At 42.5% G+C, this 141,079-nt stretch overlaps 1 protein-coding gene across 1 annotated transcript; it reads right to left on the minus strand.

Moving 5' to 3' along the window:
- Positions 1-1,722: 1,722 nt before the first annotated feature.
- Positions 1,723-100,934, minus strand: LOC141981408 (uncharacterized). Its single transcript, XM_074943081.1, has 5 exons — positions 100,416-100,934; positions 57,298-57,849; positions 44,511-44,662; positions 15,594-15,852; positions 1,723-5,455 (listed from the first exon to the last, which is right to left on the minus strand). Exons 1-5 carry the CDS (start codon positions 100,642-100,644, stop codon positions 5,325-5,327), a joined length of 1,323 nt encoding a protein of 440 aa, XP_074799182.1. The 5' UTR covers positions 100,645-100,934; the 3' UTR covers positions 1,723-5,324.
- Between the last annotated feature and the right edge of the window lie 40,145 nt (positions 100,935-141,079).

Genomic DNA, 141,079 nt, shown 5'->3' on the forward strand with positions numbered 1-141,079 from the left:
GTGAGCTGTAGCTCACGAAAGCTTATGCTCAAATAAATTGGTTAGTCTCTAAGGTGCCACAAGTACTCCTTTTCTTTTTGCGTTCTTCAATAAGTGACCAAGAGACTGGCCCTCAAACATACACAAATGGGTCAAGCAATTTCAGTTTTTTGCCAGGCCTTGAACTCCTCTAATATGTCATTGCTATGTGAGTAAAAGTACCATAAAACACAATGATTCTTTGCTGGAGACCCAGGCTCTTAATTTCATTTATGTCTACTATAAACTTCACCTTTATAGCAGACATTTCACCTTAACAGTGTAAATTATAAACACCCAAGATTAAGGTAGAATATATACTCAGAATTCTCAACCTGTAACTTTCTTAATGGGGATACCAGGCACTAAAAGAAAAGGTGGAAATGTGCACTTTAAGGGTTTGATCCAGCTCACATAAAGTAATGGGGAAAAAAATCCTATTTCCTTCAATTGGAACTGGAAAGGATCTTAGCCCCTTACCACCAAGAAATGGAGATTGCTGCTCTTCATGAATTGCTAGCAGTGGAAATGGCACAGTGGAATAAATTCAGAGAGAACCTTTTAAAAGAGATACAGTGTGCCAAAAATACCCCCGTAAGACATCTACAATTTGTTAACTCTAATAGTCACACAATTCAACCCCCTTCCCCCACAAAAATATATCTTTTCTCCTCTTTATGGAATGAATATATTTTGGAGTAGACTATAGAGCCATGCGATTGAATGGAGCACTCCATTTAACAGAATTATTTTTAAAGGATAATCTAGTACCATTAATAGACTCTGGGAAGTGAAAGTCTGGAAACCCCCCCAAGTATCTTCCATTTCTCAAAAGTAATTATTGAATGATACCACTGCAGGATGGATCAGATGCCCTGTTGTAGTGCTCTGTAGACATATTCACTCTTATGAAAATCATCTCACAGTACATGATTTTCACTTTATTTGATTCATGCTGCAGTTAATGCCTTCAAAATCTACACTATATACAGTACCTCACTTTTGTATTGTGTTCTAATTCATCAATTCACCATCTTGCAAATTTTGGCAGACCAAGTCATGCCCAAACCAACATGACTATTTGCATAGAATGCGCAATAAATCAATACAGACATTTAAAATAAAAACAAAACAAAAACCCCCAAACAAACACCCTACAAAGTGTATTTGAGATTCAAGGCACCATTGTGAAACTGTAAATGAGTTTATCATGCAGTTTCAAAAGAACAGGTAACACCCCTTCATTTTTAGTTTGGTACTTCTAACAAAACATTAATTGGTACATATGATGCTGTTTATATGGTTATGGTGTTATTTTTTTATTCATTAACTTTGCTTGTGATATGTCAAGCTCTCTTGCTAAAATGAAGTTGCCAATAGTTGGCTCTGAATAACAAAAGCTTTTCAAAATTAAGCAACAAACATACTTACATACATTATCATCGGTGTAATTGTAACTTCAAAAACAGACTCCAACGAGAGACTGCTGAATTGGAATTAATTTGCAAACTGGATACAATTAACTTAGGCTTGAATAGAGACTGGGAGTGGATGGGTCATTACACAAAGTAAAACTATTTCCCCATGTTTATTTCCCCCCCTCCACCTCCCACTGTTCCTCAGATGTTCTTGTCAACTGCTGGAAATGGCCCACCTTGATTATCACTACAAAAGGCCTCCCCCCCCACCCCAGCTCTCCTGCTGGTAATAGCTCACCTTACCTGATCACTCTCGTTACAGTGTGTATGGTAACACCCATTGTTTCCTGTTCTCTGTGTATATAAATCTCCCCACTGTATTTTCCACTGAGTGCATCCGATGAAGTGAGCTGTAGCTCACGAAAGCTTATGCTCAAATAAATGTGTTAGTCTCCAAGGTGCCACAAGTCCTCCTTTTCTTTATATGTAACATACTGAGTTATTTAGCACCATATTTTATGATGCATACGTCAGAATGGTATTTTCTAGGCATGTATGTATTAGCCTTATTTCCTAAAAACTTTAGAAAAAGAGCATGCTGTATTGCAAACTGTGCAACAAGCAATTATTAAATACAACTGTTTACATCTTGCTAATTACATGTAAGATACATAGTGTCACATAACAGGTTCTGTTAATCAGCATTACACTTTTGTACTTATATCAATTTTTTCCCCCATGGCCTCATTCAGATTCCTATTAGTTTTAGCTACCAAATAAAATAAAGAAAGGAAGACAGACTAGTATAACACAATAGCTAACCACAATCCTGATCACACCAGGTACAGAAAGAGAGAATACCAATTTATGACCAAATAAGAGACGGGGCCAATCCCAGTTCTATTAAAGTCAATGAGATTTTTGCCAAATCTCAATAGTTACAGGGTTTTGCTTATTGGGTACAATTTCCACAGAGCACCTTATTACACATTGTTTAATACAAAGAAACAAGACCTGACTGGAATCACAACGCCCTTGCATGAGAAGAGAGAACTGCCTTATCATAACCTGTACACAGTAGTGCTCCTTTATTTTTCAGCTTCTGGGGGGAAAAAAATCACCTCCCCATCACTCAGTCTCTAGAATCACATTCGGAAGTTTTCCCACAAAGCTTACCTTAACTCAGGGTTTTCTTAGCCAGAAGTATGCTGTGTGACTAGTATCCATTACTTACAGAGTGGCTGCTGTCTTTCTTATGAGAAACACCTGGGAGGCCTAAGAGACCACCTGAATAAGGGTAGACCTATTAAAGTGGGTCATGTGACTGTACTCAAGGAAGTTTTCAAGAACAAAGAGGGAAAGCTCTGTATTGAATAAAAAAGTGAGAGTTATTAGAAAATTCAAGCAAGGAACACAAAAATAAATCTATCAGGGAAGATCTAGACCGACAAAGCCTGTACTAGTATAGCATGGGGTTTTTTATATGAAAATATACACATAGACACACACTTTATGTGCTTGTACTTTTTTCTGCAGTTAGGATTATACCTTTGCTAAGCCTGTTTAAGGTTCACATAACAGTTTCTTAAGATGCTCCTTTCCTTGTTGAAACTGTTAATGTCCTATTTATGTTTTAAACTCTGTGTTGAGCAAGAGTTAGGGTGGAGCATAGACTGAGAATTTGCCAGCAATGCAACACGGAACAAAAATGGGTTTAAATTGAAGGAGAAAAAAATGCTTCACATCCATGAACTAATTTTTCAAGTCACACAAACAATTTGATAGGTCACGAAGTCTTGAAGTCACCATTATAGACAACGCTGGAGCTCTGGCTCCTATTTGCATGGTCTAATAAAGAGACACACTGCCCAACAAACAGTTGTGAATGACTCTTCTTATGTTTAAAAATGAGATCCGGTATTTAAAATGTGCAGTTGTAGTGGTAGGATAAAAAACAAAACCCAACATAACTAAATTCCAGAAATTTGAAGGGAAACAGTGATGTGGATTTTGCTGGAAACTCCTGCAAGTTTCTCTTATCTTTGGGCAGTTCATCCAAATTCTTTGGTGGGGCTAAATTTGCCGCTACTTAATGAGCTCTAGCTCTGTCCCCAAAAACCAGGCTCCCCTAGAATGTGCAGAGATCTCAAGGCACTTGGCACTTCTGTGTAAGCCACCTAGATCCACATCCGATGAAGTGAGCTGTAGCTCACGAAAGCTTATGCTCAAATAAATTGGTCAGTCTCTAAGGTGCCACAAGTCCTCCTTTTCTTTTTACTTTCAAGAGTGTTCAGCAGCCACAGTGTCAGACAGATTTTCAAAACGGTTCACCACATATTGCGTGATGAGCACCCACTTTAGGGGCCTATATGGCACATGAGTTCTTTTGAAAATCTGTCCTCAGTTGTGGATGCAGAACATTTGAAAATATGGCCCATAGGTCTTTCAAGGTACTAAGTGCCCTCCATTCCCACTGACTCCACAACATCTCACAGGAGTGCTCACCACTTTGCAGGATTGAGCCCACAGCTAGAATTTCAGTGCCTCTGCACTGGATCTGGGGCAACACTCCCCAGCAGCACCATTGCTACGGCTTTTCCTGCCAGTGGCCGCCCTTGGACCACTCCTTAGATGGATGGAGTCAGGTGCCCTACCAATGCAGGGCTCTGCGTAGAAAAAGATAGAGCAGCCTCAAATTTAGGGAATAATCTCTGCATGACTGCTGCAGATGATGTAGTTGTCCTGCTCGGTCAGTGTGGATCTCAGACCCATGGACCCGCAGTAAAGGAGGAATAGTGTTGTGAAGGCAAATGATCTGTCACTTCCCACATTTTGGTGCAGAAGAGGGAAGATGTGGCATGAAGATATAGTTGATCTGATATGCACCAACATAATCATAAGATAACTCATCAACTCACACACATTTGCAGAGAGGTTTTAATTTTGGATGGGCTAGGATGGCCACTGTGTTTAAAAGTGAAAAAAAAATGTAAATATCTGATTGGAAAAGAAAATGCATGTGTGCCTTGTAATGAGAGCATGAGCATGTATCCTGTGAAAGGAGATTGATGCTTCTACATCCATTTGAGTACTTGCTCTATTATAACGGCTGGAGCCTTGTATGTACATCACTCCCTGCCACTCCTCAGTGTTCCAGTGCCAAAGATTGGAATGACTGTTTAAGAGCCTTTGAGGCTCCAGGTTGAATAAAGAACTATTGTTTATGTGGGCAGTTTGGACTCTGTTTGGGTTAAGATTCCCGGCTGGGGTACTTACAATTTAAAACAATGCAGAACTTTGATCAAACAGTTGCTTCATTATGCCGTTTCCTCTTAGATTTGACTTGAGCGTTCACCTTTCCACTTGTTGTATCCAAGTGTTTCATTTTCTATTGAACAATCCGTGTTCATAAATGCCATTTTGTGCATAATTAGCTCACGAGGTGCATTTTGCACAGCCTTTACAGGAGGGCTCCATTTTCATGCGCTCACTTATATTACTCAAAGTGCTAAGAACAAGGCACCCTATCATGCAGTTATCCTCAGACACAACAGAAAACGCATTGTAAGGGATGACGATAACTAGCTAAAGAAATGCAATGCTTTTGTTCAAATTTACTATCCTAACACCACTTTAAAAATAAATGTAACAGTAGGTGGTAAAAAAAAATCTCTCTCTCTCTAATGCATAGTCTCATTCATATCCATGCTTGAGGCACTCTATATGGCCCCAAAATCCCTTAGATTGTTTCATAATTGACTTTTTCAAGTTATTCAGCAGAATTACCAAGTTTCTTAACATGCCATGTGAAAATGTAGTCAGAGGATCCTCATTAGATTATCTGGAGTTACATATCAAAGTCCCATAGACCTCAGAGGTAGGATGTTTTCAAGACGATTTTTGCATGGAGTTTTTCAGATCCCGCCGGGCATTGCAAATCTTTGCTGTGAATTTTCTTCGGAATTCAACCTGGCTCAGCTCTTTCCAGCCTTCTGCAGTGCATGTTTGTCTTAAAAAAGCTGTCACAGAAAAGGAGAGACATGATCTCAGAAGTCAATAAGTAAAAAGAGTGAGAGTGAAAAGAACTTGCAATAATAATTAGTACTATAATGGAACTTCACACAACTAACATCTGTTCCCTGAGTGCTCTAACTCGCCTCAAAATCTGCTGGAAACAAGCATATCACAACATCTGCCACTCGGTACTATAAGCAAGCACTAAAGCAGGTGCACTGGATTCTAAACGATTTGTTGTTTTGGTAAGTAATTTTGGGCAGTCTAGCTGACTATACCCGTTGACAGCATTTTATACCATGCAGTAAGGATAACTATTAGTATTATTTTATATGAATAAATAAATGTATGAGGCAGTGAATCTTCTGGTTCTGAATTTACCTAAATATTTTGGATATGCTTTGGAGTTTTGATGAATTCACAGGAAACTGTAGCATTCAAATAGTACCACCTGCTAACATACTAGTGATGGGGACCTAGGAATGATCATCAACTTTTATGTAATCATTTGAGGATCCAAAATTTACTCAGAAGAATATTGACACATGCATAGAAAGTATACATGGCGATGTAAAGTTTTTATCAGCATGACCAGAGTCCACATTAGTCACAAGAAGTGAAGCCACAACTGAGTTACACATTTCATCCCAAATGAGTGCTGATAAAACTTCCATACAACACCATCACACAGTCTGTGTGCCACATCTATTACTGAAATATTATTTGAAGGATATTTGAGAGAAAGTTAAAAGTTAAGATTATTTCTTGTATCCCTTTCCCTATAAGACCGGATGCTATAGGCCCAGGACCTGCAAACAATTAGAATCAGAGGATATGTCTACACTGCAATAAAAGACCCATGGCATGGATGCAGCTGGCCTGGGTCAGCTGACTTGGGGTCACGGGTCTAGAACTGCAGGGCTATAAAGTTGCCGTGTAGATGCTTGGGCTAGAGATTGGGCTCTGAGACCTGAGAGAGGGGTAGGTCTCATGCATGAGTAGTCCCATTGACTTCATACATGAGTAGTCCCATTGACTTCAGTGGAACTACTCACTCACATTAAGTTAAGGTTATGTGTCAGCGTTTGCAGTTTAGGGCTTTACCTATCAGTTTAACTGTGCAGGGCTAAGAGGGAACCACAAAATCTCTTAACATAGTTTTAAAAAAAAGAGGGGGTTCAGAACTTTAAAGTTCAATGTTTGGGCCATTTCAAGGCTAGAGGGGAGTGCTGGGTGCCAATGGCAAATGGAGAATTTCTAGTGGCCTAAATCTCCTGCTTCCCTCCATTTATGGTTTGAAAGAATGGATTTTAAAGCAGTGAGATTTTTTTTCTGTAGAGAAAAACAGTTACTGAGCCAGGACTGACTCTTGTCAACCATGGGTCTTGGTCAGGTGTAGTCTGAGGATAGGGGTGAAATTCCACATTTGGAGGAGGAAATATGTCTCTAGCAGGATGCTGTTTGAAGTTGCTCAGAGGGCTGGAATGCTAGAATAAATGCCAAGGAAATGGACTGTTGGGCAGAGGCCAGGTGAGATGGTCAAAATGTGCATGATAATTTATCATGTGGCTCTGCAATTTATCCCATGTGCATCACAATACAGACGCTATATGTATTTACATAATACTGTCAAAGCTCTTTCAAGGCATGTATAAAAGGCACCAGCCAGAGTGTTTTGAGGAACTCCCACTTTGCCTTCTCATACTTATTAAACATTTTAATGTATTTTAACATGCGGAGGTGCATTCTCCCTTACAACAACCCTTTTTCATTGGAGGTCAATACAATATATTAGAATTGCAGAGCATCTGTATCACTGTGGAACTGGAGGAGGAGCAGATCCTTCAACAGACTGTAAATGTTCCAAAGAAACACATTTTTAATGTCTCAGAGTAAGTGAGTTTATGTGCAGGTATAGTAAAAGCTGGCTCAAGGTACTTTATTTCATATTTCCATCTGCCAGTTGTATTTCATGAAAGGGAAGATTGTCCTTTCACCCAATAAATTCATCTTTTTTTATTACAGAAATGTTACATTAAATACTAATAACAGTGTTTCGAGGGATCAATTAAAGGATATAACAGGCAATTAAACAACTTCAATTATACCATAATGTTCTGTGTAGATTTGTTTCAGTGGATTACCACATTTCTACTGAAATTATATTCATGAGGGGGGTTAGCAATATTTTAAGCATATGTTCCAGGACTAAAATCCCAGCATTGGCTAATAAGAGCAATCTAAGATGTGTGCTCTCATGTCTCACAAATATCATAGTTTCAGCTCATTTTTCCATGTATTATTGAAACAAGGAATTCTTTCGTGTTTTCTTTTTGAGCCACTGGAGCTGGAAGGAGTAAAATTCAGCAAATGTGCTGTAATAGATAAGAACCGAAAACAATGTGGTTTAGGACTTCACCTATGTTCATAGATTTATAGTTTATTAAAAAGCCTGCTTCAAATAACATTAGTGCTGTATCAAACTGACAAACCAGAAAATTGGAAGCAAAGGCTTGAATGTGCTACAGTACCAGTTTGGGGTTGAAGGACTCAAACATCTAAGGCAATTGCCTATCCAGCTAGCATTTTCTTTTTCCAAAGTTCCCCCTGTCTCCCATCTTCAGCTCCCACCCTCTGATGTGTTGGTGTATAACAGCTCTCCTTGCAGCCAGGAGGAAATCTGTGCTAACATCAAAAGGTAAAGTTGGATCCTAATGGCCTGTTTGTGATCCAACCTAGACTGCTGAAAATCAGAAATATGTTAATCTAATATATAAATGACTTCAGTGGAGTTATCAGACCATAAAAATGATTTGTCTAACTTGTTTGAATGTGTTCATGATTACAGCTTCTAGACAAGACTTTCAAAAATGATCATGTAAAGTTAAGCTCCCAAAGCAATATGTAGGCACCTAAATTGGTGGCCTGATTTTCAAAAATGCCAAGTACCTAGCCATTCTATTTGACTTCAGTAGGAGCTTCTGTGCTCTCAGCACTTTTGAAAAAAGCAGGTAACTGATTTAGGTGCTTATACATAACTTTAGGAGTTTAATATAGGTGTCTTTGTTACCTGTATAGTCTTGCCATTTAATGTTTCACAATTTTCACCCGGCCATACCTTCCCTAATTTGGAAATTAAATTCCATTTGTTTAAAAGACCCCTGCACAGATTCATTTTTAATCCCAGTTTTTTGTAATGGTGCTGAGCATGATCTAGCCTTGTCTATGCTTGCAGTTAACAATGGCTTCTGCTTCATGTGGTTTAACATCCACTGGCAGCAACAGGAATTTTTTCTAGAGTAGACTAGAATGTAAGGATATAAAGACTGTTTCCCTGAGGTGGAGACGCCATGAATCTAATCGGCCTGCATTTAGCATTTAAGGCTCCAATTCAGCCGAGCTCGTAAACTTGTGCTTAATTTTAAACAGATGCTTAAATCACATTTACCTCAATGGGAGTTAATCATTCGCTTAAGAGCTTTGCTGAATCAGAACCTAATTATCTGTTGTCCAGAGAGAGATTGATGCAAAGGCCACTGAAGACAGTGGAAAAGTCTCCCATTGACGTCAGTGAGTTTTGGACAAAGTCTGGAAATATAAACTCCCTTCCTTTTTGATCTTTTCTTCGTTTCATGTCTTGGTTTTCAACCCACTACTTTTGGAAAGGTTTTTGGCACCTATATTCTCTTTGACCTTCAATATTTCAAAACATCTGTCATTTTCCCTTTTGTTTTTCTCTTTTTCTAATGATTATAATTCCAGTTCTTACCGCTCATTTATACACTCTGATTCACTGTCCTTGCATTAACTCACACTGTAGCATGGCAAGACCCCCCAACAACAAAAGTAAGGATTAAGGACCTTGGCTTTTCAGGTTAGTTAAAATATACTGTGACTATATTTTCCTTTATATCAGTAAAACCAAGCATACAATATATATTATTTTCTAAGAGACCAGAACATTCCTTCAGGTAAACATATATTCTAGGCAGCTGTAAACCCGTAGCCCTATCCAACAAACTAGAATAGTTCCTTCTCCTGAGCCACGTTAGATTCTTGAGTAAATATGTATTTAAATGTTCATCAAAGTCCCATTTAAAATTTCCTTTCTCCAAAATACCAACTTATTATGGACTTGCAGCTTGCCAATATTTCTTTCTTTAAATGGAAGTTGGGTTCGAGTACACAAAAACATCCCAATCTAACGCAATAGCTCTATTTATTTTATTTTTTTCGTGAGTATAATTTTAAAATGGCTGGACCAAATTTTCCGTACTGTTAGGAAATCAAAAATAAAAGTGTTCCAAGTTGAGACCTTGAATGCCTAACTTTAGACCAGAGGAAAATGCACTCAGTCTGAGTCATAAGGACTCTCAAGGGATGCATTTTAGAAACTTCAACTCAGCCTTAATTACAGCAGCATAAATGTGTAACTACTGTTAATATCTGAGAGAGCACCTTACTGAATCTGTTAGTATTCCGCTGCTGAAAGAGAAAGGTCTTACAAACAAATTGCTTAAAAGGATAAAGTCTTTTTGTATATAGTAAACCATTTGGTCTTTAATTGTTGAGTGGATAGCACCACATAATCCTGTAGAGCATATTAGTGACTTGATTGTTCAGTGGGGCTATGTCTCATTGCAGTGCTCTCAAACACTTCTCCCAGTCATTTGCACCACAAATAAGCGGGAAAGAGTTTGGAAGACACAAAGCTAGTAATAATGGCACAAATCATGAAGGCTTTCCTCAGTTTTTACACAGTCTTCAGACAGAATGCCTACTACCTTCAGGCTTTCAGTGCAAAAATGGCCATTTTATAGAAATTTCACAAAGTGAAATCTAGGGTGTGTGAAATCACAGAAGACTCACTTAGAGCCTGATCCAAAGTTCAATGAAATCAATGGAAAGACTCCAGTGATTTCATGGTTTTGGACCAGGCACTTAGATGGGAACATAAATAGACTTCAATGGGAGTTTTGTCTGAATGAGGGCTGAATATGGCCCTTCAGGATTTGGCCTATATTGTTTGTCAAAAAGCCACTTTCCAAGTCAACAAGTACCAGCTTGCACAGTTAATTAGTGCACTAGCCATTCACCTCTTTTGATCTAGATTCACAGTTTATCTTATGCCATGAGGAGTGTAAATCAGCGTGATGATCTTCTCCCCAAAATGGCTGCAAAACTGGAATCAGTAGCTTTTGCTCCAGAGATGCCCAACTTAGACAAGAATGGCAGTTGTGCTGCACAGCAGGACTGAGGTGCTTTGGTGGAGCTTTGGAGGACAAAGCTTTGCTTTACCCACCTTAAGCCTGCTTTAGTCAATGCTATTAAGGTCCTGACTTTCATAAGTGCTATCTTTACCCAAACAGTAACACTGCCATTTTATCATCACTTAGCAGCATTTGCAAACATGGAGTTCCACAATGCCACAAATGATCATATCTGTTAACACACACACACACACACACACACACACACAGAAAGGGTTTTTTATTGAACTTCTGACAACCCAATTATGTTTTGGAAACATTTCCAAGCTTAGAACCAAGTTTTGCTTCACAACCAACCTTCTGTTTGGCATTTTTAGCCAGCACAGAGCCAGAAGTGGTTTCATAAAGTTAACTATACTGCTGGATTTCTGACATGTGGAATTGCTGGACAAATGTGTGAGTTATACACTTGAGACTAATAGGATTATCTTTTTTTCACTGCATGGAACTTCTCCATTTCCTGACGTGTCATAGGCAGCAGGATTGACAGGGCCCTGAAGCCGAGTATTATAACGCACAGCAAAGGAGTTTGATAATGGGTGGACATCCCGCCACAGCAGCAGAATTGAATTTGTAGCTCTCTACATCAATTTGTTCATTCTCACTGGTCAAGTTCCACAGAAACTCTGATCTATTACTTGGTGTCAGGAGCCCAGCTTGAGGTATCCCAGCAGGCTTGAGAGGCAACTTAGCAGCCTCATGATCACTACATTGAGATCTTGTCAATTCTCAGGACTTGTCTACAGGGCCCTGCAACGCCGACCATGGGGGTGTGAATTGCAGAGAACTCTAAGGTGTTGCACTGTAAATGCCCTGTGCAGACCCTGCTAGCCAAAGTAACAGGTACCTAGTTTGCCTGTATGTAGTCCCGTGAACTATGTAAACGTGAAGTAGATAGCTAGTCCTATTTGAAACAGGACTACGTTACTGTCAACTAGGTACCTTTTAGTTCATGCTATCAGGGTCTACATGGGGCAATTAAAGTGCAACCCCCTGCCCACACTGCAAGGCTCTGTATACAAGCCTGGGCTTCAGATGGAACTCTCTCTCATGTGCCGGGGCCATGAATGGACACTCTCCAGCGGGCAACCCTGGGAGGCTCCATAATCCAGAGAACCCCGGTGGCCACTGATTTTTCAGCCTTTTCCACCAGCCATGCCACATCTTCTACCTTTTGAAACTTTGGCCCAATTAGTCTTGTCTATTTCATTTCTATAATGATATGATCTATAGTTCACTCAGGCAGACTTTACAACTAATTATTAAACATGCATATGCAGTATACATCTTTAATAGCTTGAAGCCTTACATTACACTTTTTTCCAACATGGGGAACACATTGTTAATGAGAAAATAAATCCCCTTCCCCTTTGCTCATGCTTTTTGCTTAGTTCAGATGTTAGGATGAAGCAGAACACAACCCTCTTCTAATCAGCCACTGTGTGTACACAGACTGAGAGTATTATAAAAGAAATTAACTTACGACGAAGAGTAACATTTCTACGACCAATTTCTACAACTGTCTACAACCAACGAAAATTCACCAGCCACATCTTTGGACAGGAAAAGAAAATCATGTGAAAGTTCTGAGGGATAAAAAGAAAAAGGGCTTTTCCAATGTCAATATGCATTTCAATTCAGGCCATATCAAATAATATTTAGTGATCTGTCAGCCTGATTTATGACATGAACAAGGTGCTGCCAGACTACCAGTTCCCAGAACTTGGGAGTTTCTGTGCTGCTCTTTCACAGTTCAAAGGGAAGAGTCGCTCAAAAGCCCTGTTATGGTGCCTAAAGGAACTTAGTGTAAGGGAACCCGGGAGATAGCTGGCAGTAATCTGCTATGAAAAAGAGTAAATGTAGCTTGGCAGGAAATGCCCGGAAAATGTGAAGTAAGGAAAGAGTGAAGCAGAGTGAAAGCCAAGGCTGTGTTTATGGAATGAAGCTTAAATTATGGCAGTATCAAGTCTCCTCCAAACCAAACCAAACACCACAGAGAGGGAAACTGGCTCTAAATAAACTCACTGCTCTGTTAGTGACTTCCTCTCCTGAGTCACTTACTATCCTGGGCAACAGGATCACCTGCTGTATTAAATATACAAGTCTATATTTTTATTTCGGTTTATGGTTACATTCTCATTCAGCTTTATTGCTGCTTGCTAGAAGAAGGAGATGCAATTAAAATCTATTTACATATGTAAAGGTGAAATGGGGTCACATCGTGTAAAAAGTATAATTGATTTGATTAATGTCCTAGACATTTTATCAGACACATTAATAATAAAATCTCAGAAAGTTGCAACTGAATATTTGTTTCACCATACTTTGACAAAATCTAAGTAGAAGTGTAATTGACTTTAAATGTACAGTATTATCTATGGCTAAGATTCAGAAAAGAATTTAGCAACTAAATCAATACTTAACTTGAAGCATATGCTTAAGTCTCACTGAAGTCAATATGCTTAAAGTTAAACATATGCTTACATGGTGCCCTGAAGAGGGACAGTCTTCTGTATAGTAAGCAAGCTTGGATTTCAGTCATGTCACTAGAGAAGTTGTACAAGAAACTTCTACTTCTGGAAAATGTGTTACATTGCAGGTATGAGGCATGTGTATATAAATAAGGGTGGACAGGACATTAAGGCCTGATCTACCCTAGGGGGGTGGGGGAGAGATCGATCTAAGTTATGCAACTTCAGCTACGTAAATAACGTAGCTGAAGTCGACGTACTTAGATCTACTTATGGCAGTGTCTTCACTGTGGTAAGTCAACGGCTGACACTCCCCTGTCGACTCCGCCTGTGCCTCTCACTCTGGTGGCGTACCGGAGTCGACGGGAGAATGCTCAGTGGTCGATTTATCATGTCTAGACTAGATGCGATAAATCGATCCCCGCTGGATCGATCGCTGCCCGCTGATCCGGTAGGTAGTGTAGACAAGCCCTAAGGGGAAGGAATTGTTATGGCCATAACAAAACAGGAACTCAAATTCATGAATGAAAAATAGAGCAGTTTAGGAAAAGTTAACTATGCAGTTTAGACCTAACCCAGGGTTTGATCTCCGTTGAACGATTGGTGCTTGCCTGGTAGGTAGTTCAAATTGACAGTGACATCAGAGGCAGTGGAGCAGTAATATCAGCACTTTTGTGAACTGCTACAGAGCAGTTTCTCCAGTCTGCTGGCCAGAGGCATGATTTCCCAAGTCCATCAGCCTCAGCCCTGAATGTGTTATTCCACCTTTACTTTTGTAAGAGAAGAAGGAATCTCCTGCCTTCTGCTCATTTGAATTTACTCACATCCTTCTTACAACATTGTTTTGCAATTATTTATTATAAAAACTTATTTCACACAGGTGTCTGGTTTCTGGCTCCCCCAGCAATCTCAGTGCCACAGAGCAGATGGTAGCATTTAGTCGCCTTCTGCGCCTGCATGCATGAAAATGTCTGAAGACCCTGAGCTGTGTGCTACCTAGCTCAGAGCAGGTCTAGATGACCTTGTGGTTAGAACACTGGCAGCCAACATTTCCCTACACTAGCACTCATGCTGTTGCTCCAATTCGGAGAGCTGAACTGGCGGTAGGAAACAGTGGAAAATTTTAAGAAATTAAGTCTAATGTAGACCAGGCGAGAGTGTGCAATGGCATTGTAAGCTGCTGGCCTGTCTCCTCAGCTCAGGAAGCATTAAACACCACACTAAGAGTCTGTTTAGGCCCTTTCTTCAGAGGACAGTTCAATATTGAAACACAAAATCAATCAAGGTTATACAAAACAACCATCCCTCGACCAACCCAGGTTGCAAGGGCTCGGAGACTTCCCCCTTGCACATCCCCCCACTCTAGGGCCTGCCACAAAAGACAACCTCTTTCCTGCAGCTCTCCTTCAACTGTGCTCTTTCAGCTCTTTACAGCAGTCCCCTGGTCCCTTCCAGCTGAGTCCAATAATCCCTTCACCCAAGCCCAAACACCTGTTGTTAAAAGGGTCTCTATCACTAAACAGGCCCTCAAAGGTTCAGATCACCCTGTTACAAACATCAGCACATGTGCAACAGCATCAGAAGCATAGGTATGAATGGACTGGGTTGGGCTAGCTCTTTTGTGCCATGTATGAAACAAATCAGTTCTGTAAATAATTCATAATGATTAAAAGGGTAAATCCTTTCTGCTGTATTTGGAGGTGCATTAATGCATCCGATGAGATCTCAACTAGGTGCAGGGATACTGCTGAATGTTTCTGGAACTTTTAAAATACGTAGATTAGAGGAGTCACAGTGCCTATTTTCTAAATATTTATTCTGGTTCCCTTAGGTAATCAAAGATCTGTACAATTTTAATCTACTTGAGGAGGAGGTGCTGGAGCAGAAAAAGGAGGGTGATGGTCTTGAAGTTTAAGCACATAAAGAGTGTAGGGTCTAGTGAGCCAGAAAGCTGAGGGAGTGAGAGAACAGATTCAGAAAATAGTAGCTGGGGGTGTGAATTAAAGGGGGGATTAAAGAAACAGAGACACAAAGACTAAGGGGTACTAGCAATGGGATATAAAATGAGAGACTATTCCCTGAAAGAGAAGCTACTAAGCGTGAGAAAAAGCTGAAAATCATTGCTAGAAAATTCAACTCAACAAGATCTATGCTGCTCAGGGGAAGTTACACTGTTTATTAACAAATCCATGCTCTTTTAGACACGCCAGAAGACACAAATTGATCACTTCAGTTAGAAAGTGTGGCCTAATTCTCCTTCCATTTGCACCAGCATAAATCAGGAGTAGCTCCAGCCAAGAATGGGATTTACTTACCCCCCAGTGGTAGGGTATTCAGGCTCCATTGTTTTGCTTAGGACCTGTTTCAAATCAATCATTTGGCCTTTTAAAAATAATATTTACCTTCACAGGCTGATACTTTTACTCTGTTGAGGGCCTTTTCTTCTTTATCCTTCCCTTTCAGCCCCAGCCCATGGGCTACTGCTAGCTCCTGAGTGCTGAACACGAGATCTATGAGTCCATTCAACAGGCTAACTTCCTGGTGGGATTTCTGCTCTCGAGCTTTTTTCACCACATTGTATAGTTTGTTGGGGTCCACAAGCACCTGTGAGTACCTCTCTGGGTTATCAGGATCAACGATCAAAGGCTTCACGTATTTACCCTAGAAGGATAAAAGAGAACAGAACTAGAAATAAAAGTGAATTGGAAATTCTTGTGCTTTTAGGCATTTCAGTAGCTCTTTGCAGTGGGAAATAGATCTTTTAAAAATAAAAAGTAATATAAAAGCTAAAGAAATGCAGGTGAGTAAAAGAACAAAGATCATTCAGCTCTACAGAATTTTCAGTTGCTACAAAAAATATATCAGTTCAGATTGTAAGCTATGTACATTTCTGTAGCTCCACTGGTACAGGATCGAGTTTTAAAATCAATGTGTAATTTCATAAAAAATAGGCAAGCCAAAGTTCCTTTCAATTGTCACACCTTTGAATGCAACCGCCACAACTCTCTAATCATTAGAAATTCAAAACTAACATTATTCAGTGGGAAAAGAGATCTCTTTAAGTGTCCCGTAATATAAAACAAACAGGGAGGGACAGAGACCTTCAAAATATAACTATTTTGTAGATCTGTCTGATTTTCTAATCAATTTCTGATATTTTGCATTTGAAGTATTTACATCTGATGTCATTCCAGATGTCATAATTCTGTAATTACAACTAGAAAGGAAATACATAGGATTCTGAAAAGCTCTGCAATTCTACAAAGGCCAACTAATAATGCTTGCCTACCTAAATTGTAGATGCACATTAGTAGTTGATCAGATTTAAGAAGTTTTCTTCATTAGATCTGAATACTATCCAAAACTATTGCAGATCTAGATGTTACTCTAGATCAGAAAAATCAGAAAGAAATTGACTATGTATTTGCCAATTTGATAGATAAAAAAACAATTTTATTTGGAACAAAACCAGACCCTCTTATCATGTTGTGCTAAAACTCATTTATATTCCCCTCCAATATATTTAATAGGCAGCAATTAAATCTTTGATCTGCCTTTCACTTCACTGGCTTATCTGCCTTATAATGAGACTCTTATTGATTTGTTTTTTGACCTATGCTCATGGTGTCCGTAAGCATGACTTGAAAGCAAATGCAGAACAGGAGTTACATGATTTTTTAGCTGTGAGTGGAAAAATTTATGAAAATCATTGATCATTACACATCCACCATGGAACATTAATTCTCATTCTCTGTTACATGTATTCTCAGCCTGCGTATCACAAACAGGTCCAGGGGGTCACAGTCGCCCTCCTTTTCTTTATGGGTAGATAGGAGCGGTGGGAGGGGGGCAGAGGGGTGAAGGGCCTTTCTTCTGTTGTAGCATGGCGTTACAGTATGGAATGATCAAGAACTATTGATCTACTGATGCTGGTCTTCCAACACCAAGGCAAGTAGGCTTCAGATATTTTTAGTAGAGACAGTATTTATCATGTGTTAAAGAAGATGAGACCACTGGCAAAAGGAAGAAGGCTCCTTGAATCAATAACAGCTATTCCTTGACATGGAGCTAGAAATTGGCTGAATACAGATCATGTGATTGAGCAGTATGAATTTGACCAGTAGATTGCCTTCTCCCATTTCAGCTGGCCAGCAGTCTAATCCTCTCTCCTCATACTAAGACCTCTCATTTAATCTAGTTTAACTATTGCAACTATGCAACCACTACAAGAAGGCTGAGGTTGGTGCAGCACAGTACAGTTTCAGGCTCTGATCCCAAACCCACTAAAGTCAACGGAAAGATTCACATTGACATTTATGGGCTGTGGATCAGACTCTTAACATCTAATTGTAGGACATTCAAAATGTTGACATTTATCATTAAAAACCCCTCTCTTTACTAACTGAAATATAACAAACACCAATGTTTGGGTGCAAGCATAATAAATAATAAATAAGTTTTCATTAAAAAAATATATAACTGTCCAATTTAGATCTAGCCAGATTCAGTGTGGGTGGAAGGAGTGGTACTTACAGGGTAGATAATGCAAACTGACAGTGACCTCAGAAGCAGTGCAGCAGTAATATCCTCATTTCAGTAAACTACTACAGACCAGTTTCTCCAGTCTACTGGCCATAGACATGATTTCCAAGCCCATCAGCATCAGCCCTGCACACAGTATCTCACCTTTTCTTACATTAAAGTAGACAAAATCTCCTACCTTTTGCAGATGAATTCTCTTATGTCCTTCTTACAGCATTGTTTGCAATGATTACATGATCTTATTTTAAACAAGTGACTGGTTTCTGGTCTCCGTCCTTATTCCTAAAGCACTTGGATGGCCTGAGTCTGAGATATCGAAAAGATTACTAAGGCTCTGGGATGAAGACTGTGTTTGACAACTTCATTCTTCTGACAAAACTGAACTCTCTGCAATAAGGGTAAAATTTGTCTGTGCAGGAGACAGTGCTTTCTCAGGTGCTGGTCCAAGCCTCTGGAATGAACTCCCACAGGAATAAGGGCCATCACAAACCTCACCACCTTCTGCTGTACGTGTAAGGTTCATTTTTTAAACTTGTACTCTAGCAAACAGCAATTTGTGTGTATGGACATATAATTATTTAAACAATTCCAAAACAAAGCACTCCACTGCATGTTTCTCCCCCTGGGGAGAGGACAAGAGAACAAACGTGTCAGATATTAGACATGTTACTTAACACGCTACTGGAAGATGTTCAGGTACTATGGCAATGAGTGTGGTATAAGAACCTATATAGACAAGAACAGACAGATGTGTTAAGCCACACACTCTTGAGGAAAGACCATGGAAGATGAAGACAGCTATTGCTTTTTGAGGCATTAAGAGAGGAGGCCCAAAATATTCTCCTCTCTCTCTTGTATCATGTTACCATGGTCAATAAAGCATTTACTTGTTAATTTGCCTCTGATCATTGTTGCAGTTTCTCTGAGAAATCATCATATGATTATAAATACATGAATTGAACCATACATGTACGAAAAAACAGGTTTAGATACCTGGGATTGTTTCTCTAATTTCTGGCTTGAAGTGTTTTCTTCATGACATTCAAGTATTATTGATGAGGAAAAGATTTGGCTTTGTAGCTTGAGGTGTGATATTATATTTGAAATTAAGAGAGGGCCTGTCTCCTGCAGGAATATCCACAGGAAGGAGCAAAAGGGCAGGACATCTATGTAAATTTTACCTCAGGGAGACATGTCTGATCCTTCCATTGGGAAAGGAGGGTTGTCACCCACTTGCACTGGTGCAGGGCCCCCCATTTCCCTCAGATTCCTAAATGGTCAAGGCCACCCCAGTAGAGGGCCCTTGATTCTGTACTGTCTCTAGGTCAATGATGCTCCCTCCAGGAAGATTCCCACAACACAGAGGTGATCTTTAAGAGAGCCACACCATGGAGATGGGCTGCAGAAATATCACAGCGCCTGGAACTGTATTATTTCTCTGCCACAAGCTCTTCAAGTACTCTGTGCCTCCTTTCCACAGCTTTATGCCCTACCCCATTTACTCCTCTTCTAGAATATAACCTTCCCCCGTGCGGATCCCAGCACTCAAGAAGTGTCCCCTTCCTGGTCAATAAGAAGAGGCTGCTGAATCACCCTTCCCCTATCTATGAGAGGTAGAGGGTATTGGAATACAGAGATGTCCTCAGCATGCAACTCAAGAGGGTGTGATTGGACCCAACGTTATTATGAAAGCACTAATATACCATGAACAAGGAGACCACTTAAGTCACTGCAGCAAGTTTCAAATCTTACACATTTTACCAAAATATGGATTGTGTGTATAGTTGGAAGGATTAGATTTTTATCGATAAATATCAGTAAATGTCAATTTCACCACACATACAGGTGAAAAAAATGTTGCCATCCATAATTGAAATTTACAGAAAGGTAAAGTAAGAAATATGCTGCTTGAGAACTTAGAGTTTGATTTAAGGATATTTACTTTGTATATTTTGACATCTGATGTTGACAATTTGTGTTTTTAGGGTTATAAAGCTTTAACTTTTTTAATCTGAACATCTACTGTCATTAAATAATTCTCTGACCCTCCATAATTTCCTGCAACTGTAAAAATTTAAGATTGATAAAAAGTTAAAAACAAAACATTATCCACTGAAATTATATAGAAAAAATGAGTTCTGCCAAGCCTACGTATGGGGGGTTGTTTTTATATTTGTCTCTCATGGAATTATGGGACCAGATTTTGCTCTAAGGGTCAAACCAGAGAAGCGCCGTTAATACCGATGTATTTACTTCAGACTGATACTGATATAACTCAGAGCAAAATAATCAAAGCCCCTAATCTTTACTACTTTGGCTGAAGTTATTCACAGGAAAAGCATTTCCTTCACTTCACTTTGTGACTCCTTGTCCTGTTTTCACAGGTACCCACGATCCTTTGCCACTTTTTCTGGTCCACAGCACAGGTGCCTAGGTCTTGGAGTTCCAGTCCTTTTCTCTTCAAAGTTCTCTTGACAAAGTATTTCCATTGTATGCTAGGTCTTCCACATCCTTTCCTGGTGTTCTCTTCCTCCCATGCTTTGTTTGATGGTCGTTCTTCACCCATTCTTATCACATTTCTAAGCCTGCCTCAAACATGTGCTTTCATGACATGCTTTCATGCTGATGATGCTAGTTAAAAAAAATAATGCGTCAATTACATTTGTGATTGAACTCCTTGCGGGAGAATTGTATGTCTCCTGTTCTGTTTTACCCACATTCTGCCATATATTTCATGTTATAGCAGTCTCGGATGCTGACCCAGCACATGCTCATTTTAAGAACACTTTCATAGCAGATTTGACAAAACATAAAGCAGGTACCAATGTGAGATTTCTAAGGATAGATACAGCACTCGATCCAAGGTTTAAGAATCTGAAGTGCCTTCCAAAATCTGGGCACTGAATCTGAGAGGAATGAGGAGTGAAGCCTCCTTTCAGAAGTCTTAAAAGAGCAACACTCCGATGTGGAAACTACAGAACCTGAATACCAAAAAAGAAAATCAACCTTCTGCTGGTGGCATCTGACTGAGATGATGACAATGAATATGCGTTAGTTTCCTCTACTTTGGATATTTATCGAGCAGAAACCATTATCAGCATGGAGGCATGTCTTCTGGAATGGTGGTTGAAGCATGAAGGGACATATGAAACTTTTGCGCATCTGGCATGTAAGTATCTTGAGATGCCGGCTACAACAGTGCTATGCGAATGCCTGTTCTCACTTTCAGGTGACATTCTAAACAAGACATGGGCAGCATTATCTCCGGCAAATTGTAACCAAACTTGTTTGTCTGAGCGACTGGCTGAACAAGAAGTAGGACTGAGTGGACTTGTAGGTTCTAAAATTTTACATTGTTTTATTTTTGAATGCAGTTATTTTTTGTACATAATTTTACATTTGTACATTCAACTTTTATTATAAAGAGATTGCACTACAGTACTTGTATTAGGTGAATTGAAATATACTATTTCTTTTGTTTTTATAGTGCAAATATTTGTAATAAAAATAAATTATAAAGTGAGCATTGTACACTTTGTATTTTGTGTTGTAATTGAAATCAATATATTTGAAAATGTAGAAAACATCCAAAATATTTAAATAAATGGTATTCTATTGTTGTTTAACAGTGCAATTAATCGCAATTAATTTTTTTAATCACTTGACAGCTCTACTCTCTCTATATACATTGGATGGAGGGGCAAATACCTGTGAGTGTGACGAGCTATTTAAGGACAATGTTGGCACAAGAACAAGTGAATATAAATTGACCATGAACAAATTCAGGCAGGAAATTAGAAGAAGGTTTCAGAGGTGTGAGGTTCTGGAACACTCTGCAAATGGGAGTTGTGGGGATCAAACAATGTAATTTGTTTTGAGAGCAAGAGATGGACACATTTTTGAGTGCAATTGTATGATGGGGTTGTCTGGGTTGGTAGGAGACATGGCTCAACAGCCTGAGGGATCACTTCCATTTTATGTCCTGTGTTCCTCAAGCTCACGCTTCAGGATTTCAGTTGGCCACCAACAGGGGTCCCTCTACCCCCAGTGGATTCTGGGAGGTTTTGTTTAAGTCTCCTTCCTCTGAAGCAACAGGAGATGGCCGTGACTAGAGATGGGACTTGGGGGAGCGGGGCACTGAGCATTCTCTCTCTCAGGTGCTTGGCTGACTGGTTCCTTGCTCATATGCTTGCTCATATGCTAACTGATCACCATATGTAGGTTCGCAAAGGAATTTTCCCCCTGCTCGGATTGACAGTAACCTTGCTGGGGCAGAGGGTCTCCTTCCTCTGCAGCATGTAGGTTTGGGTCGCTTACAGGATTAACTGGGTATATCTCATTTAATCATTTCCCTGACATTGTGGCAGCTTCGGGCACTGGTGCCCTCAGTTCCTCCTGTTCTCTGCCTGTGGCACATAATAGTCTAGTCTCCTGTGGGCGGCAATACTTTAACCCTACAACCAAAATGAGACCAGCGTGCAGGTGGTGGCCTGTACTATACAGGAGGGCAGCCTAGATGTTCTAGTGGTGCCTTCTAGCTTTAAACTCTATGACTCTCCCATGTAAAAATTATACTGGCCCAAGACCAGCGTGGGCAACATTTTCACCTATACTAGTGATGCGTTCCATAGATCCATTAGGACTTTTTTTTTTAAGGCCAGTTCTCTCTCATGTGTTCTCCTTCCTGGTCAGCCCCCAACTAAGCTATCCTCGCCCCCTTTAATCCCTCCCTCCAAGCCTGTCACCTGTCACAGATGTAGCAAGGTAGGGCCAGATGAGTCCACAGCAGCTCATTAACCCCTTCCTAGCCAACAGGACTGGCCTTAGGCAGGACGAACGGGGCAAAGGCCCAGGGCGCCATTATAAAGGGGTGCCCTTTTGGAGCAGGGGTGCCCCTCCCCTGGCTGCTCTGCTGCCGTCTGCAGCGCTGCTCCTGCCCCCTGACTTGGAGCCGCCTTTGGCCAGCTGCTCCCGGGATCTTCCTGTCTGCTGTGCGGGGGAGGGCGCTGATGTCAGGGTGACCCTCTCCCTCTCCCCCATATACCTCATCTCTGCAGAGTGGGGGAAAGAAGGGGACAGGGCTCAGGAATGAGAGGGAGGAGCTGCTGGTGGCTGCTGTGGTCTGAACAAGCCTTCAGACTGGTGAGTGCTGCTGTGCTTAAAGGGGTGTCTCTCATACACTCCCCAGTACACACACACACACTCTCTCTCTCTCTCTCTCTCTCCCCCCACACACACAGTCATACACACATACACACTCTGCCCTCCTCTCTCTCTCACACACACATAGTCTGTCTCACTCTCTCTCTCTCTCTCTCTCACACACACAAACATACAGTCTCTTTCACACTCACCCCCCAACACAAACTTGGATTATTGTTTTGGTACTTCTTGGTACTTCCTGCAATGCACAAATATGCTCTGTAATTTTATTCTTTCAAAGTGCTGTTATTTTAGTTTTTGACTAGTCTATGCATTTCATTTCTCTGTTATGCTTAAATTTAATTCTTTGAGTAGTGAGTTCTAAAATGCCTAACCTGTTCTGGCTGGAGTAATTATCATTATTACTTTTATCATATTGTGCTTTCTCATTCATTATTTAAAGTGGTATAATCAAACAATAGTATCCTTCTAGAATGTAACTTTAGCTTGTACTAACCTTAGCAGTGCCAGTTTCAGAAACATTAGCTCAACACAACTTTAGACACTGGGCAGAAGAAGGTTGCTTATTTTTAAATTGTATTTTTAGTTATATCTGTAAAATAACTTAAAATTTGCATGAAAATAAATGCAATTCCAGCAATGATACCAATAGCAATGATGGAGTCAAATATTAGTGAGTCACATACATGATTGTGATCGGTAAACATAAATGCCAAAATAATTAGAAAAATAAACTCCCTTTCTGAATAAAAAAGAGAAAAAAACCTTAATCAAGTATGTTTTTAATGGAGTTAAAACAATTAACTAAAATAGAGTAGATAATGGCAGTAACACAGGGTGTGTTTGTTAGAGAAAGTAAGCAGATTTTAAGCAGATTTTATTTATCTCTACTAAAGACAGTGTACAAAGTATTGAACGTGTTTTCCGATATCTGTGTTAAAACTCTAGACCTGATACCTCAAGGTTTGGGATTGGGAATATTTTGTGTTTTATCTCCTGTTTGTTCTAAATTTACATATAAACTTTAAATGTGACTTTAATTGGAGTTTGTATATATTTTTTCTTTCTTTATATAACAATTAGACACAGTGCTCCTGTCAGCTAATTCCTAAATTATTATCTGAAAAAATCCTGAGAGTTTTCAGATGCCTAAGTAGTCCTTGGAATCATGGTTAAAATTTCCTCCCACTCCCGAAAATCTGAAATGGCACACTGATGAGCCAGGAGTGGCCAGAAGTCTGCAGGAGGGCTATGGGCTCTGAAAAGATGCAGCCGCCGTGATAGCATAAAGCCGAGCACCAGGCACCACAAGCCACAGCAGCAGTGAAAAAATAAGGGTGGCAATATACCATTATACCATACCACCCTTACTTCTGTGCTGCTGAGGGTGGTGGTGTTGCCTTCAGAGCTTGGCACCTGGCCAACACCCACTGGTATCAGGCCACCCTGCCAGTGCTTCTAAATTTGTGCTAGGGCTGAGCTCTGGCATCTCTTTCCATACAAATTAAACACTGGGGGAGGCTGCAGGACCCAGAGGTGATGGGGGCGGGGAGCCCAGGGAACCTGTGGGGGGCGGGCAGGAGTGATGAGGGGGGGAAATACAAGTTCGCCCAGGGTGCCATTTTCTCTAAGGCTGGCCCTGCTGGCCAATGTGGGTTTCTGTGCCCTCTCGTACACAGGCTAGTTGAATTAGATCAGTGGTTCTCAAACTTTTTTTTCACGGACCACTTGAAAATTGCTGAGGGTCTCGCTGGACCACTTAATGATCTTTCCAAATATTGTTTGTACCGTTAGCTAACTATTGTGAAGTACTTTGGATAAAACCGCTATATAAAAAAACCCTTAATAATAATTAATGTTTTTTGTTCTACAAATAAAAGCCCACCACTCATATTTTAATATCCCCAATGCCCCTACTCTACTTGCGCTACACTTATGACATCTTCATCACCTGGACCCATGGAAAAGAAGCCCTTGAGGAATTCCACCATGATTTCAACAATTTCCATCCCACCATCAACCTCAGCCTGGACCAGTCCACACAAAAGATCCACTTCCTGGACACTACGGTGCTAATAAGCGATGGTCACATAAACACCACCCTATACCGGAAACCTACTGACCGCTATGCCTAACTACATGCCTCCAGCTTTCATCCAGACCACACCACACGATCCACTGTCTACAGCCAAGCTCTTGGATACAACCGCATTTGCTCCAACCCCTCAGACAGAGACAAACACCTACAAGATCTCTATCAAGCATACTTACAATTACAATACCCACCTGCTGAAGTGAAGAAACAGACTGACAGAGCCAGAAGAGTACCCAGAAGTCACCTACTACAGGACAGGCCCAACAAAGAAAATAACAGAACGCCACTAGCCATCACTTTCAGCCCCCAACTAAAACCTTTCCAACACATCATCAAAGATCTACAACCTATCCTGAAGGATGACCCATCACTCTCACAGATCTTGGGAGACAGGCCAGTCCTTGCTTACAGACAACCCCCCAACCTGAAGCAAATACTCACCAGCAACCACACACCACACAACAGAACCACTAACCCAGGAACCTATCCTTGCAACAAAGCCCATTGCCAACTGTGTCCACATATCTATTCAGGGGACACCATCATAGGGCCTAACCACATCACCCACACTATCAGAGGCTCGTTCACCTGCGCATCTACCAATGTGATATATGCCATCATGTGCCAGCAATGCCCCTCTGCCATGTACATTGGTCAAACTGGACAGTCTCTATGTAAAAGAATAAATGGACACAAATCAGACGTCAAGAACTATAACATTCAAAAACCAGTCGGAGAACACTTCAATATCTTTGGTCACTCGATTACAGACCTAAAAGTTACAATTCTTCAACAAAAAAACTTCAGAAACAGACTTCAGTGAGAGACTGCTGAATTGGAATTAATTTGCAAACTGGACACCATTAAATTAGGCTTGAATAAAGACTGGGAGTGGATGTGTCATTACACAAAGTAAAACTATTTCCCCATGTTTATTTCCCGCCCTCCCCCCGACTGTTCCTCAGATGTTCCTCAGATTGTCAACTGCTGGAAATGGCCCACCTTGATTATCACTACAAAAGGTTTCCCCCCGCCCCCCAGCTCTCCTGCTGGGAATAGCTCACCTTACCTGATCACTCTTGTTACAGTGTGTATGGTAACACCGATTGTTTCATGTTCTCTATGTATATAAATCTCCCCACTGTATTTTCCACTGAATGCATCTGATGAAGTGAGCTGTAGCTCATGAAAGGTTATGCTCAAATAAATGTGTTAGTCTCTAAGGTGCCACAAGTCCTCCTTTTCTTTTTGCGGATACAGACTAACACGGCTGCTACTCTGAAACCTGTCATTTTAATATCAGTAGTCTTACCTTTCTAATGCGATGGATGTGCCCTCTTTCCCCCGCTGTGGCAGCCTCCGAGCTGGGGCTGGCAAGGAGGGGGGTCTCTCCCTCTCTCCTCCAGCACAGCAGCCCCCGAACTGGGGCTGGGAAGGAGGGCCGTCTCTCCGCACCACCGCAGCCACAGAGCTGAGGGTCTCTCCACCACCACAGCAACCACAGAGCTGAGGCTGGGAAGGAGGGCCATCTCTCCCTGGCAACCGCAGCCCTGGAGCTGGGGAAAGTCACCACTGCAACCCTGCACATCCCAAATTTCCCCCACCCCCTCTTCTCACCCCACTGTCCCCTCCCACCTACCCCCTCTGCCCCAAAGGCCACCACCTCACCTTACATGTGTGTTTTCTCCAGGGTCCAGGCACCTAATCGGTGGAGCCACACCTGCGCAGCTCCACAAATTAGGTGGGTGGCTCTTCATTCTCTCGTGTGCAGCCGCACAGGCGTGCACCTTAGAGGGAACTATCCACGGACCACTTGAATGGAGCTCACGGACCACAGTTTGAGAACCTCTGAACTAGACTATATCTTCTGATTTAAAGACCCCAAGTGATGAGTTAACATGGATATCAGCCCTATATCCTTTTCCTCAACTATTCAGATTTTTGCTTGTAATTAGAGATGGGCCTGAGAGACAAAGTTTGAATCAACAATTCTGCAGAGTTTGGATACAGAGCTTGGGTTCAGACCCATGCAAGGACCGTGACTCACAGAGGGCTCAAAGCTGCCTAAAAGATTTGTAAATAGATATAGAAAGCAATCTAAGATGAACCTAAGGCTCATTCCCATACAGAAAAAAAAGTCACACCATGGAATGCACAGCGTACCCCTGAATGTGTCCATCAGCAGCAGGGAATATGTTAAAGCAAGTGAGAGAGCTTTAGTTTGCAGTTTATCTGTTCTAGCTGCATAATGCAGAGATCAGGAGGAGTTTTTTTCCTTTCAATTTATGGCTTTGTTTTCCCTCAGTCGTTTTCTCAAAGGGATCAGAACATCAACAGACACTTGGTAATGATCTGATTTGTTGCTTGAAGAGCAGGAAGGTAGAAACATTACCCAAAGGAGATGCATTTGGATGTGAGGGCCTGCTGCTGCTATCATTCCTGGAGATGCCAAATGCAAAATCCTGGGCTCACTGAAGTCAGTGGGAGTTTTACTACTGACTGCAATAGGATCAAGATTTCACTCCAGTTTGTTTGGCTTAATACAGTAAAATTAAATTAAAATAGGAGTCAGTGTCAGGAAGAGCCTTTACGTAAAGAAAACAAAAACAAACAAACCAAAGAAAATCTACCTCAACAGAGGAAAGAGAAAGTTGTTTGTGCACGGAGTACCTCAAGGAGCTCTAATGTTTAGACATTTTTAAGCATAGGGACTAACTTCCATTAATGTCAAAAGGAGTTAAACACAGACATGGACAGGATACTATCCCCCAAGGAAGTATAACACACATGAAACCTTCTACATCTAAGAATAAGAAACACAAATCAACAAGAGCAAGAAAATTAAAAATTAAGGGTGATACTGTAATGACTTCAGGGCATATTCCATGATCCAGCTGTTGGAGCAGAGGACTGAGGAAGATAATTGCAAATGGGAAAAAATGATGCATCCACATGAAGGATCTGTGCTGATGAAACAGCTTAACATTGCTGAGTTACTGTCTTAATGGTTATGGCCTGGCTCCTGTAGCATGTATCCTGGCTGGGGTTCAGAAGGACAACAGAGAGTCTTAAAGTCTGGGGCCACTGCCAAGAAAAATTGAGATAATTAAAAAAAACAACTATGTGCAATACAAATGTCCGTGGTAGTGGCAGCAAGTGTTTGTGGCTTGAGTCCCTGTAGTTTCCTTTCTGTAAAGAGCTTGATTACAAGTAATAATAAACTTGAATGGCTGGACCTATCCATGTGTTGAATATGGTTAAAAACAAAGTGTCAGAGCTATGGGTGTTGTGGATTTATGCTGTGTTGCAAGTGCAGGCAGCCACAAGGCTAACTTATATTGGATCTTATACTCATGAAGGATATTAGTTAAACTTGACCTTAATCACAAGCACTTCAGAAGTCAAAACACATATTTAAAATGATGTTGTCCATGCTGTTTCAATGTGGAGGTGGTGTCTAAAAGGCCAAAGGCAGAGTGCAATGATGCAATAATATAATCACAAATACTTAAAGAGAAAGCGTAGTAATTTGTTTCCATTTCTTTAAGAAATGTTCACTTGTATTAAGTTTAATAAACATTGAGTGATTTTATACACAGGCATATATGTACAATGAATGATACATTATATTTCTGTAATATGTAAAAATAAAGTCCATAAGAATTTAGTATTAAACTATTCATGTGCAGTTGTGACAGGGTCGGGCCGGATGGCTACAGAAGAGTAATAGAAGGTAGATATATTAGCCCCAGGTTAAGTAGGTCCCTTTTCCCTGGGTAAGGTAACAGGGAAGGTTCCAGAATAAAGACAGACAGGCTGATTAGAACACCTACAGCCAATCAAGAAGCTGCAAGAATCAATTAAGGCAGGCTAATCAGGGCACCTGGGTTTAAAAAGGAGCTCACTTCAGTTTGTGGTGCACGTGTAAGGAGCTGGGAGCAAGAGGCGCTAGGAGCTGAGAGTGAGAACGCATACTGTTGGAGGACTGAGGAGTACAAGCATTATCAGACACCAGGAGGAAGGTCCTATAGTGAGGATAAAGAAGGTGTTGGGAGGAGGCCATGGGGAAGTAGTCCAGGGAGTTGTAGCTGTCGCACAGTTGTTCCAGGAGGCACTCTAGACAGCTGCATTCCACAGGGCCCTGGGCTGGAACCTGGAGTAGAGGGCGGGCCCGGGTTCCCCCCAAACCTCCCAACTCCTGGTCAGACACAAGAGGAGTTGACCTGGACTGTGGGTTCATGAAAACGGCCAAACTGAGGGCTGCCGTGAAGCTCCAAGGCGAGCAAATCCACCAATGAGCGCAAGACCCACCAAGGTAGAGGAGGAACTTTGTCACACAGTATATACGTAGCTCCATCCTGGAGCACCCCCCAGCACACTAGGGGTGCACACACCACTTACCCCTCCTTCCTAAGTGGCCCTATGGTCTGAGTCTCAGCCTTTAGCTCATCCTTCCTGGACTATACACATTAAGGTGCAGTGCCTCCCTCTTAGGGTATGTCTACACTGCATCTGGAAGCGAGCCTCCCAGCCTGGGTCCATGGACTTGTGCTAGCAGAGCTTGCACTACCATGTCAAGGTGCAGCTTGAAAGCTTGAGCCACAACATCCAAACAACATCTACACAGCTATTTTTAACAAGCTAGTGCAAAAGTGGGCAAATTACGGCCCGCAGGCCTCATCCAGCCTGCGGGACCATCCTGCCCAGCCCCTGAGCTCCTGGCCGGGGAGGTTAGTCCCTGGCCCCTCCCCTGCTGTCCCCCCTCCCCCGCAGCCACACCACAGTGTGGGCAGTGTTCTTGGCAGCAGAGCTGTGCATTCCTGCAGGACAGCGCGGCAGCGTGTCTGGCTCCGGCCGGGCGGCGCGGCTGCCAGACATGCTGCTCTGAGCGGCATGGTAAGGGGGCCAGGGCCAGGGGGTTGGATATGAGGCAGGGGGTCCCGGGGGGCAGTCAGGGGACAGTGAGCAGGGGGAGGTTGGATGGGGCAGTGGTTTGGGGGGGGGCAGGGGATGAGGAATGGGGAGGCTGGAGGGGGGGTCCGAGGGGGGGGGTTAGGGTGGGGGTCCCTGGAGGGGGCAGTCAGGGGACAAGAAGTGGGGGGGGGTTGGATGGGTGGAGGGTTCTGAGGGGGGCAGTCAGGGAGCGGGAATTGGAAGGGGTCAGATAGGGGGTGGGGGCCAGGTTGTTTGGGGATGCACAGCCTTCCCTACCTGGCCCTCCATACAGTTTTGCACCCCGTTGTGGCCCTCAGGCCAAAAACTTTGCCCACCCCTGAGCTAGCGCAAGCTCTGAGAACACATCTGTGGACCTAGGGTGGGAGGTTCACTTCCAGGTGTAGTGTACACATAAGCCTAGTGTCCTCGTGAATGAATACACAGGTCTTATGATCTCTATTTAGAGGAATCAGATAGTAAAAAGAAACTATCCCTTTACTAAGGGAAAGGATGGGGTGATATTAAAAGAAGGGGTACAGACAGAAACCAGGGATAAAAGGGAAAAGCATGGAAATCAACACCATCAAAGAAGTCAAAAGAATAACTCCACAGCATTAATCAAATACTTCCCTCCTCACTTGACTACAGTCCCACAGAGTACAAAAGTCAAGAGGAGAAACACCATAGTCTCCCCTCAGGCATTAGCTGACCAGAGCTTTTCAGCTCACGAGAATGGTGTGATGTTCCCCTTTGCAAGGCAGAGAGGTTACCATTTGATGTGAAGCAAGCCCCTGGATGTTCAAATCCTGTTTGACCTACCAGACCAGAGTGGCAGGGTGAGATCTACCAGGCCAGGGTGGTTCTCTCCTGCATGTGGGAGACTCAGGGATTCTTCCCTCCTTTAAACCACTGAGAAGCTGCATCTCCTCAGGGTCTCTTCCCCAGAACACTGTGCTTACCTGCACTTAGTGAACATGTCTGAGAGATCCTAGCTATGTGCAGCGAGTAGTTGCACCAGTAATTGGTTGTCTTAGCATGTCAGGTATGTCCCTGACCCGATAAAGACATCTCTCTGGCCTAGCCCGCAGCAACAGTCAACATGTTTGTACACCAATGAGAGGAGCCTAGGTAACAAAATGGAGGAACTAGAGCTACTGGTGCAGGAAGTGAAACCAGATATTATAGGGATAACAGAAACATGGTGGAATAGTAGTCATGACTGGACTACAGGTATTGAAGGGTATGTGCTGTTTAGGAAAGACAGAAATAAAGGTAAAGGTGGTGGAGTAGCATTGTATATCAATGATGAGGTAGAATGTAAAGAAATAAGAAGCGATGGAATGGATAAGACAGAGTCTGCCTGGGCAAAAATCACATTCGGGAAGAAAACTACTAGAGCCTCCCCTATGATAGTGCTTGGGGTGTGCTATGGACCTCCGAGATCTAATTTGGATATGGATAGAGCCCTCTTTAATGCTTTTAATGAAGTAAATACTAATGGAAACTGTGTGATCATGGGAGACTTTAACTTCCCAGATATAGACTGGAGGACGACTGCTAGTAATAATAATAGGGCTCAGATTTTCCTAGATGCGATAGCTGATGGATTCCTTCATCAAGTAGTTGCTGAACTGACTAGAAGGGATGCCATTTTAGATTTGGTTTTGGTGAGTAGTGAGGACCTCATAGAAAAAATGGTTGTAGGGGACAACCTTGGTTCAAGTGATCATGAGCTAATTCAATTCAAACTGAATGGAAGGGCAAACAAAAATAAATCTGTGACTAGGGTTTTTGATTTCAAAAGGGCTGACTTTCAAAAATTAAGGAAATTAGTTAGGGAAGTGGATTGGACTGAAGAACTTATGGATCAAAAGGCAGAGGAGGCCTGGGATTACTTTAAGTCAAAGTTGCAGAAGCTATTGGAAGCCTGCATCCCAAGAAAGGGGAAAAAATTCATAGGCAGGAGTTGTAGACCAAGCTGGATGAGCAAGCATCTCAGAGAGGTGATTAAGAAAAAGCAGAAAGCATACAGGGAGTGGCAGATGGGAGGGCTCAGCAAGGAAAGCTACCTTATTGAAATCAGAACGTGTAGGGATAAAGTGAGACAGGCTAAAAGTCAAGTAGAGTTGGACCTTGCAAAAGGAATTAAAACCAATAGTAAAAAGTTCTATAACCATATAAATAAGAAGAAAACAAAGAAAGAAGAAGTGGGACCGCTAAACACTGAGGATGGAGTGGAGGTTAAGGATAATCTAGGCATGGCCCAATATCTAAACAAATACTTTGCCTCAGTCTTTAATAAGGCTAATGAGGATCTTAGGGATAATGGTAGCATGACAAATGGGAATGAGGACATGGAGGTAGATATTACCATATCTGAGGTAGAAGCGATACTCGAACAGCTTAATGGGACTAAATCAGGGGGAATTGGCTCATGAAATTGCAAGCCCATTAGCAAGAATTTGTGATGAATCTGTAAACTCAGGGTTGAACCGTATGATTGGAGAATTGCTAACATAGTTCCTATTTTTAAGAAAGGAAAAAAACGTGATCTGGGTAACTACAGGCCTGTTAGTTTGACATCTGTAGTATGCAAGGTCTTGGAAAAAATTTTGAAGGAGAAAGTAGTTAAGGACATTGAGGTCAATGGTAAATGGGACAAAATACAACATGGTTTTACAAAGGTATATCGTGCCAAACCAACCTGATCTCCTTCTTTGAGAAAGTAACAGATTTGTTAGACAAAGGAAACGCAGTGGATCTAATTTACCTAAATTTCAGTAAGGCGTCTGATAATGTGCCATATGGGAAATTATTAGTTAAATTGGAAAAGATGGGGATCAATATGAAAATTGAAAGGTGGATAAGGAATTGGTTAACAGGGAGACTACAGCGGGTCATACTGAAAGGTGAACTGTCAGGCTGGAGGGAGGTTACCAGTGGAGTTCTTCAGGGATCGGTTTTGGGACCAATCTTATTTAATCCTTTTATTACTGACCTTGGCACAAAAAGTGGGAGTGTGCTAATAAAGTTTGTGGATGATACAAAGCTGGGAGGTATTGCCAATTTAGAGAGAGACCGGGATATCATACAGGAAGATCTGGATGACCTTGTAAACTGGAGTAATAGTAATAGAATGAAATTTAATAGTGAGAAGTGTAAGGTCATGCATTTAGGGATTAATAACAAGAATTTTAGTTATAAGCTGGGGACGCATCAATTAGAAGTAACGGAGGAGGAGAAGGACCTTGGAGTATTGGTTGATCACAGGATGACTATGAGCCGCCAATGTGATATGGCAGTGAAAAAAGCTAATGCGGTCTTGGGATGCATTAGGCGAGGTATTTCCAGTAGAGATAAAGAGGTTTTAGTACCGTTATACAAGGCACTGGTGAGACCTCACCTGGAATACTGTGTGCAGTTCTGGTCTCCCATGTTTAAGAAGGATGAATTCAAACTGGAACAGATACAGAGAAGGGCTATTAGGTTGATCCGAGGAATGGAAAACCTGCCTTATGAAAGAAGACTCAATAAGCTTGGCTTGTTTAGCCTAACCAAAAGAAGGTTGAGGGGAGATATGATTGCTCTCTATAAATATATCAGAGGGATAAATACCAGAGAAGGAGAGGAATTATTTAAGCTCAGTACCAATGTGGACACAAGAACAAATGGATATAAACTGGTCATCGGGAAGTTTAGACTTGAAATTAGACGAAGGTTTCTAACCATCAGAGGAGTGAAGTTTTGGAATAGCCTTCCAAGGGAAGCAGTGGGGGCAAAAGACCTATCTGGCTTTAAGATTAAACTCGATAAGTTTATGGAGGAGATGGTATGATGGGATAACATGGTTTTGGTAATTAAATATTCATGGTAAATAGGCCCAATGGCCTGTGATGGGCTATTAGATGGGGTGAGATCCGAGTTACCCAGGAAAAAATTTTCTGTAGTATCTGGCTGATGAATCTTGCCCATATGCTCAGGGTTTAGCTGATCACCGTATTTGGGGTCGGGAAGGAATTTTCCTCCAGGGCAGACTGGAAGAGGCCCTGGAGGTTTTTCGCCTTCCTCTGTAGCATGGGGCACGGGTCACTTGCTGGAGGATTCTCTGCTCCTTGAAGTCTTTAAACCATGATTTGAGGACTTCAATAGCTCAGACATAGGTGAGAGGTTTATCGCAGGAGTGGGTGGGTGAGATTCTGTGGCCTGCATTGTACAGGAGGTCAGACTAGATGATCATAATGGTCCCTTCTGATCTTAATATCTATGAATCTATGAAACCCACGTTACACAAACCCTTCTAGTTTGGGGGTTCCTTCTTGTAGAGCATCTTGATAGGTAGCTCCCAGAGTTGCCAGGCAAATAGCGTATTGTGACATTTCTTCTAGCTGCAGTGTCTGTGGGAACTGCTTCACATAGAAAAAGAGGGAGGGAGTATAAATGTAAACATTTGGGTGTGCGCACAAGAACACTTCAGGAAGTGTGCCCATTTATCTATATACATTAAACTGTGTATATACAGTGCAGAACGGGGCACTGCAGCGGGGTGATCACCCCACTCTGGCCCTGAAGGGGTTAAAAGCAGCCCTGGAGAGGGCTGCAGCTGGGAAAAGCTGAGTGAATAGCTGACCACAGGTGTGGCCAGTTCAATCAGGGCCCAGCTGGCCCTTATAAGAGGGCTGAGGGCAGGAGCTGGGGGAGCTCTGGCCCTGGAGTGGGAAGGGCTAGCTGCCTGAGAGCAAGGTACCTGAAGTGGAGCAGTGCTGGGGAAGAGCAAATGGAGCTAACAACTCCATTAAGGCCCATTACTATTCAAAATAATCTTCCTATGTATTTTTAGCTCAAGCCTTTTTTAAAAACAAACAATTTGCTTCCAAGCACCATTGACAAGGAGCTGCTAGATGGTAGCTAGTGGGAGTGGAAGCAGGTTGTTGCGTCTCCTTAATCCAAGACATAAAATGACCCCCTCCCTCACCGCACGAGGACCGCACAAGAGTGCCACAAGTTAAAAGCATGAAAAAAACAAGTGGCAGAGAATTGCTGAGCTCAGCCCTAGTGCGAAATCTGTTAAAGAACTGCGTGCGCACGAGAGCCCATGACACTAACAGAAGGTAGCTGCACTCTTCCTCTACTCTATCCCTACACCTATGGCAAAACTGAATCTGCAAAGCTCCAAAGCTGTTTTTATTCCATATAAAAGAATCTGTCCTGACCAAATAAAACCATACAGGACTGTTGCAAGGACTAGTAAGATTAACTCCTTTCTGCACGAGGACAGTGACCCACAGAAAAGTAGGGTGTACGTTTTGCAGAGTCTCAGGCCCTGGTCATGCAAAGGGATACATGCACTTGACCATTCCAGCCTTGTGAAGTCCTATTGAAATCAACAGGACTCTGTGCGGCACTAAGGACCTGCTGAGAAAATCCCATTACAGGAACCGGGAGGACTTAAGTCCACAGTTTATATTTCAGAGGTCCTGGAAGGAGCCTTGGGGGTGGCAATCACAGCTAGTAATTATTTCTGAAATTGGGGCATGAAAAATTTCTATTACAACTATACGCAAAAAGTTGGATCAGCACTAACATCTACTGGAATTGGTAAAGCAGCATATCTATGATTCATTATTATTAATAAATAGTTTTTCAGTACAAAAATGTGATAGATCGTTTTAAAAAAAACAACAACGAACAAGGCACAATCCCTGGCCCAAGTAGTTTACAACGCAAAAGCTGATGTGACACAAGTGACAGTTGTGCACTCTCTTTTCCACCAAGTGTTCCATAAAAGAAGGTAATTTTTTGCTCTACTTGTCACTAGTGAGGCCTCAGCTGGAGTAGTGTCCTATTCTGGGTGCTACACGTCAGGAAAAACGTGGATAAATTGGAGAGTCGAGAGGGGAGAGAGAAAAAAATGATAAAAGGTTTAGAAAACCTGACCTATGAGGAAAGGTTAAAAAACTGAGCACATTTAGTTTTGAGAAGAGAATACGGCAGGGGGAACCTGATAATATAGTCTTCAAATATGTTAAGGGCTGTTTAAGGTAGTCATGTCTCTCTCCCCATCTGTCAGGGAGGGAGACCACGCCCCTTCACTATAATGCCTCTGGAGCAGGGGTAGGCAACCTATGGCACACGTGCCGAAGACTGCAAGCAAGCTGATTTTCAATGGCACTCACACTGCCTGGGTCGTGGCCACCGGTCCGGGGGGCTCTGCATTTTAATTTAAATTTAAATGAAGCTTCTTAAACATTTTAAAAACCTTATTTACTTTACATACAACAATAGTTTAGTTATATCTTATAGACTTATAGAAAGAGACCTTCTAAAAACATTAACATGTATTACTGGTACGCGAAACCTTAAATTAAAGTGAATAAATGAAGACTCGGCACACCACTTCTGAAAAGTTGCCGACCCCTGCTCTGGAGCAACCCAGTTCAGGGAGGAATTAGCCGACAGTTAGTAGGCCCAAACCTGCAGTCCAGGCCGGGCAGCAATTGAGTCTGTGCGCCCCAGCGCTCAGCCAGGGCGGGGAAGCTAACAGTTAAGGGCTCTGGCCTGCACTCAGGCAGAGCAGCAATGAGTCTATAGGCCTGGGGCCCTCAATCAGGGTGGGCAGCTAATGGCTCTGGCCTGCAGGAGATCAACTCTCTGGCGGGGCAGACAGCAAAACTGTCTGGTGTCCTAGCTCGAGTGGACGACAGACCAATGCAGGCCTCTTGGTCTAAAGGTGGAGAGGCTGCCATCCCCAGGGGTGGAGTGACAGGGGTAGGGGGACACAAGCCCACCTGACTCCACTGTGTCCGAACCCAGGGCCCTAGGAGTGGTCTGCCACCGGTCAGCAGTGAATCTGGCCACAACATGCAACAGTCAGTAATGCAGCCAAACCCTATTCAGCTTCCCTGGGCTCCTTCCTACACTCCCATTCAGGGGGTGCCTGGGTTCATCGCTGGGATAAACAGCTAGTGGCAGCCCCAACAGCTGCTCGGTGCCTCCCAGTGCCTAGTAGCTCCAGCAGTCCTTCCAGGTCTCTGGCATGTAGCGGCCTCTGTCAGGCCCGAGGTCTAGCAGCAGGGAGGGGGAAATGTCCTGCTCCTCCAGCAGCTCTCCTCTAAGTGAGCTGGAGGGCCTGCCTTTTATATTTCCGGGCCCTGTCCTGCCCCCTGTTTCCGGTGGGGTGGTCACGGGTCTCTCTGTCAGGGAGGGCGGCCATGCCTCCTTGCTACAGGCTGTTATAAAGAGGATTGTTCTCCAAGCCCATTGAAAGTAGGACAAGATGTAATGATCTTAATCTGTAGCAAGGGAGACTTAGGTTAGATATTAGGAAAAGCTTTCTAATAGTTAAGCACTGGAATAGGCTTTCAAGGGATGCTGCGGAATCCTCATCATTGGAGGTTTTAAAGAACAGGTTGGACAAACCTGTCAGGGATGGTCTAGGTTTACTTGGTCCTGCCTCAGTACAGGGGACTGGATACAATGACTTCAAGGTCTCTTCCAGTCCAACATTTCTATATCTCTTTTTACATATGCACAAACCAGGTTGCTCAGATACTACATTGATGTGGGCCATTTTAAATGCATAGATGGTATGGGTTGAATTCCCCTACCCCATTCTACTAGTGTCTACATTTTTTTAATTTTTCAAAAATCCACTCTATTCACACTAATTCCACCTCATTCATCCTGGTTCTCCATTTGAACAGCAACCTCCAGCATCATTTCTAGAGTTCTGTATCCCTCTCCCCCCTGCAGGTCACCACGGTAGCTGATAGAGTTTGTCAGCAAGAATCCAGGCCAGGCAGAGAGCAAAGGTGAGCAGCATCCATCATCCTTCTCTGCCCTTGCTAGGGTTCTGACTCCATGCCTGACAGGGTGACAGTGCCAAGGCTTCTCCCTCATGTGGTCCCTGCTAGGAGAATTCTAGACCCAGTCCCCACCCCATTCCTCTTATCACCTTCCTTGCTTTCTCCCTTCCTGCTTACACAGCAACAGCACCGGTTCCACACAATAAAGATGTGGGTGTAGCTGCAGAGACCAGAAGTCTACCTACATTTTTGAAGGTGCGCTTGGGAGTGCAGGGAACTGCAAGCTGCAGCCAACACCAGTCTCTGGTTGCTGTTGTGTTACGCTGGTTGAAAAATTTCCACTGAAATAGCAGAAAATTGAGAGTTTCCAACTAAAAAATGGGGTTTTCTTGTGTGAGAATTGTCTACTTCCTGTGAAAAAATTCAGTTTTTGCATTGAATAAACGAATGCCCCAAGCCCCAAATATTTCAAATCGGAAAGACTGCCATGGTACCTCATGGGAGATCTAGTTTGGGTGTCTCAAGCGCCCTTTCTCTCAGTAGCCTAGTTCCCCCACCAAACTAAATCTCCCAAGGTGTACATTGGCCAGAGAAGCTCGCATGAAACAACTCCTCCATTCCACAAAAAGGGAGACCATGATGCATCAAAAAAGATGTAGTCTGATCAGGGAGCCTGATCTAGAAAGGAGAATGGGAACTATGAGGCTCTGTGGCATCATTTCCAAACTGAAATATTTGAGTTTTCAACCAAAATACTTTGGTTTTTGAATTTCCACCCCCCTTCCCCCCAAAAAAACCCCCCACAAAAACAAGCCAAGAATTTCCATAGAAATTGTAAAGGAAAATGAAAATGTTTTCATTTCTATTGAAGTTTCATGCTGAATGAAACCCTAATTGTTTGACCATGTTATGGTTATATAAAGATAATTTAGATGGTAAATATAAGCTGTCTGTGCTTTACTGAGGAAAGCACAGATACAGTCTGAATATTGCCAGAGAGGTGGGCAACATCAGAGTGCTAAGATGGGGACCACAGCAACAAGAGCACCACATGAGGGCCTGGAACTGCTTGAGGGCCTGGGCAGCTTTCTCCATAGGACCTAGGAACTCAAACATAGGAGCCAGCACCCTAGAATCAGTATTACCAGTTTGTCTGGGAGCATTGGAGAGGATTCCCTATGGTTGTCCAGATGGTTGAAACAGCTCTAAGCTGTGTAGTTGAAGCCACAGAACCTGAAACAGAAAGGGAAGGTGGAGGCCTTTAACACCACTCAGCTGTAGGACTTCCCCCCAATCCTTTAAATAGTTATGTTCTTCCAGTTCACAGCAGTTCAAGGGACTGGAGGCCCAGGACATCCACCCTGCCAGGGGATGGGAAGAAGGCCTCCAGCTTCTGCTCACCTTCAATCCCTCTCAAGACATTTCTGCCTTATTTATCTTTTGTGTAGCACTTTGCAGGGAGAACTGTACTAATTAAAGCCCTGAAGAAAGCCAGGTTACTAAAGTGCCCCAACAGCTTGAAGGGTTTGGGTATGGGAAAAGGTAAATTCATCTCTACCGAACACATTACAGATTTAAGACACCCATTGTTTGGGTTTTGTGGCACAAGTGCAACTGAAAGTTGATGCTCTTATACGGGGTGAGAGAGGACACAAAGTTTATTCTGTAAAGGCACAAGGCTGTCTGTAGACCTCTTAAACTGACTTTTTATGATTTACTCTATTACACTCAATTTGAAATATAATGTATGTATATACATAATAGGTGTTTGTGCATTATTAAATTCTGGGGACTTATACAAATCTGTCAAACTGTGCTTCATCCACTATCAGAGCAGTCACACCATTTTAGTCTTCAGTTTAGTTTCAGATAATAGCAACATCTCCACTATATGTACATGAGAGATTGATACAAATATTGCTGTGATTATTGAGAGTTAATCTTACTTTGCTGATATACGTTTGCATTTCGGGTACTGTATACCTACAGCTTTGGCAAATGCACAATCTTCCTCAATACCCTCTATCACCAACCCCCCCCAAAACTTACTGTTGACATGTGACAGCTGTTTGAGACTACATACAAAGCTTGGTTTGCTGGTAGACTAATCCAAAACATCATTGGTCATAAATCTACTTAGAAGAAATGTCTTCATTCTCCACTTGAGATAACATAATTGATATAACCTTGTAAAGGACTCTTTACAACTATCATATGAAAATTTATGCCTCAATACTCTACAAGGATTTTAATGTTATTTCTCTCTCTTTAGGGCCACAAGACAAAAGAAAGTGACAGGTTTCAGAGTGGTAGCCATGTTAGTCTGTATCAGCAAAAACAACGAGGAGTCCTTGTGGCACCTTAGAGACTAACAAATTTATTTGGGAATAAGCTTTCATGGACTAAAACCCACTTCATCAGATGCATGGAGTGGAAAATACAGTAGGCAGGTATAAATACACAGTACATGAAAAGATGGGAGTTGCCTTACCAAGTTGGGGGTCAGTGTTAATAAGACAATTCAATCAAGGTGGAAGTGGGCTATTCTCAACAGTAGAATACTTTGTAGTAGTGATGAGGCCAATGTAATCAGGGTGGCCCATTTCAAACAGTTGACAAGAAGGTGTGAGTAACAGTAGGGGAAAATTAGTTTGGGGAAATTAGTTTTTGTAGTGACCCATCCACTCCCAGTCTTTATTCAGGCCTAATTTGATGGTGTCCAGTTTGCAAATTAATTCCAGTTCTGCAGTTTCTCGTTGAAGTCTGTTTTTAAAGTTTTTTTTGTTGAAGAATTGCCACTTTAAAGTCTGTTATTGAGTGTCCAGGGAGACTGAAGTGTTCTCCGACTGGTTTTTGAATGTTATAATTCTTGATCTCTGATTTGTGTCCATTTATTCTTTTGTGTAGAGACTGTCCGGTTTGGGCAATGTACATGGCAGAGGGGCATTGCTGGCACATGATGACATATCACATTGGTAGATGTGCAGGTGAACGAGCCCCTGACAGTGTGGCTGAGATACTTTTCTATTTCCAAGTGCATTTAAAAGGAAGCTTACCTTGATAAGATTTTAGAACATTCTAGCTCTGAGTCCTTTATAGGTACAATTTGGGTACATGGATATTCCTTAACAGGATTCTTAAGAAACAGTTTTCTCCGGTAACACGAGCTCACTGCAGCCATCAAATTGAATCATGATCTTCAGTAAGACCAGTAATTTTCTTTTGACTTCCAGTTAGCAGCTTAATTCCAACCAGTTCACAAAGAATCCAATGGTTTATGTGAAACATGACAATGATCTTCATTTGAACTCCCTCTCCACAGGGCTAAAGAAGATGATCCTCTCTTTCCTCAGTCCCTGATATATCCTCAGAAAAGTCACCTTTGTTCCCCCACTACCTCTGCCTTCCATTATTATTTGTGCAAACTTCAACTGACTTCTGTAGTTGAGATCAAACAAATTAGTGGTCAGATAATTTCATTATTCATCGTCCTGTTATTACTACATATATGTGACAGTACAAGAAGATTACTACAGTGATAATTACAACTTATATAGTATCCTGGCATGAGGAATCCAATCGTGGCATGGAACTGGCATAGCTAGCTCTATGCCACAACTCATCTACTAAAATAAGAGTAAGAAAAGTATCAGGGGAGGAAAAGATGTGGCCTGCTGTCTGATAAATAGAGCTGCTCGGAAAATTTCTGTCAATGTTTAAACAGAAAATGGTTCTGCAAAAAAGTCAAAATTTTCCATGGGAAAATATCAATTTTGCAAAAAAAAAAAATAATAATGTGCCATTGGTTAAGTTGAAATGAAATATTTAGTTTCCAAATTATTTCATTTTGGGTCAGTCAACTCAAATGAAACATTACGGGTCAGACCAGTTTGATATTAATATGCCTCCACTTAAGTTGCTGTGAAACCTGGAATAGAAACTGGAATTCAGGTGCCTTACACCCTTGTTGTTCTCCCTTATGGGTCAGACTTGTAGCCAGACTTCATCTCCCATGATGCACCACAGTCTCCGCTCTGACTGAGCTGCTACCGTGCAGCACAGTAACCCCACAATCATGATGCACTATGGAAGGTGCAGTCTGGCTGGGAAGCTTGGCCCATAGGAGGACATCAGGAACCCAAACCACAACTCCCATGAAGTAATATGGCAGCTCACGTGGATGCATTGTTAACATTGAACCGACCTGCAACAAAATTTTCAGATTCAGGAATGTTGAAACATTTCATTTTGCCCAAAAAGGTCCAAGTGAAAGTGTGGAAACTTTTCATTTCCATCCTGAAATTTTTCAGAACTTCTTGTTTTGATATTTTGTCATTATTCAGAATAAAAAGTAGTAAATAAATACCAGGATTTCCCATGGGACAGAAATTCTGATTTTTGATCAGTTCTGCTGAAAAAAACCCAGATGCACCTTGGTCTCAGAGCCGCTCTAAATTATGCTGAGCCAAATTGAAGTATATATCCCCTTAACAGCCATAGGCACTGGGATAGTGCAGAAGTAGAAAAAAGACACCTTTCACTTCAACCCCTTCCCCATTCAGCAGCACTGAGTGGAAGTCTGGTGCAGCTGACAGTCTGGGCGTATATGTTTAGAACTGGGCAAAATATTCATCAATTTTTCTCCCAATTAATATTTGCTTATATTATTGTTTGAAAAATTCTGCAAAATTGGATGAATTCTGGGGAAAAAAAGTTTTTTTCCTCCATCAGAGCTTCAAATAACAGATGTTTCACAATTTAGATTTTTTTAAATTATTTTTGCATGCAATGGGCCACTGGACTAATTTTTCACCAAAAATGCTCATTTTTTTGACCATCTCTGTTCTGAGTTCTAGTCTCACGTCTGCCAATGGCTGGCTAAATATTTTGCACTTACTAGATACAACACTTTCCAAACATGATGTAATTAGGCATATATGTATCCTCATTTATAGAAACACTTGTGGAAACAAAAGTATAGAGAGGTTAAGTGACATATCCTCTGTCATACCTTGGTCTCCTTACTGCCAGCCTTGTGCTTAGGTGACAATGTCTCCCCAGGCAAGATGCTTAACTCTTCTATGTCTCAGTTTTAACCAGCCTGTTACATGGCAACCACTACAAAGACCATTTCAGTCATCAGATTAACTTTGATTAGAGTTCAGAATAACTGGATTTAGTCATTTGTGGGTTTCTGGAAATAGGATTGCTATAAAATAATAATTGCACAGAATTAGGTAAATTGGCCTGACTTGACCTAGATGCAACATGTACTAGGTTGTCACCAGTAAACACATTATCACAAACCGATTACAACAACAAAGCCAGTAGGGTCTAATTATGCCCCTTATTGAATTATTTTAACTTACTTTTTCCTCTGAAAGATGCCGGCACAACGGGAAAAGCATGTCCTTTTCACCAAAACTTTGATACCGTTGTCCTCATGTGCTTAAGTTTCCAGAGACCTGATCACATGCTCGATAAATGTGTATGCACATACACACATACTATTTTCAGAGTAACAACCGTGTTAGTCTGTATTCGCAAAAAGAAAAGGAGTACTTGTGGCACCTTAGAGACTAACCAATTTATTTGAGCATGAGCTTTCGTGAGCTACAGCTCACTTCATCGGATGCATACTGTGGAAATTGCAGAAGACATTATTATATACACAGACACCATGAAACAATACCTCCTCCCACCCCACTCTCCTGCTGGTAATAGCTTATCTAAAGTGATCATCAAGATGGGCCATTTCAAGCACAAATCCAGGTTTTCTCACCCTCCGCCCCCCCACAGACAAACTCACTCTCTTGCTGGTAATAGCCCATCCAAAGTGACCACTCTCTTCACAATGTCTATGATAATCAAGGTGGGCCATTTCCTGCAGAAATCCAGGTTCTCTCACCCCCTCACCTCCCTCCAAAAGCCACACACACAAACTCACTCTCCTGCTGGTAATAGCCTATCCAAAGTGACCACTCTCCTTACAACGTGCATGAAAATCAAGGTGGGCCATTTCCAGCACAAATACAGGTTTTCTCACCCCCCCACCCCCATACACACACAAACTCACTCTCTTCTGTATCTGTACAAGTTTTTTCATGCAGTTGATATTCTGTATCTGTACAAGTTTTTTCATGCAGTTGATATTCTGTATCTGTACAAGTTTTTTCATCCAGCAGGAGAGTGAGTTTGTGTGTGTGGCTTTTGGAGGGAGGTGAGGGGGTGAGAGAACCTGGATTTCTGCAGGAAATGGCCCACCTTGATTATCATAGACATTGTGAAGAGAGTGGTCACTTTGGATGGGCTATTACCAGCAAGAGAGTGAGTTTGTCTGTGGGGGGGCGGAGGGTGAGAAAACCTGGATTTGTGCTTGAAATGGCCCATCTTGATGATCACTTTAGATAAGCTATTACCAGCAGGAGAGTGGGGTGGGAGGAGGTATTGTTTCATGGTGTCTGTGTATATAATAATGTCTTCTGCAATTTCCACAGTATGCATCCGATGAAGTGAGCTGTAGCTCACGAAAGCTCATGCTCAAATAAATTGGTTAGTCTCTAAGGTGCCACAAGTACTCCTTTTCTTTTTACACATACTATTGAACTTCTGTATGGCATGTAATACTGCACATGGATCGGAAAGGTAACAATCTCTGTACAGTTCAGATGCTACATTAAAAAAATGTCTAATGAAAACAATAGAGTAAGAATGACATTAGAAAGGGTTGTGGTTTAAAGGCTGAAACCTCAAACCATTTATCCAGTGAAGATTCCTGTTACCTGATTGACTGTTGTGGTCGAATTTTTGCTTTCCACTGCCTGAGGGGAAGGAGAAGAACCCATTGCAACTGTTCTTTCTAAGTTTTCCAGGACTAGCCGCAGGTAATAGGCAGCTGAGTCACGTGTTTCTTGAGAGAACAACCTGAATGGTGCTTGAAGAAAAAAAGAAAGTTACTTCAGAGGTTTTTACTTTTAAAGCTTCCACCTGTAACAAACTACTGCATTGTAGCCCTTGATTCGGCTGATGTCCAGTGTAACTAGAAATGGGCCAATTTTGGAACATGGAACCACTTTAATTTTGTGGGGTTTAGATTCACAATCGCAGATGTTATCCTACCTCCACAATTTTGGTTCTGAATAGGTTCCAAAACTGCAAGAGGTCTTGTTTCCTGCTTCCAGGTTGGATGTGGCCAGAATCACGCAAATTATTCTTGCGCAATTACAACCCCAAATGGTAGGAATCTCATGTGAACAACAGAACTGGGAAGTCCCTGCCATTGTGGTCTGGAATCCTGCAAGAAATGTTTGAGAGACTTCAGCTATATTGATTTTAAGCCTGAGCCTGCATCTTAACCCTGGTTGGACCTTGAACCTCAAAGCCAAATCTTAGCCCCAAACTAATTCCAGTCCAAAGCCCACCTTCTTAGCCCACCTCTGATCCCTTTCCTCTCTCACCCACCACCAAAATTCAAATTCACCTCTAGAATAGGAAATATCCAAAGCTTGCAGTATAGCCTTTTGTTAAAATGTATGTTTGATTAATTGCTGTTGAAGCCTCAGTAAACAGATCTTATAATGCTCACCCTGGGGTTTACAAACACACACACAATTTCTAGCTGACCCTAGTGAAGTCCAAAAGCTTCATTTGGCTCCAGCAAAGATGCAGTACCTGCCAACTAGCTGCTAACACCCCCTATTTTAGGATGCATGATAAGTATATGATAGTATGATTGACAGTAGAAGATTCCATCTTGTAACTGAGCATAATAAGTTTAACTAGGGTCTGAAGCATTCATTTAAAGAACTAAGCTATAAAATTCAGCATAGCTTCTGAAGCCCTGAAAAAGCATATTCCAGTTTCCATGCTTTTCAAACCTTAGTAACTGGTATATTGAATGTACAGAATTTTCCAGGTCTACCTCTCTTCATTCCAGGCTTTAAAATGGAATGAAACATGAGAAGAACATTTAGGGCCAGGTCTTTGGGTATGGTGCAACACCTTTGCACCAAACTGCTGGTGGACTTTGCAGACACTATCTACCTGGTCTAGTGAAGATCACATATACTGGCGTAGAACTGATGAAATAGCCTTAGTGGCAATGATGGATGATCTCCTCCTGTCTATGGACAGAGGACAAACATCCACTATCATCTCCCTGGCGTCTGCTGCACCATTCAACACTGTTGATCATTCTGTCTCACCTAGGAGAGGCGACAGGGGTCCAGGGTAATGCACTAAAATGGTTTGGAGGGATTCACCCAACAAGTAGTGATAGGAAATTGCACCTCCAACACTAGTCCCCTTACCTGTGGGGCTCCACAAGGATCAATTCTCTCTCTGGTCCTTTTCAACATCTACATGCAGCCACTAGGTGAACTAGTCTAAAGACGTGGACTCAAGTGCCAGCAATATGCAGATGATACACAGCTCTACCTATCTTTCATCACATATGACCACTCCACTACCACCAAGATGGCCCACTGCTTGGATGAGATCATCTCATGGAGGAAGAACAACTGACTGAATCTGAGCAAGACAGAGACGATGCTGGTGGACCGAGGAAAGTATTTTGAAGGGTTTGCAGTCATGGTGTGGTCTCCACTGATTAAAGAGTCACATGCATAATGGGTCATTTCAGTCTGTAGTCTTGGATTACTTGCTGACACTGAGCTCTCACATAGCAGCATCTGTGATTAATACTTTCTACCATCCCCACTTTGCTAGGAAACTCTGTCCCATCCTAGCAGATGAAGACCAGGCCCCAGTTATTCATGCCTTCAAAACGTCTCAGTTGGATTACAGCAGTGCAATATACCCATCCATGAAGCCATAAGCACTTAGGAAACTCCAACTAGTGCAGAATCTGCAGCATGCCCCCTCAGCAACACAAGCTACCATGAACACATCAGACCTGTCCTCCACTGGCTTCCCATAGAATTTTGAATCAATTTTGAGATCTCAGTCCTTATCTTCAAAGTGCTCCATGGCATGGGCCCAGGATATCTAAGAGACTATCTAAAGCTCCAAAATGAACACCGTGGACAACAACTATGCTCCTCTGGCACAATAGAACTCTCTACGATAAGAATAATTCTCATCTGTGCAGGAAACAGAACTTTCTGAGGGTGATCTGAAACTGTGGAATGAACTCCCTCAAGAACTAAGGACCATTACAAACCTCATCGTTTTCCATTCTGAGTGAGAGACTGTCAGAAATATAAAGGGAAGGGTAACCACCTTTCTGTATACAGTGCTATAAAATCCCTCCTGGCCAGAGGCAAAACCCTTTCACCTGTAAAGGGTTAAGAAGCTAAGGTAACCTAGCTGGCACCTGACACAAATGACCAATGAGAGGACAAGATACTTTCAAATCTGGAGGCGGGGGGACAAAGGGTTTTTCTGTCTGTGTGATGCTTTTGCCGGGAACAGATCAGGAAGGCAGCCTTAGAACTTCTGTTAAGTTAATAAGTAATCTAGCTAGAAATGCGTTAGATTTTCTTTTGTTTAATGGCTGGTAAAATAAGTTGTGCTGGATGGAACGTATATTCCTGTTTTTGTGTCTTTTTGTAACTTAAGGTTTTGCCTAGAGGGATTCTCTATGTTTTGAATCTGATTACCCTGTAAGGTATTTACGATCCTGATTTTACAGAGGTGATTCTTTTACCTTTTCTTTAATTAAAATTCTTCTTTTAAGAACCTGATTGATTTTTCATTGTTCTTAAGATCCAAGGGTTTGGGTCTGTGTTCACCTGTACAAATTGGGTAGGATTCTTATCAAGCCTTCCCCAGGAAAGGGGGTGTAGGGCTTGGGGGGGATATTTTGGGGGAAGATGTCTCCAAGTGGGCTCTTTCCCTGTTCTTTGTTTAAAACGCTTGGTAGTGGCAGCATACGGTTCAAGGACAAGGCAAAGTTTGCACCTTGGGAAAGTTTTAGCCGAAGCTGGTAAGAATAAGCTTAGGGGGTCTCTCATGCAGGTCCCCACATCTGTACCCTAGAGTTCAGAGTGGGGAAGGAACCTTGACAGAGACACATTACTTTGCCTTTGCCTTCTGTAATAAACACACAACAGCAAGTATATTTATATTTACAAAAAACATACACACACTGCACACACTTTTCATTCTGGGGAGAGCATGATAACAAACACATGACAGGCATGTACTCACACTGCTTAATACACTAGTGGAAGCTGCTCAGATACTGCAGGGATGAGTAAGATATAAGAACCTACATAGAATAGACAAAAATTTGTATGCCACATATCCTTCTTCTGGCTAGTATAGTGGGTAAGGCAGGATGTATCCTGAGAAAAAGAACTATGGTCAGGATGCTCCTGTGCCATGCTAGTCCTGGGCAGCATTTTTGTCTCTGGTGGCTGTTACGGGGAAGCATAAGTTAGAGTAGCCTTCAGGCTGCTCTAACACAGTGCAGGGAGAATGGCACACAAAGAATAGCATCCAGACCAAGGCAGTGCAAAGGAGTCATTGCTGCATAAACCTTTGGCTTCAGCTCTGTGCATTTTGGCCATGCCTGAAGATCTGGCCAACAGACCTTGGTGAGGGGGAAAGCTCCCCACCATAATCAGGAAGGATCTAAAGAACTCTTTTAGGCACAAGAATCCCCAATCCAGTGCACTCTTGAGGCCTGGCAAGACCAGAGATGGGCAGGTCCTTAAAGGTGGCACTCAGGGGGAAGCAGAGCAAGAGCTCCTTAGTCCCAAAGAGCAGAGACTGCTTACCAGTGAAGCTGCTGAAGAGCCTCTACTGCATGTAAAGGGATCATCTGTACTTTCGTTTTCTTTTTATTAGAGCCTGGGCATTCAGGCTGGGTCTCTCAGACACACATGGGTTAGGAATCCAGCCCCCTTCACAGAAACTTACCTTTGGCCTCGTGGGGAACAGCAGGGCAAACCCACACTGCGTTGTGGGCTGCACGATTATTTTGTTTGCCTTTTTTGTTTTGGACTGCTTCTTATGCCCAGAAGCGGGGGAGCTGCTCCCCTAAGACATACTGCACTCTGAACAGGTGATACAGCAATGCCTACAGCCAAAGAAGGATGTCTGAGATGAGAGAGGTGTCTATCCTCACCTCCAGGGAGTGCCCTAGAGGTACAGCTTATGACAGGTTTCTTGTCTGGTCATCATTTCTTCAAAAGCAGTGTTTAAATGGATGTTTCAGGGTGTGCTCTGAGTAACTGTGTTGGTACTAGACTTACATAAATATTTTCACCTTTTAAGATGTTTACAGTGAAAACAGATTTTTCAATTAACTGTTTTTAAAACAAGCCACAGTAACAAAATCCACATTTGTTTTGCAAAGATCTGCCTTAGTAAAGATGGCAAAAAGTTGCATCACGGCCCCATATACAAAGCAAAATTATTCAAAGTATATGTTTAGGGCAATTTATGCCACCCTGGTCATCCTACTTTGACCAGTCGGTACATTCCAAATCCCTTGCTGGGTTACTGTGGTGCAGTGTGGCTACCTTCCGGGAGGTGGATTTCGGAGCATGAAGATGCTACTTGATAAATTACAATTCTTAGCAGCCACCAATACCCTCTGAATTCTTAGTCCATTGACAGATCACCATCTGGAAGAACATTGGAGGGGCACACCACGAACAGTGGAATTGGAGATACAGCAAATGAGTATGCTGATCCTCATACCATCTCTAGGTCACAAGAGAGGGCTTACATTTCATTTTTTTTAGACCTACTCTACAGATAATTTTCTGAATTCAAATGTGAAAATAGCAGTTTTCACCTACAGTAACTATCTCAGCATAAAAGTTGAGGCAAAACCCATTATTTTTCTACTGGTTTTCACCAATGAAGATGTCTTGTGTACCTTCAGGGGGGAAATCCTATCTGACTCGTTGGCAGCCAAGCAGTGATCTGCCACCAGCACCATTTTGCTCTTAAGTTGTATCTACACCAAGAATTTTAGGCACTTCTCCCATCATTGGTCTAGCACTGAGCAGGTTCACCAGGGCTAGCAACAGTTGGAGTTAGTGTGGACTGGCTACGGTACCCTTTAGTTTTGTACTTTCTTGAGCACTAGGCACCCTCTTGCTGAATGGGTGGGGTGGGAAAGGAAGAAGTTTCCTACACCCATTTCTCCTCAGAATATCCACATAATACAGGATAGGGTTTGGCCCTTAGTTGGCACTTTAATCACTTGCTGGACAGTAGGTTCAGTAATAAGGTGATTTCAATGGGATTTAGGCACTTTTGAACATCCCAGTGAATGCCTAAATACCTTTAAAATCTGGCCCAGTGTCACCTCATTCATGAGCCTATTGTCCACCAACCCAGGAAACCTTGCAGTAATAGTTACTTTTCAACCATGTCCATTCAATCTCATCCCCTGGAAGGCTTTGAGCAGGAGGTTGGACTAGATGACCTCCTGAGGTCCCTTCCAACACTGATATTCTATGATTCTATAATTCTATGTGTGGGAGTGCAATCCACTGTCACTATGCATCCATGCTTATAACAGAAGACAGCTTTCCAGTAGCAACCACAAATATTTTATTTAGCTTAGACTGTGTATCAGGAAGCACATACTGTAGCTGGAGAAAAAGGTTTGAAAACTGGCATGGTAATAGATATGAGTAACAAATTGCGTGCATTTGACAAAAATGCAGTTCTGTTTCCTTGGAAACAAAAGCATATGTGTATGAAGCAATCCATTTTGTGGGTTTGTGGTATTGTAATCAGGCAGATACTGTGTGAGTTGTGTGCATGTGACAGAATGTGTATGCAGTTATATGAACAAGTCTGTCTTGGCAGTAGGGAACAGAGTTTGGTTTCCCTATGTGTCACATGCTGGGTAAAATACAGCTAAAAGTATTTCTCTGACTGATTGTCTGAGAGTGCTTTACTATATGAAATTTTTTTCTGCAACAGTTTACCATAAATGCACACATAAGTGTGGTTTGAAATCTGGGCCATGTACTCACTTCTCCGGTTCATCTTTTATTTTATTGTAGAACAGTGATGCTTTTATAATATTTGTCCAGAATCCCAATTCTGATAACTTTGCAGTTCTCTGAATACCCAAAGACACCAGTAAAATGACTCATTTTACCAACAGGGGAAATCTAAAATTGAACAGTAGCACTTCTAGACAGTGGAAGAGCACAAACCATAAAATAGGATAGATACTGTACACATGCAAAACAGGAGTCACCCTCATTAATGAACTATTTAAAAATTTGGGAAATTGTCACATCGTCTGATTCAGGGACAGCACCCCGGAAGGCTCAGATAAAATAATGTTCTGCCACTCTCCAGCTCCTGAAGTCCTTCAGACTTGTAACATTTGGTTTATAAATCTCCTTTGCTTTCAGTTATCAGACAAGACAGATCTAGCCTATGGATTCAACATTTGTTCAGAACAGTTCCTCCCTCTAAGGCTGTAACACCTAAAAAGCTGTCATCAACCCTTATCACCAAATAGTCACTAACCTCAGAACTAGAAATATATTAGGATTTAATAAGGGCTAAAGGCAATTTAGGAACATTTCTTTTGGCACAAAAGCTCATAAACCCTGGTGTCAAATATTTTTCCAGACACCACGCTACAGAGTCTTAAAAAAACCACAAAACTCCCCCCCACCCCGTTTTTTTCCATTCATTTTGGTCCATTGCTCCACTATTTGGTATTTCACTCCTGTCAGCAGAAAGAGCTGGAGATTTTAGTAACATTTACATGTAAAGTATGAGGGGCTCATTAAAGGGTCTGAGGGGGGAAATCACTTTCTCCATAGGGATTCCGATGGAACACACTCTCCCTTAGCATGCCCCCTTGAGTCTGTACATAATATCACTGGTATCTTCAGCTCCAGCAACTCCTGCAGGCTAGCTGCCTCTCACAGGGCCTTCCATGGCTTGGTCGTCTGGCCAAGTCAAGAAGTCCAAACCCCCTTCTGGAATAACTAAGAGGTCCAAATGCAAATCCAAAAAAATAAATCTCCAAACGAATAATTTCTTCTGCTTTGTTTCCTGGGCCCCTTCTCCGGGCCCATGCAGAGCTTCTCCTATATTGCTGCTTCACCAGCAGGATTCCCCAACTGCCTCCCTTCCCCAGGGGATGTGGCACTTTATCTCCGGGCTCTCCCTATTTCCATTTACAGCCCTACCTCAGGAATTCCCCAACAGTAACCAAACCTGTTCCCTGTGAGTTTCTTCTAACCATTGTAGACCCTAACTCAGGGTCCCCTCCACACAGGAGCCTCCTCTGCTCCCTGTGGATCTTCCTATCTCCTTCCCAGGAGCCAGATTCAAACTGTAGGACTGTCTGGTCTAGGCACAATCCCCAGTTTCCTTGCTGGAAATTATTGATAGGAGCACTGAACTGTCTCCCTCAGGGCCAGATTTAGGGGGAGGCAACGCAGGTGACTGCCTGGGGTGCTGGATTTGGGAGGCACTGGGCTACAAATGCAGTAAAAAAAAAGGGTATTCAAAAGTTTAACCAACGGAGGGGGGAGGGCGCTGAAGATGCTCCTCACCTGGGATGCCATTTGGTCATGGCTGGCCATGGTCTCCCTTTCCCCAGGGATCCTGATAGTTCTCTTTGGGCTCTCAATGTTACCTCAAACCCTCATTCAGCACTTGTCCCTACTGCTCCACCTCCTGTGGGTTCCTACAGCAGCCACAGAACTTCTCTAGAGCGAGAGCCCTCTTTCTTTCCCTCCTCCTTTCAAGCAACTCTTTATGCTGCTCTCGCAGCCTCTTTCTAGCTCAGTTGCTCCATTACTGATTAGCTAAAAGCCACCACCCGGAATACCTGATTGCTCCCAACTGTAGTCCACTGGTTTGTCATGGGCCAATTAGGTCCTAATTCTACTGAAGGGCCATTGGCCCCATGACAAGGATAAAGAGAGCCAAAAAAGAAAACTAATCTCACTCACTGCTCTATTTTTCATGAAGATCCAGACTGAGGTGACTCCTTAATATGTCAGACCACGCCTGCCAACCAATTTGTCCCTGCCCCTCCAAACCTAACCAATTTCTGTTCACATGATCGTACCAGTGCACACAAGGCCAGCCTGGTGATTTTGGGGTGAGTCAAGGAGAATTCTTTGGAGTACAGTCCAAATATAAATGACACACTTTATATAAAGAGTGTCGGGAAGAGAAAAATCCAGCTGCAGAAGAGAACCCTTGATGCTGCTAGGCTGTGAGCACAGTTGCCAATATTTAAAAAAAAAATTACAAGGGTCATTTGTCCAAGCAAATAGGGGATCCGGTGGACAATTAGCTCCCACTGTGAAATTTTAGCACGATCCAATGCACATACAGTGTTTTAAACATTAACTACTACATTATTACAACTACCTTACCACCACCTGTATAGTGGATATTATCCCAATATTACAGATGGGGAGATAACTAGAAAGGTCAAGTAGTTTAGGCCAGCACAGGAGTTAGTATCAGGTCTTGAATTAGAATACAATTCTGTACCTAGTCTACTACACTGGGTAACCTCCCATGCTATTGAGATGCCCTTTTTTGTGGCCAGACTTCACACTGGCTGCCCAGCTGATGACTGACCTGTATGGAGCTACTTCTGAGGGAGTGTCCACCAGTGGCAGCCTGGGAGGAACTGTCCTCATGATCCTAGACTGACCTTGGACTCTCAGGGATAAGGGACCCATGACCATAGTTTTCACAGACCCCAAAAGCCAGTCTGTGAAGGAAAAACGGGATAAGCTGTCATCATTAGAAAAATATTACTGACAACCTTTCAACTCAGCTTCATTCCCAAGGCTGTCCTAGAAGGCTGAACTAGAAATGTGCTTAAAAATTAAAATGGAGATTAAATTGGAAACAATTAAAATGGAAATTAAGATTCTCCTTTATATTGTTAAGTCCCTCAAATTAATGGGAAATATGACCGTGGACTTTGTGGGCCCCAAAGGCCAGACTGTGTCCTGCATTGAGTGAGTCTGTGGTGGGTGGGGGCTGAAGTTGTAAGGAGCTTTTTTCTCCATAAGTACCAGACACAATCTCACCAGTAAAACTAGGCTAGCCCCCACTGAATCATTAGGCTTAAAGGGACGCCTCCACATTGTCTAGCAATGCAGTCACCAGTGGTGGAAAGCAACCCTTGCACCCTCTAGAATGGTGTCTTAGCCATGTTTTCTCTGCTCTCCTGGGAGTTCCAAGAGGCATTGTGCCTACTGGAGTTCTACTGAGCTGGTGCACTTATACACCCTCCCAATAAGGGGACATGTCTTAAAGTACACTGTTGTAATAATTGCACCTACAAATCCACCCTAAATGTGAGCTCAACTTTAAAAAGTATCTGAAAGTTCATAAGATGTCACAGTAACCTATAACAACAAATGTTGATGGGAAAAGGTATGGTAGGGAGACAGAAAGACTGAATTAGTTCAATCAACAAGGAAGTATGATATAATTAAAAGGATTGTGTTAAGATCATGCCTGGTAAATAAGAAAAATGGGGAACAAGGAACCAGTCAATCAGAATTGGAATGTGGGATATTAGGTTTAATTGGTGGACAAAATAATGAGGGTGTGCCACCTATCATTCCCTTCTGGGGTCCTTAAAGAAAGACATTTTGGAGGGAAGATATGGAAGGACAGTGGCTATTGGAGTGAGAGTCACCATCCTGGCTGCCACCCCCACTATCTCCTGGAACCCCAGACCTTCTTTGTTCTAATCCTGAGAGATGTCCTGACCAGACCTGACCAGAGACGGGGACCCAGATAACATCACCACTTCTACCGGCTCCAGATGAATCCCCAGCACCACCTGGCATGAAAGAGGATTGTACTTTAAAAACAACAGCAGCAACATCAACCACTCTGGCCGATGTCAACTAACATCTTCTCTTTCCCCTCGAAGAACAGTTATTACCCTCTTTGATACCATCTCAGAGAGGGTCAAACAAGAAGGTTTTTCCTTCTAAAATGTTCTCCAGGGAAAGGGAACAAGCGATGTGGTTCAAATAAGAGCCTTATTTAATATTTTACATTTCAAATGCTTTAACTGTTTTCCTTCCTTTCTTTATCTTTTATTAAAGGTTACAAGGATTTTTAATGGGGTGTTTGCCCTGGTCCTAAGGAGGCTGTGGTCTCTGTATACCAAACCCCCAATCTTGTTTAACACTGTATAATGATGGCCAGTGACTGGATTATGTTAACACCTTTGGCCCATATATTCCATTTAAATTAATATAACACTTACTCCGTAAATGGCTGTGTCTTAATACTACTGTATGTAGGTCAAATTTTAAATATATAATATCTGTCACTGAGGATAGCACAGTCAGGGAGAGCAAATAAAATTACTAAAAGGGGAAAACAGAAGGAGCTTTCTACAACAATTCAGAGCAAAATGAGATGCATGAAGGATGTGTATGAAGAAAAACAAGTAAACAATCTTTTTGTTAAAAGAAAAGGAGTACTTGTGGCATCTTAGAGACTAACAAATTTATCTGAGCATAAGCTTTCGCTGTAGCTCACAAAAGCTTATGCTCAAATAAATTTGTTAGTCTCTAAGGTGCCACAAGTACGCCTTTTCTTTTTGCGGATACAGACTAACACGGCTGCTACTCTGAAATCTTGTAGTTATTTATTTAGGTTCAGTGTTTAAAATCTCTCTATGTGCATCAACAAAGTGTGAGGATGATGCTAGTCTAGATCTAGACCGGTATGCCTCAGTGAATACATCCTGCCACCTTTGGAGCCCTTAGTGCATTTGTGTAACACAAAGTATAGCCATACGTTCTGTCAGGCAATTTATTGCAGGAGAGTGTTTCTCCAAATGTTGTTCATGTACAGAGGCTGCCAGATCAGGGTGAACTGTTTTCAGAAGCGCTGTCAAAAAATGACATATGGTACTCTTGATCCACGTGCACAACGCACTGTTGCCAATGACAGCTGTATACATGGTTTGAGGGCACAATATGTGACCATTCAGAGTATCAAGGTTATTACAGAATTCAGTAAGGCCTGTCTACACTGGGGGGTGAGGGTGGGGGGAAGATCGATCTAAGTTACTCAACTTCAGCTACGTGAATAATGTAGCTGAAGTCGATGTACTTAGATATACTCACTGCGGTGTCTTAACTGCGGTGAGTTGACAGCTGATGCTCCCCCATCCACTCTGCCTGCGCCTCTCACTCCGGTGGAGTACCGGAGTCGATAGGAGAGTGCTCAGCGGTCGATTTATCCCATCTAGACTAGACGTGATAAATCAACCCCTGCTGGATCGATCGCTGCCCGTTGATCCTGCCCATCGATCCTGTGGGTAATGTAGACAAGCCCTAAGTCTCAAAGATGCACACAGCTTGGTCTATCCCTCCTTCCACCAGCAGGTGTAAGAGCAACAAAGGCCTGATCCACAGACTGCTGAAGTCAATGGAAAGACTCCCATTGTCTTCAAGGAGTTAAGAAGGAGGTTTTTTTTTAAACAAAAAAAACATATTTTAAACAGACATTTAAAGGAAAGCACAGGGTGAGTGACAACCTTTCTAAAAGTGCACTGAAAATGCACAGGGTGAGTGACAACCTTCCTTTCTCACATAAAAAGATTTCAGTTACTTAAAAGAAGCAAATTTCTTCTTGTGGTTACTAAAGAGGCATTAGACTGAGACGTGGTTAATAGACCCTGACAACAGGTCACATGTTGCAAGAAGCACGGAAATGTCAAATTTAGCATTTCTTATTCAAATAAAATTTCAAAGTTCATACGTGGAAGGAAACAGAACACTGTGCTGGATAGAACAAATGAAGCTTTCCTTGAAATCCTGTCAAAGTTTGTAATGTTGGACCAAAATCTGATTTACTCTTTATATAATATATATAATTATTTCTGACATCCAGATAAATATATTATTTCCACTCCAAACACAGGCATTACTGTTTCTTTCAGAAAGTATCAGTGCCAGCTGTACTACATTCATGAAAAAGTTTCCAAGGACAAATGGAAATGTGGAGGCAGTAGAGGAAAAACACTAAAACATCAGATTTCATTTCAAGCTTCTCAAGGGCTATTAAACAGAAGTGAGAACTTGTTAATAAATATTCTGAAAAATAACTTGCTAGTGTGTTGGGAGTCAAAATAGATGTGGTGGACACACTCTGGTTCCCATCAGATGTCTATCCATTTCACCACAATCTGGCAACAGCTGGCAGTCTTTTTTCAAGGGAACTCCAGGTCTGGGACCTGTGTAGGAGGTGGTGGTAAGCCATCACTGAGATGAACTGGCAGAGCTGTATGGGAAATCTGTCACAACACTTGCTCACACAGACCTGATGCTGGGCAATGCTGAACATCTCCTGTGTGGTCCTGGAGGCCCTCAATTCCCAATGACATCATACTACTGAGAACTGAATAATAAAGACTCCAGGAATAGTGGAAAATTGAACTCCGGGCTCTGATTCACAAAACAGGTTTGTCCCTAGTTGACCAAATTTATTCATGATGGTAAAACGTTCACTCAAAAACTATAAAGATAATACTAATACTTATTGTGTAAGGTGACGTGGTTTCAAACCCTATCTGGAACCAGAGAATAAGAACATGCTTACCTGAATTCTGGGCTGCTAGCAGCATCTGTTTCAAACGTGCATTTTCTTTCCGTAGTGTTTGATTTTCCTTTATCAATTTTTCAAGAACAGCAAATGGGTTTTCTTCCTCACTGCACTCCTCATCCCCCTCCCCCATGTCTTCATCCTCTTCCAGCTGGAGATCCTCCCATGACAGCTGAAAGCAATTGTCTTCCCATGCAGATCTTTGTCTTAACTCTCCTGCCAGCTCTGACTTCACCGACACAGATGGCAAGCTGTAGATGGCATGGAGATGAGCAGGTGCTGTTGATGCTAGACCAGCAGCCGTGGAAGAAAGGTTCTGAGTTGCACACATTTTTCTTCTTTTGCTGCTCAGGCAGACATCATCCTCCGCCGTTTTGCTGACTGGGAGTGACTGGACATTGGAATCCATGTAAAGTGTTTTACCCATATTGCTGGCATTTTCTCCTTCTTCTTTCAGCAGGAGATCCAAGATATCATTCCCAGATATGCCTTTCCTTTCAGCAATGAGTTTGCAAAAGACTTTTTCTTTTTCCTTACAGTGAGTCAGACCTAGAGAAACCAAAGCACCATATGATTTCAAATACAGATTTTGAAAATGAAATTTCATGGATTCCTAAAAACATTGCCTGCTGCAGACTTTTGCTTCTTTTTTTTTTAATGGCTTCTTCAGTGCTTATATACTATTCCTTCTAGAACAGAGACTTTGATTTCAGGAGACCTACATTTTAGCAAAGACCGTTTGCACAGGTGTGAAGTTCCCAAATATGAAAACTGAGGACGGTTGCTAAGATCCTGCTGACATTGTAATGGAGAGAAAAAACAACAAAACAAAACAAAAAACCTGACGTGGCTGCATGCCAGTAACATTAAATAAAATGAGAGCTGACATATGACCAGCTGAATGCACCTTTGCTTTGCGATTTTGAGAGACAACACTGCTGGATGTATTGAAGCTTTGTGTAAGTGTATTGGCCTCTTGTTTTTTTTATCTTCATGCATACAAACGGGGCTCAAATGAAGGCGTTAGATGTCCTCTGAAGGTAAAAATAATCCACACCACAACCCTCCTCATATAATTTAAGTGGTGGCAGCATCTGACAATGAGGATTAAGATGTTATGAGCTTGCAGTCTAAAATGCTTGAGCACTCCTGTGTATGAGTCTATCACCTTATGGCTTGAGACTCAGAGCTGTGACTTGCAACCATGCAAACAAAATACACTATACTTGTAAACATTGTTCATGGTCCCAGCATGCAAAGTGATTATTGCATCCAAAAGATCACCATTCATGAGTGAGCCTTCCAGTCTGGGCAAGTCTGTTATATGGAATGGAAAACCTATGAGCTTAATTCTGATCTCACATTGTTTTTACACTGATATCAGAAGAGCAAATCCTGATTTACAACCCATCCTGGACAATGATCCCACACATTCACAGACCTTGGGAGGCAGGCCAGTTCTTGCCCACAGACAACCCACCAACTTGAAGCATATTCTCACCAGCAACTACACACCGCACCATAATACTCTAACTCAGGAACCAATCCATGCAACAAACCTCGATGCCAACTCTGCCCACATATCTACACCAGCGACACCATCACAGGACCTAACCAGATCAGCCACACCATCACCGATTCGTTCACCTGCACGTTCACCAATGTAATATATGCCATCATGTGCCAGCAATGCCCCTCTGCTATGTACATCGGCCAAACTGGACAGTCCCTACATAAAAAGGATAAATGGACACAAATCAGATATTAGGAATGGCAATATACAAAAACCTGTAGGAGAACACTTTCAATCTCGCTGGACACACAAGAGCAGATTTAAAGGTAGCCATCCTGCAGCAAAAAAACTTCAGGACCAGACTTCAAAGAGAAACTGCTGAGCTTCAGTTCATTTGCAAATTTGACACCATCAGCTCAGGATTAAACAAAGACTGTGAATGGCTAGCCAACTACAAAAGCAGTTTCTCCTCCCTTGGTGTTCACACCTCAACTGCTAGAAGAGGGCCTCATCCTCCCTGATTGAACTAACCTCCTTATCCCTCACCTGGTTCTTGCTTGCATATTTATACCTGCCTCTGGAAATTTCCACTACATGCATCCCACGAAAGCTTATGCTCCAATATGTCTGTTAGTCTATAAGGTGCCATAGGACTCTTTGCCGCTTTTACAGATCCAGACTAACATGGCTACCCTTCTGATACTTAAATCCTGATTGATACCAAACACAGCAAATTCAAGTTGCCCTAATTTTCCCCTTTCTGCTTAATGTTTTAAAAAGACTTGTGTGAAGAGCTTTGTCTAGAGCTATTAGTAGTGAGGGTAGGCAGCATGCAAGCCCCTCATCCAGCTTTGTTAGTCAATTTTGAATCTCAACACCCCACAGCCCTGGGTTGCTTTAGCACGGTTGCAAAGATTACAACCATGCTAAAGCACCAAACTCATTTTGTAACCTATTATAAAACAAGATTAGAACAAAAGTGGTCATCAGAGGTTACAGGCACAAACCTATTGTGTCAACTAGCTATCTCCTTACATTTATTTTACTCAGAAAGAAGGAGTGAGCAGAACTGGAGTGACCATAGGTCCAGAACTAAAACAGGAGGCCTGTTTTCATCAGGTGGTTTTCAGAACTGACACTAAACCAATGAATGAGAGAAACCTAGAAAAACAGCATGAGTAAACTCTTTCAGAATTGCTATAATACAGTTGAGGAGAAAATTTCATTCTAAGGATGAAATTCTCTGCTGGTGTAGATTGGCACAGCTCCACTGAAGGCAAAGAAGCTACACCAACTTACACCAGTAGAAAATCTGGCCCTAAGCCTCTATCTTTAGCCACTTACAACTTTGCATATTACATATATAACGTGAACAATATTAACCCAAGTTCATATACATATGGGTTAATATTCTCCATGATCCAGGTGGGCAAACTTTTTGGCCCGAGGGCCACATCTGTGTGGGGAAACTGTATGTAGGGGGTTGGGGTGCAAGAGGGATGCAGGGTGGAGGAGGGGGCTCAGGGCAGGGAGTGGGGTGCAGGAGGGATGCGGCAGGGGGCTCAGGGCAGGGGGTTAGGGGGACTCGGGGTAGCGGGTTAGGGTGTGGGATGCAGGAGGTGTTCAGGGTGTGGAATCCGGCCCAGCACTGCTTACCTCAAGCGGCTCTGGGGTGGCAGCGGCATGCAACAGGGCTAAGGGAGGCTCCCTCCCTTCCCTGGCCCCACGCCACTTCCAGAAGTGGCCAGCATGTCTGGCAGTGGCTCCTGGGGGCGGGGAGGAAAGCGGCTCCACCGTGCGCTGCCCTCGCCTGTGTGTACCACCTCCCAAGATCCCATTGGCTGCCGTTCCCCATTCCCAGCCAATGGGAGCTGCAGGGGGTGGTGCCTGCAGGCGAGGGCAACACACTGAGCCCTCTGCCCCACCCCTCTTCCAGGAAGCGCAGGGACGTGGTGCCAGCTGCTGCCGGGAGCAGCGCGGGGCCAGGGCAGGAAGGGAGCCTGCCTTAGCCCTGCTGCGCCACCGGGCTGGCAATCCTGTGGGCTGGATTGAAAGCCCTGATGGGCCGGATCCATTCCGAGGGCCATAGTTTGCCCTCCCCTGTCCAAGATGAATCTTTCGGAAAGCATTGAGAAGTTTCACTTCAAACTTGCCAACGACTTCATCCTAAATGAGAAGCATTTTGGGACGTATTTTTGGTTAAAGGTGGTTTTAAAGTAACATGTTCACGGATGTTTGAAAATTGCATATAGGTGCATGTGCGATATACTTTGAACTTTGTGTATGAGAAATTGTATTTCAGTCTTGATCATTTATGTCCTGTTAAATAAAACAACAAAGAACAAACTGATATTAAGTTTCCAAAGAAGGGAGAGAGAGAGTGTGGCTCATTTTGTAGCACTTTGCACCTGAACTGAAACACAAAATGTTCATGGCTTGGAACCATGCAGACAGGCTCCTATCTATTTAAAGGGGACTTTCAGGAAAACACAGTAGCATCTTACAGTTATATCACCCGTCTACCAAGCAGCAGTAGATACTGAGGCCTTGAAAATCAGTTTCCCACTGGAGGAGAAATCAGCAGCATGGAGTCAGGATATGTTCTTAGTGTAATTTGTTTATTTACACTATATACCAGTCCTTGAACTGAGGTCAACCACCACCCAGGCAAACCTTTCTTTCAGAAATGTCAACCCAACCACCAAAGTCCAGTTCCCAGAAACTGGGGGGAGAGATTGGGGGGAGGGATAGCTCAGTGGTTTGAGCATTGGCCTGCTAAACCCAGGGTTGTGAGTTCAATCCTTGAGGGGGCCATTTAGGGATCCAGGGCAAAAATTGGGGATTGGTCCTGCTTTGAGCAGGGGGTTGGACTAGATGACCTCCTGAGGTCCCTTCCAACCCTGATATTCTATGATTCTATGAAACTACGCTACACCAAGACTCAGCTCAGCAGAGATTATGGCAGAGAGCAAACTCTTGTTTGCAACAGCTCACCTCAAGGAATCAACATAACAAAACTAACAATACATCATTTCTTCAAAGGCTGTATACTATGTGTAACAATGCTACCTAATGTCTCCTGCCATACGTTACATAACTAGATACAACACATGACTATTTAGCACAAGCAGTAGTACAATGCTCCTAATATATGCATGAACCAGCAGGTATAAAGTGAAGTGCTATGCAATGAAATCAAACTGAAATCAACACAGCTTTCATTTATTTTAACGCTTTACTGGATAGATGTGTGTGTGGAGTGCCAGTGTTTACATACACATGCATACATACACACAGCATCTGTCTATGACATAATGAATTTCAATCTCATGCTAAAATCTGTGCAGTGCATTTTTTTAAATGTACAATTTTTGAAATAAGTGCCTCAGGCATGTGTACGTCTCTCAGGATCAGGCTTCTTTAAGGACCAGAGGTGGGGCCCTCAAAATCAGTGATCATTGATAGAGATAAACAAAAGAGGACCCCAGTTATTCCTAACTGAAGCTCATACAGAGAGTTCCAGAACAAAGCTCTGCACGGCAGGAGTGGAGAACTCCAGGTCTCACGGGGCTCCCTGCCCCCGCTACCACCCCTTCATTAATTATGTAACCTGAAATCTTTGACTGATCTGCCTTGCAATAAATTACCCTTTAGCTCCTCCTAGTGGATCAGTATAAACTGCAGAACACTTCAGATACTCATATTTACATCCTTCTCAATTGGACCTATATTAGAGTTGCCAGTTTTGTTGTACTTGTTCCTGGAGGTTTCATCACATGACATAATCTTTAAGTAAAGATGAATCTTTAATTCCTGGAGACTCCATGACAATCCTGAAGGCTTGGCAACCCTAACCTATATTATTATTGTTTGTTTATATTACTGTAGCACCTCAAAGCCCTAGCGATGGCCCAAAACCTCACTGTACTGGGCTCTGCACAAACAGAACAAAAAGACGTTACGTGCCCCAAACAGCTTACAGCTCTCTGTGCACTGAGCTCCTGCACATTTGTGCTGAAAAAACCCTCTATGCGACTTCCAGCTCCCTTCCCCACCCAAGGCTTTAAGCCCTCCTAGACTCATGCCTCTGTCTAATTCACACGTGGATCCTATCCTTCATTCACATGCCCCATGTAGTTGCACCAGCACAGTCTGGAGTCAGCAGCTGGTCAGTTTATGAACATGTATTATGTATTAATTATTATTTGTATTACCTGCCAGGATACTAGTGTGCTAGGTGCTGTACATCTGTAGAATCAGCTGGGTACAAATACAGCCCAGTAATGGGGAAGGGGAGAAAACAAGTGTGCAGACAGAGAGGAACCCTGCAATTCTATATCCTGCCACAAAATGGAGAGGTTTCAGAGTAGCAGCTGTGTTAGTCTGTAGCCGCAAAAAGAAAGGAGGACTTGTGGCACCTTAGAGACTAACAAATTTATTTGAGCATAAGCTTTCGTGAGCTACAGCTCACTTCATCGGATGCATCCGATGAAGTGAGCTGTAGCACACGAAAACAAGGTGGAGAGTTTCTCCACCATAAACTTAGGATAGGGGGTTTCTTCATCTCAGTCAGAAAAAAAAGAGCAAAATAGCAAGTAAAGGGAGATGTGCTTCAGTTGAGGAAAAAAACAGCCCTTAACTTACAGAGTATCATGTCAGCTGTAGATCAAGATGGCAGTACTTCCAAGTTCAAACTTTCAAAAAACATGAACTGCCCCCCCCACCATGAAATTTTTAAATAAATAAATGTGAGATTCTTTTTATTTGCCCTCTCATTTCCAAGTTGCTATATTGCACTCAGGTCACATTTTCAAGCTTTTCTCTGCAACCACAAGGGCTAGAAACTCAGGGTATGTCTACACTACAAAGTTGTCAACAAAACTTTTGTCCTTCACGGTACTTAAAAAAGCCCCCACGCGAAAGAGAAAAGTTTTGTTGACGCAAGTGGCAGTGTGAATGTGACTTTTTCTGCAGGAGCACTCTCCTGCCGACAAAGCTAATGCCGCTCACGGGGCTGGAAGTATTTTGTCAGCAAACGTGCCAACAAATTACCGATAAAAAGCATTCACACATGCTGACTTTTAGTGACAAGGCTGTGTCGACACAGCCTTGTCACTAAAAGCTGAGTGGTGTAGACAAGCCCGCATTTTTAAAAAGTGAAAGCCATAATTCTCACCTAACCATTTGTTGGACGGAGCTGGGGGTTCAAGCAAAACACCAGGTATCACCAGAGTTGGCAATTAGAGCTGTGTGGAGAAAGGCAATTCCATTTTGTGGAGAATGTTGATATTCTGAAAACTGTTTGCTTCCAATTTGGAATGAAAACTAAAACTTTTGAAATTCTCTGCATAAGAAAACAGAGGCCCAGTTCTGGGGCAATCTGCCTGGTGAGCTGCCCTAGAGTTGTGGACCCTGGAAGCCCTGGAAGCCCCAATTCAGAGGCAGTGCACGAAGCTGTAGTAAGCGGAGGCCTTGAAACATAAATTCTTGTATCAGAGGCCTAGTCTGAGGCCTGAAGCCTGAACTAAAGTAAAGCCTGAACCAAAGTACCTCCAGGCAGTGATAAGCAAAGCTGGGCTGTGAGCCAGAGGCAGGTCCCACTCACAGAAGTTGGCAAGAAAAGGTTGTTTAGAGGCACGTGCACACACACACATAAGGGGTAATGAGAGAACCTTGTGCCAAGACGGCGGCAAGACACTCCATAGACATAACAAGGAACAGCCAGGTGCGTCTTAAAGACAGGGTCAAAAGGACAACATGATGGATAGATTCGTTTGAACTATGATGAGTAATCGGTCCTGCAACAGTATAAAAGTAGGTCCCGGAGCGCATATCTTTGACCAGCCTAGGGGGCGGTGGAGTGTCCCGCCACTGACTGAGCTGTGTCCATTGCCAGGGAGCACAAATTCGTAGTATGCCCTGTAGAGTCTATAGGGAACTATTACTGTGCTTCGTTTGACAATAAACCTGGCTCGGGTTCCTTCGTACCTTACTAGAGTCTGTGGTTTTTGGGGTTTCTCTCGAGGTCTGCTGTGTTAGCTATCTGCGCAGAGCTGGGGCAGCACACAGAGGAACATGCACGCAGCCGACTGTTATAATCATCGAACAAGAGCAGAGCACCACACCGGTAGCTACTGACAACAGTAGCATGCTGTCAAGGAGCTGGGCAGGTAAACTAGCAGGAAGCCAGGTGGGTTTCAAATGAAAACCAGCCTGGGTTCCAGCAGATCTTTGTCAAACTCACACCATCTCTGTAAAATATTTTAATTCTGACAAATTTCATCAGAATTTTGCCAGCCTGACTGTCAGGGGGTGGCTGCCTGTAGGGCTCTCCCCCTCATGGTCTCAGGATGACCCTGTAAGCAGCCCCTGCCTCAATTTCCCTCTTCCAGAATCCCCAGTAACTCCACACAAGCTCTCTGAGCATAAATAGCCCTTTGCAGGGTTAATTTATTACAAATGTCCCACAACCATAATCCAGAATTCCCCAGCACAGTCCAAACAATATATTTTACCTTTCAAGTCCCAACAATCCAGCAACACCCCAAATACTGTACTGCTCTGGCATCTCTCAGCACGCATCACCTCTCAGGTACTGCCACATCACTCGCCACGCCTCACTCTAGCCCCTCCAGCTGAGGTGGTGCTCTGCCCTGTTTTCCGTTCAGGTATGGTCCCAGCATTTGCCCAGAGACATCAGTGGTCTCAGCTCTCTATCATTACCCAGCCTTCAGCCCACTTTGGCCCTGCAGCTTCAGCTCTCTGGTTCAAAGAGCCAGCAGGCATCTCCCTCTGCTGCTCTTAGCCTTCAGCCCCCTCTGGCATGGGGAAGTTATAGTGACCTCCACCACCACCCTGACTGTCTTCTGCTTTTAAATTGCCACTGTTCATCTAGGGAGCTCTCAGTGCTCTATCCCTCAGGGGCATCTCCATTCCTGAAGCTCTCAGCCCATCTCTGCTATTCTTTTGAGTGGTCTCTTTCTGGACTCTGGTTTCTGAACTCCTTTCTTGCCTTTGGGCTGTCTCTCATTTATAACTCCCAGGGGACAGCCCTCCCTCCTTGTTTCCCCAACTAGGGCATACCTTGACTGCAACAGGAGAGCTGGGCCTGATTCCATGGGGTCCATCTACTCTGGTGACCAGACATCCTGATAAAAATCAGGATTGTCCCGGTATTAGAGTCTTTGTCCCGTGTCCCGATCAAAGTACTGTTGGGACGTAATTTGTTCTGATTTTTCATGGGGCTGAAGGAGCCCCAGCCTGAGCTGCATGGGGCTGAAGTAGCTCCAGCCATGGGGGGCTGAAGTAGGCTCGGGTTTCAAGGGGCTCAAGGAGCCATGCCAGGCTGGAACGTCATCAACGAAGTATAAAACTGCTGATGCTGAAAATTGAGAGCTGTGTGATCTTCAATACAAGACAGCCTATGTGCACATTCTATTTTTAGTTTTTGTAAATCTTTATATGCAATTACTCCTTCTGCCTCCTGAAAAATAAGGGTCCTGATTTTTCACCCCTGCTATCTGGTCACCCTACCAGCTACCCTGTTACACAGCTCTATTGGCAACCCTATATTTTCTTGTTCCTCCTTGCAGCCAGAGGGCAGGGAGAGGGAAAGGATACCTGCACTCTCAGGACCCATCCTCCAGCTCTCTTGTGCCTCCTCTTTATATTCCTCCTCTATGCCCCAATTCAGTAAACATCCCCCTTCAACAAAGCACTTAAGCACATATTTTAAGTAGGTGCTTAAATCCCATTAGTATTCATGGCTTTTAAGGACATGCTTAAGTGTCTAGCTAAATCACACCCTGAATGAACACCCAGCTGACCCTTGGTGAGAGCTATGTATACCTGACCACAAGCTCTTTGTCGTACATATCTGTGTAATTGTCGTATTAATCATGCCCCTTTCATTACCAACATATATATATATACTGAAGCCAACCAGGAGAATCTGGAGTTTGCAGAGTCTGTCTGTTCATATTGACCTATAGGAAGCCAAAAAAGTCAAAAGATGTCAGTTGTAGGGAAATTTTTGCTATCACTTTAAAACTCCTTTTCTATTATTTTCCAAACTTCTCAGAAAAACTCTAGTCTTGTGTGAGATGTGGCATGTGAAATTTTATGTGCATTGGTTTCTTTCAGGGTATGATGGGAGTTATAGGGATTCAAAATCAGCCTTCCAATGGGAAGCTTCAATCTTAGCTATGGAGCGTCTAGCACCACTCTGTATGACATACACACTCACACATCTCATATATATTTGGATTATACCCTTGGGTGCTGATTCTACACAGGCTTATGCATGTGCTTTACACATGTGGTTAATTAATCCTATTGAATTCAATAGGCTACTCACAGTGTGCAAAATAACCTTCAACATAAGTCTTTACAGGATCAGGACCTTGGATTGCCAGACACCATGTTATATTACACACAGACATCCCTTCTACAGTGAAATACTCCTGACTGCAACTAAGAAATAGGCCAATCCAGCATTTTTATGAGTATATTTCATAATGTTCTACAATAGGAAAGCAATACCATATTCTTTAAAAAAAAAAAAAGAAAGCAAGAAATGCTTTGACCTTAAATGTCTATGAGAATCAATGAGCTAGAGCTTCCGAAGACAACAATTCTATAAACATGGGGCAAAATAACCTGAACTCCGACATCAGCAAAACAGAGATTAAATGCTAGAGAAGACAAAAGGCTTGGGTTGGCAGTTCAGAGTGAGCTGGACAACAGTCAAAGCTTAACTCAGCCAAATGCAAAGGAGCATTACTAAGGTACTATCAAACCTGGAAGAGAACAGCAATTTTTTTAAATGAGTTTTTCAGAAATGGCAGGGATGGGATTCCTTCAGGAGGCAGGTGATAGATGATCGAACTTTCAGTACAAGAGAGGTTAACAGGGAAGTTGTAACAGCTGTATCTCTTGCAGCATGACTGCCACCGGAAAAATGCATGAAATAATGAACTTTGTCTGAAACAAGAAGCAGAGCCAAAGCTGCAATGCACTGGGTTGACAGTAATGAAACATTTTACAAATTGTTCGAACTGCATTTGTGATTCTAAAGCAAGTTCATGTTCAAAATAATCACCCAGATTCTTTTTTTCCCTTCGGAGCTTAAATAAATAGCAGACATTCATATCATTTCACTCAATGATGCTCCATTTAATAGCTGATTACTCCTTCAGGAACAGTGCTTCAGGCTTGAACAGTCAACATATTCTTTGTGAGGCCAGGCTTATATAACTACAGAATAAGACTCTTCTTGATCAAAGATGTCACAGATGAAAATAAAGTTGTGTGCATCAGCAAAAAGTGAGAAGAACTATCCAGTGAAAGGAGACAGACCAGGAAAGAAATAGTACAAAACAGAAAGAGTCTCATTCAATTACAACACATGAAGGCAGATAACTAAATATTGACAAATTCTATACTATGCAACTGCTAGAAATCTAAATACTAACATGGGTGAACTTGAGTGCCTGGTATTAAATGAAGATATTGATATAATAGGCAACACAGAAACATGGTGGAATGATGATAATCAACAGAACACGATAACACCAGGGTACAAAATATGTAGGAATGACAACATAGGTCATGCTGGTGGCGGTGAGGCACTCTATGTAAAAGAAAGCATAGAGTCAAATATAATAAAAATCTTACCTGAATCAAAACTGTACCATAGAATTTTTAGATAGAAATTCCATGCTTGAATAATAAGTGCATAGCAGCAAGAATATACTACGAACCACCTGATCAGGAAGGTAATGGTGATTGTGAAAAGCTCAGGGAGATTAGAGAGGCTACAAAACCAGAAAACCCAGTAATAATAGTGGATTTCAACCATCCCCATATTAACTGGGTATGGGTCACCTCAAGATGGAATGCAGAGACAAAATTTCTAGACACCATGAATGTCTGCTTCTTGGAGCAGCTAAGCCTGGAACCCACAAGGGGAGAGCCAATTCTTGATTTAGTCCTAAGTGGAGCACAGGATGTGGTCCAACCACTTGGTAATAGCGACCATAATGTAATTGAATTTAACATCCTCGTAGAGGGGAAATACCAAAGATATCCACCACAGTAATTACACAAAAATAAAGAAGCTAGTTAAATAGAAATTAAAGGAACAGTCTCCAAGGTAAAATGCCTGTAAACTGCATGGAGACTATTTAAAAACACTATAAGGTATGTATACCCCAAATTTTAAAAAATAGGATAAAGAAGTGCCACTGTGGCTAAACAGCAAAGTAAAAGAGGAGGTTACAGGACAAAAAGCATTCCTTATACATTGAAAGTCAAATCCTAGTGAGGAAAATAGAAAGGAGCATAAACTCTGGCAAGTCAAGTATAATTAGGCAGACCAAAAAAGAATTTGAAGAGCAACAAGCCAAAGACACAATAACTAACAGCAAAAGTACATGAGAAGCAAGAAGCCTGCCAAACAGTCAGTAGAGCCATTGGATGATCCAGGGGCTATAGGAGAAGGCTGCTGTGGAGAAGCTAAATGAATTCTTGGCATTTGTCTTTACTGGAGAGGATGTGAGGGAGATGCTCACATCTGAGTCATTTCTTTGTAGATGACAAACTTGAGTAACTGTCCCAGATAGAGCTATCAATAGAGGAGGTTTTGAAAAGAGTTGATAAATTAAACAGAAATAAGTCACCAGGGCTAGATGGTATTCATCCAAGAGTTCTGAAGAAACTCAAATATGAAATTGCAGAACTACTAACTGTGGTATGTAACCTATAATTTAAATCAGCCTCTGTATCAGATGACTGGAGGATAGATAATGCAAAGCTGATTTTTTAAAAAGGCTCCAGAAGTGCTCATGGCAATTACAAGCCAGTACGCCTAACTTCAGTACCAGGCAAAGTGGTTTAAACTATAATAAAGAACAGAATTATCAGACACATAGAGGAACACCATATGTGGGGAAGAGTCAACAGGGCTTTTGTAAAGGGAAATCATGCCTCACCAATCTATTAGAATTTTTTGTCAATCAACATGTGGACAAGGGTGATTCAGTTGATATACTCAAAAAGAAAAGGAGTACTTGTGGCACCTTAGAGACTAACCAATTTATTTGAGCATAAGCTTTCGTGAGCTACAGCTCACTTCACGAAAGCTTATGCTCAAATAAATTGGTTAGTCTCTAAGGTGCCACAAGTACTCCTTTTCTTTTTGCAAATACAGACTAACACGGCTGTTACTCTAAAATCAGTTGATATACTGTTCTTGGACTTTCAGAATACCTTTGACAAGGTCCCACACCCACCAAAGGTTCTGAAGCAAAGTAAGCAGTCATGGGATAAAAGGGAGGTCTTCTCATGGATCAGTAACTGGTTAAAAGACAGGAAACAAAGGGTAGGAGTAAAAGGTAAGTAAAACGTGAGTTTTCTTAATAGAAAGAGGTAAATAATGAGATCCCCCAAGGACAAGTGCTGTTCACCGTATTCATAAATGATCTGGAAAAAAGGGGTGAACAGTGAGGTGGCAGAGTTTGCAGACAATACAAAATTACTCAAGATAGTTAAGTCCAAAGCTGACTGTGAAGAGTTACAAAGAGACCTCACAACACTGAGTGACTTGGCAACAAAATGACAGCTGAAATTCAATGTTGATAAGTGCAAAGTAACACGCATTGGAAAAATAATTCCAACTATATATATACACAAAAGGATTGGTTCTAAATTAGCTACTACTCAAGAAAGATCTTGGAGTCACCCCGGATAGTTCTCTGAAAACATCTGCTCAATGTGCTGTGGCAATCAAAAAAGTGAACAATGTTAGGAACCATTAGGAAAGGGGTAGATAAAAAGACAGAAAATATAACACTACTATATAAATCCATTATATGCCCACATCTTGAACACTGTGTGCAGTTCTGGTCACCCCAACTCAGAAAAGATATATTTGAATTGGAAAATGTAAAGAGAAGAGCAACAAAAAATGATCAGGGATATGGAAGAACTTCCATGTGCTGAAAGATTAAAAAGACTGGGACTGTTCAGTTTAGAAAGCAGATGACTGATGGGTGGTGGAATATGGTAGAGTTCTATAAACTCAGGAATGGGTAGAGACCCCAATACAAGAACCAGGGGTCACACAATGAAATGAATAGGCAGCAGCTTTAAAACAAACATGAGGAAGTACTTCTTCACACAATGCACAGTCAATCTGTGGAACTCATTGCCAGAGGACGTTGTGAAGGCCAAAAGAATAACTGGACTCAAAAAAGAACTAGATACATTCATGGAGGACGGGTCCATCAATTCCTATTACCCAAGATGGTCAGGAATACAATCCTATGCTTCAGCTTTCCCTAAAACTCTGATTGCCAGAAGAGATGGGGATGGATCACTCCATCATTGTCCTGCTCTGGTTCCTTCCCTCTGAAGTATCTGCCACTGACCACTGTTGGAAGACAGGATGCTGAGCTAAATGGACCATTGGTCTGACTCAGTGTGACCATTCTTACGTTCTTAAAAATATCCTTAAAAAAATAACCCAAAGAACAAATGCCTCAGAATGGATACTCATGGAAAACCACAACAAGTTAGTGCAGCAAAGAACATCTCAGTGGTTACAGATTGCAGGCAAATTAAATAAGAACAGAAGATACCCAAAGCACTCCCTGACAGATCCAGAGCAAGATGTTTGCAGTACATTTTCACAGTATCAAATGCACTTATGCTAATGAAATAAACCAAATAGACATAAAGTGATTTGATTGCTTAACCATAAAGGGAATTCACAGCTTTAAAGATCTCTCGCTGTCTTGTAAACAAACTGTCTAGAAATATGGTATCATGTCTTGGTTTCGAAAATAGCAAAGTGCCAAGTCTGGTTTGCATTGTTACATTATACAGTATTTTCAAAGTTCTGTTCCACAGTATCTTCTGCTGCTGATGCTTTTCAGTAACAGTGTGCACTGTGCTATATAAAAAAGGTTACCCAAGGAAAAATAGTTTGTATTATTAACTAGTGGGCAATTAATTTATACTGGTGTAGGGAGAGACTATACAGTAAGCTTAAGCACAAGGTTTTATAATTCAAATTTATCTTTCAGCCTTCATACTCCATTTCCTGATTTATGAATGCTTGTTTTCTCAACCTGAATATTGTATTAACTCTGTTTTTTGCAGACATATATAGTGTGTTGGATTACAGCTTTTATTAACACTGCCATATTATCATCATTGTAGCTGTTCAAATGTCCCGTAATCTCAAATTTGTTTCAGTTTAGTGGAACTGAGACTGAATGTTTGATCCACACTTGTTAATACAATCTATTATCTTTTTCAACAGCAAAGAATTCAGATAAATTTACACCTGGAACAGTGAGATACTGTGAACACTAGAGATGGAACATTAAAAGTTATATTAAATCAGGAGATGGTCCACTTAGAAAAAATAATGTAAATAGGAATAAGATATAAATGTATTCTCTTGTCATTCTTAGCTGCTGAATCCTTCCTCATAGCATGAATAAAAGAGTTCAACATCATATGTCAGTTGTATATCCATGGTGAAAATTAGGGGGTTTCATTTAGAAATATAATATCTACATCTATAAAGAGACAGGGATCCTGGATGAATGATTATTATAGAACATTTCCAGTAATGAGAGCAGTTATATTAGCTGAGAAAAAGACAGTTCATTTATTACTCAATAGGACTAAACCAGGTGTAGTCATCTTATTTCCGACTTTACCCACAGAATGATATTCCTCTGCATGCTGTTGTATTATTTATTCGTTACTGCTAGGATATAGATATTCAGGCCTGTCTGTAAAGGCCTATACTCTAAGAATTTAGGTGTATTCTTATCACTTATCTAGTTATAGAGGTATAAAAGAAAGACTCAAAATCACTGTCTGCCGGTGTAAGAGCCTTCTCTTACTGTGACAGTCTGAGACCCTGTTCTTAGGCTGGTTTCAGAGTAACAGCCGTGTTAGTCTGTATTCGCAAAAAGAAAAGGAGTACTTGTGGCACCTTAGCGACTAACCAATTTATTTGAGCATAAGCTCAATCCTTTCTTTCCACAGTATGCATCCGATGAAGTGAGCTGTAGCTCACGAAAGCTTATGCTCAAATAAATTGGTTAGTCTCTAAGGTGCCACAAGTACTCCTTTTCTTGTTCTTAGGCTAAGATCTTTGGCTAAGCAGCAGAGGCAGCCATAAGCTGGGAAGCGAATGGTCACATCCTCACATTCCAAACTAGTCACATTGAATAAGGTGCTATTGGGCTGTTAGGAGTACAATCCTGTCCTGATAATGCCTATCACCTCCAGAGAAAGGGAAGTGCCTAGAAAATGTAAAAGAAAACTTAGTTTGATAGCATCCTGTCTGGCAAGAACTCACTTATCAATAGCTGGGATGTGAAATCCTCACTTCTGTGTTGTTCTATCATTGTAGTCCCCATTTCCCTATTGTTTGTCTGTATAATCTCTGTCTGGTTCTGTGATTGTTTCTGTCTGCTGTATAATTAATTTTGCTGGGTGTAAACTAATTAAGGGATATAATTGGTTAAATAATCATGTTACAATATGTTAGGATTGGTTAGTTAAATTTCAGGAAAATGATTGGTTAAGGTATAGCTAAGCAGAACTCAAGTTTTACTATATAGTCTGCAGTCAATCAGGAAGTAAGGGGGGGAATGAGAACAGGGAATGGGGGTGCGGAAATTGGAATCATGTTTTGCTAAGGGGGGGGAATGGGAACAGGGACACAGGTAAGCCTCTGTGGTGTCAGAGCTGGGAAGCAGGACACAAAGGAAGGAAACTGGAATCATGCTTGCTGGAAGTTCACCCCAATAAACATTGAATTGTTTGCACCTTTGGACTTCGGGTATTGTTGCTCTCTGTTCATGCGAGAAGGACCAGGGAAGTAAGTGGGTGAAGGAATAAGCCCCCTAACAGTTACATTTTTTGCAGCCTGAAAGCAGGAGATTAGCAGCCTGTATCCTGAATTCTGCATTTACCAAGGATTTCCTGCCAGAGAAGATATGATCAATAAATATTCACTGATTGCTGGATTGTCTCTCTGCACGTCTTTCATCTGAGTCACTCTACTCACATTCCCTAGGACAACAGGAAAGTATATCAGGAAGTGTAGGACAGAATGGAACCATGATCTGGACGATTAGTGGGGCAGGTTGGAAGGCATCACTTTCTGTGGGGTAGTTTCTGTTGTCCAGACAACTGTGTGGAACTGCAGAGCTGCCATGACGGCCTCAGGCTGGCTGGTGACAATGCCCACAAAGGGCTGAAAATGCAGCCAAGGATTGGTATGGTGCAGTGCATCCCAACCATGCCTTCTGTCTGCAGACTATGCCTCCTTCTCTTTGCAAGGCTGGCAGCAGGGAGCTGATGTGGCATAAGTGTCCCCATGTCATCTCTTTGCCACCAGAGAATCTCTTTATACTGGAGTGACCCTACCTTGGCTGAATAAACTGACATTAGGGCCAGACGGCAATAATGGAGCAGGCCTACAAAATCTTTGCTTCTGTGCTTCCATATCACATCCATCCCAACCTTTTCTGTTCATCTTGTGTAATACTCACACTAACCCTATTCATTCTGGGTCACACTAACCGCATGCCTTCTCCCCAGACATCCAGGAGCGCTTAGTGCTTTAACTGCATCAAATCACACAGTACCTTGCAGACATTTCCTCCCACCTCACATCTCATACAATGAAAGAAGATTTTCAATTTGTCATACAGAGGCAAAAAAACCCAAACCCTCCTTCCAACACCATGCACATTAAACAACCATCTCAGGAATGAAGACAAAATCCCAAGAGCAAAGGGGAGAATAATTCTGAGTGAAGAACTAGTGCAAAATTGGCCCAATCTAATTTCCATTGAAATCACAGGTTGGATTCTCCAGTCCAGTAATATCACTGTGCGGTGTAAGAAGCCTTAAAGCAACTGCACCTGGCCAATAGAGAATTCGCCCTGCACAGGGGAACTCTCAGCCAACTGATTGATAGCTGATAAAGCTGACGAGGCAGTCACCTTCTGTTCCAGATGTGCCTCCTCTTCTGACATAAGGAGATGGAGAGGACATGTCACAGGCATTTTGGGGACAGGCAGGAAAGAGGGCTTTGGAGAACAGAGCTCTGCTACTCTCCATTTTCTACTTTTGTAAGGTTCCTCAGGGACTTTATACCAGTGGCTTTAAAGTTGTTCCTCTGCAGCTATAATTTATACCAGGACTGGGTGGCTGAAGATCAGCCCCCGACCAGATGTCCCGATTTTATAGGGACAGGCCCGATATCTGGGGCTTTGTCTTATATAGGTGCCTATTACCCACCACCATCACCACCACCATTTCCCCTCCCGATTTTTCACACTTGCCATCTGGTTATCCTACCACTACATCTGAGTACAGCAAATCAATGGAGTAGATTGTGTCCAAGATGCAGTAGAGATCTGCTTTGAGAAATGAAGAGGAACATTTCCCCCTAAATCTCCTTGTCCTAAGTTCTGTCTCATGGGCAGTGCATGAAACTCAACCTCTAGCTCTACTTCTTTCCTGAATCGATACTAAATCGTGTTTTAAAAATAAGAGACAAATCCATGATTTTAGATTCCAAATGCACACAAGAGTTCTAATTTAATCTGATTATTCTATTAACATTGACTAAGTACTTGAGTTCTTGCAGTTTATTAATCATGCGGGCTCTCCTCAGAATAAAACCTGACATTCAGTTAGGAACTTATTTCTTGTGTGTGTTATGCAGAGCTTCACAGAACACGATCAATACATTAAAGATTTGAGAGCCTTTGAAGCCAAGCTGTTTTAATTAATTTACTTATTTTGCATTTTTCTTGTCTCTGAAATGTGCAAATACTGTGAGTTAACGAATAAAGTATTTGCACTACAAATGAAAGAGCTAATCTTTAAAAGGTCGCTTGCAAATCAAAAAGGGAAATTTCAGTTATTTTACATATATATCCTGAATGTGCTGGACTAATAGGGAGACAAGGCGAGAGAGGTAATGCTTTTTATTGGACCAACTTCTCTTGGTGAAAGAGACCAGGGTTTGAGCTTACATGGGTTATATCTATATTGTGGGGGGGAAAAACCCTGCAGCACCGAGTCTTAGAGGTGGGTCAGCTGACTTGGGCTGACAGGGCTAAAAATTGCAATGTAGACGTTCGGGTGCAGGCTAGAGCTTGGGCTCTGAGACCCTCCTGCTTTGCAGGGTTTCAAAGCCCACACTCCAGCCCAAGCCGGAACGTTTACACTGCAATTTTATAGCCCCCAAAACTGAGCCCTGCGAGCCCAAGTCAGCTGACCTGGGCCAGCCATGGCCATGCTGTGGGTCTTTTATCACATCGTAGACATACCCACAGAGCTCTTCTGCAGGTCTGGGAAAGGTACTCAGATTGTCATAGCTAAATACAGGATGGAACAGATTGTTTAGCATAACTAGTTAACACTACTGTAAGTGAAGTGGTCTGTTAACACCTTTGCAGTCATAGGACAAAAGGGGGGGTTAGTGGGTTCCATTGTTTGTAATAAACCATAGAACCAGTGTCTTTATTAAATCCATGATTTTTAGTGTCCCGCAAAGTTACGAATTTAAGCTCCTAGGCTCATGTTTTGAAGGTGTTCTGCAGGTTTACTTTGAGGATGAGGACTGAGAGGTCAGATATGGAGAGACTGCTTTGTGGAAAGTGTTCACCCATGGATGATATTGTGTTTTTGTCTTTCATCATTTTACTGTGTGAGTTCATTCGAGAGCATAGTAATTGTCTGGTTTCATCCCCGTAGTTGTTGTTGGGGCATTTAGGATACTGGATGAGGTACACCACATGTTGTGGCATGTGTAGGACCCATGGATCTTGAAAGATGTGTTGTTGGACATCACAGTCAACCTGTGGAACTCATTGCCCAGTGATGTTGTGAAGACCAAAAATATAACTGGGCTCAAAACAGAATTAGATAAGTTCATGGAGGATAGGTCCATCGATAGCTATTAGCCAAGATGGCCAGGGATGCAACCCCATGCTCTGGGTGTCCCTAAACCTCTGACTGACAGAAGCTGGGGTTGGATGACAGGAGATGCATCACTTAAAATTTTCCCTGTTCTGTTCATTCTCTTTGAAACCTCTGGCCCTGGCCACTGTCGGAAGACAGGATACTAGCCTAGGTGGACCATTAGTTTGACCCAGTGTGGCAATTCTTATGTAGATATTGATCATTGTAACGTTGGAGATATTTCTACAGGTTTTTCATGAGTTGTTATGGCAGGGTCTGGTGTTGCTTTGAGTTGGTGTGTCCTGTCTGTGTGGAGCTTCTGATAATGAGCTTGAGGGTGGGGGAATTGTTTCAAGGCCAAAGAGGGAGTTTGGAACCACATCCTGAAAGAATCTTTCCTGAAGCCCCTCTTCTGGCCTTCAGACAACACCCCAATGATCAATACCCTCTAAACACACCTTTCAAGATCCATGGCTCCTACACATACCTATCCCAACATGTGGTGTACCTCATCCAGTGTCCTATAATGACTATGTTGATGACATGAGACCATCACTATGCTCTTGAATGAGACCGCACAGAAAAAAGACAAAAGCACCCCATCTCTCATGAGTGAACTCTTTTCCCAAAGCAATCACTACATATCTGACCTCTCAGTCCACATCCTCAAAGGAAACTTGCACAACACCTTCAAAAGACTAGCCTGGGAACTTAAAGTCATAACTTTGCTAGGCACTAAAAATCATTAATAGGGTTAATTAATTAATAAAGGCACTGGCTTTATGGTTTATTACAACAATGCAACCCACTAAACCTCTCCTCTTTTGTCCTATGACTGCAGAAGTGTTAATTGCCTGCTTCTCTTGGAATAGTCTCTTACAGTAGTATTAACTAGTTATGCTAAACAATCTGTTCCACCTTTAGTATTTAGTTGTGACACTCTGAATACCTTTCCCAGACCTGAAGAAGAACTCTGTGTAAAGCTTATCTCCTTTTGCAACAGAAGTTGGTCCAATAACAAATATTCCCTCACCCATCTTGTCTTTAATGTCCTGGGACCAACACAGCTAAAACAACACTGGACCAATAGAGGCATTCACCACATGGATCACTTTCTTCTCTTTGAAGGATCATCTAATGTGTTACCAGCCAGCACCGGCTGTGCTGCAACATCTCAAATGGTGTGATTCCATGACATCATTACCAAGAAAACTCTGTTGGAATATGTAGCTGGTCCAAACAGGGGCGTGAAAAGAGTAAGTGGTACTCTTTATTTATGATAAGGTTAAAAAGAGAGAGGGAGGTAGGCACGTTTGCAGGCAGTAGAGAAAGGACAGGACTGAGCTAATAAACATGTACTTAACATTAAACATATACTTAAGTGCTTTGCTAAATAGGGATGGTTTGCTGAACTGGGATTACTGAAAATTCGAGATGGACATGACCGGAGCAGTTGGATCCACACCCAAACTTTCCCAAATTTTACAGCACTTGGCTCCATGGATTGAGTTCTGTTCATTAGAGAGAAAGAAGCATGCTAGTGAATTTGGATCCAGATACAAACTTCCCTACAATACAGGGTGGTTCAGATCTACAGTTTAAAACATGGGCCTATCTCTAGTGATGACTATTGATTGCCCCTTGGCATTCCACATGGGGTAACTGCTGAAAGACTGACTTTTGGGAATGCCACAGGGCCTTCACTTTCCTCTCTTACCTTTGAATTCAATATATATGCCCACATGTATTTGTATACATACAACAGTGACAGTTGTCTATCGATACAAGAGAGATGGAATGGAACAAAAAGAGCACCCAGGCATTTTTAGGCCAAATACCAGCTCCATGCACAGTCTCCTCACAGTCTACTACTACTAAGTGTAGAAGTACTCTGCACAAGACCTGAGCCAATAGGTTATTACCTGGTTAGGGAATTTACACATGCAAACTTGTGGACCATGCCCCCGACCATGGCTCCTGTCATAAAAGGTCTACGGGGTGTTTCTCTAGTTAGACAGAGTTAGTGGAGACAATTTGGCCAACATGGAGTGAATGAAACTGGAGTGCTTCTGCCTCAGTTGGTGCAGGAGTTGGACATAGTGCCCAGTATGGGACATTAAACAAAAGGGGATACAAATAACAATCAAATAGCTGCTTCAGTGACGAAGCACAGTCCATCCTGCACACTCACACTGGGCCTTGGATCAGGCCAGTTGTTGCGGGAAAAATAGCACAGAATCACAAACGTACATTAAAGTCTGTATTATAACAGTCCATACAGACACGAGACAATGGTGTGTTTGCACAGGCAATCTTAACTTTGGCACCTCCTATTTTTGAGTGCTTTATTGTGCAAAATTAAAATAATGTTAAGGGATTTTTCAATTGACTTTTTAGTAATATCCTTCAGTACATTGCCCTTCTGCGTATATTACAGGCTTTGCAAAGGCATCAGCTGCTGTGCCATTTAGGTTAGATACCTAATTGCTAGTTTTACACTATAGATTACAGAATTATCTTCCACAGTGAAAATTAGATTTGATGCATTTATAAGGTTTGTGGATACTATGAAACTTAAACCAAATGGAAGCAGCCTTCAACTGAGCAAAAATCATAGGACAATATAATATGCCATTGTTGGGATGAATTTTTAGCTTGTTCTGGCTGTGATACTGTATTTTTAAGTAGTATAAAAAGTTAATTCTGTATATCCTATCAAAGTAATGCTCTTTTAGATTCATTTAAGCAAGACCAGTTGGCTGAGAGCCTTGCAATATAATGAAAATGAACTGTTTTTAGATAGCATCTTTCATCAAAAATGACACCAACCTACTTTACAAACTATGGGCCACATCCTCAGCTGATGTAAATCAGTACAGTTCCATTGACTTCAGTGAATCCATACTGATTTACACTAACTGAGGATCCGGCTGCACGTATGTATTAGTCATTTCATACATTCCTGAAATGGAGCCACTTTGGGGCAAATCATGGCAACTGTTTAATAGTGCACAACAACAGTATACTCTAGTTAGGAGAGGAAGTGGGAAATATCTTATCGGACTGAAACTATGGCGAAGTGACATAGACCTTGATCCAGAATTAAGAACCATGTGGGCACAGGGGAATGCCAGGGAGCTGTTGGTAGCAGAAAATGGGGTCTTATAGAGATAAAACAATTATTCTCCCCTTGCTTTTTCGCAAAAACTGCAGTTAGTATCAGTAGATATATTTACAGATCAATTGATATGTACAGTTCTGACTCACATTACCAGCCTAGTTATCGAACTACACAGCAGTAGTGAGATTTCCTGTAGGTGGTCTCTTAACCCATCACAATCATGATTTCTCTTTCAGATGGTGCACAAACCTCACAAGAGGTGAGCTTAAGAAAAATAAAAATCATTCCAAAAATTGCAATAATCCTTGACAATTTTATCTAGAACAGGCCAGTTAGCTTGAGTCATTTCTCATCTCAAATATAAGAAACATCTGATTTTGCTATAAGCGGGCCTTGTGTGATCCACAAAGCTTGGATCTGGATCAAAATGTTCCCATGTTTGCATATGTTTGGATCTGGGGGTTTTGGTTGGGTCCAGGCCAGTTCTAGTTTTTATTATAGCATGTTATTGCTTTTGGAAACTAGAAAACTCCATCCACTATAAGAGAAATTAAACTTTAGCTAATGTCAAGTTATTTACCTCATACTGCTCAAAGAGGGGTTTTATGCTACCAGCCAAAGAACAGCATCATAATCCTATGGAAATACAGATATATTACTTATCTGTCTCTTAGTTATCTCCAACACAACAGCCAGCCTCAATCAAGGGAGTTCAGAACTTAGGCCTGGATTCTGCAATGAGTTCCATGTAGGTGAACACCTTCCACCGTGACTAGAGCTGGATGAAATGCTTCAGACGAAAAGTGCATATTCAGGTCACTCAAAACATTTCACAAATCCATTTGTTTTAAATTTTTTGTCTGACCACCAGATTGAAAAAATCAGTTATCTGCAGAGCTCCACCCATGAGCAGCCCTCATGAAATCAACATGTAGGAGCATAGGACGGTTATCTGCAGAGCTCCACCCATGAGCAGCCCTCATGAAATCAACATGTAGGAGCATAGGACGGCTCACGCAGAGCTCACTGCAGCTTCAGGACTTTAAGCTCTCATTAAGGGCCTGATCCAAAGCCCAGAGAAATCTCTGGAAAGAATCCCATTGACTTCAGTGAGCTACAGATCAGGCCCTATGATGAAGATATACACTCACTAAAGTAGTATTTATGGCCCTGATCTTCCAGTTGGAATCACATGGATGGAACCATGCATCTGCACAGAACTTGGTCTTCAAGAGATCCCGATGTGGGCACAAGGACCTGCCCATGCAGCTATGACTGTGGGCTAATGGTCCTCAAGAGTTTTTTGTGAAGCATAGTACTGTAGATTGATTATCCCCTGCGGGATAGGAGTAACTCCTACTGAGTTCAAGAGGAATGATTGTAGAGGAGAATCAGACCTGTGGGGGAGACTGTTAACACGGCTGTTACTCTGAAACCTGTCATATGTGGAGGATGACTTTCCCTTACAAAAGTGCATTTTAAAAAGTTCATTGCCCATGTAAAATGGAAATCAGACATTGTGATGAATGTACAGAGTGAAGTGACTCATTTGCAGCAGCAGTTCATTTATTTGTCTATCTGCAAAATTGCAGGGGAGGATATTTCACACTCCATGCACTTGTATCTACTTTAATCTTTCGCACTCCTCTCTCTATATATATGCACACCAGGTGAATATTTTAAAAATCCAGAAAGCCAGTAACATAATAAGGGGCTGGAGAAATCCAGAAAGACATAATTCTGTCTAGCACTAAAGAAACTTCCCCAATTCTGTGAAAGAGAGAACAAGTATGCAAGGAAGAGGAATGGTGAAACTCACAGGTTAATTTTTTGTTCTTAGTTTTTGGGAATCCTGCCTAATGTTTTTGACATTTGAAGCATGCAGATCTCACAGCTAAAACAGCAAAATATAATCACTGAACTTTATCCATTTTTCAAAATGTCAAATAAATCACTTGACTTTGCATTATTTCTCTGGAACTTCACAATGGCTCTGTGCCTCTTCCTGTCTATTTCCTTTCAGGGTGTGTGTGGGGCGGGAGAGCTCAGGGGAGTGAAGGGTGGTGTGGGAAGGTAGGGGAGAGCTGTAGTAATGTCACAGGGCTCAATCATGAAAGATGCTTAACTAAGTACATGAGGCATTCCAATGACTTCAGTGAGGCTATTCATGTGCTCAAATGCTTTGATGGATCGAAGTTGTGCTCAGAACCTTGCAAGACTGACACGTAGGCTTTACAGGTGGCTGATGGGATTGCAGCGCCATTGCGTCCTGTTTTGGACCCCCCCACTACAGAAAGGATGTGGACAAATTGGAGAGAATCCAGCGGAGGCCAATGAAAATGATCAGGGGGCTGGGGCACATGACTTATGAGGAGTGGCTGATGGAGTGGGGCTTGTTTAGTCTGCAGAAGAGAAGAGTGAGGGGGGATTTGATAGCAGCCTTCAACTACCTGAAGAGGGGTTCCAAAGACGATGGAGCTCGGCTGATCTCAGTGGAGACAGATGACAGAACAAGGAGTAATGGTCCCAAGTTGCAGTGGGGGAGGTCTAGATTGGATATTAGGAAACGCTATTTCTCTAGGAGGGTGGTGAAGCACTGGAATGGGTTACCTAGGGAGGTGGTAGAATCTCCATCCTTAAATGTATTTAAGGCTTGGCTTGATAAAGTCCTGGCTGGGATGAATTAGTTGGTGTTGGTCCTGCTTTGAGCAGGGGGTTGGATTAGATGACCTCCTTAGGTCTCTTCCAACCCTAATCTTCTGTGATTCTATCTATAGTTAAAACTGGTTGTGATGCTTTCCAGGGTACCCAGGGTTGTGAGACACCTCACTACCACCTGCCCTTGGCATGAGGAAGCCTTATCTGTACCTGCCAGAAGTCAGTTCCCCATGTCCATTGGCCTCACAGACCTCACAAGCCCTATTGTTTCTCTACAGGTTAGCGACTGGCACACCCCAACCCATGAGCCCTCCGAACATTGCCTTGAAGTGTCCAGCCCCTGATCCCCTGCGTGCTCGCAGAATTCACAGATTTGCTGCTTCCAAAGAAGCAGTGCACCCCTGCTTACCAGTTCGACCTTGGATCACCGCTCCGCTTAACACACAGCACTTGGATATGTCTCTAGTGAAATCAAGTATAAGGTTATTTACCAAAATAGAGATTCAAATAATAGCAAGTAGAAATACTGGAAACAAATTGTTACATATAAAATCATAACATGCATTCTGGAGCCTAGACTTAATTAACAAGATAGGCTCATGTCTAACCGTGTCTTGCCCACCCAAAGTCCTTACACTTTACAGCCAGGCTGTCTAAGACCCTCCTTTCATGAGACAGGTATGCTATCAGCTTGCCTTCTTGGTGAAGGACCCCAGGTGTTTCCTTGCACCCGAAGATATACCAGAACAATCCTTTATCATTGTTCATAAACAGGATACCATCTACTGTTTGGAAAATCCACAGGCTGAAACAATCTATCACTCGTGGCTTAGTATTCAAATAGGCCTACATTGTGAGGCGTACACTATACGCACTACAAATGACCTGACAGGGAGATAGGTGTCTGTAATCTCCTGCCTGAAAGGAACATTTCTGAGGTATGTCACCTGCTGGTGACCTGCCTTAGCTCAAGACCTGAGGAACATAATGTTTAGGATTGATACATAACTCCTTAAATATTATCTGTACATACAGTCCACAACAATTTATGGGCTACTGACTCTCAGTAGAGACCTCACATGCCACCCTTAGGAGAACTAGTATGCATATAATTGAACCAGAGGATCCCTGCAAAGCCCTTTACACCTACACCTGTGCCCTCTGCTGGTGGGCATCAAGGGATCCCTGGGTCACTCTGGTAAATTTCACTTCCTTCATATGTGAATACGAAATACCCTACTAACCTGTCTCTGAGATACATTCAGTGTATAAACTACCAAAACTAACTTTATTTTTCTATGATCAGTGGCTTTCTCTACTGCCAGGCTGGCTGGTTAGCTCCATTCTGCTGCTGCTCCAGAGTTCATCCTTCTGTGATTTGATACAACTCCAAAGGATGAACTTTTGGAGCATGGAGCCAGCACATAAGGACTTGGAGTTTTCAAATATTTAATCTTAAAAAATAAGTAATACTAATTACTTGAGCCCTGTAGGCAGGCTCCAAAAAATTATTGGCCAGCTACAAGGGTTATTATTCTAAACTATTTTACTTACTCAAAATATATCAGCCAGATTGTGTGTGATAATTTGGAGGATAATTGGTCTGTGATCCTTTAAGACTGCTCTCCATACACAAATGAGTGAGCCACATTCTTGTGTCAAGCTGTCATATAAAGTACTAAACTAGAAATCAAACAAATAACAGATTTCCTTTTTGGCTGGTTTAAAAAAAATACAGAGACCAAAATAAATCCTCATTATGTTACATTATTTAAAATAAGATCAGTGAGAGAACAGGCTATCATGGGAAAAAATCCTCCTTTCATCGGTGATTAGTCCACAGGCCCTGAGAGGATGAGTGGAAAGACTCCTTTTATCTGATGGGGAATCCTTCTTCCTGTATTGAGTTACAGTAGCATTTTAGAGGAAGAATGGTCCAGTGGTTAAGGCATAGTCTGGGAGACCCACGTTCAATTCCCTGCTCCACCACAGACTTCCTGTGGGACTTTTTGCAAGTTATATATTCTTTTTGTGCCTCAGTTGCCATCTGTATAATGAGGATAATAGCACTTCTCCCCCCTCCCCCCAGGGTGGTGTGATGATAAATGCATTAAAACATGGTGAAACATTCAGATATCAGAGTGGTGGAGCCCAGGTAAGTGCATATGATAGATGGTGTACATATGGGGGGGGGGGGGGCGGGGAAGGCTGAGTGTCTACGTGATCAATTTCTCTTAAATCATGAGAAAATGTGGCTAATGTTGAATAGATAGCTCACTATATTGAATTAGATGAAATATATTTTTTCTCATACCTGGCTGCCCGTGGGTGTTGCAGGGCTGGAGCACTCTTGGAGTTGGCACCTATGCCCACAATGCAAATAGCAATAATATTCATACACTTACAACCTGTCTGGCACATTTCTTTGTTGTACACACATCCCCAGGGTTCAGGGAGATCAGATTTGCAATTCTGGACTACGCATACAATTTATTCCAAGTTTACATTGATTTTCACACTCCAAGGATTTGAAAATGTCAGGATTTGAAATTTTTAAAGAGGTGGGTTAAAATTAACACACATAAAAGCTGTGAAGAGCTGCACACCTATGATGCTGGATATCATGATGTGGCTATTAAGCCACTTTCCCTGTTTTCATTGTGAGGATTTAATATACCTTACTGATGTTATGTTGCTGGAACAGCAGGAATTGAAATTTAGTATCAGAAATTATGATCTGGAGAAGATACTCCTTGCTATTCCTATAAGAACATAATACATAGGTGATATTTTTAGTGTTGACACCGTTGTTGTATGCAGTAGGATTGTAATGTTCTAAACATTATCAAGAACTTCTGTGAACCTTTGTTATTTTTACACATTCCCCAAGGAACTTTTTACTCACATCCTTTAAGCCAAAACAGTCTGTGAACTTTACTCCCCTGCACATCAAGTTTTATGGCTGATATAAAACTGTGGATCAAATTGTTAAAACTCACTGCGTAGCACATGTAAAATGTGCACATAACCCATTGCATGGAGAAAATTGGCATTATGCCTTTACATGAGCATGTTTACACGGGTGATTGTGAATGCAAATGGAACTTGTGCAGATCGTTGCCCATTTGGCTCATGCAGAAGTCTGTATGCAAGACTGCGGCTGAAAATTAAGGTAATCAGTTCTGGCAATCTAGCCTGGTATTCAAAATATTTGTAAATTAAATATATGCAGGGAGGGGTTTAATTTTTCAAGTCCTGAAATGGTTAAGATTGGTCACTAGAAATGAGGTGTTTTCTGCAGCAGGATGTCTGTACAATACTCTGAGGTGAGTGATGTCACTTGGTTTCAAATATCCTGATGGCTCACACTTCACATGATTCATTCTAAATGTTAAGCTCCAAGGTCAAGAGAATGAAAACACTGACTTATTTGATATCCCATTAAAAAGTTCTTTAGAAAGACCTTCCCATAGCACTATAATAAATATTCTTTATTACTGAAAACAATCCCACCATTCAGACAACAACAGAAATGAAATGCTCCGCATGTTCAAAATGGTGAGGTACTTCAAGACTATTTGGAGTTCAGATCCTGCAGACACTTACACTGGGGCTTAACTTTAAGCATGTGAGTACTCCCATTAACTTCAATATCACTACTCGTATGTCAAGCTAAACACATGCATAAGAGTTTGCAGGACCTGGGCATTGGCAACTTGGATCTTATTTTAAAACTTTACTAAAAAGCAATTCACATAAATGTAACCCTTCTTCCAGGTGTTGCTGGTAGCAAAAAAGGGCAAGGTTCTATTTTCTGGGGGGTTCCTTCTGAAAACTTCTGGCTTAAACCCCTACCCAGAAACCTATGAAACTATATATAACACCTTGGGTGCTTTCGATAGTCCTCCCCACTTGCAAGCACTGAATGCATGGATTTTAAAACAAAGAAAACTTCATAAATGGGGGTGGCAGGGGAGAGATAACCAGAGATGAAAGTAAGCCGGTACGCCCTGGTACCCCGTACTGGCAAGCAGCAAAGGCGAGTTATATGGGCTTGTGGCTCCAGCAATATTGAGGGCCCGGCTCCACCAATGTCTGGGGCCGGGTCTCCCTCCCTAGTCCCACCTCCCCCGAGTGTCCCCGGCCCCCCCTTGCTGCCCCAGCATGCCTCCCTGGGTCCCAGAGCACAGCGTCCCCGTCCCCGTCTCTCCCCTGCAACTCCATGCTGCCTCCCTGTATCAACTGCCGCCACAGGGTCCTAGCGCTCCCGATCCGCTACTGCCAGGGCAGGCTGCCCTTACCCTGCCCTTCCCCCTCAGACCCTTTCATTTTCCGGTGGGACGCTCCACCAGTACAGCTGCCCCCCCTCACCGCTCCTGCCCCACGCTGGGCAAGGGGCAGCCCCATCCCCCAACCCCAGTGAGGCTACAGTGAGGGGAAGCAGCAGGAGACGACGTGCACATGTGATGGCAGCCCCCCCCCTCCCCCAGAGCACCCACGACGGGGGAGGCGAGGGAGATTCCTGACCTGAGACCACGTGCAGTGACAGTGGTGGGGGTGAGTGTGCTGCGGGGGGGGGGAGGGGGCCCCCTCCCCCAGAGCTCGCTGCTGCCGGTGGGGAGAGGGCTGGGGGGAGTCCTCCTCTCTGGCTCCAGTCCCGGGGAAGCCTGCCTGCACCCCAAACTCATCCCCAGCCCTGTCCCACCCCAGAGACCATACCCCCAGCCAGAGCCCTCATCCCCCCACACCCCAACCCTCTGCCCTAGCCCTGAGCCCCCCTCCCACACCCCAAACCCCTCATCCCCAGCCCTCACCCCTACACCCCCTCCCATCCCCAAACTCCCTACCAGAACCTGCACCCCCTCCCTCCACACCCCATCCCATCCCCAAACTCCCTTCCAGAGCCTGCACCCTGCACTCCTCCTGCACCCCAATCCCCGCCCCAGCCCAGAGCCTGCACCCCAGACTTCCTCCCCAACCCAAACTCCCTCCCAGAGCCTTGGGCAGGTGGGGGGTGGAGTTTGGGGGGGGCAGAGTTTGGGCACCACCAAAATTTCTACAAACCTGCCACCCCTGCCGGCAAGAGCCGGTACGCCATACTGCGGCGGACCGGCTTCCCTTGGTGGCAATTTAAAGGGCCTGGGACTCCCAGCAGCGGCTGGAGCCCCGGGCCCTTTAAATTGCTGCCAGAGCCCCACTGCTGGAGCCCTGGGGTAGCGGTGGCAGGGCTCGGGTGGCGATTTAAAGGGCCCAGGGCTCCTGCTGCCGCTACCGCCCCGGGGCCTTTAAATCGCTGCTGTAGCCCCGCTGCCACTACCCCAGGGCTCTGGGGACAATTTAAAGGGCCCGTGGTGGTAGAGGCAGTGGGAGCCCCGGGCCCTTTATATAGCTCCCGGAGTCTGCCAGAGCCCTGGGGTAGTGGCGGCAGGGCTCCGGCGGCTATTTAAAGGGTCTGGGGCTCCCACTGCCTCAACTACCCCAGGCCCTTTAAATAGCCGCCGGAGCCCCGCCGCCACTACCCCAAGGCTCTGGGGATGATTTAAAGGGCCCTGGAGGGTAGCGGCAGCCGGAGCCCCGGGCCCTGCTGCTGGACCCCCGGGGCTCCGTCAGCAATTTAAAGGGCCCAGGGCTTCGCTGTGGTACTGGCAGCTAGAGCCCCAGGCCGTTTAAATTGCCCCTGTGCCCCAAAGTTCCCAGCCACCTCTGCAGCTGGGAGCTCAGGGGGTGATTTAAAGGGCCCAGGGCTCCCAGCTGCTCCTACCACAGCCCTAGCCCTGGGCCTTTAAATCCTGATTTAAAGGGCCTGGGGATTTAAAGGCCCCACCTCTTCTGGTAGAGGCCACGCCTCTTCCGGTTGAGGCCCTGCCCCCTCCTCAGGACTCTGGAGTACCGGCAAGTCCTTTAAGTTACTTTCACCCCTGGAGATAACAGAAAAAATTTGGGAAAGCCAGCATATAACTAATTAACACTATTAGGTCAGACTCCCATCCCACAGGGTGCCTTAGCAATAATCCAAACCTCAGTCCTCTTCTTGCAGTTCTGAGTGGCCATTGTATTCTAGGCCACTCTCCAGTTCCCTGCTTGCAGTTTGTTGTCTGGGGTCGGAGAAGTTCAAGGATTCTGGCAGGTCAGTACTGCTTGGGCTGCTCCAGGGCCTCTATGCCACATGATTCAGCTGAGGCAATTGCAGCTTTAATTGCTGGGTAGGAAGGCCTATCCCAGAGTCTCTTAGTAGGCTACTGTTCTCTCCACAGCTTCAGCTCAAGCTGTCTCAGGTATGTTTGGTGCAGTTCTCTTGTCCCTTCTTTTCCCAACAGAGCCAATAGCATTTTATTGCCCCCAAACTCAAAACTTAACTGTATTTTAACTGAAATGCCCCAAACTGTCTCATAACTGAAATGCAAGTGAGGCCTGCCCAGTTCATTCATTGCCCCTTGCTCAACCAACAGATGCTGAGAGAGATTTCCTGTCGCAACAGAGCCTTTGCCCATCTGGACTTCTCAAGCAACTCTGGGCCACTCCTCTCTCATTTCACCAACAGGTGTCATAGTCCGCTCACTACGCTCTTGGGCTTCAGGCCACACATACTATATCTCAGACCAAAGCTTAGACCCTCCACAGACCTTCTTTCTTGTTACTGAACATCAAACGGAAGACCCTCAGCTGACTTCAATGAAGTGATGCTGATTTACACCAGCTGAGGATCTGACCCCAAAATTCAATTCTAAAATTAGATATACAAACTTTATGAAGAAAATGCAATGGAAGGAGTTCAAATGTGAACATTAATAAAATCAAGACAATGACTATTTGTGCAATATTTATACCTTTTGATTATTCGTTTATATCATCTAGTAGAAAAGTTTACAAACCTTAAATGAAATGTGACATCTGGCTGGCGGCTAAAAGTGACTTTCAGAAACAAAACACATTTCTTACAAGGGAAACTAGGGTGGCCATCCCTAGAATACCAGACATTCCATTACTTCCTGGAATGGCATGGTTCCACTTGTGGGACCTCATCTCCACCAGCGTGACCCCACATGAACCGTGCATGCAAGAACTCAGCAGCGGGGGCCAAGCAGTGCACTTTTCAAAATGGCATCTCCTGTCCCTGATACCAGACAAAACTATGTCCAGTTTTGTCTCAGTACCACACAGGAATTTAAATACAGGACTGTCTGGCTTAAAATCGGACAAATGGCCTGCCTGATATAATCCATTCAACCCATCACCCTAAAATGAATAACTGACATCCACAGTGAGAAACTCCTTGTGAATGAATGATTTCCAACACATCGTAGCAGCTTCAGACGAAAAGAACTTTCTGGTAAGTAATTCAGTCAAACTTCCATCCCTCGAGGTAGAAATATCCCAAGAATTGCTGAATCCCTTAAAAATAAAGGTTTCTTTGCTATTTTTTCCTTTAGAGAAAATGTTATGAACAACCCAAAAAAAGATATTATTTGTCCTGAAGCAGTTCTAACTGCCTGCACTTTTTATCTGGGTAAAACAAAATAAAATTTGCTTGGCTGTGCCTATGACCCTAACTAGAGCTGATAGGAAATATCCCAGTGCAATGTTTTTCCACTAGAAAATGCAGATTTGATGAAATTGAAACATTTCATAAAAACATGAAAATTTTAACAAATTTTCATTTTGGAAAAAAATTTGAAATAAATATTTTGATAAGATCAAAGTATTCTATTTAGACACTTTTGAAATGGAACATTTCAATTTGTCACTTCAAAACAACTTTTGTTTTGAAATTTTTTATATAATAGAGTTGAATTTGGAATAAAAGGAAATTTACAATATTTTGTTTTCATCCCATTTCGGAAGAGAATTTCAAAATTGAAGAATTTCCCATGAAATAGAAAAATTAAGTATCAGCCTTGCTCTACTCTTAACTATTAACAGTGAAGAAAATGACTATGGATGGCTCTACTCTACACTATAAACTTACATTGGTATAACTTCATTGCTCAGGGGGCATGAAAAATCCACACTCCTGGGCAACACAGTTATTCCAACCTAACCCCTGGTGTAGACAGCGCTATGTCCAAGGGAGGGCTTCTCCCATTGACATAGCTACCACCACTTCCAGAGGTGGATCAACTCCGCCAATGAGAGATGCTCTTCTTCACTAACGGCATGGCTACACTTGCAGATGTAGAGCGCTGGGAGTTAATCCAGCCTTCGGAGACCGCAGCAGGGAAAACACTGCCGTATGTTTAAACTGTCAGCTGCAAACGTACTGGCATGGTCACACTAGCAGCTCTTGCAACGCCACAAAGGTCAGTGCATTGTGGTAGCTATCCCAGGATGCAAGTGGCTGCAACGTGCTTTTCAAATGTGGGGGGGGGGTGGAGTGTGACAGGGAGTGTGTTGTGTGTATGTGGGGGGGAGAGAGTGGGTTTTGGGGGGGCTGAGAGCATGTCAGCATGCTGTCTTGTAAGTTCAGACAGCAGCAGACCCCCCTCTCCCCCGCCTGTCTCTCTCACACACTCACAGCAAGCAGCATTCCACAGTAATGGTTGCTTTGTCCCGGAGCAGATAAGCAGCCGGCTGTCAGAAATGGAGCTTTGAAGGGGCATATCCGCATTCCTGCAGCTGATTCCAAAACAATGACAAGAGTGGCCACTTGACTTCAGGGGATTATGGGATGTTTCCGGAGGTCAATCTTAGCATAGTAATGCAACACCTCATTCACTGACGCCCGGGCGTTTCAGCCGGAGTGCAGCAAGCTTTATGCTTCTCGTGGAGGTGGATTACCAGGAGTGCTCCAGCTGCAGAGTCCAGGCACTCTACATGCCTTGCCGGTGTGGACACATCGGGAGTTAGAGTGCCCGGGGCTGCTTTAATGCACTCTAACTTGGAAGTGTAGCCAAGCCCTAAAGCACTACAGCGGCACAACTGCACCAGTGCAGCTGTGCCACTGCAGTGCTTAAAGTGTAGACCTGCACTAAGGGTCACATTTTAAAGAGCCACCTGCTTAAGGTATTTTTAGATACCTAGCATGCTTAGCACCCAGCAGCTTCCATTGTTCTCAATGGCGGGTGTATACTGCTATGTGCTGATGGAACTAAACTCATCAGGGAAACAAAACTGCTCCCCAAGGAGCACCCCCACTTTCTACAAAAACTTTTTTGCTTCCTCATTACTTCAGAGCTAATTTAGCAACCTACATTACTGGCAAATGATAAGAATTCGGGGAGGAAGATACAGTAAATCAGATGATCAGCCATATGGATAGGCTGATGCTAAAACAGATTTTCTAAGTAGTTTCTACATCTTTTGAAGATTCTGCTGGAAGTTCAAAATCTAATGTTGTAAACATCTTAGGGCTGGTCTACACTAGAAAATTAGATCAAACCCAGCTGTGTTGCTCAGAGCTGTGAAAAATCCACACCCCTGAGTGATGTAGTTAAGCTGACCTAAATCCCCATGTAGACAGCGCTAGGTTAACAGAAAAGTTCTTCCATCAACTTAGCTACCGCCTCTCAGGGAGGTGGATTTACTACAGTGATGCAAGAACCCCTCCGATCTCTGTAGTAAGTGTCTATACTGAAGTCCTAGAGTGGAGTAGCTGCAGCTGTGCCACTGTAGCATTTTAAGTGTAGACATAGCCTTAATCTATGCATAACCATGCCCCTGGTTAGGGCATCTGTGGATTTAAAAGCCAACAAACCTGATACTGCTTGAACTAAAGGACTAGATGAGTTATCTTAGCGGCAATAGCAGACTCAAACCTCTATGTATGGTCTCACCACTGGGGGGTGACAAAGAGCCACATTGTGTTAGCATGGCTTACATTTATACTGCTCATATGTCTGCCACCTCTTTGTTAATATGAGGAAGAAAAAAGGATTTGTCTAGGGTCTGTGACATTAAATAATTCACCAAGTCAGCTCTTTGTCCAGGCTCTAGCCAGAGGGTGTGTGCATTTTCATTTACAGCTGAGTATCAGATTGTTGGATTTTTTTTAGTTCGTGCTGGTCAACTGAACTTGGCATTCTTTTTATATATGTGCATGCAGAGGCATTATGATGGTTATTTATTTATTTTAATGTAAAAACATTCAAAGTCTGGCATGTTTAGACATTGGCATACTCCACTGTCACTGCTTCAAGGAAATAAGTTGTTATTTGATTTCCTGGAGGGATTAGTTCTTGTCAAATATATATTTTAATGCACTTCTGGTCTCTGATGAATTATGTAGTAATACCCTTTTCTGGTAAATGAGGTTTGGAAGAAATCAGGTCAAGTTTGATCACAAAAAATTGACATAAAATTCTGAAATAACCCTTGGACTGAATGAAACAGTCACTCTGGAGGAAACTACTTCAGTAGTCAAAACAAAGGACAGGTTCCTGAATGACTTAGACATGCAATTGCCCTATATTTTTCTATAGATGACATTGCCAACAACAACCACCGACTTTGATGAGACAACTATTGGAATTTGAAAGGGTCTACTAAATGAGGAATGATAGAACAACAGCCAGAAGCCAGTGGGATAGATCATGACTAGCCCTACATGGCTGAATAAGTGTCATGACTGGGGCATGGGCAGTCTGACCTACTGGTCAGAGCAGGAGTCAGCTCAGGTCAGATACCAGGAGGTCAGAGTCCAAGGCAAGCCGGAAGGCAAAATCAAGTGTCAGGTGTCAGGAAGCAGGCAGGGTCAGGTTACCAGGAGATCAGAGTACAAGACAGGCCAAAGGGAAAATTGGTTGTCAGGAGGCAGGCAGGGTCAGGTGAGTTAGAGCAGGTATTGCAGGGGGAGCAGCATCCCTCCACAGGGAGATCCCAGCTGCATGGACAACTTCCTGTTCTTTTGCTGGGTTTATACAAAAGTTGTGAAGTAGTCAGGACCTCCAGCATTCTGCCAGTCAGATTCCAGGACTAGACTCCTCAGTTGTGATTCAGCTTCTATGCTAGCAACTGTTAGCAGGTCGCTGGGTGGCAGGTTGGAATTTACTAGCTTGGAGGAGCCCTCTGACCCAGCTCAGCTGGGGAAAGAGAAAGGTCCATTTGAAGGAAAATACAACAGCATCCCATCAAACAGCATTTGGGGAGGGAGGAAGAAGTAATTCCCATTTTGGATCTGGAAAGCCCTTCCCCCACTGCAGTAGTAGGGATCATGGGGTAGGGGAGATCTGAGTGCATCTGTGGAGGGCCAGGTTCAATCCAGCCATTTGTTTCCGGTTTAGTGATGTGTGACCAACAACAAATTGAATTTAGAAAGAGAAGCCACCACAGTGTTAAATTCTGGCTCCAAAATAAGGCAGACAATAGTGAGCAATCCCTAAACCTGCAGTGTGAATAGCAACCTTATGAAATGGTTGTGCATGTGGCATAGATGGACACACCATCTATGTGATGTGGCAGCTCTGCAAAACTGTTGTGGAGAACATAACAATCCCCCCTCCACCTTGCGAAGAGCTGATTGTTTGTTTTGTGGAGCGGTGCTGCTCACTCATCCTGGACATATGTTGTTCAGTGTGGGATGGTTTCAGTGTTTCCTTCACTTCAGCTTTGCTTGGCCAACAGCGAGAGAGTGATCAGCTCACTCAAGGATAATTTCAGATGCTCCAGTTAAGTCTGAGAAAATGTGGTTGTGTATTCAGCACAGCCATACTAGTCATGCCAGCTTGTTCAAGGCAAATCCAATCTCTCTCTCTCTCTCTCTCTCTCTCTCTCTCGCAGCATTATTACATTACTTTTATTGCAATTAAAAATAGAGTTGGCACATAATTTCTAATTAAACACTCACCACTGCCACTCTTGGTCGTTTTTTTAATTACTGATTTATAATTTCCCTGACAAAAATCAAATTAACAGTTTTGAATATTTTCAGGCTAACAGTCTCCTTTAAATTCTGTATTTCTACCTGCTTGGCTTTGATTGGGACAACTGACCTTCACAGATCACATTGGGAAGATTACTTATCATGCAGGTTTTACATTTAATTAAATGTCAGACACACTACTTTTGAGTAAATATTTCTTATGCATCAGGCTCAGAATTTACCCATTATCATTTAGAATTCCAGGGGAGACAATTTCTTTTTATCTTCTTTCTCTAACCTATATATCTTCCTGCATTCTGTCTTTAAAATATCCAGAGGGTAAATTAAATGCTCTATGCACCTTCCATGCACAGAAAAGGACTACCATTGGATTGTAAAGTTTATTTAAAGAAGCACTACTTCACTTTTCTTTGTACCAAAATCTCATTAAACTGACATGTCCTTTTTTCTACTTCCTTTCCTATCCTTGCTTATAAACAACATAGTTGCGTGTAATAGATTCCTTCTCTTCTACAGCTGGTTTCCTTTACCTGCCTGATTTAATATTGTACCTAGAGATGGTCAAAAATTTTCAACCAACTTTTTTTTCCCACCAACAAATGACCTTTCAAAAATGAATATTTTTCATGAAAAAAGTCAATATGGTCTGAATTTATTCATTTGTTGTGGAAAAACTTCATGCTTTTTTCCTTAAGTCATCACAGAAGTTTAACTAAATAGCTATCTTTTTGTTCTTCTTCTTCTTCTTCCATAAACCAGATAAACTAGCCAACCGTTTTGATTTTGAAAAGAACAAATTGATTTCACCCCCAAATAATGAAAAATGGCCATTTTGAGAACTTTGAAATGAAAACCAATCTAAAATTGTTCACAATAATATTTTTGACCAGCTCTAGTTGTAACAAACAGAGGTAGGCAAAACCATCTTGATAAAATGAGAACTGTCCTCAGACTTTGTCTTAGCCACCAAATAAACCAGCTATATATATTCAGATAAGTCATTCTCTCCCAGCTTCTCTGCCCTGTAGATAGCTGCTATGTGGAGCATGATGCTGCATTTCTCTTTATCTTATGCTGCTTATTGGGGAGAGTGCCCATGGCTCCTTCTCTGCACCTTAAAGTGCCTGCCGGCATAAGACAGTTTGACCATGCACAGGGATGGGCAGAATAACCCTGCAAGGGATCAAGAAAAGGTAGAGGGAAGAGTCTGTTGATGGGAAAAGAGGTCACAGAGTAGGAGAAAGGAGGGCATTTTAAGTGTGGGGAAAGCTTAGAAGGTCTGGAGGTTCAACTAAGGTTCACATTGACTTGGATAAGCAACCAAAAAATATTTGAAACTTACAAGTTAGTTGAGGGCTTGTCTAGACGAACAGTTAGCATGTGGCAAGCTGGGGTATAAATCTACAGTGCACTACCTGTCCATCTAGACCCTGCTACTGCACTTTAAAAGTTCTTTCCTAACAGGAGTAGGTCAAAGTGCACTCGATTCGTGGATGACCTGTACCATGGAATTACATATGGGTCCTGAGATGACTCAAGAGTCCGCTTCTGGAATTGCAAATACAAAAAGAGGCTGAAAATATTGGTTCAAATCCTCAAGGGAATTGGCTTTCATCATGCTCCTGCCCTTTGAATTTCCTCTTTCCAGGTGCAATTCCTAGCTGTGCAGAGGGCCATCACAAGGGTTACATACTACTTAAATTCCACTTATGCCCAGAATAGAGAATTAGATGGAAAATTACATCTTTGCTATAGAATTCTAGAGGAAGGGTAAACAAAAAAAATGGAGAAGGTATCATTTTCTATCAAATGCATATGTTTTAAAGTAACTCAATACAGCCCTATTGGTTTTGTCTCTATTAAACTCTTGCAAACTTTCACACAAGAGAAAGGGACACATTTACAAAGAGCCTCCTTAATGACATCTATAACATCTGTGAACACACCCTTCAGTTTATGTACAATTTTAACATTTTGTGCAAACATACTGAACCTCTGCCTTCACAAAATAAGTACCATGTTAATGTTCACAGTTGCCCAGCCTGCATGCAGAAATGGGACAGGAAATTGCACATGTGATAAAAGGGTTGGAACTTCTGCACAAATATTGTGAGCCTTGAGACTCTGGCAGACCAGGTGCCAGCTCCTGGCCTTAGGCCTCAACTTAACACAGCGAAAATGAGTCTGGCTCACCTGTGTGTCTGTATTGTTAAAATAAGTATTAGAGTCATAAAAATGTGTTTAGTGTTTAGACTTTATGAAATGCTTATAAGATGCTGCATGTATTAATCTCACATAACAACTGTACCCCATGTTATAGGTGATATTAAATGTTTACATTGTAATCCTCTGTAATTGTGTACGTCATCAAACAGAAAAGAAGCATTAAATAATATAAAATCCTGGCTTCTTATAGAAGGTGTTAGGTCCTGCCCACCAAGAAGACCCATGAAACCAAATGAACAAGTGTGGAACATCAAAGAACAAAGATTTTGTTAACTGCATTCCTTTTCCACACACAAACACACACCCGCCTCCATGAAGAGGAGAGATGCATGTGTACTCACACCATCAGTTTGAACTCTGGGGGGAAGGGAATAAAAATCCCTAATAAGAAGAAACTTTATCTCTATGTTGCTTAGACTTTGGAGAGGGGAAAGATTTCTAAGCATAAGCAAGGGATCCCCAGCTGCTTGGCCTGGGTTAGCCCTAAAGCACATCTAGAGCTTGCTTATTATAGAAGCTTCTATTACCTTTTGAAATTTAGAGTGGAACTCATTTGTGTTGTATACATGTTTACCTGCTTTAACCTTATAAATAACTCTTGTCCCTCCCCACTCTGAACTCTGGGGTACAGATGTGGGGACCCGCATGAAAGCCCACCTAAGCATATATTCTACCAGCTTAGGTTAAAACTTCCCCAAGGCACAAATTCCTTTCCTTATCCTTGGACGGTATTGCTGCCACCACCGTGATTTACACAAAAATTCAGGAAGGGTCACTTGGAGTCCCTGTTCTCCCAAAATATCCCCCCAAGTCCCTTCACCCCCTTTCCCGGGGAGGCTTGAGAATAATATATGAACCAATTGCCTTTAATGTAAGTACAAACCGGACCCTTTATCTTTAGGACACTAAAATCAATCAGGTTCTTAAAAGAAGAACTTTATTATAAAGAAAAAGTAAAAGAATCACACCGGCAAAATCAGGATGGAAGGTAACTTTACAGGGTAGTAAAAAGATTTAGAACACAGAGGACTCCCCTCTGGACTCAGTTTTACAGTTACAAAAAACAGGAATAAAACTACCTCTTAGCATAGGGAAAATTCACCAGCTGAAACAAAAGATAATCTAATGCATTTCCTTGCCTTACTTACAATTTTTGTAATCTTATATGAATCATTTTAGATCTGTTTTCAGGAGATGTTGTTCCTGCCTGGTCTCTTTCTCTGTCTGAAAGGGAACAACAAAGAGAGCCACAAACAAAATCGCCCCCTCCCCCGCCCTGATTTGAACATATGTTCATTCCTTATTGGTCTTTTTGCTCAGGTGCCAACCAGGTTATTTGAGCTTCTTAACCCCTTACAGGTAAAGATTCAGTACAGCTACCCAGGAGGGATTTTATGCTATCCTTATCTGTATGTATATGACAACTCTCTTATTTTCTTTTCCTAGTTAATAAATCTTTTGATAGTTTATTATAGGATTGGCTTTGGTGTGAGATCTAAGGTGCAACTCACAAGGGATAAGTGACTGGTCTATGGGACTGGAAGTAATTTGAATATTGCTGTGATCTTTGGTGTAAGGGACCATCTGTGACAAAGACAGCCTCACCTGGGTGGCAAGATAGATCAGAGTTCTCAAGGTGACTGTCTGTGACTCCATGGTTGGACTGCTATAGTGCCTAAGGAGTTTACACTTGATCCTTGGTTGGTGAAATCTAAGTATAGAACTTACAACCAATTTGGTGTGCCCTGCTTTATAACAGTCTGCCTTGAGTCTGATACTCATGCTTTTGAGCCACTGCAGGAGAGCTTGACAGGCATAATTATGAATGCCTTTACCAAGTCTGACCTACAGTCTCTCGGGGAGCCTAGCCATTTTTGACCATTTTGTAGCACCATGGTGGAAAGTAGTTTTAGGATGGTTTTAGTTTTAGTTGAAGGAACGTAATACAGTGGCTTTATGGATTTGGAGGGGGATGGGGAAAGCGACTCTCATGCATAAGGAATGGCATAGAAAAAAGCATGAAGGGTCTTGGGAAAAAATTGGACTAATGGGTAATGAAAGCTGGCATATCTGCAGAACTGCCGGGGAGCAGCCAATGGCTCATTAGCACATTGGACTTGGTAGGTAGTGCAGAGCTAAGCTCTCAAGGGTCTTAAAAGTAAAGAGCGGTATCATGTGTGTCAGTGATAGTATTCTCTTAGGTTTGTCAGGTAAGCAGGGTTAAGGGTTGTGAAGGGCAAACCATAAACATACAGACCATAAAACGTTTGGAAGTACAGGTTGAACAAACACCCCAAACACTGCAATTCTTAACTAAACTTCTTGAACCGCCAGAGTCTGCAAAACAGGGCAGGAAATCTCACAAGAGCCATCTCCGTTATGGGATTTCTAGTAGTTTCTGCTCCCAGTTTGGACAGGTGCAACCTGGTGGTTTAGGACATTCCTCCTGAGTCTGCCAGCTTATGGCAAGACACTTGATTAAGCAGACATTTAATTAGCAATCGTCCTTCCTCCAGCGGTGGGACATGTATGCCCATTATGATTATTACTGTACTAGGACAAAGTGTGGGACACACAGTAGGATAGGGGGCTAATTCTAAATCTGCTAGAGTGTTTTGCCATCAGCTGGAACACACAAGTATCTTCCGACCACCCGCATTCCCCTGTGTCCTTCGGACTTCCACTCAACAATGTTATTCTGGCTAGATAATAAGCAAACAATTACATGGAGAAGACTCCAGACGGAAGAATACATTTAACACCAGTTTAGGCCTTATAAGAGAGCTACTCTGCATTACTTTTCCATTTAAATTATGCCCCAAATCAGTATAGATCTGGGGAAAGTGTCCTTAATCTGGATTGACGTATCTTTCCAGTGTAAGGAGCACTGCAGTTTGATTGTTTTCCTCTACCTCATTTAAGGTATGTCTACATTGCAAGTGAAGGTGTGATTATGCCATAGGTAGTATAACTGTGTTAGGTTTATTCTAGCTAGCAAGTGTAATAATAGTGTGGATGTGGTGGTACGGGCAAGCAACTCAAGTACAAATCCCAACTGCCTGGCAGTCTTGTACTCGGGTGGCTTGAGCACAAGCTTATGGCACCACGTCTTCACTATGATTGTTACCCATGCTAGCTAGATTAAAGCCAGCACAGATATGCCTACCTGTGTTACTACCACATCTGCACTTGTCGTGTAGACATACCCTTAGAGTGCAAGTTTGCATCAAAAAACAGAATTGCTCTCCTTTGGGATGGTATCGCTCCTCAACAGTGAAAGCCTTTTCCTTTAAATACTGCATTTTATCAGTGAGCTGGGAGTTCAGTAATTCAGCAGAGAACAGAAAAGGAAAAATCTTCTAAAACAGATGAAAGCACAGAAAATATATGGATGGCAAAACAGCCCTTACAAAAGAAAAATGACACATGCTATTTCAAAGATACTAAGGGGTTTCAAGTAGATATTTACATTTGTTATCGATATTGTTGTCTTTTTAAAGAGACAAAAAAAGTTTCCCTGGCTCCTCCACTGTACAGATCACTGATTCCACCACTTTATGCATTGCCTTTTGTAAGTAGATATGAATGCAGCCCCATCTCTCTGGGAAACTTTCAGATAAACATAGGATTGATTATGCATTCAGGACCAATTAATGAATGTTTTTAAAGGCACAGGGACATTATCCTCTTGCCTGCTTTCACTGGCTATGTGTGTACATCACTCAGCCTTTTAGCTTTTAGTTCCTGTCTTTAATATAGTTCAAGTAACTTACCAGGTGAGTGAAAAAGGACTGTCCCACTGTACTCCTGCTCTCCCATGATCATCTGCTGCCCCTGTTCATCAATGAGCTGGACTGGGAGCTTGAAGGAGACTTTACTCCCAACACTCATACCTGATTTACCAGCATGTTTCAGCTCACACATCTTCTTTGTCCAAACGGAAGAATCAGAAGCAATAAATATGCATGCATACAGTTCCCCTGAGTTGCTTGGCTCTAGCATTTGGTCAGTAGACCATACAGCCTCTTAAAGAGCAGACAAAAAGCACCGGTTCTAGGTTAATTGGATTTCTGAGCACAGAAATTTGCAGTCCTTCTCACAGCTCCTTGGCCTTCACAGAGCATTTATTTGGCCATCAATTTGATGTCTGCAGTCTTCTTTTTGAAACTGCACTTCTGTGCTTGCAAGGTAAAGATGGTGTGGAAAAAACCCCTACTGCTTAGTGAAGAAATACAAAGTGGCTTGCTGATTTGGGTAATGCTCTGCTGAATGGCTTCTGCATGCTTTCTGATTAGAATGCAGCATAGGCCTCATTGCTGTCCTCTAGCCCATGATGTCACACTAAGGATTTTTTTTGAGTGGAGGATGGGCTTTAAAGTGTTCACGTTCTTTCAGCTTTTGTGTCAGACCTAGCAGGCCCTCTACTGGTTGCAATAATTGATTGTATTTTACTAGACATTTCCTCCACTGCATAGTACGTTGCAATTAACTGTTAAAATTGCTCTTTATCCCTGTACTCTACACCTTTTTGTGCAGTTGGCATTACTGCAGTTTTAGCTAAGATGTACACAAACGCAAACAGACAAATAAAATGGATAAGCAAAAAGCAGCAGATAACCAAAACCTTATTTTTCATCTTCTGTGGGACAAATTCAGCTCTCCATTATGCCCCATGTAATCCTATTAACTCAAATGCAACCACTCAGGGTGTAAATCACGAAAGGGTACTAGGCTTAATACAAGCTGTGAAGACAGCATTGATAGCCATAAAGACAAAAAAGGCAACGCTTGTTTCTCTCTGTTTAAGAAATATCACTTATAATGAATTGTTTATAACAAGGAGGAACAGAGAAATAGAACAAGAATTAGGGCTTGTCCGCATGTACAGCATTGCAGCTGCATCACTGTGGTGCTTTAGCTACTACACTGACCGGAGAGCTTCTCCCATCAGCCTAGTTAATCCACCTCCATGAGCAGCGGTAGCTATGTCAACAAGCTATGGGGGAAGCTCCCCCATCAATATAGCACTGTCTACACTGGGGATTAGGTCAGTATAACTATGTCGGTCAGGGGGGTGGATTTTTCACACCCCTGTGCGATACCCCAGAGCAACATAGTTATACCAATGTAAGTTTGTAGTGTAGACCTGGCCTTAGATACAGTACTTCTTTGGCACCATATATGTAATAAAATTACAGAGCTTCCAGGTTGAGGAGATTTAAAGCTGAAAAATTAGAGACACAAAGTTGGAGATTTCTCCCCCATCCGCTGAACAAACTCCTCTAAAGTGCAGGGTTGGAGAGATGCAAACATGATTTGCGTACATCTCTACATAAAATTAATTCATTACACACATTTTAAAGAATATGTTCCAGGTTTTTAAAGGTGAAGGGCTGTGCAGTGCCCTTGAGCCAGAACTATATCTGCAAAGTGAGCAACTGGCACCCGAATGGGAATACGAGGACTATCTTCCCACTTGTGCATGCATATATTGAATTTGCATGTAGTTGGCATAACTGTGTGCACAAATATAGATACACAAATGTATGCACAACTTGCAGATCTTCATGCAGTCTGGTTTTATACATTTAAAACATCTGAGTGGAAAGTGGAAGACAACTCATTAGCAACAGTGTATCAGAAACTGAGAGCTGGACGGTCAGGCCTAAAGGTTGGAGCAATGGCAGTCAAGTTTAGCGGTCAATGCAGGGCAGTCAAACTAGGAACTGGAGCCAGAGATCAGAGCCAGAAGTCAAGATCAGGATCAGAACAAGGCTAGCATTGGGCTGGAGCAGGACTGGGAACAAGGCTTGAGCCAGAATAGCCTAAGGCCTGTGGTCTGTCACCGCTAACAGGCAGAGGAGAGTTCCAAGCCATGAAATGATGGTGTTCAGACTGAGCGGCTGTGTCACCTGTGGGCCTTATATACCTGCCCTGAGAGGCACCAGTCCGACTTGTGGATTGGCTGGATCCTAGCACAGGAATGACTGGTCATCACATGTGGCTTAATCAAGCTCTAGTTCAGGGATAACTCATCCCCTCACACAGTACAGAAATGTGGACAGGACTGTTTTTCTTCCAGGCTTCCTTCCTGCTCAAATCCTCAATCAGTTTCTTAAGCTGCAGGATTTTTCCAAAGAATTCATGACCCCACATCATACACTTCAACTTTCAAACCTGCTAGTTTGAGAGACAAGCCACTGAAATGTGCAAATGTTCAAACTGTGGCACTCTTGTTTTTTGTCTCAGAACTGAGCGATTTATAATGGTTCTTTCACTGTATGAATTATGTAAACCATTTTAAACATGAGGCTGTAAAAATAAATTCCATCGTGTACAACCCTAAAGACTCCTGCACCTTTACATTCCCAGCACAGCCCTCTACCACTTGAGTAAAGGAATAGCTGTTACTCTCTCTGCAGACCAAACGCTAAAGGAGAAAGTGACACATAATTTTCCCATTGGATCCGTAATATTTCCAGTCTGCAGTAGAATGTTGGCAGTCAGGATTCCCGGATTCTGTTCTGTTCCTTTCTTTGAGCGTGGAGTGTGGTCCAGTGGTTAGTGCAGTGGTTGTCAGAAGGCTAACCAAGCTCACAGATACGGGGATGGTAGTGTGACAAGGTCAATGAGACTTGGGTTTGCCACATCAGAGAGCTGTTCTCAGCTCCACCTGAACTAACTTTATGCAACCTCTCACTTGAGTTATTCCTAAAATGGGGATAATGATACTTGTCTGTGTTCTGGAGTGTAAGGCCTCTCTCTATAATAAAGGCTGTAAAGAATACATACAGAAGCCAGTTGAGGTGAGACATGAACTCATGGTCTGGTCATCAGGCTCAGCATCCCTTGCCCAAGACAGAGAGAAACAGGGAGCATTCCACAAAATCCACTTCACTTTGATATCTCGCTTTGCCCCGCAGGAAAACCTCACTTCTAATTATGCAAGTGCCTGTTCTCCCTTACATGCCCATGTTTTATGTTGGCAGCTTTAAAATGTTTGCAGTGAAACTAGTTCGGCTGTTACTGACCCATCCTCTTGCCCTCATGCAAAAGCCCAAATGGCAAGTCATCATCGATTTTTTTTTTTAAGTAAAATCCCTGAATCCAAGACGTCTGAGGGAGAGATACCAAACATTGCATTAGCTGTGGCTCAATCTTTATTTGCAAGCAACTGAAGACAGCATTTCTTGACTTCATTTTTCCAGGTGTTTGCATGGGAGAAACTCCTCCATTGCTTGGTCTGGGCCACATTTTCGAAGAAACTTGCAGATGCATGCAACAGAACTTCTCCAAGCATGGGATCATAGATGACTGGTTCCTCCCCGTACTGGGGAGGAAGAAGCTAAAGGGGAGGACATGTGACCTTCCCACATGTCTCCTCCCCACCCCAGGGATGGGGGTGCCTCCGGCTCGCTAGGCTGCTGTCCCCGGAAACGGAGCCTGGGTGAGGAGCAGCCTGCCACTGCAGCCAGGTGCTCACCCAGGCAGCTGCTGCACTGCACCAGGCAGCAGTCCAGTGTGGTCAGAAGAGTCTCTGGCCCAGCCCCTTCTGCTGTGGTTCTGGCCCTGCCCCTCCTCTCCCTGCCTGAGCTGGCTGCTGGGGGGGGCACTTGACCCAGGATGCCCCCTCCGACATGTTGCCTCTGCATGGGATGGTGTTTCATGTTTTTATTTTCAGAGATAGCGCAGCCTAGATGCTGAAAATTACGCCATAGTTGCAAATGGCCAAGATGTGGGCATTCACACAGGTGTTTGTCTGAGGCACAGCACTGACATTTTACAAACGTGTGTCATTTAGCTGAACCATTCACCTCTCCTTCTTCTCCTGATCCCATCCACCCTGTGTCAATTGGAGCAAAGAGCAGCACTTCATCACCTTGCATTTGTACAATACAGTGGAATGCGGTCTTGTCAGTCAGCACCCAGGCACAAATGGAAGAAACCAGGGGATAGCAAGACCTTTTTGGTCATCTACCAGGTGGGCACTGGACAAATGTTGCAGGTTTGGAAATATACAGAAGATAAATGGGTTCAGTACAGTGTATTTTTTACCTAAAGTTTTCCATGTCCTTAAGCTTAAGATCCTCCTTTTTCAAGAAGACAGAGCTTGAAATGGCCACAGAGCAAAGACATGATGAATGTGCTTTTTGACCAATTTATTAAGATTTGCAGCAGGCATTGTATGCGTGGGTATGACATCCTGGGGCACAAGCCAGACCAATGAGTAGCTGAGTCACCCCTGCCTTGTAACCTGGGCTGCCTGCCCTTTATGGTGCCTTGCTGCTGTAGCCTCCAACCTGGACTGAGAATTGGTGCAGTTCAGTGTTGCCAGTTTCTGTCATAGCATATGTTAAAATAAAAAAAAATTCAAGGGGTGTAGACAGGGATTAAAGAGTGAGAACTGTGCCTGTGTGTGTGGGACGGAGTTGAGAAAAGAACAATTAAAACTTAGTAAGGTGTGTTGGAAAAGTTAAAAGCTGTAAAGAAAGACTTCTCTTTTTTGCAGCTTGTGAGCGTTGGTTTAATCTCTGCTGAAGAGTTCACTGCAGTTCAGGCTTGGCTTCCCATTCAAAGCCAGAGCACTGCAAAGATTTTAGCACGTCAGTAGAAATGCCCAAAAGCTGTTATTCACCCTCTCATATTTTTACTTTAGGTTAGGGGTGGGGGCAGGGGAAAAGGAAAAAGGGATTGGTGAAAAAACACTTCTTTTGTTGAGAAATTTCTGGAAGGAGAAAATACAGTTTTATTGTGGTGTGCTTTGAAATCAGATTTGTGGACTCTTCTCACTTCATGTATCATGATAGAGGGCCAAATCCTCTGCTGAATTCAGTGGAGTTAGTCCAGATTTACGTATGATTAATGGTCATTAGCTGACAAGTTGAAAACACCTGCAATATTCTAATTTTTTTCTCTTTCTGTTTCTCTGCAATGAGGTATATTGGTGTGCAGGTAGGGGAGACTGTGTGTGATACCCATAGAGGCAGAAAGTGCAATAGCTAGTGGGTGTGAAGGAGAGGACTGAGGGAGGCTTTGAGAGGAGAATGGGTGAGGGGCAGAAGGGTCTCTACCCATAAGAGCACACTCTATTCCAAAACCTGGCAATGAACCCAGGAGTTCTGAATTTCTATGTTCTCTGCCATTAGTAAATACCTGTGAAACTCAGAGCCAATCAGAGGGGGTGCCAGGAGTGCCATTTGGCCTGGGCCTCAAACTCAAAGGGGGCCTCAAGTTTAGACACTTGCATTGCGTATTTTTGTCAGTTTGTCTGCATCAGTGGCTTCAGGTGAACGCACCTTCAGCGTGTTGAAGCAGGTAAAGAACTATCATGTTCAACTATGGGACAAGAGCATTTGAATGGGCTCGCCATGCTTAATATCAATTGCATTTTTTTTAATTATGGCTAGGGCCTCAAAAGCTGGAAGTGGCCTGGGCCTTTCTGGACCTCTGAGAGGGCCTGGTGAAACTCACTAGCAGGTGTATGTCTCGTCTACCTCTAGTGCCTGATCGCATACGTAACCTCCTACAGCTAACAGTTACTTGGTTAGTCAAGCGGCACGCATCTGTGTGGTGGATCTAAATGTTCCAACCCTGCTGATCTAAATGTTCCAACCTTAACTGAGCCCCCTTGTGTGTGTGTGTATTATGATGCAGTCGTTAATTACATGTTTATATACTGTTTTTTCCCACAGGACCCTTACCTCATTCAGGGCACAGGATGCAGCTGTTCTGGGGATGATCCCGCCTCATTTGTTGTAGAAGTTGGAAGGTGTGTAGTGAATGAGGCAAGGATTGCAGTAAGAGAAGGGACAATCTCATAGTTAAGGCAATTCATTACTGCCCTGGAGAACTGGATTCTCTGTTTACCAGAGAGTTCCTATGAGAGGCTGGGCGAGTCACTTAAATCCAACTTTTCACAGGTGGTCACTAATTTGTGTGTTCCTCATTTTCTGAATGCTAAATTTGAGTCCATTGGGTCTGATTTGCAGAAGTGCTGAGCACTCACAGCTGCTACTGAAATCAATGGGAGCTGTGCTTTGAACATATAAAGTGCTATCATATATTAAATACTCTGAAAAATCAGGTCCTAGGTGCCTCAAATTGGACACTCCAAATTAGTGGAATATTTTATCTTGATCTCTGTGCTTCAGTTCTCACCTGTAAAATGGGGATAATAATAGCCCTTCATCTCACAGGGTGTTGTGAAAATTGATTCATTAATGTTTGTGAATCATTCTGATACTATAGTGATGAATGCCATAGAAAATCCCATGAAGAAGTTGATAATTCTGTCTTCAGAGCAGATTTTGAATAGTGTGCAGTAAATAAGGCCTGGGGTCATGCACTGAACAATGAGTAAACGCAATATTGAATAGCTCATTCAGTTAGTGCATAGGAAGAATGGTACTGAATGAGGCAGGGGTATTGTAAGAAAAAAGCATGTGAACATGAAATTATAGACTTACAAGGGGGGCAAACTGAAAGTGCAGAAAGGGGCCTTAATTCTAGCATTTTCTCACTTTTAAGAGCTTAACTTCAAAACCTAAATAATGTTCTTTTAACGTAATTTTCTGTGTGTATTATATATGTTCAATACTAAGGGTGGGGTTTTCAAAAGGGTGCAACATTGGCCTAATTCTGCTTCAATTTGAAACCATTGGCCTTTGATGTCAATGGGAACAGATTTAGGCCTATGCTTCGACCTTTTGAAAATCCTACCTTATAAAGCACTTCAGCGATTAGACTATAACCAGTCTCTCACTTTTTTTTTTCATGAGCCTATTATTTAGCAGCACAGATTTTAAAGGGATTTCCTGATAATTAGGTAAAACTTGATCTTGCCCACTGTTGTATTTCTGTAGGGTCTTCAATATAAAACTAGTGCATTGGAGGTGCACAGTATCCTCTGTGTGGCAGTTAGAAGCAGCCTCCAAACTGTGTAATTATAATTTTTGCTCTTTAAACTTATTTTAATTAAAGCAAATATTTTTCTTTACTACAAAGACTATAAGGGACCAGGGGACAGGCAGGCTGGCCTAGCCATCATAGCTAGGCTGGTGTCCACAAGTCCAGGACAGTCACGAGGCAGTAGCCAGCAAGCAAAAATAAGAGTAACCACTAGAGCCAGAATCAATAACCAAGAGTCAGAATCAGGCCAGGCTGGAATCAGGTGGCAAAAGTCAAGCAAGGATCAGACAGTAGAGATCAGAAGCAAGGTGAAATCTGGCATCACAGCAAGGTAAACACCTATATGACTGCCCAGACAACTTCCTGGGCCACTCTCCAGGGTTAAATAGTATACCTGGCCAATCAGAGGGCTGCAGGGTGCTGCCACTCTAGATCTTGTGGGTGGTACTTCCTGCAGTGCCTAATCCTCACAGTGCTGCCTTGAGGTAGTTCTGCATAGCCTTCCTGTGGTGATGTAGGAGTATCAGCTACTATCACAGACTCCCCAAACCCAAGCCTTCTAGTCCCAAGGTTTCTTACACCGAGGCTCAGTCTCTCTGTACTTTTTAATTTCCATCAGTCCTGTAAAATTATCCTTAGTTCAGTGGGATTTCACAGTGATTATTAAATGCAAATCAATTAACACACACTTATACCCACAAAAAACTTGGGGGAGATAAGCATTTGGCTACCTAAGTAGCGTGCAGGGTCTGATCTGGTAGGCACCCTCTGAGCATATCTACTGAATCAGGTTCCATTCGAACTCAAGCTGGAGGAGGAAAAGGAGGTGGTGTGGTGCCCAGCTTAAAACTTTTATCCTACTGGTTAGGGCACCCACCTGGGAGGTCCAGGCCCCTGCTCTAATCACTGTTTCATTATTTATCCACAGTGCAACAGCTTCAACAGGAATGACTGAAAAAAGCCCAAATCAGAATATCCCATAGCTGAGTGGTTACCACGCATCTTCTGAAAGGTGGGAGACCCATGTTCAAATCCTTTCTCCCCTTCTGCTTGAAAAGGGACTTGAACATGAGCCTTCCACATCCCCAGTAACTGCTCTAACCACTGGGCTAAGAGTTATAAGGTAGCCACCACCTCCTCCTATGGCCACTTTGTGTAAAGCAAGAAATGCCTTTGGTGCGTAAGTTACCTGACTCCAGGCAGCTGGTTCATAGGCGCCGGCTTCCTCTGCGCCTAGGGGGTGCTCAAGCCCCATCCCCACCCGACCCCTTTCCCCAAGCCTGCACCCTCTTCCCGCCCTTGATCCATCCCACACCCTCCCCACCCTACCCCTTCTCCCAAATCCCCACCCATAACCCACTTCTTCCCACCCCACCCCACCTCTTCCCACCCAGTTCCAACCCCTCCCCTGAGTGTGCCCCGTCCCCGCTCCTCCCCCTTCTTCCCAGCGCCTCCTGCACACCGCAAAACCACTGATCCTAGCGGGTAGGAGGCACTGGGAGGGAGGGGGAAAAGTTGATCAGTGGGGCTGCCAGTGAGCGGGAGGTGCTGGGGGGAGGAAGCTGGCTGCCAGTGGGTGCTAAGCAACCGCTATTTTTATTTTTGTGGTTGCTCGAGCCCTGGAGCACCCACGGAGTCGGCACCTATGGGCTGGTTCTTGTTCAAGGATTGCTAAGCCTATCTAGGTAACTATGTATCTCTGAGAGAGGGGAAGAGCTTAGCATATAACTGTCTGGTTGGCATCTCTACTGGCTACTGTAGGCAGCTTCACACCTAGCATGCTGGCTTTTGTAGATTGCATTCTAAGGAACCTATCTTCCTCCATTCATTGTATAGGGAATTTAGGCACCTAACTCAGCATTGAGGATCACAGTGTTGTTCCTGTGTTTTTCTAGGCTCCTTAAGTTAGGTGTTGTGACACTCAGCATTGCAGTGCTTAAGTCCCTTTGGGGATCCCACCGCAAGTGCTGAAGCTTTGCTGTCCCCATCCGGTCACATGCAGAGAGAGATAATTCCTTCTCCTCTTTCAATCTGCTTTAACTGCGGAAGCCCCAGTTCGTCAAAGCACCTAAGCATATACTTAAATCCATCCCTAATCAGTGAAACACCTTCACATGTTCTCAAGTCCCATGGTGCAGCTCGGAGATTCAGAGCCTATTCGTTTCCAAAGTCCGTGTCATTGAATTTAAATCCTGCAACAAGTGGGATGTGACTCTCCTGAAACCATTGGACATAAAACTCACATAATAGCAAAACTGGATATAAATCCAAGTTATAAAAACCATTATATGATAAGTAGTTTGACGTTGTCACAGTTCTACTGTTAAAGGATTCTTCTGTTGCCAAGTCATATTATGCTACAGTGCATACATTTCTTGTCTATCATTTTATTTAATGATGGTGCCAAAGAGTGCTGAAACAATATTTCAGCTCCTCTATGGCTACTGTGTCAAAATTATCTTCACTGTGGTGAATATTGTTGTGGAAAAATGTCCCTCTTTTACTTGTGCTACATTCACAGCAGACATTTAGATTATAATTCTGTAAAGTATGAATCAGGACTGAGTGCAGGTTGCTCAGGAGTTAGAAAGTAGAAAAATAATATCCGTACTTTTGTGAGACTGGGGGCGGAGGGGTCTAGGTGAATAAATAAAAGCCAGTTGCCTCCAGTATCACCCTCTCTTGGCTTTTTAATCAGGTTTTCTAGCAGTGGTAGTAATTCTGACTCCAAAGGCTCAGCTCTAGATAATCACTTTATACTTACTAACTACGTGGTGTTAATTAATTGACCCTCTCTAAGTCTGGTGGGATTATTTTTATTGTTTGCTTTCAATCTGAAAATTTCATTCCATCAGTAAATTTTGCTAATTGTAAGTGTGCTACCAGACAGTGTTTGGAAGGGAGGGAAAAATCAAGTATATAGAAAGAGGTATTAAAAAGACAATTCCCCAGGCTGACTGGCAGCCTTCACTGCCATGCAGCTGAGACAGTGAGGACTGGGAGTCACAGCAGCAGGGCTGTGCTGACAAATTTTGAAACAATTTCTGCCTCAATCAATGATGCATGTCATTTTCCCCTGGTTGAAATGTACTCTGCACAAATAGGTCTGCACCATACTCTTTTCTTCACATGAAAAGAACAGCCAGATCCATACTTTTTCCCCAGGTCTCCCCTGGCAGTTGGGGAGAATAGCAAACATGCCTGTGACACAGCAGGTGCCTAAGTAAGCCGCAACTGACTCAGTCCCAGGCTCTGAGAAGGCAGAGAATTCTAAGAAGGGGTGTGGTCCTTAGCATTACTGGGGAGAGTGGCTTGGGATTATGTCCCTGTCTACTCTTCACCACTGCACGCTGCTGGAACAGAAGAAATGGAGCAGGCCTTCTGCTCTTCTGAGCCACCTAGGTCATCTGCACTCTTTGGAAAGTGCAGTAAAAAGATGCGGCTATGTCAGGTAACTCACCCTCCATAATCACTGGAAAACGCAATTGGTAAGTGGATTTAGCCAGCACCTGATAGGATGCTCTCATTGCATTTCCAGATTTCAAGAGTGAACCAGAGACTGGATAGACCCTTTAACTTAATTTTTTAAAGGAAAATCACCAATTCCATGCCTGTCAGAATGACCCATCCTCCCTATGTATGAGCAGTTGTTGTTGTCACATGAGAAATATGGCAAATGTATACTCTGGGATTTGCAAAGCACTCAGCAAAGTGGTTGTTTAGTTCTATACAAACCCTATGGGATTCCACAAACTACACCACAGGAACACAGCAAGTTTTGGCTATGCTAAATGTAGTTATAAGTCATGCAACTGAGTTTAGATAATGAAAGCAAGCTAGAGAGTTTGTTTATTTTTTAAACATTCCAGAGAAAATAACACAAAATACAATCAACAATAAACATTTTCTACAAATGTAGCTATGCATATCAGGTGAAAGAAAATTCTTTTTTCAAGATAGCAGGCTAGTGTGCCAGACAGCACCATATGCTGTTGTCAAAACACATAGCCCCCTTGTGTTGAAAACTATTTTCTATATAGTAGAAAGAATAAGAACTTGGTCACAAGTGGTCCTATTAAGTCTGAAGCCTGCCTGATCATCACCCTTAGCCTGCTGTACTGTGGGCATGATTCTTTGCAGAATTAGTCACTCAAGAAGTTTGTAAGCACAGCTCAGAACTGATATCTGAAGGTTAGGGCCCTACCAAATTCACGGTCATGAAAAGCGCACCACAGACTGTGAAATCTGGTCTCCCACCGTGAAATCTGGTCTTTTGTGTGCTTTTACCCTAAACTATACAGATTTCACAGAGGAGACCAGCGTTTTTCAAATTGGGGGTTCTGACCCAAAAGGGAGTTACAGGGGAGTCACAAGGTTATTTAGGGGGGGCTGCAGTATTGCCACCCTTACTTCTGCACTGCCTTCAGAGCTGGGTGGCTGGAGAGTGGTGGCTGGTAGCGGGACTCATTTAAAAAATGGAGGGGTTTTTTTTGAGCTTTCAGTTTTCAAATGAAAAAACAAAACTTTACCAAGATTTTTTTTTTCTTAACAAGCACTACTCAAGTGTTTATTGTTGGTGTAACTCCTTCGACTTCAGCATAATTATGCCTGCTTTAGGCCTTAGGCCTGCATTCAAGTACACTTTGCTGAATTTCTCCTCCCCACCAATCCCCAGCAAAACCCCATCTGAATCAGTTGGGCTCCACATGGGTCTATGTGCATGGATTCAGTTGCAGAACTGAGACTGTTAGTTTGATCAGAATCAGGCTCATAAATGCTTCTTTCTAAAGGCTGCCCCATGCAATGTTCCAGTGAGCAGTATGATGAAAAATCTCCTCTGTATAATGAATTAACACTTATTCCCCTTCAAAAATTTAGCACTCAACCTGACAAAAGCCAGAAGTGGAAGGAAGAGGATCCAAGCCAGCTGTGTATATAAACTGTAACATCCCTGGGAATCTGGAAGTTATCTGTAAATAGATCTTGTTCACTTATAATGTGGTTAATATCGATGATGTTTCATCAGCTGCACATCATATTTGATCTTACTTTAAAATGTTCAGGACATTTTATGATTTAACAACCACACAATATACCCGGCATTTTGTTAGAGACTATTTATGATTGAGTAGACAAATCATAAAGTCTCCTCCTCTTGCAGTACAGCCAGGGTTTTATTCAGAAGGGAAATTTTGCCAGCTCCATAGGGCCCAGATAATTTTACGATTTTCAGAGATTTATTTCTTTACTCTGAAGCTACCCATTTTTAACCTTGCGTACCTTGCATGTGTAATGGTAAGTATTTCACTGATACAGAGGGTATGTATGGATTTAAATACAGTATATAATTATGTCAGAGTATAATTTATATTATCCTTAGGGCCCTATCCCATAAATCCTTACACAATTGATTAATTTTACTCATGTGATTAGGCCTTTGGATTTACTAAGAAGAATGCTCACAAGAGTAAAATGACTGGTGAGGTTTGCTAACCCTCCATCAGGCAAAATATTTGTTTATGAACCCAGGCCTGAAAGGAAGAGGAAGGTATGATGTTCATGAGAACACCCTATACCCCCATGTTCATCTTTATAAAGTGATTGTGTGGTATCCAATGCAAAGTGTGTCATGTTGGGTGTCTTCGGAAGGTTCATGATACACTGAGCATTTTTGTTATAGTAATTGTTGTTACAGTAGTGTTATAGTAATGTTATAGGTTGTAATTTCATGTATATAGTTATGAGGCTGAAAATGTGTCCTCATGGCTTAAAATGGGCCCAGGCAAAACTCTCCAGGAACAGAGGGGCAGTTCACACTTCATCAGGACATGTATGGGACAAACCCAGCTCAGCCTCACAGGAACAAAGGACACTGGCCTAGGCAACAACAAAAGGATCTGTTGGACTCTCGAGTGAGTCCTTTTGTCAGTTTGGGACTACAATGAGGTAATGCTCACCTGACCCTGAATGGGGGAGGGCAAAGCAAAGAGGGAAGAAAGAACATGATAATAGGGAGAGACGTTTGCCATGCTCTTTCTCTCTCTTCCACCTACATCTATAGACACCACCACCAAGCCACTGAAGTGCTGATCAAAGTGGAGAGCCTGGCTGAAGGGCAACCAGCCAGCCTGTGGTGAGAAGCATCTAAGTTTGTAAGGACACTGAAAGTGTTAAGATCATCTTAGAAAGTGTTTTGCTTTTATTTCATTTGACCAAATCTGACTTGTTGAGCTTTGACTTATAATCACTTAAAATCTATCTTTGTAATTAATAAATTTGTTTGTTTTTTCTACCTGAAGCAGTGCATTTGGTTTGAAGCATGTCAGAGACTCCCTTTGGCGATAACAAGCCTGATGCATATCAAATTCTTTGTTAAATTGACAAACTCATATAAGCTTTCAGCGTCCAGCGAGCATAACTGGACACTGCAAGATGGAGGTTCCTAGGGTTGTGTCTGGGACCGGAGATATTGGCTAGTGTCATTCGGTTGCACAATCCAAGCAGTTTACATGCCAGAGGCTGTGTGTGAACAGCCCAGGAGTGGGGGTTCTCACAGCAGAGTAGGGTAAGGCTGGCTCCCAGAGTCAAGGACTGGAGTGACCTAGCAGATCACCGGTCCAGATAATACCAGGGGAATGTCACAGAAGGACTTAAAGAAAGATAGTGATACCTACTATAAACAAAACACCAGATTGAATTTAAATGTAATTTTAAAACAATTACATAAATTCAGTGCCCATCCAAGATACAAGACTTAAATCCTCTTTTATAATCATAGATCAAGTATAGCATGGACACCAGAAATGCAAGCTTTCCACTCCATCTTGCCAATATACCTCATCCTAATCTGAATGGATCACCTATGGAGCTGAGAAGATAGTTCACTTTTCATGTCCGTTCAATCTGTGGTTTCTTTGCTGAGCCCACCAGTAAGGATGACAATTAATTACAATTATAATAGTGGTTTATGCAGTGTTGTCATAGGGTGGGCTCTCCTTCCCCATATGTTCCACTTTGCAAACAGTCCTCACACACTCCCCTGTAGGGGAATCAACACTCTATGCTCTATTTACATATTATACAAGTAAAGTCATGTCCCCCCAGCATAAAGCTTTCCCCAAGCTCCTACCTACTCCTGAGGTAACAGGGCAAGAGGTGGAGGGAGAAATCACACTTTTCTGATATCCAAGACTTCTTTTCCCTTCCTTCCAGCCTCCCCACTCCCTTTCCATCTCCTTTTGAGCCATCCCCAGCAGAGGAGCTGAATCTCCTTGTTAATTGGTTAATCACCCAGTCCTTAATAAAGTATCTCCCAAATTAGGTCCTTGCTGGGAAGTTTACAGAGTGCATGGAGCTGTGAATCAGCCTTAGGTTACATCAACTCTGCCACAGATGTAAATACTCGTCCAATAGGGCCTAGTCTCAGACCACGAATTCCTTTTAGGCCACCAGGCAGACACTGGAAACCTTGCTGATATAGTAGTTATTATGCATGACAATATAATTCATGGCAAAATATTCTCAGATGCTCCTTTTTCTCTCTAGAAAATATATGTTCCTCTGAGAAAATTTAGTCCTTTCGCTAGGGTTGCCAGGTGTCCAGTTTTCAACCAGAATGCCCAGTTGAAAAGTGACCCTGGCGGCTCTGGTCAGCACTGCTGACTGGGCCATTAAAAGTCCAGTTGGCATGGGGCTGGCAGGCTCCCTATCTGGCTCCGTGTGACTCCCCCGAAGTGGCGACATGTCCCTGCTGCTCCTAGGTGGAGGAACAGTCAAGGTGAGTTGCCCCCACCCCGCCCTGAGCGCTGGCTCCACAGCTCCCATTCGTCAGGAACCGTGGCCAATGGGAGCTGCAGGGGTGGCACCTGTGAGTGGAGCAGCACGCAGAGCCCCATGGCCATGCCCCTTGGCTCCTAGACAGTCGCTGCTTCTGGGGAGCTGCTTGAGGTGAGCGCTGCCAGATCCGGCACCTTGAAACCCCTCCTGCACCCCAACCCCCTTCCCCGAACCCCCTCCCAAACTCCAACGCCCTCCCAGAGCCTGCACGCCACACTCCCTCCCACACCCCAACCCACAGCCCTAAGCCCTCTCCCACACCCAAACTCTCTCCCGAAGCCCAAATCCCACACCCCCTCTTGCACTCTGAATGCCTTGTATCCAGCCCAGAGCCTGCTCCTGCACCCCAAACCCCTCATCCCCAGCCCCACCCCAGAATCCGCACACCCAGCTGGAGCCCTCATCCCCTCCTGCATTAGGGATGGAGTGAGCGGGAGGCAGGGGTGAAGAAGAAGGGGCGGGGCCTCAGGGAAGGGGCAAGGCAGTGGCCAGGGCAAGGCTGTTCGCTTTTGTGCAATAAGAAAGTTGACAACCCTACCTATAGCAAAGCAAAGCACATGCTTTCAGCACAGTATTTGAGCACATGCTTAACATTAATCACGAGTGCTTAACTCCTATTAAAGCCAGTGGAATTTAAGCAGAGGGTTAAAGTTAAGCATGCGTTTAAGTGTTTTGATGAACTGGGATTATTGGCATTCAGCTTTAGAACAGTCCACGGACACCTCAGTCAAAACAAAAGTAAAGTTAATCATATACATAAGTGTTTGCTAGATCAGGCCTCAGGTTGTAAAATGCTTTTAGATCCTCTGCAGAGAGATAATATAGTAAATGCAGATTATAATTATTATTTATTACTATTGTTGGTGATGGTGATAAGGAGGAGTAATCCTAAACTGGGATTCTGTAATTGATAATTCCTGAATCAAAATGTAGCTTTTTATATGTGGGGAAATTACGTATTTTAAATTATTCTGTATGTGTTTCTTACCAAATTGTTAAATACCCATTACTGAAATAAAGATGAATTGCAGTTTAAAATATTTTAATATACGTAACCTTAATATTTAAAACTATTTTTTCTGTAGTTTTGATTAATTAAATATCATAATGCATTAAATACTTTTATATCTTTGTCTAGCAGAATGAAAGGGCAAAAGCAAAGTAGGTTCATACAAGTAAGTTAAAGTTAAGATCAGTCAATAGACTGGGTGAAATCCTGACCCCACTGAAGTCAATGGCAAAACTCCCATTGACTTCAGTGGAGCCCGGATTTCACCCAGTGAGTTTAGTCTCTGAGATGTATTTGAATACTTTTTTGCATTGATTAAGTGAATGAGACCAGGGTTTACCTATACAACAAGTTACTAAGTGGCAAGCCAGGGTCTGAATCTACTGTGCACCAGCTTGCCGCCCAGTAATGTCCCATGTGGACACTGCTACTGCAGACTGAAGTCCTGTGTCCAAATGGGATGTTACTGTATGGCAAGATCTGTAGAGCCACTCCTTGGCTTGCTGCACAGTAACTTGCCATGAAGACAAGCCCCAGATTATCCCAGGGGGTGTTTTAAGATACAGTACTAGGTTTTTATATATAAAACATATGGACTTGCTACATCCCTCCAGTATGTAAATCATCAGCAGCAGCATCATTTTCCTTAAAAACAAGCTACTGGTGCTGGATCATGAATGTAGGAAACTCAGCTGATTTTCCAAACTGTACCATGATAGCTGCTGGGTAGCAGAGTGCAGGGTTGAGTCCTACATAATTAAAGTGCATAGGCCTAATGTGACTCATCTGGACAAACTGTCCAATAATCTGCCCCTAAATCCAATCCTAGGGGAGCTCTCATCCCTCACCTCCTCTCGCCACCCACCAGTACTCTGTATTAGAGCAGGGAAAATGGTGCTTCAGAAGGCTTGGAGCCAGTTTCCCAGAGATGAGCGTTGGGTAGGCAGGTGAAAAGGACAGAAGAAAAGCACTCCCAATAGCTAGAATCAGCCACACTTCCCTCGAGCACCCTCAGCCCAAAGCCAGCCCCTAAGACAGCCCCCTCATCCACTATCAGCAACACCAACCAGACTTGTACCACACCCACGTTGACTCTCTCCTTCCCCACCCACAAACCTTCCCAATGTAGCTCTCACTCACCATCCCTCAGCAACAGCCCAACCAACACCAAAAAAGGCTCAGAATTCCCACTCAGGAACAAAACCCACTTGTGGTTTCTTTCAAGGCTTCAGTCCCACAATATTTTGCAACCACAAGAATAGTAGGATTGGGTGAGTCATAGCAAGACAACGCCAGTGGTTTTGGGGTGCCAGGTGGAAAATGGTTGAGAACCGCTGCAATAAATGACCTTTATATAATTTGAAGATACTTTAAGTTACATGACATGGAAGTTAGCGCCCCAAAAGTTCAATTTGTATCTTCAAGAAAAAGCAGCCTCGTGGGCTACATTCTGTGTGACGGTGGTGTCAATCTGGAGTGACTCCATTGATGTAAATAAAGTTACTCCAGATTTACATGAGTGTCACAGAGCAGACTCTGTTCCAATAGGTTTTGCTTCTCTTATGCCAACAACACATTTTCATTTTGCAGAGAAGTTTTACTGGTGCCATTTAAAGAGGCAGATGGAAGGAGAAAGGACAGCACAGTCACTTTCAAAGACTGTGTGCATATTGCAAGTAATTTAATCTCTCATCCAGAACAGGCCTTCTCTATTTTAGCTAATGTTGATTTAAATAACATTTTAGTAAATGTGAAAGAAATTTAATACTTAGTTTTTACAATGATAATTATTCTAGTATTTCCTGGACTTGTTTGCCAGATTCTGATTTCACTTATACCAGGTTTACACTGGTTTAACTCCATTAGCCCCTGAGTAGTTACTCCTGATTTTCATCAGTGTAACTAGGAACAGAATAAGGCCAGATGTCATTTTCATAATAACTAAATTGTACATCATAAAATTATTATTCACCGTGAAAATGAATAAACCTTCATGGTTCCATGGAAGCAATTGTAGCACTGAATATGATTAAAATAACAAAAACAGTGATGGTTTGAAGAAAGGACTGATCCTTTCAACATAACTAGGGGACTTTCCTCTTTATTGGGTAAACTGTTGGACATCAGAGAAGCTCAATCCAATTGGGGCCAAAGGGAAAATCAGAGACTGGGAAAGGTCTGTACAAGGCTGGATTAAGGCATAGGCACTTAAGGGCTCCAGCTGATGGAGTCAGTTTCTGATGTAATCACATAAGCTTCTTTTTTAAAAAAAAGTTTCTAGACCTAATGATTGTGAAGAAGTCTTGAAAACGTGAACTGAGTGTGACCAATGCAGAGATATCTGCAGTCTGAAATCATAGCTCTGACAGGTGCAAGCTACTCCCAGTGGGATGTTAACTCCAAGACCCACTCATCTGAGGAGCTCTTTAGCACCACCCCAGCATAAGACTCTTTATCCAATAGCAAAATTTGTTTTCTTGGGGATCAAGATGAGGTCATTCTGAAACATCCAGATGGCAATGTTGTCCAGGCATCATTCCAGATTAGAGACTGAATTTGTATGGCCCATAAGGGTAATAGATATGCATCTGTGTTTCAATGATACTTCACCCATGATTAGAAATATCACCAGCAACATGGTTCTTTGAAGGATGCTGCATATCAAAGCTCTCACTGATAGCACAAAGTTGTCCAACAGCACCAATTTAATCTTTTCTTCTAAATATAATTTGAACCACAGGAGTAAGTTCCTGATACAAGAGTAATGTCCTTTTGTCACTCAGGAAACAAAGAATGATAAGTTATATACAAATTTCCAAGAGGCCCCGCATGACCAAAATGCCCAAGTGACCCTGATCTAAAATCAGAAAATCATGCACGTTGATAAACATGGACTCAACTCCAAAGAAAGGCCAGAACCCAGACTGCAACCTTCCTAGGGTGTCATTGATATTCAAGTGCACCTGGACTTTGATGTTATGGTAAAGAGCAAAGACAGGTTCTAACTAATGACATACAATATATAAATTTGAGTTTTAAGAACTATACAATTTTTCAGTGTATTAAATTAACACTGGAACTGATATTATGAAATTATAATCTTGACTAGGTTTCACTGCCATAATACTACTGCCTTTTACTTTGACCCCAGTCTAGATCAGTATACATTAGGGTTGAAAATATACATTGTTGTAATATAAAAGAAAATTGGCTGTAACTAGAATAATATATGCCAGTTCCTCTAACTAAGGGAATGATCTTCTGGCCAAAAAACAGCCACTTAGCACCACATGGAACAGCAAAGAATCAGTACGTAAAACTGGACCTCATTCCCAGAATTACTTTTCCAAAAATACACATCTTCTATTATGTTCCAGTATAACCAATATTTAATACAGCATAGCACGCCTATGTAAACAATTATGTTCCACTTCTGTTTGTTTAACATATAACACTTCAAAGGCACATGTTGAACTTTGGGGTTGATATTTGGGGTTGATACTCATCCCATTTTTGCATGTAACTAAATATTATTATTATGTATTAATTATTTGATTTGCAAGGTCCCATTGTGCTAGGTACTGTAGACACTAATGCTGGTTGAATTTTTAAAAATTTAGGTTAGGGCTGTCAAACAATTAAAACAATTAATAGTGATTAATCATGAGATTAAAAAAATCATGATCAATCGCAGTTTTAATCATACTGTTAATAATAGAATACCATTTATTTAAATATTTGTGGGTATTTTCTACATTTTCAAATATATTTATTTCAATTACAACACAAAATACAAAGTGTACAGTGCTCACTTTACATCATCTTTTTTTACAGTGCAAATATTTGTAAACAAAAGAATAGTATTTTAATTCACCTCATCAAATACTGTAGTACAATCTCTTTTTACTGTGAAAGTGCAACTTACAATGTAGAATTATTTATTTTTACATAACTGAACTGAAAAATAAAACTATGTAAAACTTTAGAGCCTACAAGTCCATTCAGTCCTACTCCTTTTTCAGCCAATTGCTAAGACAAACAAGTTTCTTTACATTTATGGAAGATAATGCTTCCTGCGTCTTATTTACAATGTCACCTGAAAGTGAGAACAGATGTTTGCATGGCACTGTTGTAGCCAGCGTTGCAAGGTATTTATGTGCCAGATGCACTAAACATTTGTTTGCCCTTTGATGCTTCGACCACCATTCCAGGGGACATGCTTCCATGCTGGTGATGGGTTTTGGTCAATAACAATCCAAAGCAGTGCAGACTTACACATGTTCATTTTCATCATCTGAGTCAGATGCCACCAACAGAAGGTTGATTTTCTTTTTTGGTGGTTCAGGTTTTGTAGTTTCTGCATCAAAGTGTTGTTCTTTTAAGACTTCTGACAGCATATTCCACCCCTCATCCGCTTCAGATTTTGGAAGGCACTTCAGATTCTTAAACGTTGGGTGAAGTGTATAGCTGTCTTTAGAAATCTCACATTGGTACCTTATTTGCGTTTTGTCAAATCTACAGTCAAAGTGTTCTTAAATCGAACATGTGCTGGGTCATCATCTGAGACTGCCATAACATGAAATATATGGCAGAATGTGGATAAAACCACAGAGCAGGAGACACAATTATCCCCCAAGGAGTTCACTCACAAATTCAATTAATGCATTTTTTTTTAACAAATGTCATCAGCATGGAAACATGTCCTCTGGAATGGTGGCCGAAGCATGAAGGGGAATATAAATGTTTAGCATATCAGGCATGTAAATAACTTTCAATGCCGGCTACAAAAGTGGCATGTGAATGCGTGTTCTCACTTTCAGGTGACATTGTAAATAAGAAGCGGGCAGCATTATCTCCTGTAAATGTAAAGAAACAAACAGCAATTGGCTGAACAAGAAGTACGACTGAGTGGACTTGTAGGCTCCAATGTTTTACATTGTTTTGTTTTTGAATGCAGTTATGTAAAAATAAATAATTCTACATTGTAAGCTGCACTTTCACAATAAAGAGATTGTACTACAGTATTGGATGAGGTGAATTGAAAAATACTATATTCTTATTTCTTTTTACAGTGCAAATATTTATAATAAAAATAATAATATAAAGTGAGCACTTTGTATTCTATGTTGTAATGGAAATCAATATATTTGAAAATGTAGAAAAACATCCAAAAATATTTATAATAAATTTCAATTGGTATTCTATTGTTGTTCAACAGTGCGATTAAAACTGCTATTAATTGCAATTAATTTTTTTAATCAAGTTAATTTGTTTTGAGTTAATCGCTTGAGTTAACTGCAATTAATTGACAGCCCCAATTTCAATTAAAAATAAAAATTAGAAGATTTTTGTTGAGTGGGGGATTTAATTAGCTATAGAGGTAATTAAAAATAGCAATTTTAAAATATCTTGAAATTTGGAAAATTGAAATTTGGAAATGAAAAAAAGAAACAGTTAATTTTTTTTGAATCAGTGATATTTTTCAATGTTTTTCTACCAGTTCTAGTAAACACACAGTAAGAAATAGTAATTGCTCCAGACAGCTTAAAATCAATATGGACAAAGAAAGGGAGGAGAAAAAGAGTCACAAAAAGTTACTCGATCAAGGTCACAGAGCAGGTTGGTAAACTCTCAGTCTAATGCCCTACCCTCTAGACTATGCTGCTTGGTACCAGATATCTTGTTTGAAATCAGGATGATGAAGATGTCATCAATGTAGCACAAGTAGAGGAGGGGCATTAGGGGACGAGAGCTGAGGAAGCGTTGTTCTAAGTCAGCCATAAAAATGTTGGCATACTGTGGGGCCATGCGGGTACCCATAGCAGTGCCGCTGATTTGAAGGTATACATTCTCCCCAAATGTGAAATAGTTATGGGTGAGGACAAAGTCACAAAGTTCAGCTACCAGGTTTGCCGTGACATTATCAGGGATACTGTTCCTGATGGCTTGTAGTCCATCTTTGTGTGGAATGTTGGCATAGAGGGCTTCTACATCCATGATGATATCTTCATCATCTGGACCCATGGAAAAGAAGCCCTTGAGGAATTCCACCATGATTTCAACAATTTCCATCCCACCATCAACCTCAGCCTGGACCAGTCCACACAAGAGATCCACTTCCTGGACTCTACGGTGCTAATAAGCAATGGTCACATAAACACCACCTTATACCGGAAACCTACTGACCGCTATTCCTACCTACATGCCTCCAGCTTTCATCCAGACCACACCACACGATCCATTGTCTACAGCCAAGTTCTACGATACAACCGCATTTGCTTCAACCCCTCAGACAGAGACAAACACCTACAAGATCTCTATGAAGCATTCTTACAACTACAATACCCACCTGCTGAAGTGAAGAAACAGATTGACAGAGCCAGAAGAGTACCCAGAAGTTACCTACTACAGAACAGGCCCAACAAGGAAAATAACAGAACGCCACTAGCCATCACCTTCAGCCCCCAACTAAAACCTCTCCAACACATCATCAAGGATCTACAACCTATCCTGAAGGACGACCCATCACTCTCACAGATCTTGGGAGACAGGCCAGTGCTTGCTTTCAGACAGCCCCCCAACCTGAAGCAAATACTCATCAGCAACCACACACCACACAACAAAAACACTAACTCAGGAACCTATCCTTGCAACAAAGCCCATTGCCAACTGTGTCCACATATCTGTTCAGGGGACACCATCATAGGGTCTAATCACATCACCCACACTATCAGAGGCTCATTCACCTGCACATCTACCAGTGTCATATATGTCATCATGTGCCAGCAATGCCCCTCTGCCAAACCGGACAGTCTCTACGTAAAAGAATTAATGGACACAAATCAGACGTCAAGAATTATAACATTCAAAAACCAGCTGGAGAACACTTCAATCTCTCTGGTCACTCGATTACAGATCTAAAAGTGGCAATTCAACAAAAAAACTTCAAAATCAGACTCCAACAAGAGACTGCTGAATTGGAATTAACTTGCAAACTGGACACCATTAAATTAGGCTTGAATAAAGACTGGGAGTGGATGTGTCATTACACAAAGTAAAACTATTTCCCCATGTTTATCCCCCCCCCGCCCCGGCCCCCGACTGTTCCTCAGATGTTCTTGTCAACTGCTGGAAATGGCCCACCTTGATTATCACTACAAAAGATGTTTTTCCTCGCCTGCTGGTAATAGCTCACCTTACCTGATCACTCTCGTTACAGTGTGTATGGTAACACCCATTGTTTCATGTTCTCTGTGTATATAAAATCTCCCCCCTGTATTTTCCACTGTATACATCCGATGAAGTGAGCTGTAGCTCATGAAAGCTTATGCTCAAATAAATTTGTTAGTCTCTAAGGTGCCACAAGTACTCCTTTTCTTTCTTTAGAAATATGAAATATAACTCTCAGGTCCTATTGTAGTTATGCAAAGTGTGGGCCATTAATGGTGGCTTGGAATCTTAATGGCTCCCATTAACCAGGACAGTTGACTGTAGATGGCTCTGTTTTACTTGTAAGTCTTCCAGTATACCTGTGGGCTGGCAAGTGGGTAATGAAGTCTTACAGTGACATGTGATCATGTCACCTGAACTGGAATCCATCTTTAACCTGGTGCTTTTCCATTGAGAAGGAGGGGTGGGAACCCAGAGAGACAAAGGATTCCTGCCTTATGCAAAAGATATATAAGTGGGTGGAACAGAACAAATGGGTCGGCCATCATGAGAAAACCCCTAGTGACCACCTGAGCTGGAACAAGGGCTGTACTAGGGGAAAGGATTGTGCGCAGACTAGGAAGGCATCCAGTCTGTGAAAGAAACTTATTGAAACATCTCTGAGGGTAAGATTTTATCTGTATTCATTTTTATTACTGTTCTAGACTTAGACTTGCATGTTTTATTTTATTTTGCTTGGTAATTCACTTTGTTCTGTCTGTTACTACTTGGAACCACTTAAATCCTACATTCTGTATTTAATAAAATCACTTTTTACTTATTAATTAACCCAGAGTATGTATTAATACCTGGCGGGGGTGGGGGGGGGGCAAACAGCTGTGCATATCTCTCTATCAGTGATATAGAGGGCAAACAATTTATGAGTTTACCCTGTATAAGCTTTATACAGGGTAAAACGGATTTATTTGGGGTTTGGACCCCATTGGGAGTTGGGCATCTGAGTGTTAAAGACAGGAACACTTCTTAAGTTGCTTTCAGTTAAGTCTGAAACTTTGGGGCATGTCGTTCAGACCCTTGGTCTGTGTTGGAGCAGACTAGTGTGTCTGGCTCAGCAAGATAGGGTGCTGGAGTCCCAAGCTGGCAGGGAAAGCAGGGGCAGAAGTAGTCTTGGCACATCAGGTGGTAGCCCCCTAGGGGGTTTCTGTGTTCCAACCCATCACAACTGGGTCAAACTAATGGTCATTTTGTCCAGTATCTTGTTTTCCGACAGTGGCCAGTGCCACATGATTCATAGTGTTACGAATTATACCTGATAGGACATGCACACAACTGCTGCGAATTATACCTGATAGGACACGCACACAAATGCTGCGAGTTACACCTGGTAGGACATGCACACAAATGCTGCGAATTACACCTAGTAGGACACGCACACAAATGCTGCGAATTATACCTGATAGGTCACGCACAGTTCGAATCTAGGCTGAGGCACATAAACAAAGTCCACAACTGCAGAGTTCCCAAAAAACACCAAGTTTATTACGCTCGAGCGTGGTGCCCCCCTGCTAATCAGGAGGGGACCCCGGATGCAGGTTATACAGAGATTATATACCTTTTAGCAAAGCATGTTGCCCTCGTGCATCGGAAACCTTAGCCAATAGACAAACCTTTCCCTTATCTACCACCTATCCCTGCTTGGTGCATTCCTCGTGCTAAACTAGTATGTTAATTACACAGCATGATTCTAAAGCAATGCATTAGTAACTTTTATTATTAGGATGGGAGGCCTCACATCAAAGGCCAGGAGATAGGGAGTTAGGGACAGACAAAGAACAGATACCGGGAGTCAAGGCAGGCTGGAGACAAGGAGGAGGATTTTCACAGGAATGCAGTATCTAAGGAACACTCCTCCTGGTGCATGATGTGCTTGCTTTTAGACAATGGTGGGCCCCAAACCAAAATGGAGTCACATGTGCTAACTTTTCCTTAACAATAGGGAATTAACAGAACAGGCCAATTCTCAAATGAGCCATCCCCTCTCATCCAGCCTCAGCTACTGGCAGTTGGAGGTTTAGGGACACCCACAGCATGCGACTGCATCCCGGACTATCATAGTTTATAGACATTGATAGAGTTATCCCCCATTAACTTATTCAATTTGTATTTGAACCAAGTTATACTTTTTGCCTTCACAACATCCTCTGGCAATGAGTTCCACAAGTTGGCTGTGTGTTGTGTGAAGAAGTACTTCCTTGTGTTTGTTTTAAACCTATTAGTTCAATGGGTGACCTATGGTTCTTGCATTATGTGAAGAGGTAAATTACACTTCCCTATTCACTTTCTCCAGATCATTCATGACTTTATAGACCTCGATCAATCCCCCCTTAGTTGTTTCTTTTCTAAACTGAACGATCACAGTCTTTTTAATCTTTCCTAATATGTATGCTGTTGCATGCCCCTAATCATTTTTGTTGCCCTTCTTTGTACTTTTTTGCAATTCTAATATATCTTTTTTGAGATGAGACAACCAGAACTGCATGCAGTATTCAAGGTGAGGGCATACCAAGGATTTATATAGTGGCATTATGTTTTCAATCTTATTTTCTATCCCTTTCCTAATGGTTTCTAACATTCTTTTAGCTTTTTTGACTGCCAGTGCACATTGAGCGGATGTTTTCAGAGAACTATCTACAATGACACCAACATCTCCTTTCTTGAGTGGTAACAGCTAATTTAGAACACATCACTTTGTATGCATGGTCCCAGTATTAAAGTTAGATTTATCTCTAGTTATTAGATTTCTTCAGTAATTCCAGTGCATATCAAATAGGAACTCTTTTAGACAGTATTAACAATACAGCATCAAAAACATAGCATAAGAAAAGCAATGACATTCTTAACATAAAGTATTCAGTGTACCTCTTCAGTCATTTTATCATCCATCTTTACACCTCTGTTCCATTCATTTACATCCTGTCACGTGAAAATAGCTACTCTGATTCTTTGTGTTTTACTAGCCCTTCCGCTGTGTGTAAAAGTACCAGATTAGTAGCGTATCTGTCATTTAATTGTTTTCGATCCAGCTCAACTATCAAATGTTTTTGAGGATATTTCTACTATAAGATTTTATTAGTGTTGATTGTTTACCACATCAAATGTTTTATGTGCATTGTCAGGTTTAATTAAGAGTTGGCTTGAACAGCATCGATTATTGCCTTTGCTAATATTGTAAAGAAACACACTACATGAGGTTTTCACCTTCTAGCTTCTTGATTCTTTTTGGTGTATTGTGTTATGTGTGTTCTAATATTAATGAGCTTCTTGTTGTTTAGTGTCCTCAAGTATTTTTAGTAGTACCAGGGAGTGTACAAAATAACAGTTTTTAATCATTAGTTTGAACTCTGATTTACTTCATCATTCTGCAGCATTCCCTGTGGGCCCAGGTTGATGATACAACAAACATGGGAATTAACTGTTGTACTGATTTCTTATTAGGTAGAGAAAAAGAAAAGAAATATCCATGAAACTAAGCTTCAGCCTCTGAAATATAGATTGACAAAAATTAAATATGGTTCATAACATTTATTTTAATTTCTGTTTCAGGACAAACACATCCCTGTTCTAATTCCACAATGAATTACAATGGGGATGTATTTGGCCCATCATCTGTATATGTTAGAAATGTTTTGTAGGTCTGCACATATTCCTTTGCTGTTTGTATTGGTGGATGTCGTAGACAAAGATCAAGTGCATATGCTGAGTTAGCTTTGCTGAGCAAGAAGTTTTGTTCACATGTTAGTACCCTAAGAGGGGTGGACAGATAGAAAATAATGGAGCTATTTGAATAATTCTAGGAGGTTAATATGATAATGATACCCAGTTCTATTTCTCCATTTAATTGAATCTGGGAGGTACAGCACAACCGTTTATCCATGTATCTGGCTGAGAATGTGGTTTAGACAGCAACAACTTGTTGGAGATTCAGCCCAGACAAGACTTAAGTAATGTTAATGGGGGAGGAGGAGAGAGAGAAAAGCAATCAAAAAAGGGCAAATTTTGTATTTGTTGCCCCCAAATGTAGGAGATGGATGCCTGCCATTTCTCACTCAGCTTTGCAATCTGTGCATCATCTTTGATAACAAATGAGGTTTAGAAATAAGAAGATAATCTGCAGGTTAGTAAAAATTAAGGTAATAATTTTCAAACACGGTGACTAAAGATAAGGTTATCTACAAATAAAAGTTGTATTGCTTATACCATATGAGAAGGAGAATAAGCTAACTCCATATAAGGCACTTTTATAGTAGTGTAACTGCATTCACACTAGGGGCTGTACCAGTATAACTATTTTCGAAAAAAAATTACACACCTAACTGAAGAAGTTATACTACCAAAAAACAAAAACAAAAACAAACAAACTGCGTGTGTATATCAGGCTTTGGCTCCTAAATCCATATTTGGGTACCTAAATAAAAATGCCTAATTTTCAGAAGTTCTATAAGTGTTCAAGTGCCTAAATGTGGATTTAGGAACATAACTCTACGTAAAAAAGGTTGCCAAAACTCAATTTTTCCTGATAGCTCTAAAATAACAAATATAGAAGATTATTTTTAAAAATAGCTGTTTAGCGGTAGTGGCTTTGACAATATTATTGAAACTATTTGTGAAGTCCCTATTTAAACTGATTTTTATATTTCAGATCTTATTAAGATGTTTAAAATTACTGATGTAATTCTATGGAGCTTACCTAGAAAGTGGAGGGTGACACATCATAAAAATAGTAATTAAACTGAATTATATAAAACACAAGTGAAAGGGATTGAATAACCCAATCCCTTAGTCACAGAGGGTAATAAAGAGAGCTCAACTAGAAACATTCTATAATGTGGAAGCCGATAAGCCAAGCAAACAAATGATTTGGACAGAGTTATTTTACATTGTTTCTGATTCTTTCTTGCTCAGATATTCGAGCTATTGTACATAATGAAACTAAAATGAGGCACCATGCTGTTTACAAAGACATAATTTTCATGGCTGAAACACCAATATAATGAAACTCTCAAACAAAATTAGTTCATTACCATTCCATGATTTGCCTCTTGGTATGTGTAACAGAGTGGGCTGCCACTATAAGGACCTGGGACCAGCCAGCCCAGTCCTGAAGTGGAGCCCTGTTAAGAACAGGTTGGGGCCTGGTAGTTTGTAAGTGGTCAGCGATTGCCTGATGAGCACCCAACTCCTATAAAGGCTGAAAGAGCTCAATTTGAGGGAGGTTGGCTCCTGTGCCAATCTCTGGAATAGGGTGATTTCCAGGCAGATGGCCTATAAGTGGGCTCGGGGAAGAGCTGCTGGGATCAGGGACACTCTGACAAGGAAGCTCCTGTTCTCAGGGGAAAGGACCTGGTTTAGTTGTTGGATTTATATTCAACAGTTTATTTGTAGAGGTTGGCTGAAAACTATTAGTACCACCCATAAATAAAACCCTAAAAAACAGGGTATGATTCAGACGGTGTCAGTCCTTCCCAGTCGGAGGGACAGGCCCGCAGACTACAGCGTACGTTTTCAGTTCTGCATGGAAAGCTGTATAAGCCTTGACCCTAAGATATCGCATCTCCTTATAGGCAACAAAGGACAAAAATATATAATAGACTTTGACTGTTGTTCTTTGCCAAAAATCATACTGAAAACATTGTCTTGAAATATATTTTGAAGATCTAGGTAACTTTTTCTCCAATCTCCCTGCCTACCACCCACTCATATTTCGGATCCAATCCTACGAGGCACTGAATTGCCAACTCCTGTGGTAGTTGGTGTTTCTCTTAAACCTCCAACTTCTGGAATTACGTGATTTTTTTTTTTAAATGAAAGCCAACTTTTGTGCCCTCCTGGCTCTGGAGAAAAGCCTGCAAACATGACCCAAGTTCACTCTAAAGGCTCAGAAAGCAAGAGACAAATAAGAAGAATGTGCAATGTATTATTTGTCTTAAAATCTCATGATTTGAGGGGCCAGACTCATGAGATTTCAGTACTTGGGGTTGGCAATACTGACTTCTGCAAAACGCTGAGCACTTCCATGAGAGTTGAAGGCACTCAGGCCCAGATCCTCAAAGGTATTTGGGCACCTAATCCCAATTAGATCAATGGGAGTTAGATACGTTTGCGGGACTGGGCATCAGCACTTTGCAAAAATTGCTGAGCACTGTGCAGGACTGGGCCTTCTGAAAGCCATGTTAAATGGTTTAAAAAAATGAACATTGTAAACAAAAATAGAGACAACAGTTGAAGGTGCATTCCTTTCTCCCATGCTTTGTCTTATCTACTAAGACTTAGCTCTTGAGGGTGAGGATGTTCCTTACTGTATGTTTGTACAGAGCTCAGCAAGAGATAGCAGCCTGTGATGCTGGCAGGTCAGATGCCAGCTCTTGCCCAGGCTGCAGGCATTAGCCAAGAACTGACAAGCTCGTAGCTGGAGACCAGACCAGGTCACCTGTTATGTTATTTTTGCTCAAAATAGGTATTAGTCTTATGAGAATGTATTTAGTGTTTAGACGCAATGAAACACTTGTAAGTTGCTGCATGTATTGATCTCACTTGTAATGTCTATCAGAAAATATGCAAGTTTTGCTTCATAACTTTAAAAATGTTTGCCCTGAACTTGTGAACTCAAGTATGGGAATCATTCCCCCCCTCCCCCATCCAGAAGTACTATCAGAATAAGATGGGCCACCAAGAATCATCACAATACAAAGGATTGGTTAATTGCCCTGTTGCACCTGGGAAATTATATGTATAAGGAAGCTTGTTCTGTGGCTTTCAAAGCTGAATGAAGGAAATAAAACAAAGCCACAGGAAAAATGTCCATCTTTTTGGTCTGTTTGAACTCTGACAGGGCCAGTCTCCAAACTGAAACCAGAGATCCCCAGGGGTTGCCTCCTGGGTCTGCCCTGTGAAAGACATTTGGAATTGACAGATCACTACAACTCTGTCACTCTTAGGATTTAGCTGGTAACTCATTTGTGTGTATATATTTGCTTGCTTTAACCTGTAAATAACTCTCTTCCTTTTTCCCAGTTAATAAACCTTTAGATAGCTTATTACAAGGTTGGCTACAGGTGTTGTCTTTGCTGTAGCATCTAGGCTACCAACAGATCTGGTGATAAGTGACTGGTCTCTTGGGACTGGAAGCAACCTGAATGTGGTGTGATCTTTGGTGTATGTGACCATTTATCACTAAGTCCAAATTGTTTGGTGGTAAGATGGACTGGAGAGTCTAAGGAAATGGTTTGTGACTCCATAGTAAGACTATTATAGTGATCCAGGAGTTCACGGTTGTTACTGGCTTGGTGAAATCTAATTATAGAACACACCACCAGTTTCAGGTGTCTGCCCTGTTTTTGACAGTCGGCTTTGAGGTAGGTGCTCACAGTCATGAGTCACCCCAGACAGCATGACAGAGCCAATCAAGATTGTGTCCCTGTTGTAATACAAATGAATAATAATAATATGACCTATTTTAGCTGCTCATTTCTAGATGATTCTGCCTAAATACTAATATTTTTTTAAATGTAAACTTTTGCAGCAAAACATCTGTGGCTGTGTCTTAAAAGCAGGAAAGGTTTTTTCCTCCTCAAGCCCTTAGGCATCTAGGTAAGCACTCCAGACAGCCAGTATTCAGCATTAATACATCATGTTTTGTGCACGCTCAGGGTACGTCTACAAGGCGGAAAAAACCCGCAGCACCGAGTCTGAGCCTGGGTCAGCTGACTCAGGCTCACAGGGTCAGACTGGGGGTGGTGGGGGGGCAGTGTCTACAAATTGCAGTATAGATGTTTGGGTTTCAGCTGGAGTTTGGAGGGGGGGTCCCTTTGTAGGGTCTCAGAGCCTGGGCTCCAGCCTGAGCCCTGTGAGACTGAGTCAGCTGACCCAGGCCAGCCACACCTGTACCGTGGGTCTTTAACCACAGTGTAGATCTACCCTCATAGTCCAGTCCAACAGCCCTTACCACGTAAGTAGCCCCAATGATGATAAGGGAACTATGTCCATGAACAAGAGCTGCAGGGCTGGGCTCTTGCATAATACCTCAGTGACGGTAGGCATTTGGTTTCAGGCCTTGCTCAACTGAGAATACAGTTTGTGAGATCTGTTGTTAGTACTTGAACGCAACTTGAATCTGTTTCCTCCAGCAGCTGTTCAGGTTTCCCCAGATGGAATTTATTCTTCCGACACTTCTGGAGTACTAGAGCTATATGTCAGGTTGGATACAGAATCTAAGGCCAGGTGTACACTAGCGAGCTGTACCAAGGCAGCTGCACCGCTGGAAGATCGCTCGTGTAGCCGCTCTATGCGAACCCTACATGCTTTGTCCCACGTGAGGTGCCCTGTCTAATTCTTAGGAGTTCCTGCTTCTTGTGGTAGCCTGTTCCACACATTCTTTCACCTCTGGGGAAAGAATATTCTTAAACTCCCTTAAGCCCTGATCCTGCACCACAGAAGTCAGTATGAGCTGGATCAAGCCCTTAATGCCCCTCACTTCTTACCTATATTCCTGTAGAGACTCCATTTTGGATGTCAAGCGGAAGGACAGTAAATGTGAGAGGTTTGCTTTCCTCACATGACATTGTCCAAGGTTATTTTAATCATGGCTTTCTAGTGCTACCATCCTCAGTTAATTTTTTTGTTTTAATTTTTCTACTGTTATGCTGTAGTGCAGTGGTTCCAAACTTGTTCTGCCGCTTGTGCGGGGAAAGCCCCTGGCAGGCCGGGCTGGTTTGTTTACCTGCCATGTCCGCAGGTTCGGCCAATCGCAGCTCCCAGTGGCTGCGGTTCACTGCTCCTGGCCAATGGGAGCTGCTGGAAGAGGCAGCCAGTATGTCCCTCGGCCCGCGCCACTTCCAGAAGCTCCCATTAGCCTGGAGCAATGAACCGTGGCCAGTGGGAGCCGTGATCGGCCGAACCTGCGGACGCAGCAGGTAAACCGGCCCGGCCCGGCGCGCCAGGGGCTTTCCCTGCACAAGTGGCGGAACAAGTTTGGGAACCACTGCTGTAGTGGATGCTAATGTCCTATTTTAAAATGCTACACCAAATTCTGCCCACTTTTACAGTGTGCAGTAACATCATGGACATCGCTGTGGTTTTCTCCAGGCTAGCTAAGCAGAGAATTCAGCTTGCTAGATCTTGTCTATAGTAGTATTTTTCTTCAGATTCCCTACCACAAATGGGAATGCTAATGGAGAGTGGCTGGTCTACTGCTGGTGTCTTAATTGCCATGTTGCTCAGATGTGCTTGAAGCAGGAATAGATTACGAAGTGGTTAAAACACTGGTAGACAGTCTATACTAGTGCTCCAGCTGTTGGTAGTGAAAAGATAGATATAGTCTAAGTGTTTCATACTACTAAGCAAGATCATTCGATTAATTAATCGAACTGGTGAAATTTAAACAAATTGTCAGGAAATTTAGCCAAGTCCCCTAATATTTGAGAGGTTGATACATCAAAAATTATAATAGCTCATCATATAAAATAATATACACCCTGTGGAAAGGATAGCAACATCCCCATCAGATAGTGTAAGAAAATTTTTAATATCTGATAACAGTTACAAAATTACCTACAATTTAAGTTTCTGGGAAATCCTTGTGTAATCCTTTTAAATCATCTGTAAAAACTAAATTGCTATTGTCTTAATCTGATTGCATTTTACTTCCTTCACCTCCTTTTTTGTGCTGCTTAGTTAGATATGTCTTTTGTGATGAAAGTGCAAGCTATAAAAAGAGAGGTCACTGAATTTATCAAAACTCTTCTAAAGTGTAAAATCAAAGATTTGAAACTACTAATTACCATGGTTTCAAACAAAAGAATCAGAACAGGGGGTCAGGATGACTCCGCCACACTCTGCTACACTCACTCTCCACTGGTGTAAAGTCCGTGCCTAGCATACCTCTCTACAGCAGGTAGTCTGCTCTTACTAGCACTGGGGCTAGGTCAACACAAATCACAGCATCATAACTGGTTCCCTGTTGGCTCATCCTATTTCCCTGTGTTGAACGGAATTCAGATGCTGGCAAGAATTCAGTCCATTGTTTATACTTAGAATGGAGCTATTCTAATAACTTTCCAATGGAAAATGTGATCACTTTAGTACTTATATTTACGTCAGAGTTACATATGTATAAGTATAAAAGGACACGATTTGCTTCTGACAGATGGCAAATTATTGTCCATAGAACATCATGCCAAAAACAATCATTAATATACTACAGAACACAACAATGGGTCAGGGAAATCAAATAAATTGGTGCTTCTTAAGCTTTTGTTACAGCCGATCACTTTTTAAGAAAGTCTTGTACACACCTCTATTCCCATCCTCCTAGTCCTGATCCCACACTTTCCATGCAGCAACCATAGTGTCCAGTTACATGAAAGAATACTATTACGATAGCAACGATGACATAAGGTCTGGGATTTTTGATGGAGCCTAATAGGAGTCAAACATTCAACTCCCCTGAAGTCTCAATAGGAGTTGGTTGCTTAATTCCCTTAGGCATCTTTGAAAATCTTACCCAAAATGCCAGAGGGAACAGGATCTGGCTTTAAAGAGGCAAGCCAAGAAATTCTGTATAAATTAATTTAACATTTTGGTACTTAATCACTTCCTCATTAAAACCAAAGCTATAAAATGTATTACTCAGTAAAGAATGGTCTATGGCATTAAAAGACATTTTGAAGATCAATAAATGCAGCACTGACTGAATTATTCATATCTTCATTTTCACACATCATTAAATTTCCTATTCAGGTGAAATTCTGAATTGCCAACTGTTTAATAAAATGATCAAGAGTTCAATGATGTATATAATCTGGACAGTTTGTCCCACAAGAAACAACATAAAAATATGCCTATTATTGTTACAAAGTTGTAACTTTTAAATAAAGATACTTTATGGTGTAATTTTCTATTTAATCTATTATACTCTTATGCTCAAAGAGAGATTTATAATATCACAGATTGGATGATGTATGGTAGTGGAAGCTACTGAAGTTAAACAACTACCAGTAACATCTGAGCTCTCTGGAAAACATCGTATTAAAGCCTGCATTTCAGTTTCTTCAAAACTTTGACAGACCAGTGTAGAATTAGATTTTGCTGACCTTTAAAAGTTGTAGAGGTAGAGAATAATTTTGAAACAATTGATATAAAAATATCTTAAGCGTATCAGCAATACATCCCCCAATTAAAATACGCTAAAGGTGGCAGATTCCTGTTTTATTTGAACTTACATTAGCAATCAAAATAAAGGGCCTGATTCTCATCTCACACCTGTACATATCAGATCCATATCCAATGCAGTCAGTGGTGTTACATAAATGTAAAAGAGAAGAAAATCAGGCCCTAAGAAAGGAAATGAAAAGGTTCTCTACTGCTTAATTGTCAGGAGCTACAGAGCTTCTAAAAGAGTGAGGGAAAGGGAGAAGCTCACAAAATTGTGCTCCGGTCCCTCCCCCTTCTCACCTTCCAAAGCAGAATTCCAGGAATCCTGGTCTTTTTCCCTTACAGGACAGCAACAACCTCAGTGGAGCTCCTAGATGGTGGGGAGAGAAGGATTCTGTTCTGTCCCTTTTCTCACAGAGATGAATTAAGAGCATAGTCAATGGAGAGGGGTATGTGACCACATATACATTGGTGTTCCCTGGAGAGGCCCGCAGCCTTAATGCATCCCTCCCCAGGTAGCATTTGAGAGTTCAGTCCAAAATTCTGAGGATTAAATTTGAGGGTTGAATCTAGTTGTTCTGGATTAGATTTAGAGTTTCTGGGAATGCCTCCCTGAAATTAATGTAACTGGAGGAAGCTATAAGTTTCCTACCTGCACTTGAGTCAATCAGGCTCAGAGATGCAAAGAAGATCCTGAGCTTCTTTTAGGGCTCTCAGCAAGGATGGAGTGTTTGTTATTTTGAAGCCAGAACACAGAGATCAGCATACATTAAGAACTGTCTGGTTGATACTGTTTGTTTCTTTATTTGAAGATTGCTAAAATGCCTGAAGCAAAGATAAACAGAAAATTTGCTGTTTTATTTTGGGTGCCTCAAAAAACCTGTGGCTAAATGTGAAATCCCCGAGAGGTTTTTGTCTGATTAACTTGGAGCTTGAAATGAGGTTCTGTCCCGCTGAGTGGATGCTGGCCCTGCCTCCACATCCCTTTATGGAAAAAAAAATCTTTTAGAATTTCATAGTAAATAAACCAGTAGAAATATAATAAGGTCCTAAAGAAATTACTCTATGAAATTATGGAGTTTTACCTTTTTTTGTCTTCTACTTCACAGTCATTTACTCCTGTGCAACGTGAATGTAAATTTCACATTCACGTACATTCTAATTTCTAATTTCACATATAAATGCTGGTTTAATATAATTGTACATTCACTTGACACAGTTATAAATAACTACAAAAGGTTAAAGGCAGTGGCAAATCTGGCCCACAGAATTAAATAGGGAATAACATGCTTTCTTTAGTTGCTGGGGTTTTTTTTAAACCATCCTATAGAAGTCTAGAGCAAAGATAAAATTTTATATTACATTCTATAAGATGGTTGAGAAAGCCTAAATAAATGTTACCATTTTCTACTAAATTCATAAGCCCTCATTGTGGTCAATGGCAAAACTTCTGTTGACTTCAACGGGGCTAGGATTTCACTCTCCGACTCTTCCATAGGAACTTTTCACCTCCTTCTCATAATCAATAGTGTAGCCTATAGAGATGATGCTTGCTTGTGTTAAATAGAAATATAAGTAGAGAAAAGGTTTGTAGGCCTAAATTGGAGCTTAATAGTAATAAGGCCTAGTAAAATATGAGTGAAGTGAGACAATTCAGAGGCAAATTAGAGATAAGTTAGGACATAACCCCAGGTCGTACTATAAACATGTTTAGTTTTAATGAGTGTTTTAGACAAAATGTGAATGTTCTGGAAGAATGCTACCTGTGTTGATAGTTATTGGAATGATATTGTGCTGGTTTTAATTAAGATGTTTGTTAGATAGCCAATGAGAAAGTAGAAAATATTTAATTACGATAACTGAAATATAGATATGGTAAAAAGTATGCTTAGCGTTAATTAATTAAGGGGTATTGTTATAATTCATTATAAAAAGGATGTACACTAATTTTACATTAGTTTGCTCATCTACCATCAAGATACTGCTCGAGAAAAGATTATACACCCATTCTTTTCATCTAGGGTCTGATCACCTCTGGATGCACCACTTCATCTTGGAATGTGAGTATAAATGCAGTGTATGGTTTATATTGTAATCCTATTTGTTTTACCTAATTATTTTGTTTTAAATAAAGTTTTTAATTCTGTCACTCATTGTGTCATTCACAATCCTCCACTAAATTAAATGACCTGTAACAGCCTTGGAGACTTGCACTTAAAGAATTCAGTTTGGTTTTAATCCTTAGCTTCAAAATTTATTAATTGGGAACACATAAATCTAGGTTACAGGTTGACGACTACAGCAGAACTTTAGGGTGCATGACTAAATGATTCTGGGATTCACTGGGCGTGGGAAAGTCAGGAAAGCGCCAGAAAGCAAATTTTCACTTCTCTTAGAATTCTTGATAAGTTCTTCACACAGCAGCAAACTGTTTTGAAGTAGACTGTGGATTTGTTTTGCGAACAGAGCACTGCGTATCAGTTCAGAGCACTCTCTCTTTTGCTAATAGCTGCAGTTAAAAATATTGTTAGCGTGACATAGGGGAATTGATTTTTGTAAGTATGTAATTTGATTTTGGTGGTACTGGAGGCTACAGAAATACAGTACTGGCATACAGTAGATCCGAGACTGTTTGTAGAGGCCTGGATGCCAACAAGCAGCTATGCTTGAGCCCAGTCCACATACTGTGCAGTAAGGGCAATGTTTATCATTCCTGTGTAGCAGGACCAGGTATAGCACTTTTATTAAGAAACAGTAAATCATTTAATTCTTAGACACTGTCTCTTCAATAACTCCATGAATTTTAATGGATTAAATTAATAGCATTTTATTTTCATTTCTTTAAGTCATCAGTTAAAACTGTTGAATTAAAACAGCAGCCCAGCTGTAGTACAATGCAACCCCCATGGTGCCAGTGACTTACCCAATTATTTTCTAGACAGCAGAAGAATGGTATAAATCAAGATTCTTCGGTTCTCTTCCTGGTTCTGGAAGGAAGTGTGCTGTGGTGGTTACTCACAGTACAAACAAGCACACACTTTGGCAAATTCGGTTCTGTCACATTAGAAACAGAGAAAGTTCTATTCCCAGTTCTGTTAGTGATGACCTTGTGCAACTCATCAATCTCCTTACATCTTCTGTAAAATTGGGGGAATAATACTTGTCTGCCTCCTAAGATAGGGCTATGAGGCCTTACTCAATAATATGTGCTGAGAAGTACACATAATTATTTAGTCAGAAAAAGAGCTGAGACAACCAGGCCATGTTTTCAGGCCTCTGTTATTAAAATTCTTATTAAATGGAAGCTGAGTTCAGGTAATTACATAGCAGGGGTTTTAAAAAGAGCATCAGATATCACCAGCAATTGCTGAGAGTTGGCAACAATGCCTGTAAAGAGCTGCCCCCTGGTGATTCACTCTTTGCCCACCCCCTCATCTACCCTGGTGAAACACTTCAGACCTGTGTTGAAAAGAATTTTTAGCCAGTGGCACCAGTTTCAAGAGTGAGTCCCGAAAAACTGTGATTTTTGGATATCTACTGTGACAAAGTTCCTGCTCTACCTTGGTGGGTCTTGCACTTATTGGCGGATTTGCTCGCCTTGGAGCTTCATGGCAGCCCTCAGCTTGGCCGTTTTTCTGACCCCACAGTCCAGGTCGACTCCTCCTATGTCTGACCAGGAGTTGGGAGGATTTGGGGGGAACCTGGGCCCGCCCTCTACTCCGGCTTCCAGCCCAGGGCCCTGTGGAATGCAACTGTCTGGAGTGCCTCCTGGAACAGCTGTGCGACAGCTACAACTCCCTGGGCTACTTCCCCATGGCATCCTCCCAACACCTTCTTTATCCTCACCACAGAACCTTCCTCCTGTTGTCTGATAATGCTTGTACACCTCAGTCCTCCAACAGTCCGCGTTCTCACTCTCAGCTCCTAGCGCCTCTTCCTCCCCACTCCTCACACGCACACTACAAACTGAAGTGAGCTCCTTTTTAAAACCCAGGTGCCCTGATTAGCCTGCCTTAATTGATTCTTGCAGCTTCTTGATTGGCTGTAGGTGTTTTAATCAGCCTGTCTTAATTGTCTCCAGAAGGTTCCTGATTTATCTGAAACCTTCCCTGTTACCTTATCCAGGGAAAAGGGACCTACTTAGCCTGCTCTCCTGCTGCTGCCCTCTGGCCTGGGCTTTCCTTGCTTTTTGCCCCTGCTTTCAGCTTCCCCCCTGACCAGGCCAGACGCTCCCCCCCCTTCTCTTCCCTTTTTTGTTGTTGTTGTTGTTTTTTTTTCTTTCCTGCTATTGCTAGAGTACTGGCCGGCTGCCAGCCGGCTGTTAGCGCCCCCCTGCCCGCCCTTGGACGCTGCTGCCGCTTCAGCTGAACCCCCCCCCGAGAGAGGGGGGGCCTGCCGGCCCACTCCCCAGAGGGGGGGAGTGGAAGGACCCAGCCCCCAGACCCAGCCGCTTGCTGTTTGTCTGCGGACCCATTTTCGGTCGAGAGGATTCTTATCACTTACTCCGGCATTTCTGGAATGCTGTTGCTGAAAAAAAGAAAACCTGGAATAGACAGGAAAAAAGCCGTCCACCAGAGGAACACCGACCGGGGGAATCTACAAATCGCCGTGGAGGGGGCCTAAGACTGAGTAACTTTCGAACTGTGCTCTCGTGTGGGGGGAGGCCTTGACTGTGTCTTACTTGTGTTTGTACGGACACGGGGGGTTTGGCACGGAGCTGCCCCCCGATCCATCTGTGTCCTCCCAACCCCCACACTACGACCTTCCTCACTGCCCCCCCCGCCATCTTTGCTGGCTATCTAACATCTTCGGGCGAGGAGTACGGGAGGGGTGCCCCCTCTCGGGCCAGCTGTACGCTCTGGCGATCGAGCCTTTCCTCTGTCTCCTCCGCAGGAGGTTGACAGGGTTGGTGCTGCGGGAGCCGGAGCTGCGGCTGGTCCTGTCGGCGTACGCCGATGACGTACTCCTCGTGGTCCAGGACCCGGGCGACTTGGCGTGAGTGGAGGCATGCCAGGCCATCTATTCGGCAGCCTCCTCCGCCCGAGTCAACTGGGTCAAGAGCTCTGGCTTGGTGGTGGGGGACTGGCGGCAGGAAGCTCCCTCCCACCCGCGCTTCAGACCATCCGGTGGAGCGCGGGTCCACTGCTCTATCTCGGCGTTTACCTTTCCGCCACGCACCCTTCCCCGCCGGAGAACTGGGAAAATTTAGAGGGCGTTTAGAGGGCGATGGATTTTCCTGTGACTGATAAAGCGGCTCTGGAAATGGACAGGACTACTCCGGTGCCTCTCCCTTCGAGGGAGAGCGCTGGTGCTTAATCAACTAGTCCTGTCCATGCTCTGGTACTGGCTCAACACCCTGGTCCTGGCCCCGGGTTTCCTGACCAACCTCCGGACATTGATTCTGGGGTTCTTTTGGTCAGGAATGCACTGGGCCACTGTAGGGGTTCTTCATCTACCCATGAAGGAAGGAGGACAGGGCCTGAAGTGTCTGCACACTCAGGTCTGTGTCTTCCGCCTCCAGGCCCTACAGAGGCTCCTTTATAGTGCAGGCAGTTCGGCATGGAGCATACTGGCGCACGCCATCCTGCGCCACATCCGAAGGCTCCGATATGACTGGCAGCTCTTTTATCTCTGTCCGGGAGGTCTTCTGCGAGACCTCTCCGGGCTGCCGGTCTTCTACCAGGACCTCCGCCGGATTTGGAAACGGTTTTTAACGACCAGGTCCGTGGCGGCCACCGAGGGAGTAGATCTCCTCGCGCAGCCCCTGCTACACAACCCCCAGCTCCGTGTGCAGGTGGCGGAGTCCCGCTCGGTGCGCCGGAGCTTGATCCTGGCAGAAGTCATGAGAGTCGGAGACCTCCTGGACTACGACCGGGGAGACTGGCTGGATCCCCTGACGCTCGCTCGGCGCATGGGGCTCTCCAGACCTCGCACCCTCCGGCATGTACTTCAGGAGGTGAAGGCCGCTTTGCCGTACGCTGCTAGAGCTTACCTCGATCGGCTCCTGCTCGAGGGCACGCCCTGCCCACCCTCTACCCCAGGCCTGCCGGACCTTTTAATTGGACCCCTGCCCCCTCGACCCAATCGACCCCCTCACCCCTTTACGGCAAGCCGGCTGTATGAACTGCAGCCGGTATGCTTCCAAACCGCGCCAAGGAAACATCTATACACGCTCGTGCTCCACACCCTTCACGCCCTCACTCTAGTGTCCCGCCCCAACACAAAGTGGCGAGACCTTTTGCCACCTTTGGAGGGTGAGCAGCCCCGGTGGGCCAGCCTATATTTCACCTTGGTTCCGAGGCCCAT

This window comes from Natator depressus, chromosome 2 (genome assembly GCF_965152275.1).
Source record: "Natator depressus isolate rNatDep1 chromosome 2, rNatDep2.hap1, whole genome shotgun sequence".
Lineage (NCBI taxonomy): Eukaryota > Metazoa > Chordata > Testudines > Cheloniidae > Natator > Natator depressus.

Excerpts from the sequence above, each read along its gene's own strand:
- LOC141981408 (XM_074943081.1), bottom strand. The coding sequence starts at position 100,644 with ATGCTAGAGCCAAGCAACTCAGGGGAACTGTATGCATGCATATTTATT. Across the intron at positions 44,663-57,297 it reads GCTAGCAGCCCAGAATTCAG|CACCATTCAGGTTGTTCTCT; the intron begins GTAAGCATGTTC and ends TTTTTCTTCAAG. Across the intron at positions 5,456-15,593 it reads AAAAGTATCAGCCTGTGAAG|CTTTTTTAAGACAAACATGC; the intron begins GTAAATATTATT and ends TTTCTGTGACAG.